This window comes from Ranitomeya imitator, chromosome 4, assembly GCF_032444005.1.
Source record: "Ranitomeya imitator isolate aRanImi1 chromosome 4, aRanImi1.pri, whole genome shotgun sequence".
Classification (NCBI taxonomy): domain Eukaryota; kingdom Metazoa; phylum Chordata; class Amphibia; order Anura; family Dendrobatidae; genus Ranitomeya; species Ranitomeya imitator.
This window is the reverse complement of record NC_091285.1, coordinates 6,808,117-6,952,295: the sequence shown is the minus strand read 5'-3', so window position 1 is coordinate 6,952,295 and position 144,179 is coordinate 6,808,117. Positions and strand designations below refer to the sequence as shown.

The 144,179-nt window shown below is 47.5% G+C and overlaps 2 protein-coding genes across 6 annotated transcripts; one reads left to right on the top strand and one right to left on the bottom strand.

The window, feature by feature from the left end:
* Nucleotides 1–50,488: 50,488 nt before the first annotated feature.
* SVOPL (SVOP like) lies at nt 50,489–70,889 on the top strand. Of its 2 annotated transcripts, none has more exons than XM_069762834.1 (16): nt 50,489–50,507; nt 57,935–58,042; nt 58,107–58,198; nt 58,316–58,414; nt 61,023–61,094; nt 61,181–61,305; nt 61,639–61,702; nt 66,264–66,389; nt 66,475–66,603; nt 66,819–66,892; nt 67,206–67,393; nt 67,585–67,696; nt 67,765–67,846; nt 68,006–68,095; nt 68,193–68,306; nt 70,769–70,889. In XM_069762834.1, the coding sequence occupies exons 2-16, from the start codon at nt 57,964–57,966 to the stop codon at nt 70,778–70,780; spliced, it is 1,458 nt and encodes a 485-aa protein (XP_069618935.1). In that variant the 5' UTR covers nt 50,489–50,507; nt 57,935–57,963; the 3' UTR covers nt 70,781–70,889. The 2 variants fall into 2 exon arrangements, with proteins under 2 accessions (XP_069618935.1, XP_069618936.1); XM_069762835.1 differs by lacking the exon at nt 50,489–50,507 and adding an exon at nt 50,521–50,564.
* On the bottom strand, nt 70,789–109,600 carry TRIM24 (tripartite motif containing 24). Of its 4 annotated transcripts, none has more exons than XM_069762830.1 (19): nt 109,153–109,600; nt 89,200–89,318; nt 88,830–88,980; nt 88,604–88,733; nt 88,362–88,478; nt 88,040–88,154; nt 82,721–82,867; nt 82,464–82,578; nt 80,891–81,177; nt 80,625–80,798; nt 75,073–75,237; nt 74,838–74,967; nt 74,692–74,749; nt 74,314–74,485; nt 73,906–74,222; nt 73,424–73,553; nt 73,273–73,347; nt 73,038–73,190; nt 70,789–72,840 (listed from the first exon to the last, which is right to left on the bottom strand). In XM_069762830.1, the coding sequence occupies exons 1-19, from the start codon at nt 109,451–109,453 to the stop codon at nt 72,649–72,651; spliced, it is 3,048 nt and encodes a 1,015-aa protein (XP_069618931.1). In that variant the 5' UTR covers nt 109,454–109,600; the 3' UTR covers nt 70,789–72,648. The 4 variants fall into 4 exon arrangements, with proteins under 4 accessions (XP_069618931.1, XP_069618932.1, XP_069618933.1 ...); XM_069762831.1 differs by having other exon boundaries at nt 80,664–80,798; XM_069762832.1 differs by lacking the exon at nt 75,073–75,237.
* Between the last annotated feature and the right edge of the window lie 34,579 nt (nt 109,601–144,179).

Genomic DNA, 144,179 nt, shown 5'->3' with positions numbered 1-144,179 from the left:
GATCGTTCTTGTGACCTGTCTTCCCAGCAGAAGCTAAGTTCCAGCTTGTATTTCTTTGGTTTGCTATTTTTCTGTCCAGCTTGCTATTTTTATTGTTGTCTTGCTTGCTGGAAGCTCTGGGACACAGAGGAAGCGCCTCCGCACCGTGAGTCGGTGCGGAGGGTCTTTTTGCGCCCTCTGCGTGGTCTTTTTGTAGGTTTTTGTGCTGACCGCAAAGTAACCTTTCCTATCCTCGGTCTGTTCAGTAAGTCGGGCCTCACTTTGCTAAATCTATTTCATCTCTGTGTTTGTATTTTCATCTTTACTCACAGTCATTATATGTGGGGGGCTGCCTTTTCCTTTGGGGAATTTCTCTGAGGCAAGGTAGGCTTTATTTTTCTATCTTCAGGGCTAGCTAGTTCCTTAGGCTGTGCCGAGTTGCATAGGGAGCGTTAGGCGCAATCCACGGCTATTTCTAGTGTGTTTGATAGGATTAGGGATTGCCGTCAGCAGAGTTCCCACGTCCCAGAGCTCGTCCTTTATTATCAGTAACTATCAGGTCATTCCGTGTGCTCTTAACCACCAGGTCCATTATTGTCCTGACCACCAGGTCATAACAGTACAGGTGGCCCAAAGTATTAATGCATCTCAATAGAGGGATAAGAGAAGTTCTGAGACCATTTTTTTTTTTCTTTGTAGTGTGTTTTGTCTCTATTTTCCCCTTTACCTCTGGGTGGTTCAGGACACTGGTGTTAACATGGACATTCAAGTTCTGTCCTCTTGGATGGATCATCTCACTACAAGGGTACAAAACATTCAAGATTTTGTGGTTCAGAATCCGATGTCAGAGCCTAGGATTCCAATTCCTGATTTGTTTTTTGGTGATAGATCTAAGTTCTTGAATTTCAAAAATAATTGTAAATTGTTTCTTGCCTTGAAACCTCGCTCCTCAGGTGACCCTGTTCAACAAGTAAAGATCATTATTTCTTTGTTACGTGGTGACCCTCAAGACTGGGCATTTTCCCTTGCGCCAGGAGATCCGGCATTGCGTGATGTTGATGCGTTTTTCCTGGCGCTTGGATTGCTTTATGACGAACCTAATTCAGTGGATCAGGCAGAGAAAATCTTGCTGGCTCTGTGTCAGGGTCAGGATGAAGCGGAGATATATTGTCAGAAGTTTAGAAAGTGGTCTGTGCTTACTCAGTGGAATGAATGTGCCCTGGCAGCAATCTTCAGAAAGGGTCTCTCTGAAGCCCTTAAGGATGTCATGGTGGGGTTTCCCATACCTGCTGGTCTGAATGAGTCTATGTCCTTGGCCATTCAGATCGATCGACGCTTGCTTGAGCGTAAAGCTGTGCACCATTTGGTGGTACTGTCTGAGCATGGGCCTGAGCCTATGCAATGTGATAGGACTTTGACCAGAGCTGAACGGCAAGAACACAGATGTCGGAATGGGCTGTGTTTCTACTGTGGTGATTCCACTCATGCTATCTCCGATTGTCCTAAGCGCACTAAGCGGTTCGCTAGGTCTGCCACCATTGGTACGGTACAGTCTAAATTTCTATTGTCCGTTACTCTGATTTGCTCTTTGTCTTCCTATTCTGTCATGGCGTTTGTGGATTCAGGCGCTGCCCTGAATTTGATGGACTTGGAGTATGCTAGGCGTTGTGGGTTTTTCTTGGAGCCCTTGCAGTATCCTATTCCATTGAGAAGAATTGATGCTACACCTTTGGCCAAGAATAAGCCTCAGTATTGGACCCAATTGACCATGTGCATGGCTCCTGCACATCAGGAGGATATCCGCTTTCTGGTGTTGCATAATCTGCATGATGTGGTCGTTTTGGGGTTGCCATGGCTACAGGTTCATAATCCAGTATTGGACTGGAAATCTATGTATGTGTCCAGCTGGGGTTGCCAGGGGGTACATGGTGATGTTCCATTTTTGTCTATTTCGTCTTCCACTCCTTCTGAAGTTCCAGAGTTTTTGTCGGATTATCGGGATGTATTTGATGAGCCCAAAGCCAGTGCCCTACCTCCTCATAGGGATTGCAATTGTGCAATTAATTTGATTCCTGGTAGTAAGTTTCCTAAGGGCCGATTGTTCAATTTATCTGTGCCAGAACACGCCGCTATGCGGAGTTATATAAAGGAATCCTTGGAGAAAGGCCATATTCGCCCGTCGTCATCTCCGTTAGGATGACCAAGAAGTGTGGTCTTGTGGCCAAGAAGGATGGTTCTTTGAGACCTTGTATTGATTACCGCCTTCTTAATAAAATTACAGTCAAATTTCAGTATCCTTTGCCGTTGCTGTCTGATTTGTTTGCTCGTATTAAAGGGGCTAGTTGGTTCACCAAGATAGATCTTCGAGGGGCGAATAATCTTGTGCGTATTAAACAAGGCGATGAATCGAAAACAGCATTTAATACGCCCGAGGGCCATTTTGAGTACGTGGTTATGCCATTCGGGCTTTCCAATGCTCCATCTGTGTTTCAGTCCTTTATGCATGACATCTTCCGAGAGTACCTGGATAAATTCCTGATTGTATACTTGGATGATATTTTGGTCTTCTCGGATGATTGGGAGTCTCATGTGAAGCAGGTCAGAATGGTGTTCCAGGTCCTTCGTGCGAATTCCTTGTTTGTGAAGGGGTCAAAGTGTCTCTTTGGAGTTCAGAAGGTTTCATTTTTGGGTTTCATTTTTTCCCCTTCTACTATCGAGATGGACCCTGTTAAGGTTCAGGCCATTTACGATTGGACTCAGCCGACATCTGTGAAGAGCCTGCAAAAGTTCCTGGGCTAATTTTTATCGGCGCTTCATCGCTAATTTTTCTACTGTTGCTAAACCATTGACTGATTTGACCAAGAAAGGTGCTGATGTGGTCAATTGGTCTTCTGCTGCTGTGGAAGCTTTTTAGGAGTTGAAGCGTCGTTTTTCTTCTGCCCCTGTGTTGTGCCAGCCAGATGTTTCGCTCCCGTTTCAGGTTGAGGTTGATGCTTCTGAGATTGGAGCAGGGGCTGTTTTGTCGCAAAGAAGTTCTGATGGCTCGGTGATGAAGCCATGTGCTTTCTTTTCTAGAAAGTTTTCGCCTGCTGAGCGTAACTATGATGTTGGTAATCGTGAGTTGTTGGCCATGAAGTGGGCATTCGAGGAGTGGCGTCATTGGCTGGAAGGAGCCAAGCATCACGTGGTGGTCTTGACAGATCACAAGAATTTGACTTATCTTGAGTCTGCCAAACGGTTGAATCCGAGACAGGCTCGATGGTCGCTATTTTTCTCCCGTTTTGATTTTGTGGTTTCGTACCTTCCGAGCTCTAAGAATGTGAAGGCTGATGCCCTGTCAAGGAGTTTTGTGCCTGACTGTCCGGGTGTTCCTGAGCCGGCGGGTATTCTCAAAGAGGGGGTAATTTTGTCTGCCATCTCCCCTGATTTGTGGCGGGTGCTGCAAAAATTTCAGGCTGATAGACCTGACCGTTGCCCAGCGGAGAAACTGTTTGTTCCTTGATAGATGGACTAGCAGAGTTATCTCTGAGGTGCATTGTTCGGTGTTGGCTGGGCATCCTGGAATCTTTGGTACCAGAGATTTGGTGGCTAGATCCTTCTGGTGGCCGTCTTTGTCACGGGATGTGCGTTCTTTTGTGCAGTCCTGTGGGACTTGTGCTCGGGCTAAGCCCTGCTGTTCTCGTGCCAGTGGGTTGCTTTTGCCCTTGCCGGACCCGAAGAGGCCCTGGACGCATATCTCTATGGATTTTATTTCGGATCTCCCCGTCTCTCAAAAGATGTCGGTCATTTGGGTGGTTTGTGATCGCTTTTCTAAGATGGTCCATTTGGTACCTTTGTCTAAATTGCCTTCCTCCTCTGATTTGGTGCCATTATTTTTCCAGCATGTGGTTCGTTTACATGGTATCCCGGAGAACATCGTTTCTGACAGAGGTTCCCAGTTTGTTTAGAGGTTTTGGCGGTCCTTTTGTGCTAGGATGGGCATTGATTTGTCTTTTTCCTCGGCTTTCCATCCTCAGACAAATGGCCAAACCGAACGAACTAATCAGACCTTGGAAACATATCTGAGATGCTTTGTTTCTGCTGATCAAGATGACTGGGTGTCCTTTTTGCCGTTGGCTGAGTTCGCCCTTAATAATCGGGCCAGCTCGGCTACTTTGGTTTCGCCGTTTTTCTGCAATTCTGGTTTCCATCCTCGTTTCTCTTCAGGGCAGGTTGTGTCTTCGGACTGTCCTGGTGTGGATACTGTGGTGGATAGGTTGCAGCAGATTTGGACTCATGTAGTGGACAATTTGACATTGTCCCAGGAGAAGGCTCAACGTTTCGCTAACCGCCGGCGCTGTGTGGGTCCCCGACTTCGTGTTGGGGATTTGGTTTGGTTGTCGTCTCGTTATGTTCCTATGAAGGTTTCCTCTCCTAAGTTTAAGCCTCGTTTCATTGGTCCGTATAGGATTTCTGAGGTTATCAATCCTGTGTCATTTCGTTTGGCCCTTCCTGCTTCTTTTGCCATCCATAATGTATTCCATAGGTCATTGTTGCGGAGATACGTGGCGCCTGTGGTTCCATCCGTTGATCCTCCTGCCCCGGTGTTGGTTGAGGGGGAGTTGGAGTATGTGGTGGAGAAGATTTTGGATTCTCGTATTTCGAGATGGAAACTCCAGTACCTGGTCAAGTGGAAGGGTTATGGTCAGGAAGATAATTCCTGGGTTTTTGCCTCTGATGTTCATGCTGCCGATCTGGTTCGTGTCTTTCATTTGGCTCATCCTGGTCGGCCTGGGGGCTCTGGTGAGGGTTCGGTGACCCCTTCTCAAGGGGGGGTACTGTTGTGAATTCTGTTGTCGGGCTCCCTCCTGTGGTCATGAATGGTACTTCGGCTGGTTCTGTCCATGGACTTCCTCTGGTGGGTGTTTCTGAGTTTCCTTCCACAGGTGACGAGGTTAATTCGTTAGCTGCTGCTCTATTTAACTCCACTTAGATCTTTGCTCCATGCCACCTGTCTATGTTCCAGTATTGGTCTAGTTCACTCCTGGATCGTTCTTGTGGCCTGTCTTCCCAGCAGAAGCTAAGTTCCAGCTTGTATTTCTTTGGTTTGCTATTTTTCTGTCCAGCTTGCTATTTTTATTGTTGTCTTGCTTGCTGGAAGCTCTGGGACGCAGAGGGAGCGCCTCCGCACCGTGAGTCGGTGCGGAGGGTCTTTTTTGCGCCCTCTGTGTGGTCTTTTTGTAGGTTTTTGTGCTGACCGCAAAGTAACCTTTCCTATCCTCGGTCTGTTCAGTAAGTCGGGCCTCACTTTGCTAAATCTATTTAATCTCTGTGTTTGTATTTTCATCTTTACTCACAGTCATTATATGTGGGGGGCTGCCTTTTCCTTTGGGGAATTTCTCTGAGGCAAGGTAGGCTTTATTTTTCTATCTTCAGGGCTAGCTAGTTCCTTAGGCTGTGCCGAGTTGCATAGGGAGCGTTAGGCGCAATCCACGGCTATTTCTAGTGTGTTTGATAGGATTAGGGATTGCGGTCAGCAGAGTTCCCACGTCCCAGAGCTCGTCCTTATTATCAGTAACTATCAGGTCATTCCGTGTGCTCTTAACCACCAGGTCCATTATTGTCCTGACCACCAGGTCATAACAGGTTCCCCTGTATTTTTGATAACCAGCCAGGCAAAACTGACAGCTGCGGGCTGCAACCCTCAGCTGTCAGCATTAGCAAGGATGGTTATCAAGAATAGAGGGGTCCCCACGCCATCTTTTTAAATAATTTAAAATTGTCCTCCCCATTTTTGACAACCAGGCTTGCTAAAGCAGACAGCTGGGGTTGGCATTCTCTGGCTGGTAAGGGGCCATGGATATTGGCCCCTCAAAGCCTAAAAATAGCAGCCGGCAGCCGCACAGAAATTGCTCATCTACTATTATGTCCTTTATTTGAAAAATAAACAAAACACACTTTACCATTTTTATTTAAAAAGAACAAACACACATAACGTACAAACTCCACCGAATCCCTCGTCTCCTGTAATAAAACAAAAATAAGAAACAACCATATCCCTCACCTGTCCGAAGTTCTGTCCTACGCCGTAATCCAGGTCTGGGGGATAAATAGTGTTCAACTATGTGACCGTCCAGGCTGAGGACCATTGGTGAATGAGCTGGTGCGAGCGCAGCCTCCGTGACTAGCATTGACATCATCGACGCTCCTGGAATGCCCGCCAGGGCCATGGGGTACTCGGTACGGGTCCGGTCGTTATTAAAGGGGTGGTCACGGTGGCAGCAACCCGGTCTGTGGCCCTGGGTGACCAAGTAAAAGGGGTGGTCTTTAAAGGGATTTGAATAAAGTCATAAAAGTTCGTGACCCCTCCTGTGGTACTCGGTCAGGGGTGACTGACACTGCTTAAAGGGGTCCTCTGGGGGTGATGGTACTGCAGCAAAGATGGTACCGCTTCCCACAGGTGAAGCTGGGTCCCCAGGGCTCCCGATGTACTGGGCAAGGATGGTGTGATGCCAGAAATAACAGAGGACACAGGGTTGCAGTCTCTTTACCTGGTTTACTGGTGGTAGACCGTCTCAGTCCAGGGTACCAACAACAGGTGACGGTGGAGTCCAGGCAGCCTGGAAATGAATTGAACCCCCTTGGTCAGATCAGATTGGGAGCCTTCCACTATGCGTTGTATATTAGTCTCTTGCTGACAAGGTCCTCTTTCTCTCCTGTCCTGGGACAGTACCTGCACAGTAGGCAACGTGAGCAGTTTCCTTAGGGTGTCTATCCACGGTAACTCCGGGCTCTGGTTGTTGCTGTACCTCAGGTGTAATGTGGACAAGTCACTTCCAATTTCCTGCCCTCTGGTTCTGCCATGGGACTTGTAGTTCCACAGAGCCTCGGGCTCCCGATGCCTGGTTTCTGCGCTTTAGCTTAGAGGGAGCCCACTCGCAGCTCTCCTCTAGCTCCTGACTTCTCCTGTGCTCCTTCACTGTTCTTTGTCTGCACCAGACTAACTAATTCCTCCTCCAGACCAGAATGTATATTATCTAGGGAAGTTCCCCCGAAAACCAGGTTCAGAACTCCCCCTTCTGGCCTGGAGTCAGAAAGTGTTGCATGTAAGATTACTTGTCAAAGGGATCCTCCTCGTTACCAGGCATGGCATCACCCTCCCCGAGAGGAAGGCAATATCACTCTGGTACCCGAACTCCTGGAGTGCCACACAAGGGAGAATCCATTTTGGATTTTAAGTTCAGGACATCTTCCACTCCTGAAATGTGCCCCCACCCTTGGGATTCCACAGGCTCCTTGTTTTCTATTAATTAAAAGAGCTAGGGCAAACTCTTTTGCACAAGGCTGCGAACTCTTCTGCAGCTATAGCAGTGTGAACCTCTTTGTGTGACCAAGCACATGGCACAGCAAGGCTATGAGGTATTGAATATGGGAAATGACTTATAATAACAGAATGCAATATGTCTAAGATTAACCAAGCACATATTCTGAATCGGCGTTTCTTTCTCCACGTGCACATATTAGCCACCTATAGCACTCTGGACTATGGAGTTATGAAGCATAGCTAGCAATAATTACACACCGTAGTCATATTTAGTCTCTATGTGCAGATAAAAATCCAGCGGAATCCAGTGGCGGTACAACCAACCCATCTAGAGCTTCGGGCGCAAAGATATGAGCCAGCCACAGTTCTAGGCAGAAAATCATATTCTCAGACATGAGAGGAGAGAGGTTGCACCACCCAGGGGTGGCAGCAGGTGTGTGAGGTAGCAGCCTAGGACAAATAAGGCAGCCCCTCATTTTGGACTGCGTTTTCTGATGGCCAGAGGTTACGTTTGCTGATGCAGCCCGGAAAGCCTGTAACTAAGATTTCGACCTGTGATCCATCAGCGCCTCCCTGTGGTCACATGGTACATAACACGGTAATTGCAACCTATCTATACCCTATCCTTGTACTACACTCCTGAATGTATATATTTGCTCTTGTATGTATAGCTGTATTTCCTAGTGCGCCTCCTCGGCGATTAAATATAAAATTAACCTTGGGCTGCTCTTTTATCTCGATCCACGAATCCCCACGTCCGCACGCTCCGTTGGTTATTATACGCTACCCCAGGGTTGGTTCCCGACCCGATACAAGCCTGCTGTCGGACAGGGCTTATTTTAAATGAGGAGAACACTGTACTGTTTTAGTGAGGAACTCCGGCAGTGACGACCGGGAGGTATGTGTGTATATATATATATAAATATATATATATACATATATATATATATATATCCATCCCCAGGCTGGACTGGTGAGATATATTCCCACCACTGAGAGCGCCTCACTAACTCACTTACTCGTACCTACAAGGGCAGCCTTTCCGGCGACTATTTGCCTTCGGTGCCGTTCCCTGACTGACCGGAGGCAAGTGGTGGCTCCAGAAAGCCGATCCCTGCTGGGTCCTTGTCTCCCCTCCCCCGAGGTGAGCAAAGTCAACGCCACCCTTTCCCTGTGAGACCCCTAAAACACCAGCTATACGTAATAATAATAAATAATAATAATAATTTTATTTATATAGCGCCAACATATTCCGCAGCGCTTTACAAATTATAGAGGGGACTTGTACAGACAATAGACATTACAGCATAACAGAAATACAGTTCAAAACAGATACCAGGAGGAGTGAGGGCCCTGCTGCTCGCAAGCTACAAACTATGGGGAAAAGGGGAGACACGAGAGGTGGATGGTAACAATTGCTACGTAAGCCTTATACAGAGATACATCCACTATACGTCGTCCTTATACAGAGATACATCCGCTATACGTCGTCCTTATACAGAGATACATCCGCTATACGTCGTCCTTATACAGAGATACATCCGCTATACGTCGTCTTTAAACAGAGGTACATCCGCTAAACGTCGTCTTTAAACAGAGGTACGTCCGCTATACGTCGTCCTTATACAGAGGTACATCCGCTATACGTCGTCCTTATACAGAGATACATCCGCTATACGTCGTCCTTATACAGAGATACATCCGCTATACGTCGTCCTTATACAGAGGTACATCCGCTATACGTCGTCCTTATACAGAGGTACATCCGCTATACGTCGTCCTTATACAGAGGTACATCCGCTATACGTCGTCCTTATACAGAGGTACATCCGCTATACGTCGTCCTTATACAGAGATACATCCGCTATACGTCATCCTTATACAGAGATACATCCGCTATACGTAAGCCTTATACAGAGATACATCCACTATACGTCGTCCTTATACAGAGATACATCCGCTATACGTCGTCCTTATACAGAGATACATCCGCTATACGTCGTCCTTATACAGAGGTACATCCGCTATACGTCGTCTTTAAACACAGGTACATCCGCTATACATCGTCTTTAAACAGAGGTACGTCCGCTATACGTCGTCCTTATACAGAGATACATCCGCTATACGTCGTCCTTATACAGAGGTACATCCGCTATACGTCGTCCTTATACAGAGGTACATCCGCTATACGTCGTCCTTATACAGAGGTACATCCGCTATACGTCGTCTTTAAACAGAGGTACATCCGCTATACGTCATCCTTATACAGAGATACATCCGCTATACGTCGTCCTTATACAGAGATACATCCGCTATACGTCGTCCTTATACAGAGATACATCTGCTATACGTCGTCCTTATACAGAGATACATCCGCTATACGTCGTCCTTATACAGAGGTACATCCGCTATACGTCATCCTTATACAGAGATACATCCGCTATACGTCATCCTTATACAGAGATACATCCGCTATACGTCGTCCTTATACAGAGATACATCTGCTATACGTCGTCCTTATACAGAGATACATCCGCTATACGTCATCCTTATACAGAGATACATCCGCTATACGTCGTCCTTATACAGAGGTACATCCGCTATACGTCGTCCTTATACAGAGATACATCCGCTATACGTCATCCTTATACAGAGATACATCCGCTATACGTCGTCCTTATACAGAGGTACATCCGCTATACGTCATCCTTATACAGAGATACATCCGCTATACGTCGTCCTTATACAGAGGTACATCCGCTATACGTCGTCTTTAAACAGAGGTACATCCGCTATACGTCATCCTTATACAGAGATACATCCGCTATACGTCATCCTTATACAGAGATACATCCGCTATACGTCGTCCTTATACAGAGATACATCCGCTATACGTCGTCCTTATACAGAGATACATCCGCTATACGTCGTCCTTATACAGAGGTACATCCGCTATACGTCGTCCTTATACAGAGATACATCCGCTATACGTCATCCTTATACAGAGATACATCCGCTATACGTCGCCTTATACAGAGGTACATCCGCTATACGTCGTCTTTAAACAGAGGTACATCCGCTATACGTCGTCCTTAAACAGAGATACATCCGCTATACGTCATCCTTATACAGAGATACATCCGCTATACGTCGTCCTTATACAGAGATACATCCGCTATACGTCGTCCTTATACAGAGGTACATCCGCTATACGTCGTCCTTATAGAGATACATCCGCTATACGTCGTCCTTATACAGAGGTACATCCGCTATACGTCGTCCATATAGAGATACATCCGCTATACGTCGTCCTTATACAGAGGTACATCCGCTATACGTCGTCCATATACAGAGGTACATCCGCTATACGTCGTCCTTATAGAGATACATCCGCTATACGTCGTCCTTATACAGAGGTACATCCGCTATACGTCGTCCTTATACAGAGATACATCCGCTATACGTCGTCCTTATACAGAGATACATCCGCTATACGTCATCCTTATACAGAGATACATCCGCTATACGTAAGCCTTATACACAGAGATACATCCACTATACGTCGTCCTTATACAGAGATACATCCGCTATACGTCGTCCTTATACAGAGATACATCCGCTATACGTCGTCCTTATACAGAGATACATCCGCTATACGTCGTCCTTATACAGAGGTACATCCGCTATACGTCGTCCTTATACAGAGATACATCCGCTATACGTCGTCCTTATACAGAGGTACATCCGCTATACGTCGTCCTTATACAGAGGTACATCCGCTATACGTCGTCCTTATACAGAGATACGTCCGCTATACGTCGTCCTTATACAGAGATACGTCCGCTATACGTCGTCCTTATACAGATACATCCGCTATACGTCGTCCTTATACAGAGATACGTCCGCTATACGTCGTCCTTATACAGAGATACATCCGCTATACGTCATCCTTATACAGAGATACATCCGCTATACGTCGTCCTTATACAGAGGTACATCCGCTATACGTCGTCTTTAAACAGAGGTACATCCGCTATACGTCATCCTTATACAGAGATACATCCGCTATACGTCGTCCTTATACAGAGATACATCCGCTATACGTCGTCCTTATACAGAGATACATCTGCTATACGTCGTCCTTATACAGAGATACATCCGCTATACGTCGTCCTTATACAGAGGTACATCCGCTATACGTCGTCCTTATACAGAGATACATCCGCTATACGTCATCCTTATACAGAGATACATCCGCTATACGTCGTCCTTATACAGAGGTACATCCGCTATACGTCGTCTTTAAACAGAGGTACATCCGCTATACGTCATCCTTATACAGAGATACATCCGCTATACGTCATCCTTATACAGAGATACATCCGCTATACGTCGTCCTTATACAGAGATACATCCGCTATACGTCGTCCTTATACAGAGATACATCCGCTATACGTCGTCCTTATACAGAGGTACATCCGCTATACGTCGTCCTTATACAGAGATACATCCGCTATACGTCATCCTTATACAGAGATACATCCGCTATACGTCGCCTTATACAGAGGTACATCCGCTATACGTCGTCTTTAAACAGAGGTACATCCGCTATACGTCGTCCTTAAACAGAGATACATCCGCTATACGTCATCCTTATACAGAGATACATCCGCTATACGTCGTCCTTATACAGAGGTACATCCGCTATACGTCGTCCTTATAGAGATACATCCGCTATACGTCGTCCTTATACAGAGATACATCCGCTATACGTCGTCTTTAAACAGAGATACATCCGCTAAACGTTGTCCTTATACAGAGATACATCCGCTATACGTCATCCTTATACAGAGATACATCCGCTATACGTCGTCCATATACAGAGGTACATCCGCTATACGTCGTCCTTATAGAGATACATCCGCTATACGTCGTCCTTATACAGAGGTACATCCGCTATACGTCGTCCTTATACAGAGATACATCCGCTATACGTCGTCCTTATACAGAGATACATCCACTATACGTCGTCCTTATACAGAGATACATCCGCTATACGTCGTCCTTATACAGAGATACATCCGCTATACGTCGTCCTTATACAGAGATACATCCGCTATACGTCGTCCTTATACAGAGGTACATCCGCTATACGTCGTCCTTATATAGAGATACATCCGCTATACGTCGTCCTTATACAGAGATACATCCGCTATACGTCGTCCTTATACAGAGATACATCCGCTATAAGTCGTCCTTATACAGAGGTACATCCGCTATACGTCGTCCTTATACAGAGATACATCCGCTATACGTCGTCCTTATACAGAGGTACATCCGCTATACGTCGTCCTTATACAGAGATACATCCGCTATACGTTGTCCTTATACAGAGATACATCCGCTATACGTCATCTTTATACAGAGTTACATCCGCTATACGTCGTCCTTATATAGAGATACATCCGCTAAACGTCGTCCTTATACAGAGGTACATCCGCTATACGTCGTCCTTATACAGAGATACATCCGCTATACGTCGTCCTTATACAGAGGTACATCCGCTATACGTCGTCCTTATACAGAGATACATCCGCTATACGTCGTCCTTATACAGAGATACATCCGCTATACGTCGTCCTTATACAGAGATACATCCGCTATACATCGTCCTTATACAGAGATACATCCGCTATACGTCGTCCTTATACAGAGGTACATCCGCTATACGTCGTCCTTATACAGAGATACATCCGCTATACGTCGTCCTTATACAGAGGTACATCCGATATACGTCATCCTTATACAGAGATACATCCGCTATACGTCGTCCTTATACAGAGATACGTCCGCTATACGTCGTCCTTATACAGAGATACGTCCGCTATACGTCGTCCTTATACAGAGATACGTCCGCTATACGTCGTCCTTATACAGAGATACGTCCGCTATACGTCGTCCTTATACAGAGATATATCCGCTATACGTCGTCCTTATACAGAGGTACATCCGCTATACGTCATCCTTATACAGAGATACATCCGCTAAACGTCGTCCTTATATAGATACATTAGCTATACGTCGTCCTTATACAGAGGTACATCCCCTATACATCGTCCTTATACAGAGATACGTCCGCTATACGTCGTCCTTATACAGAGGTACATCCGCTATACGTCATCCTTATACAGAGATACATCCGCTATACGTCGTCTTTATACAGAGATAAATCCGCTATACGTCGTCCTTATACAGAGGTACATCCGCTATACGTCATCCTTATACAGAGATACGTCCGCTATACGTCGTCCTTATACAGAGGTACATCCGCTATACGTCATCCTTATACAGAGATACATCCGCTATACGTCGTCTTTATACAGAGGTACATCCGCTATACGTCATCCTTATACAGAGATACATCCGCTATACGTCGTCCTTATACAGAGGTACATCCGCTATACGTCATCCTTATACAGAGATACGTCCGCTATACGTCGTCCTTATACAGAGGTACATCCGCTATACGTCGTCCTTATACAGAGATACATCCACTATACGTCGTCCTTATACAGAGGTACATCCGCTATACGTCATCCTTATACAGAGATACGTCCGCTATACGTCGTCCTTATACAGAGGTACATCCACTATACGTCGTCCTTATACAGAGATACATCCACTATACGTCGTCCTTATACAGAGGTACATCCGCTATATGTCGTCCTTATACAGAGATACATCCGCTATACGTCATCCTTATACAGAGATACGTCCGCTATACGTCGTCCTTATACAGAGGTACATCCGCTATACATCGTCCTTATACAGAGGTACATCCGCTATACGTCATCCTTATATAGATACATCCGCTATACGGCGTCCTTATACAGAGGTACATCCGCTATACGTCGTCCTTATACAGAGATACATCCGCTATACGTCGTCCTTATACAGAGATACATCCGCTATACATCGTCCTTATACAGAGGTACATCCGCTATACGTCATCCTTATACAGAGATACATCCGCTATACGTCGTCCTTATACAGAGGTACATCCGCTATACGTCATCCTTATACAGAGATACATCCGCTATACGTCGTCCTTATACAGAGGTACATCCGCTATACGTCGTCCTTATACAGAGATACATCCGCTATACGTCGTCTTTATATAGATACATCCGCTATACGTCGTCCTTATACAGAGATACATCCGCTATACGTCGTACTTATACAGAGATACATCCGCTATACGTCGTCCTTATACAGAGATACATCCGCTATACGTCGTCCTTATACAGAGATACATCCGCTATACGTCGTCCTTATACAGAGACACATCCGCTATACGTCGTCCTTATACAGAGGTACATCCGCTGTACGTCGTCCTTATACAGAGGTACATCCGCTATACGTCGTCTTTATACAGAGATAAATCCGCTATACGTCGTCCTTATACAGAGGTACATCCGCTATACGTCGTCTTTATACAGAGATAAATCTGCTATACGTCGTCCTTATACAGAGGTACATCCGCTATACGTCATCCTTATACAGAGATACGTCCGCTATACGTCGTCCTTATACAGAGGTACATCCGCTATACGTCATCCTTATACAGAGATACATCCGCTATACGTCGTCTTTATACAGAGGTACATCCGCTATACGTCATCCTTATACAGAGATACATCCGCTATACGTCATCCTTATACAGAGATACGTCCGCTATACGTCGTCCTTATACAGAGGTACATCCGCTATACGTCGTCCTTATACAGAGATACATCCGCTATACATCGTCCTTATACAGAGGTACATCCGCTATACGTCATCCTTATACAGAGATACATCCGCTATACGTCGTCCTTATACAGAGGTACATCCGCTATACGTCGTCCTTATACAGAGATACATCCGCTATACGTCGTCTTTATATAGATACATCCGCTATACGTCGTCCTTATACAGAGATACATCCGCTATACGTCGTACTTATACAGAGATACATCCGCTATACGTCGTCCTTATACAGAGATACATCCGCTATACGTCGTCCTTATACAGAGATACATCCGCTATACGTCGTCCTTATACAGAGACACATCCGCTATACGTCGTCCTTATACAGAGGTACATCCGCTGTACGTCGTCCTTATACAGAGGTACATCCGCTATACGTCGTCCTTATACAGAGGTACATCCGCTATACGTCGTCCTTATACAGAGATACGTCCGCTATACGTCATCCTTATACAGAGATACATCCGCTGTACGTCGTCCTTATACAGAGATACATCCGCTATACATCGTCCTTATACAGAGATACATCCGCTATACGTCGTCCTTATACAGAGATACATCCGCTATACATCGTCCTTATACAGAGATACATCCGCTATACGTCATCCTTATACAGAGGTACATCCGCTATACGTCGTCCTTATACAGAGGTACATCCGCTATACGTCGTCCTTATACAGAGGTACATCCGCTGTACGTCGTCCTTATACAGAGATACATCCGCTATACATCGTCCTTATACAGAGATACATCCGCTATACGTCGTCCTTATACAGAGATACATCCGCTATACATCGTCCTTATACAGAGATACATCCGCTATACGTCGTCCTTATACAGAGGTACATCCGCTATACGTCATCCTGTCGGGGTCGTCACGACAATACCCTTCATCCACCAGTCATTCCAAATCAGATTAGGAGCATGTTGGTACCGGATAAGAATGAGTCAGACACAATGCTGGTTCAAACTCATTGCACGCTCGTGTGTAACGTCACAGCAACTGAACTGTTTATTTCATATACATAACATTATATAGTCCATTGGGGGAAGGTGTGCAGAGGGCGGGGTTAGGCGGGGTTTAAGCAATGTATCTAGTATTCAGTCCCTCTGATTGGCTATGACATCATCTGATGAATCTTCCTCTGTCCACATCTTGTTAAGTTTCCATTTCTCCAGAAACGATACTTTAGCTTCAGAAACGAAAGTAGATTCTTGGCAAGTACAAAAACTAAGGCAAAAGTGAATACTGGCAGCCATCTTAAATACAGTTAAATTTGCATTTAGCAAGCAAAGGGGAAAAACTTATTGTTTCACAGCATAAGAATATATAAAAGTACAAAAGAGTATAAAAACGTATATTTTTACCTTGACAATCCCCCCTAAACACTAAGTTTTTCCCTAAAAAGAAAGATCCTTTGAGACTGTCCATGTGATGGGGAAAGGGGAGGTGGATTTCTTCATCCAGACACCTCAGAAGCTCTCCCCTTGTGAGAGGCCTCCAGGCAGCTGAACCCTTCACTAGCTTCACATGGAGTTCTCCCGCTGTCCCTAAACTAAATCTCTTAGACAATACCCCTTACTCTCAGGTGCTATCTTCTTGAGGGGGACGTACTTAGGGATTTCCCCCGGATCAGTGCCATCGTACTCTGATGGGTCTACTTCTTGGTTGAGGAAGGTGCCAGTCGGAGTTGCCTCAGTGATAACCTTTTTATACAGGGGAATAACACAACAGAGGATTATCGATCCAACTACAAGAAGGGCAATCAGTACTAGACAACCTTGTTGAAGGAATCCCTTGAGCCCACCCAACCAACCGGAAAAGAAAGATGTGTCTACTCCAGCATTAGATTTTAATTCTGCTGCTAACCCATTTATCTTCTTAAGGGCTATCATGGTCTTTCCATTTACCCCAGAGTTCTGAGGGATATAGGTACAACACTCCTCTCCCACCATCCCACAGACTCCTCCTTTCTCAGCTAAGATCATATCAAGGGCTAGTCGGTTTTGGAGGGTCATTCTTGTGTTAGGGCGCAATTCCTCAACTATACCCTGGAAAGCATCACAGGTAAAATTGACAAACCTTTGTTCACTGTAATATGTGTAATTGATCCAATCAACATTCTTATTAATCTGCACCTGTGGGATTAAAGAAGCAAAGCCAACATAGATCTGGTTCTCGGCTTTAAATTGGTCAGGCACCCCCCTTGGCACTCCAACGCCATCGACATATAACAATGGATCTTCTTCATAACTCATGTGGAGCTGATCTATACAGAGATACATCCGCTATACGTCGTCCTTATACAGAGATACATCCGCTACACGTCGTCCTTATACAGAGGTACATCCGCTATACGTCGTCCTTATACAGAGGTACATCCGCTATACGTCGTCCTTATACAGAGATACATCCGCTATACGTCGTCCTTATACAGAGATACATCCGCTATACGTCATCCTTATACAGAGATACATCCGATATACGTCGTCCTTATACAGAGGTACATCCGCTATACGTCATCCTTATACAGAGATACATCCGCTATACGTCGTCCTTATACAGAGGTACATCCGCTATACGTCGTCCTTATACAGAGGTACATCCGCTATACGTCGTCCTTATACAGAGATACATCCGCTATACGTCGTCCTTATACAGAGATACATCCGCTTATACGTCGTCCTTATACAGAGATACATCCGCTATACGTCGTCCTTATACAGAGATACATCCGCTATACGTCGTCTTTAAACAGAGGTACATCCGCTATACGTCATCCTTATACAGAGATACATCCGCTATATGTCGTCCTTATACAGAGGTACATCCGCTATACGTCGTCCTTATACAGAGATACATCCGCTACACGTCGTCCTTATACAGAGATACATCCGCTATACGTCGTCCTTATACAGAGATACATCCGCTATATGTCGTCCTTATACAGAGGTACATCCGCTATACGTCGTCCTTATACAGAGGTACATCCGCTATACGTCGTCCTTATACAGAGGTACATCCGCTATATGTCGTCCTTATACAGAGATATATCCGCTATACATCGTCCTTATACAGAGATACATCCGCTATACGTCGTCCTTATACAGAGATACATCCGCTATACGTCGTCCTTATACAGAGATACATCCGCTATAAGTCGTCCTTATACAGAGGTACAGTGGGGCAAAAAAGTATTTAGTCAGTCAGCAATAGTGCAAGTTCCACCACTTAAAAAGATGAGAGGCGTCTGTAATTTACATCAGAGGTCCCCAACTCCAGTCCTCAAGGCCCACCAACAGGTCATGTTTTCAGGATTTCCTTTGCATTGCACAGGTGATGCAATTATTACCTGGGCAAGACTAAGGAAATCCTGAAAACATGACCTGTTGGTGGGCCTTGAGGACTGGAGTTGGGGACCTCTGATTTACATCATAGGTAGACCTCAACTATGGGAGACAAACTGAGAAAAAAAAATCCAGAAAATCACATTGTCTGTTTTTTTAACATTTTATTTACATATTATGGTGGAAAATAAGTATTTGGTCAGAAACAAAATTTCATCTCAATACTTTGTAATATATCCTTTGTTGGCAATGACAGAGGTCAAACGTTTTCTGTAAGTCTTCACAAGGTTGCCACACACTGTTGTTGGTATGTTGGCCCATTCCTCCATGCAGATCTCCTCTAGAGCAGTGATGTTTTTGGCTTTTCGCTTGGCAACACGGACTTTCAACTCCCTCCAAAGGTTTTCTATAGGGTTGAGATCTGGAGACTGGCTAGGCCACTCCAGGACCTTGAAATGCTTCTTACGAAGCCACTCCTTCATTGCCCTGGTGGTGTGCTTTGGATCATTGTCATGTTGAAAGACCCAGCCACGTTTCATCTTCAATGTCCTTGCTGATGGAAGGAGGTTTGCACTCAAAATCTCACGATACATGGCCCCATTCATTCTTTCATGTACCCGGATCAGTCGTCCTGGCCCCTTTGCAGAGAATCAGCCCCAAAGCATGATGTTTCCACCACCATGCTTTACAGTGGGTATGGTGTTTGATGGATGCAACTCAGTATTCTTTTTCCTCCAAACACGACAAGTTGTGTTTCTACCAAACAGTTCCAGTTTGGTTTCATCAGACCATAGGACATTCTCCCAAAACTCCTCTGGATCATCCAAATGCTCTCTAGCAAACTTCAGACAGGCCCGGACATGTACTGGCTTAAGCAGTGGGACACGTCTGGCACTGCAGGATCTGAGTCCATGGTGGCGTAGTGTGTTACTTATGGTAGGCCTTGTTACATTGGTCCCAGCTCTCTGCAGTTCATTCACTAGGTCCCCCCGCGTGGTTCTGGGATTTTTGCTCACCGTTCTTGTGATCATTCTGACCCCACGGGGTGGGATTTTGCTTGGAGCTCCAGATCGAGGGAGATTATCAGTGGTCTTGTATGTCTTCCATTTTCTAATTATTGCTCCCACTGTTGATTTCTTCACTCCAAGCTGGTTGGCTATTGCAGATTCAGTCTTCCCAGCCTGGTGCAGGGCTACAATTTTGTTTCTGGTGTCCTTTGACAGCTCTTTGGTCTTCACCATAGTGGAGTTTGGAGTCAGACTGTTTGAGGGTGTGCACAGGTGTCTTTTTATACTGATAACAAGTTTAAACAGGTGCCATTACTACAGGTAATGAGTGGAGGAAAGAGGAGACTCTTAAAGAAGAAGTTACAGGTCTGTGAGAGCCAGAAATCTGGATTGTTTGTTTCTGACCAAATACTTATTTTCCACCATAATATGCAAAAAAATTTATAAAAAAACAGACAATGTGATTTTCTGGATTTTTTTTTCTCAGTTTGTCTCCATAGTTGAGGTCTACCTGTGATGTAAATTACAGACGCCTCTCATCTTTTTAAGTGGTGGAACTTGCACTATTGCTGACTGACTAAATACTTTTTTGCCCCACTGTACATCCGCTATACGTCGTCCTTATACAGAGATACATCCGCTATACGTCGTCCTTATACAGAGATACATCCGCAATACGTCGTCCTTATACAGAGATACATCCGCTATACGTCTTCCTTATACAGAGGTACATCCGCTATACGTCGTCCTTATACAGAGATACATCCGCTATACGTCGTCCTTATACAGAGGTACATCCGCTGTACGTCGTCCTTATACAGAGATACATCCGCTATACGTAAGCCTTATACACAGAGATACATCCACTATACGTCGTCCTTATACAGAGATACATCCGCTATACGTCGTCCTTATACAGAGATACATCCGCTATACGTCGTCCTTATACAGAGATACATCCGCTATACGTCGTCCTTATACAGAGGTACATCCGCTATACGTCGTCCTTATACAGAGATACATCCGCTATACGTCGTCCTTATACAGAGGTACATCCGCTATACGTCGTCCTTATACAGAGGTACATCCGCTATACGTCGTCCTTATACAGAGATACGTCCGCTATACGTCGTCCTTATACAGAGATACGTCCGCTATACGTCGTCCTTATACAGATACATCCGCTATACGTCGTCCTTATACAGAGATACGTCCGCTATACGTCGTCCTTATACAGAGATACATCCGCTATACGTCATCCTTATACAGAGATACATCCGCTATACGTCGTCCTTATACAGAGGTACATCCGCTATACGTCGTCTTTAAACAGAGGTACATCCGCTATACGTCATCCTTATACAGAGATACATCCGCTATACGTCGTCCTTATACAGAGATACATCCGCTATACGTCGTCCTTATACAGAGATACATCTGCTATACGTCGTCCTTATACAGAGATACATCCGCTATACGTCGTCCTTATACAGAGGTACATCCGCTATACGTCGTGCTTATACAGAGATACATCCGCTATACGTCATCCTTATACAGAGATACATCCGCTATACGTCGTCCTTATACAGAGGTACATCCGCTATACGTCGTCTTTAAACAGAGGTACATCCGCTATACGTCATCCTTATACAGAGATACATCCGCTATACGTCATCCTTATACAGAGATACATCCGCTATACGTCGTCCTTATACAGAGATACATCCGCTATACGTCGTCCTTATACAGAGATACATCCGCTATACGTCGTCCTTATACAGAGGTACATCCGCTATACGTCGTCCTTATACAGAGATACATCCGCTATACGTCATCCTTATACAGAGATACATCCGCTATACGTCGCCTTATACAGAGGTACATCCGCTATACGTCGTCTTTAAACAGAGGTACATCCGCTATACGTCGTCCTTAAACAGAGATACATCCGCTATACGTCATCCTTATACAGAGATACATCCGCTATACGTCGTCCTTATACAGAGGTACATCCGCTATACGTCGTCCTTATAGAGATACATCCGCTATACGTCGTCCTTATACAGAGATACATCCGCTATACGTCGTCTTTAAACAGAGATACATCCGCTAAACGTTGTCCTTATACAGAGATACATCCGCTATACGTCATCCTTATACAGAGATACATCCGCTATACGTCGTCCATATACAGAGGTACATCCGCTATACGTCGTCCTTATAGAGATACATCCGCTATACGTCGTCCTTATACAGAGGTACATCCGCTATACGTCGTCCTTATACAGAGATACATCCGCTATACGTCGTCCTTATACAGAGATACATCCACTATACGTCGTCCTTATACAGAGATACATCCGCTATACGTCGTCCTTATACAGAGATACATCCGCTATACGTCGTCCTTATACAGAGATACATCCGCTATACGTCGTCCTTATACAGAGGTACATCCGCTATACGTCGTCCTTATATAGAGATACATCCGCTATACGTCGTCCTTATACAGAGATACATCCGCTATACGTCGTCCTTATACAGAGATACATCCGCTATAAGTCGTCCTTATACAGAGGTACATCCGCTATACGTCGTCCTTATACAGAGATACATCCGCTATACGTCGTCCTTATACAGAGGTACATCCGCTATACGTCGTCCTTATACAGAGATACATCCGCTATACGTTGTCCTTATACAGAGATACATCCGCTATACGTCATCTTTATACAGAGTTACATCCGCTATACGTCGTCCTTATATAGAGATACATCCGCTAAACGTCGTCCTTATACAGAGGTACATCCGCTATACGTCGTCCTTATACAGAGATACATCCGCTATACGTCGTCCTTATACAGAGGTACATCCGCTATACGTCGTCCTTATACAGAGATACATCCGCTATACGTCGTCCTTATACAGAGATACATCCGCTATACGTCGTCCTTATACAGAGATACATCCGCTATACATCGTCCTTATACAGAGATACATCCGCTATACGTCGTCCTTATACAGAGGTACATCCGCTATACGTCGTCCTTATACAGAGATACATCCGCTATACGTCGTCCTTATACAGAGGTACATCCGATATACGTCATCCTTATACAGAGATACATCCGCTATACGTCGTCCTTATACAGAGATACGTCCGCTATACGTCGTCCTTATACAGAGATACGTCCGCTATACGTCGTCCTTATACAGAGATACGTCCGCTATACGTCGTCCTTATACAGAGATACGTCCGCTATACGTCGTCCTTATACAGAGATATATCCGCTATACGTCGTCCTTATACAGAGGTACATCCGCTATACGTCATCCTTATACAGAGATACATCCGCTAAACGTCGTCCTTATATAGATACATTAGCTATACGTCGTCCTTATACAGAGGTACATCCCCTATACATCGTCCTTATACAGAGATACGTCCGCTATACGTCGTCCTTATACAGAGGTACATCCGCTATACGTCATCCTTATACAGAGATACATCCGCTATACGTCGTCTTTATACAGAGATAAATCCGCTATACGTCGTCCTTATACAGAGGTACATCCGCTATACGTCATCCTTATACAGAGATACGTCCGCTATACGTCGTCCTTATACAGAGGTACATCCGCTATACGTCATCCTTATACAGAGATACATCCGCTATACGTCGTCTTTATACAGAGGTACATCCGCTATACGTCATCCTTATACAGAGATACATCCGCTATACGTCGTCCTTATACAGAGGTACATCCGCTATACGTCATCCTTATACAGAGATACGTCCGCTATACGTCGTCCTTATACAGAGGTACATCCGCTATACGTCGTCCTTATACAGAGATACATCCACTATACGTCGTCCTTATACAGAGGTACATCCGCTATACGTCATCCTTATACAGAGATACGTCCGCTATACGTCGTCCTTATACAGAGGTACATCCACTATACGTCGTCCTTATACAGAGATACATCCACTATACGTCGTCCTTATACAGAGGTACATCCGCTATATGTCGTCCTTATACAGAGATACATCCGCTATACGTCATCCTTATACAGAGATACGTCCGCTATACGTCGTCCTTATACAGAGGTACATCCGCTATACATCGTCCTTATACAGAGGTACATCCGCTATACGTCATCCTTATATAGATACATCCGCTATACGGCGTCCTTATACAGAGGTACATCCGCTATACGTCGTCCTTATACAGAGATACATCCGCTATACGTCGTCCTTATACAGAGATACATCCGCTATACATCGTCCTTATACAGAGGTACATCCGCTATACGTCATCCTTATACAGAGATACATCCGCTATACGTCGTCCTTATACAGAGGTACATCCGCTATACGTCATCCTTATACAGAGATACATCCGCTATACGTCGTCCTTATACAGAGGTACATCCGCTATACGTCGTCCTTATACAGAGATACATCCGCTATACGTCGTCTTTATATAGATACATCCGCTATACGTCGTCCTTATACAGAGATACATCCGCTATACGTCGTACTTATACAGAGATACATCCGCTATACGTCGTCCTTATACAGAGATACATCCGCTATACGTCGTCCTTATACAGAGATACATCCGCTATACGTCGTCCTTATACAGAGACACATCCGCTATACGTCGTCCTTATACAGAGGTACATCCGCTGTACGTCGTCCTTATACAGAGGTACATCCGCTATACGTCGTCTTTATACAGAGATAAATCCGCTATACGTCGTCCTTATACAGAGGTACATCCGCTATACGTCGTCTTTATACAGAGATAAATCTGCTATACGTCGTCCTTATACAGAGGTACATCCGCTATACGTCATCCTTATACAGAGATACGTCCGCTATACGTCGTCCTTATACAGAGGTACATCCGCTATACGTCATCCTTATACAGAGATACATCCGCTATACGTCGTCTTTATACAGAGGTACATCCGCTATACGTCATCCTTATACAGAGATACATCCGCTATACGTCATCCTTATACAGAGATACGTCCGCTATACGTCGTCCTTATACAGAGGTACATCCGCTATACGTCGTCCTTATACAGAGATACATCCGCTATACATCGTCCTTATACAGAGGTACATCCGCTATACGTCATCCTTATACAGAGATACATCCGCTATACGTCGTCCTTATACAGAGGTACATCCGCTATACGTCGTCCTTATACAGAGATACATCCGCTATACGTCGTCTTTATATAGATACATCCGCTATACGTCGTCCTTATACAGAGATACATCCGCTATACGTCGTACTTATACAGAGATACATCCGCTATACGTCGTCCTTATACAGAGATACATCCGCTATACGTCGTCCTTATACAGAGATACATCCGCTATACGTCGTCCTTATACAGAGACACATCCGCTATACGTCGTCCTTATACAGAGGTACATCCGCTGTACGTCGTCCTTATACAGAGGTACATCCGCTATACGTCGTCCTTATACAGAGGTACATCCGCTATACGTCATCCTTATACAGAGATACATCCGCTGTACGTCGTCCTTATACAGAGATACATCCGCTATACATCGTCCTTATACAGAGATACATCCGCTATACGTCGTCCTTATACAGAGATACATCCGCTATACATCGTCCTTATACAGAGATACATCCGCTATACGTCATCCTTATACAGAGGTACATCCGCTATACGTCGTCCTTATACAGAGGTACATCCGCTATACGTCGTCCTTATACAGAGGTACATCCGCTGTACGTCGTCCTTATACAGAGATACATCCGCTATACATCGTCCTTATACAGAGATACATCCGCTATACGTCGTCCTTATACAGAGATACATCCGCTATACATCGTCCTTATACAGAGATACATCCGCTATACGTCGTCCTTATACAGAGGTACATCCGCTATACGTCATCCTGTCGGGGTCGTCACGACAATACCCTTCATCCACCAGTCATTCCAAATCAGATTAGGAGCATGTTGGTACCGGATAAGAATGAGTCAGACACAATGCTGGTTCAAACTCATTGCACGCTCGTGTGTAACGTCACAGCAACTGAACTGTTTATTTCATATACATAACATTATATAGTCCATTGGGGGAAGGTGTGCAGAGGGCGGGGTTAGGCGGGGTTTAAGCAATGTATCTAGTATTCAGTCCCTCTGATTGGCTATGACATCATCTGATGAATCTTCCTCTGTCCACATCTTGTTAAGTTTCCATTTCTCCAGAAACGATACTTTAGCTTCAGAAACGAAAGTAGATTCTTGGCAAGTACAAAAACTAAGGCAAAAGTGAATACTGGCAGCCATCTTAAATACAGTTAAATTTGCATTTAGCAAGCAAAGGGGAAAAACTTATTGTTTCACAGCATAAGAATATATAAAAGTACAAAAGAGTATAAAAACGTATATTTTTACCTTGACAATCCCCCCTAAACACTAAGTTTTTCCCTAAAAAGAAAGATCCTTTGAGACTGTCCATGTGATGGGGAAAGGGGAGGTGGATTTCTTCATCCAGACACCTCAGAAGCTCTCCCCTTGTGAGAGGCCTCCAGGCAGCTGAACCCTTCACTAGCTTCACATGGAGTTCTCCCGCTGTCCCTAAACTAAATCTCTTAGACAATACCCCTTACTCTCAGGTGCTATCTTCTTGAGGGGGACGTACTTAGGGATTTCCCCCGGATCAGTGCCATCGTACTCTGATGGGTCTACTTCTTGGTTGAGGAAGGTGCCAGTCGGAGTTGCCTCAGTGATAACCTTTTTATACAGGGGAATAACACAACAGAGGATTATCGATCCAACTACAAGAAGGGCAATCAGTACTAGACAACCTTGTTGAAGGAATCCCTTGAGCCCACCCAACCAACCGGAAAAGAAAGATGTGTCTACTCCAGCATTAGATTTTAATTCTGCTGCTAACCCATTTATCTTCTTAAGGGCTATCATGGTCTTTCCATTTACCCCAGAGTTCTGAGGGATATAGGTACAACACTCCTCTCCCACCATCCCACAGACTCCTCCTTTCTCAGCTAAGATCATATCAAGGGCTAGTCGGTTTTGGAGGGTCATTCTTGTGTTAGGGCGCAATTCCTCAACTATACCCTGGAAAGCATCACAGGTAAAATTGACAAACCTTTGTTCACTGTAATATGTGTAATTGATCCAATCAACATTCTTATTAATCTGCACCTGTGGGATTAAAGAAGCAAAGCCAACATAGATCTGGTTCTCGGCTTTAAATTGGTCAGGCACCCCCCTTGGCACTCCAACGCCATCGACATATAACAATGGATCTTCTTCATAACTCATGTGGAGCTGATCTATACAGAGATACATCCGCTATACGTCGTCCTTATACAGAGATACATCCGCTACACGTCGTCCTTATACAGAGGTACATCCGCTATACGTCGTCCTTATACAGAGGTACATCCGCTATACGTCGTCCTTATACAGAGATACATCCGCTATACGTCGTCCTTATACAGAGATACATCCGCTATACGTCATCCTTATACAGAGATACATCCGATATACGTCGTCCTTATACAGAGGTACATCCGCTATACGTCATCCTTATACAGAGATACATCCGCTATACGTCGTCCTTATACAGAGGTACATCCGCTATACGTCGTCCTTATACAGAGGTACATCCGCTATACGTCGTCCTTATACAGAGATACATCCGCTATACGTCGTCCTTATACAGAGATACATCCGCTTATACGTCGTCCTTATACAGAGATACATCCGCTATACGTCGTCCTTATACAGAGATACATCCGCTATACGTCGTCTTTAAACAGAGGTACATCCGCTATACGTCATCCTTATACAGAGATACATCCGCTATATGTCGTCCTTATACAGAGGTACATCCGCTATACGTCGTCCTTATACAGAGATACATCCGCTACACGTCGTCCTTATACAGAGATACATCCGCTATACGTCGTCCTTATACAGAGATACATCCGCTATATGTCGTCCTTATACAGAGGTACATCCGCTATACGTCGTCCTTATACAGAGGTACATCCGCTATACGTCGTCCTTATACAGAGGTACATCCGCTATATGTCGTCCTTATACAGAGATATATCCGCTATACATCGTCCTTATACAGAGATACATCCGCTATACGTCGTCCTTATACAGAGATACATCCGCTATACGTCGTCCTTATACAGAGATACATCCGCTATAAGTCGTCCTTATACAGAGGTACAGTGGGGCAAAAAAGTATTTAGTCAGTCAGCAATAGTGCAAGTTCCACCACTTAAAAAGATGAGAGGCGTCTGTAATTTACATCAGAGGTCCCCAACTCCAGTCCTCAAGGCCCACCAACAGGTCATGTTTTCAGGATTTCCTTTGCATTGCACAGGTGATGCAATTATTACCTGGGCAAGACTAAGGAAATCCTGAAAACATGACCTGTTGGTGGGCCTTGAGGACTGGAGTTGGGGACCTCTGATTTACATCATAGGTAGACCTCAACTATGGGAGACAAACTGAGAAAAAAAAATCCAGAAAATCACATTGTCTGTTTTTTTAACATTTTATTTGCATATTATGGTGGAAAATAAGTATTTGGTCAGAAACAAAATTTCATCTCAATACTTTGTAATATATCCTTTGTTGGCAATGACAGAGGTCAAACGTTTTCTGTAAGTCTTCACAAGGTTGCCACACACTGTTGTTGGTATGTTGGCCCATTCCTCCATGCAGATCTCCTCTAGAGCAGTGATGTTTTTGGCTTTTCGCTTGGCAACACGGACTTTCAACTCCCTCCAAAGGTTTTCTATAGGGTTGAGATCTGGAGACTGGCTAGGCCACTCCAGGACCTTGAAATGCTTCTTACGAAGCCACTCCTTCATTGCCCTGGTGGTGTGCTTTGGATCATTGTCATGTTGAAAGACCCAGCCACGTTTCATCTTCAATGTCCTTGCTGATGGAAGGAGGTTTGCACTCAAAATCTCACGATACATGGCCCCATTCATTCTTTCATGTACCCGGATCAGTCGTCCTGGCCCCTTTGCAGAGAATCAGCCCCAAAGCATGATGTTTCCACCACCATGCTTTACAGTGGGTATGGTGTTTGATGGATGCAACTCAGTATTCTTTTTCCTCCAAACACGACAAGTTGTGTTTCTACCAAACAGTTCCAGTTTGGTTTCATCAGACCATAGGACATTCTCCCAAAACTCCTCTGGATCATCCAAATGCTCTCTAGCAAACTTCAGACAGGCCCGGACATGTACTGGCTTAAGCAGTGGGACACGTCTGGCACTGCAGGATCTGAGTCCATGGTGGCGTAGTGTGTTACTTATGGTAGGCCTTGTTACATTGGTCCCAGCTCTCTGCAGTTCATTCACTAGGTCCCCCCGCGTGGTTCTGGGATTTTTGCTCACCGTTCTTGTGATCATTCTGACCCCACGGGGTGGGATTTTGCTTGGAGCTCCAGATCGAGGGAGATTATCAGTGGTCTTGTATGTCTTCCATTTTCTAATTATTGCTCCCACTGTTGATTTCTTCACTCCAAGCTGGTTGGCTATTGCAGATTCAGTCTTCCCAGCCTGGTGCAGGGCTACAATTTTGTTTCTGGTGTCCTTTGACAGCTCTTTGGTCTTCACCATAGTGGAGTTTGGAGTCAGACTGTTTGAGGGTGTGCACAGGTGTCTTTTTATACTGATAACAAGTTTAAACAGGTGCCATTACTACAGGTAATGAGTGGAGGAAAGAGGAGACTCTTAAAGAAGAAGTTACAGGTCTGTGAGAGCCAGAAATCTGGATTGTTTGTTTCTGACCAAATACTTATTTTCCACCATAATATGCAAAAAAATTTATAAAAAAACAGACAATGTGATTTTCTGGATTTTTTTTTCTCAGTTTGTCTCCATAGTTGAGGTCTACCTATGATGTAAATTACAGACGCCTCTCATCTTTTTAAGTGGTGGAACTTGCACTATTGCTGACTGACTAAATACTTTTTTGCCCCACTGTACATCCGCTATACGTCGTCCTTATACAGAGATACATCCGCTATACGTCGTCCTTATACAGAGATACATCCGCAATACGTCGTCCTTATACAGAGATACATCCGCTATACGTCTTCCTTATACAGAGGTACATCCGCTATACGTCGTCCTTATACAGAGATACATCCGCTATACGTCGTCCTTATACAGAGGTACATCCGCTGTACGTCGTCCTTATACAGAGATACATCCGCTATACGTCGTCCTTATACAGAGGTACATCCGCTATACGTCGTCCTTATACAGAGATACATCCGCTATACGTCGTCCTTATACAGAGATACATCCGCTATACGTCGTCCTTATACAGAGATACATCCGCTATACGTCGTCCTTATACAGAGGTACATCCGCTGTACGTCGTCCTTATACAGAGATACATCCGCTATACGTCGTCCTTATACAGAGGTACATCCGCTATACGTCGTCCTTATACAGAGATACATCCGCTATACGTCGTCCTTATACAGAGGTACATCCGCTGTACGTCGTCCTTATACAGAGATACATCCGCTATACGTCGTCCTTATACAGAGATACATCCGCTATACGTCGTCCTTATACAGAGATACATCCGCTATACGTCGTCCTTATACAGAGATACATCCGCTATACGTCGTCCTTATACAGAGATACATCCGCTATACGTCGTCCTTATACAGAGGTACATCCGCTATACGTCGTCCTTATACAGAGATACATCCGCTATACGTCGTCCTTATACAGAGATACATCCGCTATACGTCGTCCTTATACAGAGGTACATCCGCTGTACGTCGTCCTTATACAGAGATACATCCGCTATACGTCGTCCTTATACAGAGATACATCCGCTATACGTCGTCCTTATACAGAGATACATCCGCTATACGTCGTCCTTATACAGAGATACATCCGCTATAAGTCGTCCTTATACAGAGGTACATCCGCTATACGTCATCCTTATACAGAGATACATCCGCTATACGTCGTCCTTATACAGAGATACATCCGCTATACGTCGTCCTTATACAGAGATACATCCGCTATACGTCGTCCTTATACAGAGGTACATCCGCTATACGTCGTCCTTATACAGAGATACATCCGCTATACGTAGTCCTTATACAGAGATACATCCGCTATACATCGTCCTTATACAGAGATACATCCGCTATACGTCGTCTTTAAACAGAGGTACATCCGCTATACGTCGTCCTTATACAGAGATACATCCGCTATACGTCGTCCTTATACAGAGATACATCCGCTATACGTCGTCCTTATACAGAGGTACATCCCTTATACAGAGGTACATCCGCTATACGTAAGCCTTATACAGAGATACATCCGCTATACGTCATCCTTATACAGAGATACATCCGCTATACGTCATCCTAATACAGAGGTACATCCGCTATACGTCGTCCTTATACAGAGGTACATCCGCTATATGTCGTCCTTATACAGAGGTACATCCGCTATACGTCATCCTTATACAGAGATACATCCGCTATACGTCGTCCTTATACAGAGATACATCCGCTATATGTCGTCCTTATACAGAGATACATCCGCTATACGTCGTCCTTATACAGAGATACATCCGCTATACGTCGTCCTTACACAGAGATACATCCGCTATACGTCGTCCTTATACAGAGATACATCCGCTATACGTCGTCCTTATACAGAGGTACATCCGCTGTACGTCGTCCTTATACAGAGATACATCCGCTATACGTCGTCCTTATACAGAGATACATCCGCTATACGTCGTCCTTATACAGAGATACATCCGCTATACGTCGTCCTTATACAGAGGTACATCCGCTATATGTCGTCCTTATACAGAGGTACATCCGCTATACGTCGTCCTTATACAGAGATACATCCGCTAAACGTCGTCCATAAACAGAGATACATCCGCTATACGTCGTCCTTATACAGAGACACATCCGCTATACGTCGTCTTTAAACAGAGGTACATCCGCTATACGTCGTCCTTATACAGAGATACATCCGCTATACGTCGTCCTTATACAGAGATACATCCGCTATACGTCGTCCTTATACAGAGGTACATCCCTTATACAGAGGTACATCCGCTATACGTAAGCCTTATACAGAGATACATCCGCTATACGTCATCCTTATACAGAGATACATCCGCTATACGTCATCCTAATACAGAGGTACATCCGCTATACGTCGTCCTTATACAGAGGTACATCCGCTATACGTCGTCCTTATACAGAGGTACATCCGCTATACGTCATCCTTATACAGAGATACATCCGCTATACGTCGTCCTTATACAGAGATACATCCGCTATATGTCGTCCTTATACAGAGATACATCCGCTATACGTCGTCCTTATACAGAGATACATCCGCTATACGTCGTCCTTACACAGAGATACATCCGCTATACGTCGTCCTTATACAGAGATACATCCGCTATACGTCGTCCTTATACAGAGGTACATCCGCTGTACGTCGTCCTTATACAGAGATACATCCGCTATACGTCGTCCTTATACAGAGATACATCCGCTATACGTCGTCCTTATACAGAGATACATCCGCTATACGTCGTCCTTATACAGAGGTACATCCGCTATACGTCGTCCTTATACAGAGGTACATCCGCTATACGTCGTCCTTATACAGAGATAAATCCGCTATACGTCGTCCTTATACAGAGGTACATCCGCTATACGTCATCCTTATACAGAGATACATCCGGTATACGTCGTCCTTATACAGAGATACATCCGCTATACGTCGTCTTTATACAGAGATACATCCGCTATACGTCGTCCTTATACAGAGATACATCCGCTATACGTCATCCTTATACAGAGATACATCCGCTATACGTCGTCCTTATACAGAGATACATCCGCTATACGTCGTCCTTATACAGAGATACATCCGCTATACGTCGTCCTTATACAGAGATACATCCGCTATACGTCGTCCTTATATAGAGATACATCCGCTATACGTCGTCCTTATACAGAGATACATCCGCTATACGTCGTCCTTATATAGATACATCCGCTATACGTCGTCCTTATACAGAGATACATCCGCTATACGTCATCCTTATACAGAGATACATCCGCTATACGTCGTCCTTATACAGAGATACATCCGCTATACGTCGTCCTTATACAGAGATACATCCGCTATACGTCATCCTTGTACAGAGATACATCCGCTATACATCGTCCTTATATAGATACATCCGCTATACGTCGTCCTTATACAGAGATACATCCGCTATACGTCGTCCTTATACAGAGATACATCCGCTATACGTCGTCCTTATATAGATACATCCACTATACGTCGTCCTTATACAGAGATACATCCGCTATACGTCGTCCTTATACAGATACATCCGCTATACGTCGTCCTTATACAGAGATACATCCGCCATACGTCGTCCTTATATAGAGATACATCCGCTATACGTCGTCCTTATACAGAGATACATCCGCTATACGTCGTCCTTATATAGATACATCCACTATACGTCGTCCTTATACAGAGATACATCCGCTATACGTCGTCCTTATACAGATACATCCGCTATACGTCGTCCTTATACAGAGATACATCCGCTATACGTCATCCTTGTACAGAGATACATCCGCTATACATCGTCCTTATATAGATACATCCGCTATACGTCGTCCTTATACAGAGGTACATCCGCTATACGTCGTCCTTATACAGAGATACATCCGCTATACGTCATCCTTATATAGATACATCCGCTATACGGCGTCCTTATACAGAGGTACATCCGCTATACGTCGTCCTTATACAGAGATACATCCGCTATACGTCGTCCTTATACAGAGGTACATCCGCTATACGTCGTCCTTATACAGAGATACATCCGCTATACGTCGTCCTTATACAGATACATCCGCTATACGTCGTCCTTATACAGAGATACATCCGCTATACGTCATCCTTATACAGAGATACATCCGCTATACATCGTCCTTATACAGAGATACATCCGCTATACATCGTCCTTATACAGAGATACATCCGCTATACGTCGTCCTTATACAGAGATACATCCGCTATACGTCGTCCTTATACAGATACATCCGCTATACGTCGTCCTTATACAGAGATACATCCGCTATACGTCGTCCTTATACAGAGATACATCCGCTATACATCGTCCTTATACAGAGATACATCCGCTATACGTCGTCTTTAAACAGAGGTACATCCGCTATACGTCGTCCTTATACAGAGATACATCCGCTATACGTCGTCCTTATACAGAGATACATCCGCTATACGTCGTCCTTATACAGAGGTACATCCCTTATACAGAGGTACATCCGCTATACGTAAGCCTTATACAGAGATACATCCGCTATACGTCATCCTTATACAGAGATACATCCGCTATACGTCGTCCTAATACAGAGGTACATCCGCTATACGTCGTCCTTATACAGAGGTACATCCGCTATATGTCATCCTTATACAGAAGTACATCCGCTATACGTCGTCCTTATACAGAGGTACATCCGCTATACGTCATCCTTATACAGAGGTACATCCGCTATACGTCGTCCTTATACAGAGGTACATCCGCTACACGTCGTCCTTATACAGAGGTACATCCGCTATACGTCGTCCTGATACAGAGATACATCCGCTATACGTCGTCCTTATACATACATCCGCTGTACGTCGTCCTTATACAGAGATACATCCGCTATACGTCGTCCTTATACAGAGATACATCCGCTATACGTCGTCCTTATACAGAGATACATCCGCTATACGTCGTCCTTATACAGAGGTACATCCGCTATACGTCGTCCTTATACAGAGATACATCCGCTATACGTCGTCCTTATACAGAGATACATCCGCTATACGTCGTCCTTATACAGAGGTACATCCGCTATACGTCGTCCTTATACAGAGGTACATCCGCTATACGTCGTCCTTATACAGAGGTACATCCGCTATACGTCGTCCTTATACAGAGATACATCCGCTATACGTCGTCCTTATACAGAGGTACATCCGCTATACGTCATCCTTATACAGAGATATATCCGCTATACGTCGTCCTTATACAGAGATACATCCGCTATACGTCGTCCTTATACAGAGATACATCCGCTATACGTCGTCCTTATACAGAGATACATCCGCTATACGTCGTCCTTATACAGAGATACATCCGCTATACGTCGTCCTTATACAGAGATACATCCGCTATACGTCGTCCTTATACATACATCCGCTATACGTCGTCCTTATACAGAGATACATCCGCTATATGTCGTCCTTATACAGAGGTACATCCGCTATACGTCGTCCTTATACAGAGATACATCCGCTAAACGTCGTCCATAAACAGAGATACATCCGCTATATGTCATCCTTATACAGAGGTACATCCGCTATACGTCGTCCTTATACAGAGATACATCTGCTATACGTCGTCCTTATAGAGAAACATCCGCTATACGTCGTCCTTATACAGAGATACATCCGCTATACGTCGTCCTTATAGAGAAACATCCGCTATACGTCGTCCTTATACAGAGATACATCCGCTATACGTCGTCCTTATACAGAGGTACATCCGCTATACGTCGTCCTTATAGAGATACATCCGCTATACGTCGTCCTTATACAGAGATACATCCGCTATACGTCGTCCTCATACAGAGATACATCCGCTATACGTCGTCCTTATAGAGAAACATCCGCTATACGTCGTCCTTATACAGAGATACATCCGCTATACGTCGTCCTTATACAGAGGTACATCCGATATACGTCGTCCTTATAGAGATACATCCGCTATACGTCGTCCTTATAGAGATACATCCGATATACGTCGTCCTTATACAGAGATACATCCGCTATACGTCGTCCTTATACAGAGATACATCCGCTATACGTCGTCCTTATACAGAGATACATCCGATATACGTCATCCTTATATAGAGATACATCCGCTATACGTCGTCCTTATACAGAGATACATCCGCTATAAGTCGTCCTTATACAGAGATACATCCGCTATACGTCATCCTTATACAGAGATACATCCGCTATACGTCGTCCTTATACAGAGATACATCCGATATACGTCATCCTTATATAGAGATACATCCGCTATACGTCGTCCTTATACAGAGATACATCCGCTATACGTCGTCCTTATACAGAGATACATCCGCTATACGTCGTCCTTATACAGAGATACATCCGCTATACGTCGTCCTTATACAGAGATACATCCGCTATACGTCGTCCTTATACAGAGATACATCCGCTATACGTCGTCCTTATACAGAGGTACATCCGCTATACGTCGTCCTTATACAGAGATACATCCGCTATACGTCGTCCTTATAAAGAGATACATCCGCTATACGTCGTCCTTATACAGAGATACATCCGCTATACGTCGTCCTTATAAAGAGATACATCCGCTATACGTCGTCCTTATACAGAGATACATCCGCTATACGTCGTCCTTATACAGAGATACATCCGCTATACGTCGTCCTTATACAGAGATACATCCGCTATACGTCGTCCTTATAAAGAGATACATCCGCTATACGTCGTCCTTATACAGAGATACATCCGCTATACGTCGTCCTTATAAAGAGATACATCCGCTATACGTCGTCCTTATACAGAGATACATCCGCTATACGTCGTCCTTATACAGAGATACATCCGCTATACGTCGTCCTTATAAAGAGATACATCCGCTATACGTCGTCCTTATAAAGAGATACATCCGCTATACGTCGTCCTTATAAAGAGATACATCCGCTATACGTCGTCCTTATACAGAGATACATCCGCTATACGTCGTCCTTATACAGAGATACATCCGCTATACGTCGTCCTTATACAGAGATACATCCGCTATACGTCGTCCTTATACAGAGATACATCCGCTATACGTCGTCCTTATACAGAGATACATCCGCTATACGTCGTCCTTATACAGAGATACATCCGCTATACGTCGTCCTTATAAAGAGATACATCCGCTATACGTCGTCCTTATACAGAGATACATCCGCTATACGTCGTCCTTATACAGAGATACATCCGCTATACGTCGTCCTTATAAAGAGATACATCCGCTATACGTCGTCCTTATAAAGAGATACATCCGCTATACGTCGTCCTTATAAAGAGATACATCCGCTATACGTCGTCCTTATACAGAGATACATCCGCTATACGTCGTCCTTATACAGAGATACATCCGCTATACGTCGTCCTTATACAGAGATACATCCGCTATACGTCGTCCTTATACAGAGATACATCCGCTATACGTCGTCCTTATACAGAGATACATCCGCTATACGTCGTCCTTATACAGAGATACATCCGCTATGCGTCGTTAGTCTGCAGAGATGAGGACTCGGGTCCTGATTATATCCAGTGAGGCCGGTGGGATCTCGAGCCTCCGTTATATAATCGTCCTGTAACGTAATAACAGCCATTGTTTGCAGATTATAATATAAATCCTCCGCGGATAAGTCGCCCATTGTTCTCCACAGGTGACGGAGTCCATCTGCTCTAAACACGTGAGACTCAAAATATCTGAGCGTGGCCTCGCCGGAGCGCAGGGGAACACGAGGAAAACACTGCGACGCACAATACAGCGAGCGCGCGGCTCCTCATACAAGTCATAGGGTGAGAACCCCAGAGCCCCCCATGGAAGATACCGAGGGGCCACAACGACACCAACATTCACTACCAAACCCCACTGTACAGTGTGAATAACGCTCAACGGATCATGGACGTGACAGAGAGTACAAGCTGCGAAACACCGAGAAAACTGATAAACCAACACTACAGAGGCAGCGACCACAACCAGTATATCTATATGCAGGGAGCTCCCCCTAGTGGAGGCTCCAGACAGGATCTTATCATATATCTCTGTATACAGGGAGCTCCCCCTAGTGGTGGCTGCAGACAGGATCTTATCATGTATCTCTGTATACAGGGAGCTCCCCCTAGTGGTGGCTGCAGTCAGGATCTTATCATGTATATCTGTATACAGGGAGCTCCCCCTAGTGGTGGCTGCAGTCAGAATCTTATCATGTATCTCTGTATACAGGGAGCTCCCCCTAGTGGTGACTGCAGACAGGATCTTATCATGTATCTCTGTATACAGGGAGCTCCCCCTAGTGGTGGCTGCAGTCAGGATCTTATCATGTATATCTGTATACAGGGAGCTCCCCCTAGTGGTGGCTGCAGACAGGATCTTATCATGTATCTCTGTGTACAGGGAGCTCCCCCTAGTGGTGGCTGCAGTCAGGATCTTATCATGTATCTCTGTGTACAGGGAGCTCCCCCTAGTGGTGGCTGCAGACAGGATCTTATCATGTATCTCTGTATACAGGGGGCTCCCCCTAGTGGTGACTGCAGACAGGATCTTATCATGTATCTCTGTATACAGGGAGCTCCCCCTAGTGGTGGCTGCAGTCAGGATCTTATCATGTATCTCTGTGTACAGGGAGCTCCCCCTAGTGGTGGCTGCAGACAGGATCTTATCATGTATCTCTATATACAGGGAGCTCCCCCTAGTGGTGACTGCAGACAGGATCTTATCATGTATCTCTATATACAGGGAGCTCCCCCTAGTGGTGGCTGCAGACAGGATCTTATCATGTATCTCTGTATACAGGGAGCTCCCCCCAGTGGTGGCTGCAGACAGGATCTTATCATGTATCTCTGTGTACAGGGAGCTCCCCCTAGTGGTGGCTGCAGACAGGATCTTATCATGTATCTCTGTGTACAGGGAGCTCCCCCTAGTGGTGGCTGCAGACAGGATCTTATCATGTATCTCTGTGTACAGGGAGCTCCCCCTAGTGGTGGCTGCAGACAGGATCTTATCATGTATCTCTGTGTACAGGGAGCTCCCCCTAGTGGTGGCTGCAGTCAGGATCTTATCATGTATCTCTATATACAGGGAGCTCCCCCTAGTGGTGACTGCAGACAGGATCTTATCATGTATCTCTATATACAGGGAGCTCCCCCTAGTGGTGGCTGCAGAAAGGATCTTATCATGTATCTCTGTATACAGGGAGCTCCCCCTAGTGGTGGCTGCAGACAGGATCTTATCATGTATCCCTGTATACAGGGAGCTCCCTCTAGTGGTGGCTGCAGACAGGATCTTATCATGTATCTCTGTATACAGGGAGCTCCCCCCAGTGGTGACTGCAGACAGGATCTTATCATGTATCTCTGTACAGAGGGAGCTCCCACTAGTGGTGGCTGCAGACAGGATCTTATCATGTATCTCTGTATACAGGGAGCTCCCCCTAGTGGTGGCTGCAGACAGGATCTTATCATATATCTCTGTATACAGGGAGCTCCCCCTAGTGGTGGCTGCAGTCAGGATCTTATCATGTATCTCTGTATAGAGGGAGCTCGCCCTAGTGGTGACTGCAGACAGGATCTTATCATGTATCTCTATATACAGGGAGCTCCCCCTAGTGGTGGCTGCAGAAAGGATCTTATCGTGTATCTCTGTATACAGGGAGCTCCCCCTAGTGGTGGCTGCAGACAGAATCTTATCATGTATCTCTGTATACAGGGAGCTCCCCCTAGTGGTGGCTGCAGTCAGGATCTTATCATGTATCTCTGTATACAGGGAGCTCCCCCTAGTGGTGGCTGCAGACAGGATCTTATCATGTATCTCTGTACACAGGGAGCTACCCCCAGTGGTGACTGCAGACAGGATCTTATCATGTATCTCTGTATACAGGGAGCTCCCCCTAGTGGTGGCTGCAGACATGATCTTATCATGTATCTCTGTATACAGGGAGCTCCCCCTACTGGTGGCCGCAGACAGGATCTTATCATGTATCTCTGTATACAGGGAGCTCCCCCTAGTGGTGACTGTAGACAGGATCTTATCATGTGTCTCTGTATACAGGGAGCTCCCCCTAGTGGTGGCTGCAGACAGGATCTTATCATGTATCTCTGTACAGAGGGAGCTGCCGCTAGTGGTGGCTGCAGACAGGATCTTATCATGTATCTGTATACATCTGTATACAGGGAGCTCCCCCTAGTGGTGACTGCTGACAGGATCTTATCATGTATCTCTGTATACAGGGAGCTCCCCCTAGTGGTGGCTGCAGACAGGATCTTATCATGTATCTCTGTATACAGGGAGCTCCCCCTAGTGGTGGCTGCAGACAGGATCTTATCATGTATCATGTATGGAGGGCGTTAAACTAGAAGAAGAGGGGACGGGAAGAAAAACATTAGACTCGAACAAAGACGACCCAGGAAAACATACTCAGAAGGGAGGTAAGAACATTTCTAAAACAATCCACAGTGAGGAGATTGGAACAAAACAAAATCCTCTAAACTTCATGCTCGCAAACGCCAGAAGCCTGACAAACAAGATGGAAGAACTAGAAGCAGAAATATCTACAGGTAACTTTGACATAGTGGGAATAACCGAGACATGGTTAGATGAAAGCTATGACTGGGCAGTTAACTTACAGGGTTACAGTCTGTTTAGAAAGGATCGTAAAAATCGGAGAGGAGGAGGGGTTTGTCTCTATGTAAAGTCTTGTCTAAAGTCCACTTTAAGGGAGGATATTAGCGAAGGGAATGAGGATGTCGAGTCCATATGGGTTGAAATTCATGGAGGGAAAAATGGTAACAAAATTCTCATTGGGGTCTGTTACAAACCCCCAAATATAACAGAAAGCATGGAAAGTCTACTTCTAAAGCAGATAGATGAAGCTGCAACCCATAATGAGGTCCTGGTTATGGGGGACTTTAACTACCCGGATATTAACTGGGAAACAGAAACCTGTGAAACCCATAAAGGCAACAGGTTTCTGCTAATAACCAAGAAAAATTATCTTTCACAATTGGTGCAGAATCCAACCAGAGGAGCAGCACTTTTAGACCTAATACTATCTAATAGACCTGACAGAATAACAAATCTGCAGGTGGTTGGGCATTTAGGAAATAGCGACCACAATATTGTGCAGTTTCACCTGTCTTTCACTAGGGGGACTTGTCAGGGAGTCACAAAAACATTGAACTTTAGGAAGGCAAAGTTTGAACAGCTTAGAGATGCCCTTAATCTGGTAGACTGGGACAATATCCTCAGAAATGAGAATACAGATAATAAATGGGAAATGTTTAAGAACATCCTAAATAGGCAGTGTAAGCGGTTTATACCTTGTGGGAATAAAAGGACTAGAAATAGGAAAAACCCAATGTGGCTAAACAAAGAAGTAAGACAGGCAATTAACAGTAAAAAGAAAGCATTTGCACTACTAAAGCAGGATGGCACCACTGAAGCTCTAAAAAACTATAGGGAGAAAAATACTTTATCTAAAAAACTAATTAAAGCTGCCAAAAAGGAAACAGAGAAGCACATTGCTAAGGAGAGTAAAACTAATCCCAAACTGTTCTTCAACTATATCAATAGTAAAAGAATAAAAACTGAAAATGTAGGCCCCTTAAAAAATAGTGAGGAAAGAATGGTTGTAGATGACGAGGAAAAAGCTAACATATTAAACACCTTCTTCTCCACGGTATTCACGGTGGAAAATGAAATGCTAGGTGAAATCCCAAGAAACAATGAAAACCCTATATTAAGGGTCACCAATCTAACCCAAGAAGAGGTGCGAAACCGGCTAAATAAGATTAAAATAGATAAATCTCCGGGTCCGGATGGCATACACCCACGAGTACTAAGAGAACTAAGTAATGTAATAGATAAACCATTATTTCTTATTTTTAGGGACTCTATAGCGACAGGGTCTGTTCCGCAGGACTGGCGCATAGCAAATGTGGTGCCAATATTCAAAAAGGGCTCTAAAAGTGAACCTGGAAATTATAGGCCAGTAAGTCTAACCTCTATTGTTGGTAAAATATTTGAAGGGTTTCTGAGGGATGTTATTCTGGATTATCTCAATGAGAATAACTGTTTAACTCCATATCAGCATGGGTTTATGAGAAATCGCTCCTGTCAAACCAATCTAATCAGTTTTTATGAAGAGGTAAGCTATAGGCTGGACCACGGTGAGTCATTGGACGTGGTATATCTCGATTTTTCCAAAGCGTTTGATACCGTGCCGCACAAGAGGTTGGTACACAAAATGAGAATGCTTGGTCTGGGGGAAAATGTGTGTAAATGGGTTAGTAACTGGCTTAGTGATAGAAAGCAGAGGGTGGTTATAAATGGTATAGTCTCTAACTGGGTCGCTGTGACCAGTGGGGTACCACAGGGGTCAGTATTGGGACCTGTTCTCTTCAACATATTCATTAATGATCTGGTAGAAGGTTTACACAGTAAAATATCGATATTTGCAGATGATACAAAACTATGTAAAGCAGTTAATACAAGAGAAGATAGTATTCTGCTACAGATGGATCTGGATAAGTTGGAAACTTGGGCTGAAAGGTGGCAGATGAGGTTTAACAATGATAAATGTAAGGTTATACACATGGGAAGAGGGAATCAATATCACCATTACACACTGAACGGGAAACCACTGGGTAAATCTGACAGGGAGAAGGACTTGGGGATCCTAGTTAATGATAAACTTACCTGGAGCAGCCAGTGCCAGGCAGCAGCTGCCAAGGCAAACAGGATCATGGGGTGCATTAAAAGAGGTCTGGATACACATGATGAGAGCATTATACTGCCTCTGTACAAATCCCTAGTTAGACCGCACATGGAGTACTGTGTCCAGTTTTGGGCACCGGTGCTCAGGAAGGATATAATGGAACTAGAGAGAGTACAAAGGAGGGCAACAAAATTAATAAAGGGGATGGGAGAACTACAATACCCAGATAGATTAGCGAAATTAGGATTATTTAGTCTAGAAAAAAGACGACTGAGGGGCGATCTAATAACCATGTATAAGTTTATAAGGGGACAATACAAATATCTCGCTGAGGATCTGTTTATACCAAGGAAGGTGACGGGCACAAGGGGGCATTCTTTGCGTCTGGAGGAGAGAAGGTTTTTCCACCAACATAGAAGAGGATTCTTTACTGTTAGGGCAGTGAGAATCTGGAATTGCTTGCCTGAGGAGGTGGTGATGGCGAACTCAGTCGAGGGGTTCAAGAGAGGCCTGGATGTCTTCCTGGAGCAGAACAATATTGTATCATACAATTAGGTTCTGTAGAAGGACGTAGATCTGGGTATTTATTATGATGGAATATAGGCTGAACTGGATGGACAAATGTCTTTTTTCGGCCTTACTAACTATGTTACTATGTTACTATGTTATCTCTGTATACATGGAGCTCCCCCTGTTGTGAATTCTGTTGTCGAACTCCCTCCTGTGGTCGTGAGTGGTACTTCAGCGAGTTCTGTCTATGGGCCCCCTCTGGTGGCTATGAGTGAAGCTGCTGCTTCTGAGGTTCCTTACACAGGTGACGTGGGTTGTCCTTTGGTTGGCTGCTCTATTTAACTCCTCTCAGATCGTTACTTCATGCCAGCTGTCAATGTTTTTGCATCTGTTCAGTTCGCTCCTGGATCTCTCTGGTTACCTGCCTTCTCCTGCAGAAGCTAAGTTCCTGATAGTCATTATTTGTTCACTGTTTTCTTGTCCAGCTGGTTTTCATGATTTTGTCTTGCTAGCTGGAAGCTCTGGGATGCAGAGTGGTCCCTCCACACCGTGAGTCGGTGCGGAGATCTTTTTTGCACACTCTGCGTGGTCTTTTGTAGGTTTTTGTGCTGATCGCAAAGTTACCTTTCCTATCCTCAGTCTATTTAGTAAGTCTGGCCTCCCTTTGCTGAAACCTGTTTCATCTCTGCGTTTGTGACTTTCATCTTTACTCACAGTCAATATATGTGGGGGGGCTTCCGTTACCTTTGGGGAATTTCTCTGAGGCAAGGTAGGCTTTATTTTCTATCTCTAGGGCTAGCTAGATCTTAGGCTGTGACGAGGCGCCTAGGGAGCGTCAGGAGCGCTCCACGGCTATTTCTAGTGTGTGTGATAGGATTAGGGCTTGCGGTCAGCAGAGCTCCCACATCCCAGAGCTCGTTCTGTATGAGTTTAACTATCAGGTCGGGTGCTCCTAACCACCAGGTCATAACAGTACAGCTGGCCCAAAGTATTAATGCATCTCAATAGAGGGATAAGAGAACTTCTGAGACCATTTTTTTTTCTTTGCAGTGTGTTTTGTCTTTCTTTTCCCCTAGACCTTTGGGTGGTTCAGGACACAGGTGTAGATATGGACATTCAAGGTCTGTCCTCTTGTGTGGATCATCTTACTGAAAGGGTACAAAACATTTAAGATTTTGTGGTTCAGAATCCTATGTTAGAGCCTAAAATTCCTATTCTTGACTTATTTTCTGGGGATAGATCTAGGTTCTTGAATTTCAAAAATAATTGTAAACTGTTTCTAGCTTTGAAACCCCGCTCCTCTGGTGACTCCGTTCAACAGGTAAAAATTATTATTTCTTTGTTGCGTGGTGACCCTCAAGACTGGGCATTTTCCCTTGCGCCAGGAGATCCGGCATTGCGTGATGTTGATGCGTTTCTTCTGGCGCTTGGATTGCTTTATGATGAACCAAATTCAGTGGATCAGGCAGAGAAAATCTTGCTGGCTTTGTGTCAGGGTCAAGATGAAGCGGAGGTTTACTGTCAAAAGTTTAGATAGTGGTCTGTGCTTACTCAGTGGAATGAGTGTGCCCTGGCAGCAATTTTCAGAAAGGGTCTTTCTGAAGCCCTTAAGGATGTCATGGTGGGATTTCCCACGCCTGCTGGTCTGAATGAGTCTATGTCTTTGGCCATTCAGATCGATCGGCGCATGCGTGAGCGTAAAGTTGTGCACCATTTGGCGGTATTATCTGAGCATAGATCTGAGACTATGCAATGTGATAGGACTTTGACCAGAGCTGAACAGCAAGAACACAGACGTCGGAATGGGCTGTGTTTCTACTGTGGTGATTCCACTCATGCTATCTCCGATTGTCCTAAGCGCACTAAGCGGTTCGCTAGGTCTGCCACCATTGGTACGGTACAGTCGAAATTTCTATTGTCCGTTACTCTGATTTGCTCTTTGTCATCCTATTCTGTCATGGCATTTGTGGATTCAGGCGCTGCCCTGAATTTGATGGACTTGGAGTATGCTAGGCGCTGTGGTTTTTTCTTGGAGACCTTGCAGTGTCCTATTCCATTGAGAGGAATTGATGCTACGCCTTTGGCCAAGAATAAGCCTCAGTACTGGACCCAATTGACCATGTGCATGGCTCCTGCACATCAGGAGGTTATCCGCTTTTTGGTGTTGCATAATCTGCATGAAGTGGTCGTTTTGGGGTTGCCATGGCTACAGGTCCATAATCCAGTGTTGGATTGGAAATCTATGTCTGTGTCCAGCTGGGGTTGTCAGGGGGTACATGGTGATGTTCCATTTTTGTCTATCTCATCATCCACCCCTTCTGAGGTCCCTGAGTTTTTATCAGATTACCGGGATGTATTTGAAGAGCCCAAATCTGGTGCCCTACCTCCTCATAGGGATTGTGATTGTGCTATCAATTTGATTCCTGGTAGTAAGTTTCCTAAGGGCCGTCTGTTTAATTTATCTGTGCCAGAACACGCCGCTATGTGGAGTTATGTAAAGGAATCCTTGGAGAAGGGTCATATTCGTCCGTCGTTGTCACCATTGGGAGCAGGGTTCTTTTTTGTGGCCAAGAAGGATGGCTCTTTAAGACCTTGTATAGATTACCGCCTTCTTAATAAGATCACAGTCAAATTTCAGTACCCCTTGCCGCTGCTGTCTGATTTATTTGTTCGGATTAAGGGGGCTAGTTGGTTCACCAAGATAGATCTTCGTGGTGCATATAATCTTGTGCGAATTAAACAGGGCGATGAATGGAAGACGGCATTTAATACGCCAGAGGGCCATTTTGAGTACCTGGTTATGCCATTCGGGCTTTCTAATGCTCCATCTGTGTTTCAGTCCTTTATGCATGACATCTTCCGAGAGTACCTGGATAGATTCATGATTGTATATTTGGATGACATTTTGGTCTTTTCGGATGATTGGGAGTCTCATGTGAAGCAGGTCAGAATGGAGTTCCAGGTCCTTCGTGCAAATTCCTTGTTTGTGAAGGGGTCAAAGTGTCTCTTTGGGGTTCAGAAGGTTTCATTTTTGGGTTTAATTTTTTCCCCTTCTACTATCGAGATGGACCCTGTTAAGGTTCAGGCCATTTACGATTGGACTCAGCCGACATCTGTGAAGAGCTTGCAGAAGTTCCTGGGCTTTGCTAATATTTATCGTCGCTTCATCACTAACTTTTCCAGTGTTGCTAAGCCGTTGACTGATTTGACCAAGAAAGGTGCTGATGTGGTCAATTGGTCTTCTGCTGCTGTGGAAGCTTTTCAGGAGTTGAAGCGTCGTTTTTCCTCTGCCCCTGTGTTGTGCCAGCCAGATGTTTCGCTCCCTTTTCAGGTGGAGGTTGATGCTTCTGAAATTGGAGCAGGGGCTGTTTTGTCGCAAAGAAGTTCTGATGGCTCGGTGATGAAACCCTGTGCCTTCTTTTCTAGAAAATTCTCGCCTGCTGAGCGTAATTATGATGTTGGCAATCGGGAGTTGTTGGCCATGAAGTGGGCATTCGAGGAGTGGCAACATTGGCTTGAAGGAGCTAAACATCACGTGGTGGTCTTGACAGATCACAAGAATTTAACTTATCTCGAGTCTGCCAAACGGTTGAATCCGAGACAGGCTCGATGGTCGCTATTTTTCTCCCGTTTTGATTTTGTGGTTTTATACCTTCCGGGATCTAAGAATGTGAAGGCTGACGCCCTGTCAAGGAGTTTTGTTCCTGACTCTCCGGGTGTTCCGGAGCCGGCGGGTATTCTTAAAGAAGGGGTAATTTTGTCTGCCATTTCCCCTGATTTGCGGCGTGTGCTGCAAAAGTTTCAGGCTGATAGACCTGACCTTTGTCCTACGGAGAAACTGTTTGTCCCTGATAGATGGACTAGTAGAGTTATCTCTGAGGTTCATTGTTCGATGTTGGCGGGTCATCCTGGAATCTTTGGTACCAGAGATTTGGTGGCTAGAACCTTTTGGTGGCCGTCTCTGTCGCGGGATGTGCGTTCTTTTGTGCAGTCCTGTGGGACTTGTGCTCGGGCTAAGCCCTGCTGTTCTCGTGCCAGTGGGTTGCTTTTGCCCTTGCCGATCCCTAAGAGGCCCTGGACGCATATTTCCATGGATTTTATTTCTGATCTCCCTGTTTCTCAAAAGATGTCAGTCATTTGGGTGGTTTGTGATCGCTTCTCTAAGATGGTCCATTTGGTACCCTTATCTAAACTGCCTTCCTCCTCTGATTTGGTGCCATTGTTTTTCCAGCATGTGGTTCGTTTGCATGGCATTCCAGAGAACATCGTCTCGGACAGAGGTTCCCAGTTTGTTTCGAGGTTTTGGCGGTCCTTTTGTGCTAGGATGGGCATTGATTTGTCTTTTTCTTCAGCTTTCCATCCTCAGACTAATGGCCAAACCGAACGAACTAATCAGACTTTGGAGACATATCTGAGATGCTTTGTTTCTGCTGATCAGAATGATTGGGTGTAACATAGTAACATAGTAACATAGTTAGTAAGGCCGAAAAAAGACATTTGTCCATCCAGTTCAGCCTATATTCCGTCATAATAAATCCCCAGATCTACGTCCTTTTACAGAACCTAATAATTGTATGATACAATATTGTTCTGCTCCAGGAAGACATCCAGGCCTCTCATCCAGGGTGTCTTTCTTGCCTTTGGCTGAGCTCGCCCTTAATAATCGGGCCAGCTCGGCTACTTTAGTTTCTCCGTTTTTCTGTAATTCTGGTTTCCATCCTCGTTTCTCTTCAGGGCAGGTTGAGCCTTCGGACTGTCCTGGTGTGGATGCGGTGGTGGACAGGTTGCAGCAGATTTGGACTCATGTGGTGGACAATTTGACATTGTCCCAGGAGAAGGCTCAACGTTTCGCTAACCGCTCGCGTTGTGTTGGTCCCCGACTTCGTGTTGGGGATTTGGTTTGGTTGTCATCTCGTCACGTTCCTATGAAGGTTTCCTCTCCTAAGTTTAAGCCTTGTTTCATTGGGCCATATAAGATTTCTGAAGTTCTTAATCCTGTGTCATTTCGTTTGACCCTTCCAGCTTCTTTTGCCATCCATAATGTGTTCCATAGGTCATTGTTGCGGAGATACGTGGCGCCTATGGTTCCCTCCGTTGATCCTCCTGCCCCGGTGTTGGTTGAGGGGGAGTTGGAGTATGTGGTGGAGAAGATTTGGGATTCTCGTGTTTCGAGATGGAAACTCCAGTACCTGGTCAAGTGGAAGGGTTATGGTCAGGAAGATAATTCATGGGTTTTTGCCTCTGATGTTCATGCTGCCGATCTTGTTCATGCTTTTCATTTGGCTCATCCTGATCGGCCTGGGGGCTCTGGTGAGGGTTCGGTGACCCCTCCTCAAGGGGGGGTACTGTTGTGAATTCTGTTGTCGAACTCCCTCCTGTGGAAGCTGCTGCTTCTGAGGTTCCTTACACAGGTGACGTGGGTTGTCCTTTGGTTGGCTGCTCTATTTAACTCCTCTCAGATCGTTACTCCATGCCAGCTGTCAATGTTTTTGCATTTGTTCAGTTCGCTCCTGGATCTCTCTGGTTACCTGCCTTCTCCTGCAGAAGCTAAGTTCCTGATAGTCATTATTTGTTCACTGTTTTCTTGTCCAGCTGGTTTTCATGATTTTCTCTTGCTAGCTGGAAGCTCTGGGATGCAGAGTGGTCCTTCCACACCGTGAGTCGGTGCGGAGGTCTTTTTTGCACACTCTGCGTGGTCTTTTTTAGGTTTTTGTGCTGATCGCAAAGTTACCTTTCCTATCCTCTGTCTATTTAGTAAGTCTGGCCTCCCTTTGCTGAAACCTGTTTCATCTCTGCGTTTGTGACTTTCATCTTTACTCACAATCAATATATGTGGGGGGCTTCCTTTACCTTTGGGGAATTTCTCTGAGGCAAGGTAGGCTTTATTTTCTATCTCTAGGGCTAGATAGTTCTTAGGCTGTGACGAGGCGCCTAGGTCTGGTCAGGAGCGCTCCACGGCTATTTTTAGTGTGTGTGATAGGATTAGGGCTTGCGGTCAGCAGAGCTCCCACATCCCAGAGCTCGTCCTGTATGAGGTTTAACTATCAGGTCATTCCGGGTGCTCCTAACCACCAGGTCATAACATCCCCCTAGTGGTGGCTGCAGACAGGATCTTATCATCTATCTCTGTATACAGGGAGCTCCCCCTAGTGGTGGCTGCAGACAGGATCTTATCATGTATCTCTGTGTACAGGGAGCTCCCCCTAGTGGTGGCTGCAGACAGGATCTTATCATGTATCTCTGTATACAAGGAGCTCCCCCTAGTGGTGGCTGCAGACAGGATCTTATCATGTATCTCTGTATACAGGGAGCTCCCCCTAGTGGTGGCTGCAGACAGGATCTTATCATGTATCTCTGTATACAGGGAGCTCCCCCTAGTGGTGGTGCAGACAGGATCTTATCATCTATCTCTGTATACAGGGAGCTCCCCCTAGTGGTGGCTGCAGACAGGATCTTATCATGTATCTCTGTATACAGGGAGCTCCCCCTAGTGGTGGCTGCAGACAGGACCTTATCATGTATCTCTGTATACAGGGAGCTCCCCCTAGTGGTGGCTGCAGACAGGATCTTATCACGTATCTCTGTATACAGGGAGCTCCCCCTAGTGGTGGCTGCAGACAGGATCTTATCATCTATCTCTGTATACAGGGAGCTCCCCCTAGTGGTGGCTGCAGACAGGATCTTATCATCTATCTCTGTATACAGGGAGCTCCCCCTAGTGGTGGCTGCAGACAGGATCTTATCATCTATCTCTGTATACAGGGAGCTCCCCCTAGTGGTGGCTGCAGACAGGATCTTATCATGTATCTCTGTATGCAGGGAGCTCCCCCTAGTGGTGACTGCAGACAGGATCTTATCGTGTATCTCTGTATACAGGGAGCTCCCCCTAGTGGTGGCTGCAGACAGGATCTTATCATGTATCTCTGTATACAGGGAGCTCCCTCTAGTGGTGGCTGCAGACAGGATCTTATCATGTATCTCTGTATACAGGGAGCTCCTTCTAGTGGTGGCTGCAGACAGGATCTTATCATCTATCTCTGTATACAGGGAGCTCCCCCTAGTGGTGGCTGCAGACAGGATCTTATCATCTATCTCTGTATACAGGGAGCTCCCCCTAGTGGTCGCTGTAGGCAGGTGATTTTATTACTGATGAGCTCCAGATTACATGAAGATAGAAGAATGATTGAAGTTTACATTCCTGATTCTTAGTTTCGGCCATGATGGTTTTCAGTCTCCAGGGTTATATGTCAGGTGACTGTTTTGCTCACGGATGGTGTTGATGTTTCTCCTGTTACCTGGGCAGTTTCTTTCTTTTCTGCAATCCGGCTCACATTCTTTTCTTGAGTCTTTATAATTTTGGCTGCAGATCACAATGATTTCATGAAGTCTGTGGATTTTTCTCGCAGACGATTTTACTCAATCGTTGGGCGGGAGACGGTGTAAGATATCACGGTGTCCGGTGACCAATATCCAGGACATTGAGCGACTAGAGGATCTGATTTCAGAACATTTGAATTAAAGCGACGACAAATGGAAACGATGTTTGTGTCGTGAATCTTAATGTTATATCGTTATGATGAGGACGTCAGAAGGGGGTTCACATATCTGGGCGAAAACAGAGAAAAGGAAAACTGCCCCAACCAAGTGTCAGCTCACGGGCTGCGGAATGTCATCGGCCACATTAGGCTCCTCCACAGTCAACTTTACTGTTCTCAGTGTTAAGTTTTAGATAATTTTCCTTTAAGAAGGTGAATGTCCCTAAGTTGGGGGTGCGGCCTCAGAGCAGATACCTGAGAAAACCTTCTACTCCACACGGACATCACAGAGGAGCCTGCAGGTAAGAAAGAAGCGACTCATATCTGATAGAAAGGCAGAATCGACTGGGAACATGCTGGTAAAAAAAGCAGTATTATAGGAGTCATATTCTTATATATAGGGGCAGTATTATAGTAGTTATATTCTTGTACATAGGAGCAGTATTATAGGAGTCATATTCTTATATATAGGGGCAGTATTACAGTAGTTATATTCTTGTACATAGGGGCAGTATTATAGTAGTTATATTCTTGTAGATAGGGGCAGTATTATAGTAGTTATATTCTTGTACATGGGAGTAGTATTATAGGAGTCATATTCTTATATATAGGGGCAGTATTATAGTAGTTATATTCTTGTATATAGGGGCAGTATTATAGTAGTTATATTCTTGTATATAGGAGCAGTATTATAGTAGTTATATTCTTGTACATAGGAGCAGTATTATAGTAGTTATATTCTTGTATATAGGAGCAGTATTATAGTAGTTATATTCTTGTACATAGGAGGCAGTATTATAGTAGTTATATTCTTGTATATAGTGGCAGTATTATAGTAGTTATATTCTTGTACATAGGGGCAGTATTATAGTAGTTATATTCTTATACATAGGAGCAGTATTATAGTAGTTATATTCTTGTACATAGGGGCAGTATTATAGTAGTTATATTCTAGTACATAGGAGCAGTATTATAGTAGATATATTCTTGTACATAGGAGCAGTATTATAGGAGTCATATTCTTATATATAGGAGCAGTATTATAGTAGTTATATTCTTATATATAGGGGCAGTATTATAGTAGTTGTATTATTGTACATACGGCCAGTATTATAGTAGTCATATTCTTATATATAGGGGCTGTATAATAGTAGTCATATTCTTGTATATAGGGGGCAGTATTATAGTAGTTATATTCTTGTACATAGGAGCAGTATTATAGGAGTCATATTCTTATATATAGGGGCAGTATTATAGTAGTTGTATTATTGTACATACGGCCAGTATTATAGTAGTCATATTCTTATATATAGGGGCTGTATAATAGTAGTCATATTCTTGTACATAGGGGGCAGTATTATAGTAGTTATATTCTTGTACATAGGGGGCAGTATTATAGTAGTTATATTCTTGTACATAGGGGCAGTATTATAGTAGTTATATTCTTGTACATAGGGGCAGTATTATAGTAGTTATATTCTTGTACATAGGGGCAGTATTATAGTAGTTATATTCTTGTACATAGGGGGCAGTATTATAGTAGTTATATTCTTGTACATAGGGGCAGTATTATAGTAGTTATATTCTTGTACATAGGAGCAGTATTATAGGAGTCATATTCTTATATATAGGAGCAGTATTATAGTAGTTATATTCTTATATATAGGGGCAGTATTATAGTAGTTGTATTATTGTACATACGGCCAGTATTATAGTAGTCATATTCTTATATATAGGGGCTGTATAATAGTAGTCATATTCTTGTATATAGGGGGCAGTATTATAGTAGTTATATTCTTGTACATAGGAGCAGTATTATAGGAGTCATATTCTTATATATAGGGGCAGTATTATAGTAGTTGTATTATTGTACATACGGCCAGTATTATAGTAGTCATATTCTTATATATAGGGGCTGTATAATAGTAGTCATATTCTTGTACATAGGGGGCAGTATTATAGTAGTTATATTCTTGTACATAGGGGGCAGTATTATAGTAGTTATATTCTTGTACATAGGGGCAGTATTATAGTAGTTATATTCTTGTACATAGGGGCAGTATTATAGTAGTTATATTCTTGTACATAGGAGCAGTATTATAGTAGTTATATTCTTGTACATAGGGGCAGTATTATAGTAGTTATATTCTTGTACATAGGGGCAGTATTATAGTAGTTATATTCTTGTATATAGGGGCAGTATTATAGTAGTTATATTCTTGTACATAGGAGCAGTATTATAGTAGTTATATTCTTGTATATAGGGGGCAGTATTATAGTAGTTATATTCTTGTACATTGGGGCAGTATTATAGTAGTTATATTCTTGTACATAGAAGCAGTATTATAGTAGTTATATTCTTGTACATAGGAGCAGTATTATAGTAGTTATATTCTTGTACATAGGGGCAGTATTATAGTAGTTATATTCTTGTACATAGGGGCAGTATTATAGTAGTTATATTCTTGTTTATAGGAGCAGTATTATAGTAGTTATATTCTTGTACATAGGAGCAGTATTATAGTAGTTATATTCTTGTACATAGGGGCAGTATTATAGTAGTTATATTCTTGTACATAGGAGCAGTATTATAGTAGTTATATTCTTGTACATAGGAGCAGTATTATAGTAGTTATATTCTTGTTTATAGGAGCAGTATTATAGTAGTTATATTCTTGTACATAGGAGCAGTATTATAGTAGTTATATTCTTGTACATAGGGGCAGTATTATAGTAGTTATATTCTTGTACATAGGGGCAGTATTATAGTAGTTATATTCTTGTTTATAGGAGCAGTATTATAGTAGTTATATTCTTGTACATAGGAGCAGTATTATAGTAGTTATATTCTTGTACATAGGGGCAGTATTATAGTAGTTATATTCTTGTACATAGGAGCAGTATTATAGTAGTTATATTCTTGTACATAGGGGCAGTATTATAGTAGTTATATTCTTGTTTATAGGAGCAGTATTATAGTAGTTATATTCTTGTACATAGGAGCAGTATTATAGTAGTTATATTCTTGTACATAGGGGCAGTATTATAGTAGTTATATTCTTGTACATAGGAGCAGTATTATAGTAGTTATATTCTTGTACATAGGGGCAGTATTATAGTAGTTATATCCTTGTACATAGGAGCAGTATTATAGTAGTTATATTCTTGTACATAGGAGCAGTATTATAGTAGTTATATTCTTGTACATAGGGGCAGTATTATAGTAGTTATATTCTTGTACATAGGGGCAGTATTATAGTAGTTATATTCTTGTTTATAGGAGCAGTATTATAGTAGTTATATTCTTGTACATAGGGGCAGTATTATAGTAGTTATATTCTTGTACATAGGAGCAGTATTATAGTAGTCATATTCTTATATATAGGGGCAGTATTATAGTAGTTATATTCTTATACAGTGGGGCAAAAAAGTATTTAGTCAGTCAGCAATAGTGCAAGTTCCACCACTTAAAAAGATGAGAGGCGTCTGTAATTTACATCATAGGTAGACCTCAACTATGGGAGACAAACTGAGAGAAAAAAATCCAGAAAATCACATTGTCTGTTTTTTAACATTTTATTTGCATATTATGGTGGAAAATAAGTATTTGGTCAGAAACAAACAATCCAGATTTCTGGCTCTCACAGACCTGTAACTTCTTCTTTAAGAGTCTCCTCTTTCCTCCACTCATTACCTGTAGTAATGGCACCTGTTTAAACTTGTTATCAGTATAAAAAGACTCCTGTGCACACCCTCAAACAGTCTGACTCCAAACTCCACTATGGTGAAGACCAAAGAGCTGTCAAAGGACACCAGAAACAAAATTGTAGCCCTGCACCAGGCTGGGAAGACTGAATCTGCAATAGCCAACCAGCTTGGAGTGAAGAAATCAACAGTGGGAGCAATAATTAGAAAATGGAAGACATACAAGACCACTGATAATCTCCCTCGATCTGGGGCTCCACGCAAAATCCCACCCCGTGGGGTCAGAATGATCACAAGAACGGTGAGCAAAAATCCCAGAACCACGCGGGGGGACCTAGTGAATGAACTGCAGAGAGCTGGGACCAATGTAACAAGGCCTACCATAAGTAACACACTATGCCACCATGGACTCAGATCCTGCAGTGCCAGACGTGTCCCACTGCTTAAGCCAGTACATGTCCGGGCCCGTCTGAAGTTTGCTAGAGAGCATTTGGATGATCCAGAGGAGTTTTGGGAGAATGTCCTATGGTCTGATGAAACCAAACTGGAACTGTTTGGTAGAAACACAACTTGTCGTGTTTGGAGGAAAAAGAATACTGAGTTGCATCCATCAAACACCATACCTACTGTAAAGCATGGTGGTGGAAACATCATTCTTTGGGGCTGTTTCTCTGCAAAGGGGCCAGGACGACTGATCCGGGTACATGAAAGAATGAATGGGGCCATGTATTGTGAGATTTTGAGTGCAAACCTCCTTCCATCAGCAAGGGCATTGAAGATGAAACGTGGCTGGGTCTTTCAACATGACAATGATCCAAAGCACACCGCCAGGGCAACGAAGGAGTGGCTTCGTAAGAAGCATTTCAAGGTCCTGGAGTGGCCTAGCCAGTCTCCAGATCTCAACCCTATAGAAAACCTTTGGAGGGAGTTGAAAGTCCGTGTTGCCAAGCGAAAAGCCAAAAACATCACTGCTCTAGAGGAGATCTGCATGGAGGAATGGGCCAACATACCAACAACAGTGTGTGGCAACCTTGTGAAGACTTACAGAAAACGTTTGACCTCTGTCATTGCCAACAAAGGATATATTACAAAGTATTGAGATGAAATTTTGTTTCTGACCAAATACTTATTTTCCACCATAATATGCAAACAAATTGTTAAAAAAACAGACAATGTGATTTTCTGGATTTTTTTCTCTCAGTTTGTCTCCCATAGTTGAGGTCTACCTATGATGTAAATTACAGACGCCTCTCATCTTTTTAAGTGGTGGAACTTGCACTATTGCTGACTGACTAAATACTTTTTTGCCCCACTGTATATAGGGGCAGTATTATAGTAGTTATATTCTTATATATAGGGGCAGTATTATAGTAGTTATATTCTTGTACATAGGAACAGTATTATAGTAGTTATATTCTTGTACATAGGGCAGTATTATAGTAGTTATATTCTTGTACATAGGGCAGTATTATAGTAGTTATATTCTTGTACATAGGGCAGTATTATAGTAGTTATATTCTTGTACATAGGAGCAGTATTATAGTAGTTATATTCTTGTACATAGGAGCAGTATTATAGTAGTTATATTCTTGTACATAGGAGCAGTATTATAGTAGTTATATTCTTGCACATAGGAGCAGTATTATAGTAGTTATATTGTTGTACATAGGGGCAGTATTTTAGTAGTTACATTCTCGTACATAGGAGCAGTATTATAGTAGTTATATTCTTATACATAGGAGCAGTATTATAGTAGTTATATTCTTGTACATAGGGGCAGTATTATAGTACTTATATTCTTGTACATAGGAGCAGTATTATAGTAGTTATATTCTTGTACATAGGGGCAGTATTATAGTAGTTTTATTCTTGTACATAGGGGCAGTATTATAGTAGTTATATTCTTGTACATAGGAGCAGTATTATAGTAGTCATATTCTTATATATAGGGGCAGTATTATAGTAGTTATATTCTTATATATAGGGGCAGTATTATAGTAGTCATATTCTTATATATAGGGGCAGTATTATAGTAGTTATATTCTTATATATAGGGGCAGTATTATTGTAGTTATATTCTTGTACATAGGAACAGTATTATAGTAGTTATATTCTTGTACATATAGTAGTTATATTCTTGTACATAGGGCAGTATTATAGTAGTTATATTCTTGTACATAGGGAGCAGTATTATAGTAGTTATATTCTTGTACATAGGAGCAGTATTAGAGTAGTTATATTCTTGTACATAGGAGCAGTATTATAGTAGTTATATTCTTGTACATAGGGCAGTATTATAGTAGTTATATTCTTGTACATAGGGCAGTATTATAGTAGTTATATTCTTGTACATAGGGCAGTATTATAGTAGTTATATTCTTGTACATAGGAGCAGTATTATAGTAGTTATATTCTTGTACATAGGAGCAGTATTATAGTAGTTATATTCTTGTACATAGGAGCAGTATTAGAGTAGTTATATTCTTGTACATAGGGGCAGTATTATAGTAGTTATATTCTTGTATATAGGAGCAGTATTATAGTAGTTATATTCTTGTACATAGGAGCAGTATTATAGTAGTTATATTCTTGTACATAGGGGCAGTATTATAGCAGTTATATTCTTGTACATAGGAGCAGTATTATAGCAGTTATATTCTTGTACATAGGGGCAGTATTATAGTAGTTATATTCTTGTACATAGGGCAGTATTATAGTAGTTATATTCTTGTACATAGGAGCAGTATTATAGTAGTTATATTCTTGTACATAGCAGCAGTATTATAGTAGTTATATTCTTGTACATAGGAGCAGTATTATAGTAGTTATATTCTTGTACATAGGAGCAGTATTATAGTAGTTATATTCTTGTACATAGGAGCAGTATTATAGTAGTTATATTCTTGTACATAGGGGCAGTATTATAGTAGTTATATTCTTGTACATAGGAGCAGTATTATAGTAGTTATATTCTTGTACATAGCAGCAGTATTATAGTAGTTATATTCTTGTACATAGGAGCAGTATTATAGTAGTTATATTCTTGTACATAGGAGCAGTATTATAGTAGTTATATTCTTGTACATAGCAGCAGTATTATAGTAGTTATATTCTTGTACATAGGAGCAGTATTATAGTAGTTATATTCTTGTACATAGGAGCAGTATTATAGTAGTTATATTCTTGTACATAGGAGCAGTATTATAGTAGTTATATTCTTGTACATAGGAGCAGTATTATAGTAGTTATATTCTTGTACATAGCAGCAGTATTATAGTAGTTATATTCTTGTACATAGGAGCAGTATTATAGTAGTTATATTCTTGTACATAGGAGCAGTATTATAGTAGTTATATTCTTGTACATAGGAGCAGTATTATAGTAGTTATATTCTTGTACATAGGGGCAGTATTATAGTAGTTATATTCTTGTACATAGGAGCAGTATTATAGTAGTTATATTCTTGTACATAGGGGCAGAATTATAGTAGTTATATTCTTGTACATAGGGGCAGTATTATAGTAGTTATATTCTTGTACATAGGAGCAGTATTATAGTAGTTATATTCTTATACATAGGAGCAGTATTATAGTAGTTATATTCTTGTACATAGGGGCAGTATTATAGTAGTTATATTCCTCCCTGTCCCCTCTGATTTGTGCTCTGTGGTTGTTGTGGACTTGCTTTTCTCGCTTCTTTGTGTCGCTTGCTCGGAGGCGGGGGGGGGTCACACATTGGGCCCTTTCTCTCTCGCTGTAATTTTCACTTTTGGTGTAAATTGCAGTTATTATCCGTCCGTCAATGGGAATGTTTGGTGTTTTTTCTGCAATCCGAATCCTTTGGAAAGCTCACAGATCAGATGTGGAGTTTATCTTCATCTTCCAATGATTTCTTGCATCAATTACAGCACATTCCTAACTCACATCCAGAGCTGTAATCATAATTCTACTGAAGTTTTTCTTTATGTTTCCACTGCTACATTAACACAAGTTGTGCATCTATTTTGTGCTTCATAAATTTATAGGTAAGAAAACTGCAGTCTCCCGACACAAGATGGAGCCTCAGCTGACGAAATATACCAGAACCGTACAGATGAAGGAGATGGCGCCGCGCGGGACAGAACCTGCGAAGGGTAAGTCCAGTCCTTTGAAATTATCACTGTATCGGTCTGGTTGATATCTGAGGCATTTCTTTAGACCAGAAGACGTATTCGGTGGAGGACGCGGTGGAGGCCATTGGGTTTGGTCGCTTCCATGTTATACTGTTCCTGATCATGGGGAGCGCAGGGGTGAGTACGATGGACGGAGCCTCCGATCACACGTCACTCCAGATCTACACGACTCCATCGTTATGTTCTATTGCCTCCCGTCCAACAGAAACCTCCAATCATCTCTCCTCCCGCCAGGTCGCCGAAGCCATGGAGGTTATGCTGATAGCCGTCATCTCACCATCCATTCGCTGTCAGTGGCATCTAGAAGACTGGAAGGTGGCGCTGGTCATTACGGTGAGAGCACAGGGTAGAGCAGATGTAGCATCCACCCAGAAGCAGAATAGTGAGTGCAGCTCTGAGGTATAATACTGGATGTAACTCAGGATCAGTAATGTAATGTATGTACACAGTGACTGCACCAGCAGAATAGTGAGTGCAGCTCTGGGGTATAATACAGGATGTAACTCAGGATCAGTAATGTAATGTATGTACACAGTGACTGCACCAGCAGAATAGTGAGTGCAGCTCTGGGGTATAATACAGGAGGTAACTCAGAATCAGTAATGTAATGTATGTACACAGTGACTGCACCAGCAGAATAGTGAGTGCAGCTCTGGAGTATAATACAGGATGTATCTCAGGATCAGTAATGTAATGTATGTACACAGTGACTGCACCAGCAGAATAGTGAGTGCAGCTCTGGGGTATAATACAGGAGGTAACTCAGGATCAGTAATGTAATGTATGTACACAGTGACTGCACCAGCAGAATAGTGAGTGCAGCTCTGGAGTATAATACAGGATGTAACTCAGGATCAGTAATGTAATGTATGTACACAGTGACTGCACCAGCAGAATAGTGAGTGCAGCTCTGGGGTATAATACAGGATGTAACTCAGGATCAGTAATGTAATGTATGTACACAGTGACTGCACCAGCAGAATAGTGAGTGCAGCTCTGGAGTATAATACAGGATGTAACTCAGGATCAGTAATGTAATGTATGTACACAGTGACTGCACCAGCAGAATAGTGAGTGCAGCTCTGGGGTATAATACAGGATGTAACTCAGGATCAGTAATGTAATGTATGTACACAGTGACTGCACCAGCAGAATAGTGAGTGCAGCTCTGGAGTATAATACAGGATGTAACTCAGGATCAGTAATGTAATGTATGTACACAGTGACTGCACCAGCAGAATAGTGAGTGCAGCTCTGGGGTATAATACAGGATGTAACTCAGGATCAGTAATGTAATGTATGTACACAGTGACTGCACCAGCAGAATAGTGAGTGCAGCTCTGGGGTATAATACAGGAGGTAACTCAAGATCAGTAATGTAATGTATGTACACAGTGACTGCACCAGCAGAATAGTGAGTGCAGCTCTGGAGTATAATACAGGATGTAACTCAGGATCAGTAATGTAATGTATGTACACAGTGACTGCACCAGCAGAATAGTGAGTGCAGCTCTGGGGTATAATACAGGATGTAACTCAGGATCAGTAATGTAATGTATGTACACAGTGACTGCACCAGCAGAATAGTGAGTGCAGCTCTGGAGTATAATACAGGATGTAACTCAGGATCAGTAATGTAATGTATGTACACAGTGACTGCACCAGCAGAATAGTGAGTGCAGCTCTGGAGTATAATACAGGATGTAACTCAGGATCAGTAATGTAATGTATGTACACAGTGACTGCACTAGCAGAATAGTGAGTGCAGCTCTGGGGTATAATACAGGAGGTAACTCAGGATCAGTAATGTAATGTATGTACACAGTGACTGCACCAGCAGAATAGTGAGTGCAGCTCTGGGGTATAATACAGGATGTAACTCAGGATCAGTAATGTAATGTATGTACACAGTGACTGCACCAGCAGAATAGTGAGTGCAGCTCTGGGGTATAATACAGGATGTAACTCAGGATCAGTAATGTAATGTATGTACACAGTGACTGCACCAGCAGAATAGTGAGTGCAGCTCTGGGGTATAATACAGGAGGTAACTCAGGATCAGTAATGTAATGTATGTACACAGTGACTGCACCAGCAGAATAGTGAGTGCAGCTCTGGGGTATAATACAGGATGTAACTCAGGATCAGTAATGTAATGTATGTACACAGTGACTGCACCAGCAGAATAGTGAGTGCAGCTCTGGGGTATAATACAGGAGGTAACTCAGGATCAGTAATGTATGTACACAGTGACTGCACCAGCAGAATAGTGAGTGCAGCTCTGGAGTATAATACAGGAGGTAACTCAGGATCAGTAATGTAATGTATGTACACAGTGACTGCACCAGCAGAATAGTGAGTGCAGCTCTGGGGTATAATACAGGAGGTAACTCAGGATCAGTAATGTAATGTATGTACACAGTGACTGCACCAGCAGAATAGTGAGTGCAGCTCTGGGGTATAATACAGGATGTAACTCAGGATCAGTAATGTAATGTATGTACACAGTGACTGCACCAGCAGAATAGTGAGTGCAGCTCTGGAGTATAATACAGGATGTAACTCAGGATCAGTAATGTAATGTATATACACAGTGACTGCACCAGCAGAATAGTGAGTGCAGCTCTGGGGTATAATACAGGATGTAACTCAGGATTAGTAATGTAATGTATGTACACAGTGACTGCACCAGCAGAATAGTGAGTGCAGCTCTGGAGTATAATACAGGATGTAACTCAGGATCAGTAATGTATGTACACAGTGACTGCACCAGCAGAATAGTGAGTGCAGCTCTGGAGTATAATACAGGAGGTAACTCAGGATCAGTAATGTAACGTATGTACACAGTGACTGCACCAGCAGAATAGTGAGTGCAGCACATTGTATATGGAGGTCATTCTTGGTATATTCAGGTTCGCTCCTGGTTTCCCGTGTTTTGCAGATGGTTTTCTTGGGGTACATGATCTTCAGTATAGTCCTGGGGCTTCTGGCGGACAGATACGGGCGTTTGAAGGTTGGTGACAGTGACGCCGTTTCCTACTTCTGCAGTCTCGGCAGCGGCCATTATGGATTTTACTCGCTGAACCTTTGGTCCTGCAGATGATGGTCATCTCCTTCCTGTGGGGGGCGTACTTCTCCTTGCTCACCTCCTTCTCTCCCTCGTACAGTTGGTTTGTTTTCTTTCGATTCTTGGTCGGATGTGGCGTCTCGGGACACGCACAAGGGTCAGTAATAGTCGAGATCTACACTTAAAGGAAAAGTCCTCCCCATCTGCCAGACAACTCTTCTTCCACATCAGGAACTTGTTGTCAGGCTTACATTATCTGCAGTTAGTCGACTCCACCCAGACGGAAGTTACGCATCATTGGAAACACAATAACAATATTTAAAGGGGCAACATCTAAATTATTGGAGTCTAACCACCCTGGGGGAGGCCTGACAGATTAACTGAGCTTCACCTTTGGTCGAAGCAGAAATTGCGGCACGGCCCGCCCCCCCCCTCGATCTGTTATACTAGGACATCCTCTTTAATAACGGGTTATTGTCTTTATTTTCAGCCTCATCATCAAAACTGAATTTTTGCCAAAGAATGTTCGAGGTTACTTGTTACCGCTCACACAGGTGAGACCTGGGGCAATCCAGCCCTTCCCCGGAGTCGGAACGAGATTGATACTTTGTATCTTTCCTCATTTCCCCGTAACCAGATTGATACTTTATTATTATTATTATTATTATTATTATTTATTATTATAGCACCATTTATTCCATGGCGCTTTACATGTGAGGAGGGGTATACATAATAAAACAAGTACAATAATCTTGAAAAATACAAGTCACAACTGGTACAGGAGGAAAGATACTTTGTATCTTTCCTCATCTCCTGCCCTTCCCAGACACCAGATTGATACTTTGTATCTTTCCTCATGTCCTGCCCTTCCCCATAGCCGGCACCAGATTGATACTTTGTATCTTTCCTCATTTCCCGCCCTTCCCCGGCACCAGATTGATACTTTGTATCTTTCCTCATTTCCCGCCCTTCCCCGGAGCCGGCACCAGATTGATACTTTGTATCTTTCCTCATTTCCCGCCCTTCCCCGGAGTTGGCACCAGATTGATACTTTGCATCTTTCTTCATTTCCTGCCCTTCCCCGGAGCCGGCACCAGATTGATACTTTGTATCTTTCCTCATTTCCTGCCCTTCCCCGGAGTCGGCACCAGATTGATACTTTGTATCTTTCCTCATTTCCTGCCCTTCCCCGGAGCCGGCACCAGATTGATACTTTGTATCTTTCCTCATTTCTCGCCCTTCCCCGGAGCCGGCACCAGATTGATGCTTTGTATCTTTCCTCATTTCCCGCCCTTCCCCGGAGTTGGCACCAGATTGATGCTTTGTATCTTTCCTCATTTCCCGCCCTTCCCCGGAGCCGGCACCAGATTGATACTTTGTATCTTTCCTCATTTCCCGCCCTTCCCCGGAGTCGGCAGCAGATTGATACTTTGTATCTTTCCTCATTTCCTGCCCTTCCCCGGCACCAGATTGATACTTTGTATCTTTCCTCATTTCCCGCCCTTCCCCGGAGTCGGCACCAGATTGATACTTTGTATCTTTCCTCATTTCCCGCCCTTCCCCGGAGCGGCACTAGATTGATACTTTGCATCTTTCTTCATTTCCTGCCCTTCCCCGGAGCCGGCACCAGATTGATACTTTGTATCTTTCCTCATTTCCCGCCCTTCCCCGGAGTCGGCAGCAGATTGATACTTTGCATCTTTCTTCATTTCCTGCCCTTCCCCGGAGTCGGCACCAGATTGATACTTTGTATGTTTCCTCATTTCCCGCCCTTCCCCGGCACCAGATTAATACTTTGTATCTTTCCTCATTTCCTGCCCTTTCTCGGAGTCGGCACCAGATTGAGTTTGTATCTTTCCTCATTTCCCACCCTTCCCTGCAGTCGGCACCAGATTGATACTTTGTATCTTTCCTCATTTCCCACCCTTCCCTGCAGTCGGCACCAGATTGATACTTTGTATCTTTCCTCATTTCCTGCCCTTCCCTGGAGTCGGCACCAGATTGATACTTTGTATCTTTCCTCATTTACCGCCCTTCCCCGGAGTCGGCACCAGATTGATACTTTGTATCTTTCCTCATTTCCTGCCCTTCCCGGAGTCGGCACCAGATTCAGTTTGTATCTTTCCTCATTTCCCACCCTTCCCTGCAGTCGGCACCAGATTGATACTTTGTATCTTTCCTCATTTCCTGCCCTTCCCTGGAGTCGGCACCAGATTGATACTTTGTATCTTTCCTCATTTACCGCCCTTCCCCGGAGTCGGCACCAGATTGATACTTTGTATCTTTCCTCATTTCCCGCCCTTCCTCAACACCAGATTGATACTTTGTGTCTTTCATCTTTTCCCGCCCTTCCCTGGAGCCGGCACCAGATTGATACTTTGCATCTTTCCTCATTTCCCACCCTTCCTCAACACCAGATTGATACTTTGTATCTTTCCTCATTTCCCGCCCTTCCCTGGAGCCGGCACCAGATTGATACTTTGTATCTTTCCTCATTTCCCGCCCTTCCCCGGAGTTGGCACCAGATTGATACTTTGTATCTTTCCTCATTTCCTGCCCTTCCCCGGAGCCGGCACCAGATTGATACTTTGTATGTTTCCTCATTTCCCGCCCTTCCCCGGAGTCAGCACCAGATTGATACTTTGTGTCTTTCCTCATTTCCTACCCTTCCCCGGCACCAGATTGATACTTTGTATCTTTCCTTATTTCCTGCACCAGATACTTTGTGTCTTTCCTCATTTCCTGCCCTTCCCTGGAGCCAGCACCAGATTGATACTTTGTATCTTTCCTTATTTCCTGCACCAGATACTTTGTGTCTTTCCTCATTTCCTGCCCTTCCCCGGCACCAGATTGATACTTTGTATCTTTCCTCATTTCCTGCCCTTCCCCGGAGTCGGCACCAGATTGATACTTTGTATCTTTCCTCATTTACCGCCCTTCCCCGGCACCAGATTGATACTTTGTATGTTTCCTCATTTCCCGCCCTTCCCCGGCACCAGATTAATACTTTGTATCTTTCCTCATTTCCTGCCCTTTCTCGGAGTCGGCACCAGATTGAGTTTGTATCTTTCCTCATTTCCCACCCTTCCCTGCAGTCGGCACCAGATTGATACTTTGTATCTTTCCTCATTTCCTGCCCTTCCCTGGAGTCGGCACCAGATTGATACTTTGTATCTTTCCTCATTTACCGCCCTTCCCCGGAGTCGGCACCAGATTGATACTTTGTATCTTTCCTCATTTCCTGCCCTTCCCGGAGTCGGCACCAGATTGAGTTTGTATCTTTCCTCATTTTCAAACCCTTCCCTGCAGTCGGCACCAGATTGATACTTTGTATCTTTCCTCATTTCCTGCCCTTCCCCGGAGTCGGCACCAGATTGATACTTTGTATCTTTCCTCATTTCCCGCCCTTCCTCAACACCAGATTGATACTTTGTGTCTTTCATCTTTTCCCGCCCTTCCCTGGAGCCGGCACCAGATTGATACTTTGCATCTTTCCTCATTTCCCACCCTTCCTCAACACCAGATTGATACTTTGTATCTTTCCTCATTTCCCGCCCTTCCCTGGAGCCGGCACCAGATTGATACTTTGTATCTTTCCTCATTTCCCGCCCTTCCCCGGAGTTGGCACCAGATTGATACTTTGTATCTTTCCTCATTTCTCGCCCTTCCCCAGAGCCGGCACCAGATTGATACTTTGTACCTTTCCTCATTTCCCACCCTTCCCCAACACCAGACTGATACTTTGTATCTTTCCTCATTTCCCGCCCTTCCCCGGAGTCGGCAAGATTGATACTTTGTATCTTTCCTCATTTCTCGCCCTTCCCCAGAGCCGGCACCAGATTGATACTTTGTACCTTTCCTCATTTCCCACCCTTCCCCAACACCAGACTGATACTTTGTATCTTTCCTCATTTCCCGCCCTTCCCCGGAGTCGGCAAGATTGATACTTTGTATCTTTCCTCATTTCCCACCCTTCCCCGGAGCTGGCACCAGATTCATACTTTGTATCTTTCCTCATTTCTCGCCCTTCCCCGGAGTTGGCACCAGATTGATACTTTGTATCTTTCCTCATTTCTCGCCCTTCCCCGGAGTTGGCACCAGATTAATACTTTGTATCTTTCCTCAATTCCTGCCCTTCCCCGGAGCCAGAACCAGATTGATACTTTGTACCTTTCATTTCCCACCCTTCCCCGGAGCCGGCACCAGATTGATACTTTGTATCTTTCCTCATTTCCCGCCCTTCCCCGGAGTCGGCACCAGATTGATACTTTGTATCTTTCCTCATTTCCCGCCCTTCCCCGGAGCCGGCACCAGATTGATACTTTGTATCTTTCCTCATTTCCCGCCCTTCCCCGGAGTTGGCACCAGATTGATACTTTGTATCTTTCCTCATTTCCCGCCCTTCCCCGGAGCCGGCACCAGATTGATACTTTGTATCTTTCCTCATTTCTCGCCCTTCCCCGCCACCAGATTGATACTTTGTATCTTTCCTCATTTCCCGCCCTTCCCCGGAGTTGGCACCAGATTGATACTTTGTATCTTTCCTCATTTCCCGCCCTTCCCCGGAGTCGGCACCAGATTGATGCTTTGTATCTTTCCTCATTTCTCGCCCTTCCCCGGAGCCGGCACCAGATTGATACTTTGTATCTTTCCTCATTTCTCGCCCTTCCCCGGAGTTGGCACCAGATTGATACTTTGTATCTTTCCTCATTTCCCGCCCTTCCCCGGAGCCGGCACCAGATTGATACTTTGTATCTTTCCTCATTTCCCGCCCTTCCCCGGAGTCGGCACCAGATTGATACTTTGTATCTTTCCTCATTTCCCGCCCTTCCCCGGAGTTGGCACCAGATTGATACTTTGTATCTTTCCTCATTTCCCGCCCTTCCCCGGAGTCGGCACCAGATTGATACTTTGCATCTTTCTTCATTTCCTGCCCTTCCCCGGAGCCGGCACCAGATTGATACTTTGTATCTTTCCTCATTTCCCGCCCTTCCCCGGAGTCGGCAGCAGATTGATACTTTGTATCTTTCCTCATTTCCTGCCCTTCCCCGGCACCAGATTGATACTTTGTATCTTTCCTCATTTCCTGCCCTTCTTCCGCTTCTCTGTTTTCAGCTCTTCTGGCTCGGCGGTTCGTTACTGATCATCGGTTTGGGGGCATTGGTCATCCCGACCATGGGTTGGCGCTGGCTCATACGTTTCGCCTCCATCCCCGCAATCATCCTCGTCCTCCTATTCAAAGTAAGAGTTTTTTTTTCTGGTCCTTGGTTCCTGTTCTGCTTCCCGGGGGGTGACTTGATTTGTGTTTCATTCTTTACTTGTGCAGTTTATTCCTGAGTCGGCGAGATTCAACCTTTCTGTGGGAAAAAAAGAGGCGGCGATGACGACATTGAGAAAAATCGCCAAGATGAATCGATCAAAGATGCCGGAGGGAACAATCGATGAACCGATGGCTGTAAGTTCCGCTCAGTTGATGACACATCGTAAGTCACATCCAGAGCTGCAATCACAATTCTGCCGATTACCCCAGCAGCAGAACTCATCTCCTACATGCACTGATGCAAAGCATTGTGGGAAGCATGTCAGCAGACAATGAAGCAGATGTGTGAATGCAGCTCTGGATGTGACTGGTGCAGAAAATACAACTCTGTATGATCCTCTCTCCTCCAGGAAAGAAATGGGAGTTTCTTTGATCTTGTGCACAGGAAATATTTGCGGACCACACTGCAGATCTGGGTGATCTGGTAAGTTCTGGTTTTGGGACAGAGGTGATAATATACTTGATAATGCACCCTGTCTTAAAGGGGTGTTTAACGTGGGTCTGACTTTAAGATGGGTCATCAGTGAGAGACCGGTCAAAGCCTGATCTTTCTCCAATCATCAGAAGAGGGTGCATTCTGGATCCTTCTTCACACAGCGCCATCCCAGTTTGTTTGGCCATGTTTGGTACTGCAGCTGAGCTGCAATACTCTACACGACCACATGGCTGGTAGAGGCGCTGTTGGTAGGGGATCCAGGGGTCGGATCATCATCATCCTTTTTGTCGTTTCTGCTCAGGTTGGGAATCGCTTTTGCGTACTACGGCGTGATCCTGGCCAGCACGGAGCTGCTGGAGAACAATCTGCACTGTGGGACGGGACGATCACCGATCATTGTAGAGGAGGGAAGTGGCCCCTGCTACTGCAACATGTTAAGTCCCTCTGATTACAACACCCTGATGATCAGCACGGTCGGAGAGATCGCCCGTAAGGATCCACTACGCCCTCAATACTCAGCAGAGTCTGCGGCACGGAAGTCTGAGAGGACATTTTACCAAAGTGACAGCAGGAAACGAGTCCACATTGGATGTGGTCTTTGAAGCTGTCGCCTTTAACCAGTTGATCATGTGATGGCTCTGGGGCGATCACTCGATCTCTAATCCCTTCTTCTTTTCCAGTGAACCCATTCAACATGTTGGGCATTAACTTAATTGGTCGGCGCTGGACTCTGGGCATCACAATGACGACCACTGGCTTGTTCTTCCTGCTGCTCATCATCTGCATGTCACGGTAAGATCCGGGACCTCGGGGGCCGGCCTTCCGGAATGTCAGCTCATGTGACTTGTCCCTCCCCCTAGGACCGGACTCATCGCCATTCTCTTCTGCCTCCGAGCTCTGGTGTCGGCCAACTTCAACACCATCTACATCTACACGGCAGAGGTGACTAAAAGAAGCAGATGAGGGCGATGTCACCACACGCTGATGTCACATGATTAGTCACTGACTAAAACCGACACAGGAAAATAAGTGTCAAACTGTAAAAAAAAACGTAGAGATCTGAAACAGGTTCTCAGTCTTCAGTGTTGTTTCCATCCGCAGGTCTATCCAACTGTGATGAGAGCGATCGGGATGGGGGTGGCCGGGTCACTGTGCCGTTTGGGAGCAATGGCCGCCCCATTTATAGCGCAAGTAAAAGACGCTCATCACAAACATCAGATGCGGTTACTTGTCAATTCCAAAAGTTCTTTAAAAAAAGTTCAGAATATTTTTCTTTAATCTTTCACAGGTCCTACTCAAAGCCTCCATCATCGGGGGGCTCTGCCTCTTTGCTGGTGTGTGTTTTATTTGCGCAATTTCGGCGTTTACACTGCCCATAGAGACCAAAGGCCGAGCGCTGCAGGTAAGAGGTAGGACTGAAACAAACCCCTCTAATCAGAAGCTCAGGTTTCTACTCAATTACTGCAGGTGGAGACTGCACAGGATGTTATCATGTATCTCTGTATACAGGGAGCTCCCCCTAGTGGTGGCTGCAGACAGGATCTTATCGTGTATCTCTGTGTACAGGGAGCTCCCCCTAGTGGTGGCTGCAGACAGGATCTTATCGTGTGTCTCTGTGTACAGGGAGCTCCCCCTAGTGGTGGCTGCAGACAGGATCTTATCGTGTCTCTGTGTACAGGGAGCTCCCCCTAGTGGTGACTGCAGACAGGATCTTATCGTGTGTCTCTGTGTACAGGGAGCTCCCCCTAGTGGTGACTGCAGACAGGATCTTATCGTGTATCTCTGTATACAGGGAGCTCCCACTAGTGGTGGCTGCAGACAGGATCTTATCGTGTATCTCTGTATACAGGGAGCTCCCACTAGTGGTGGCTGCAGACAGGATCTTATCGTGTATCTCTGTATACAGGGAGCTCCCCCTAGTGGTGGCTGCAGACAGGATCTTATCGTGTATTTCTGTATACAGGGAGCTCCCCCTAGTGGTGGCTGCAGACAGGATCTTATCGTGTATCTCTGTATACAGGGAGCTCCCCCTAGTGGTGGCTGCAGACAGGATCTTATCGTGTATCTCTGTATACAGGGAGCTCCCCCTAGTGGTGACTGCAGACAGGATCTTATCGTGTATCTCTGTATACAGGGAGCTCCCCCTAGTGGTGGCTGCAGACAGGATCTTATCATGTATCTCTGTGTACAGGGAGCTCCCCCTAGTGGTGGCTGCAGACAGGATCTTATCATGTATCTCTATATACAGGGAGCTCCCCCTAGTGGTGGCTGCAGACAGGATCTTATCATGTATCTCTGTATACAGGGAGCTCCCCCTAGTGGTGGCTGCAGACAGGATCTTATCATGTATCTCTGTATACAGGGAGCTCCCCCTAGTGGTGGCTGCAGACAGAATCTTATCATGTGTCTCTGTGTACAGGGAGCTCCCCCTAGTGGTGGCTGCAGACAGGATCTTATCATGTGTCTCTGTGTACAGGGAGCTCCCCCTAGTGTGGGCTGCAGACAGGATCTTATCATGTATCTCTATATACAGGGAGCTCCCCCTAGTGGTGGCTGCAGACAGGCTCTTATGTGTCTGTGTACAGGGAGCTCCCCCTAGTGGTGGCTGCAGACAGGATCTTATCATGCGTCTGTGTACAGGGAGCTCCCCGTAGTGGTGTCTGCAGACAGGATCTTATCATGCGTCTCTGTGTACAGGGAGCTCCCCCTAGTGGCGGCTGCAGACAGAATCTCATCATGTATCTCTATATACAGGGAGCTCCCCCTAGTGGCGGCTGCAGACAGAATCTCATCATGTATCTCTATATACAGGGAGCTCCCCCTAGTGGTGGCTGCAGACAGAATCTCATCATGTATCTCTATATACAGGGAGCTCCCCCTAGTGGTGACTGCAGACAGGATCTTATGTATCTATATACAGGGAGCTCCCCCTAGTGGTGACTGCAGGCAGGATCTTATCATGTATCTCTGTATACAGGGAGCTCCCCCAGTGGAGACTGCAGACAGGATCTTATCATGTATCTCTGTATACAGGGAGCTCCCCCTAGTGGTGACTGCAGGCAGGATCTTATCATGTATCTCTGTATACAGGGAGCTCCCTCTAGTGGTGGCTGCAGACAGGATCTTATCATGCGTCTCTGTGTACAGGGAGCTCCCCCTAGTGGTGGCTGCAGACAGGATCTTATCATATATCTCTGTATACAGGGAGCTCCCCCTAGTGGTGTCTGCAGACAGGATCTTATCATGTATCTCTGTATACAGGGAGCTCCCCCTAGTGGTGGCTGCAGACAGGATCTTATGTATCTCTGTATACAGGGAGCTCCCCCTAGTGGTGGCTGCAGACAGGTTATCATGTATCTCTGTATACAGGGAGCTCCCCCTAGTGGTGGCTGCAGACAGGGCCTTATCATGTATCTCTGTATACAGGGAGCTCCCCCTAGTGGTGGCTGCAGACAGGATCTTATCATGTATCTCTGTATACAGGGAGCTCCCCCTAGTGGTGTCTGCAGACAGGATCTTATCATGTATCTCTGTATACAGGGAGCTCCCCCTAGTGGTGGCTGCAGACAGGTTATCATGTCTCTCTGTATACAGGGAGCTCCCCCTAGTGGTGGCTGCAGACAGGATCTTATGTATCTCTGTATACAGGGAGCTCCCCCTAGTGGTGGCTTCAGACAGAATCTTATGTACCTCTGTATACAGGGAGCTCCCCCTAGTGGTGGCTGTAGGTCTTGACAATTATAGCACATAAATGCAATTTTCCCCATAGTCTTTGCTTACTTTTATACTGATTTTTCGGTAACCCTTCCTTATGTGCTCCTGATGAGTATTTGAACCGTTCCTTATTTGTTTTTTCCTCTGCAGCAAGTGAAGTGACTCCAGCGTAGAAGAGAAGATTTTATTACAACGGAGGAAGCAGATGTTAGTTCTCATCTTGTTAGTGACAGGCGAACAATGAAAAATAAAGTTTAAACTATTCAAAAAACATGTTCTCTTTTCTCAACATACAAATCTCTGGTGGAGGAGACGTTGAGGGGTGAGACCCAGAAATTAAATACTTAATAACAAAAATCGTCCTTCATTTGGAGAATCCCCTTCTGCTCTTAGTAGGAGAACCTGTGACTACAAGTGCCAGCATGCCCTGCTCTCTTGGTTTTACATCCCTCTCGCTTCCTCAGTTCACATGAGGAGCGGACGTCCTCTCTGCACTGTGGTGGTTTCTTATTTTGCACCTCAGGGGCGGGGAAATCACAATAATATCCCAAGAAATAACAGCGTCTGACTACATTTTTCCTTTTTTCTGGAGATGGGCATCACATTGGGCACCACTTATCTCCTCACATGTGAATAAGGGCGCAGATGGCTGCCGTCACGTTTATGGTCCGGCTCCCTGTCGATGAAGTTTTTGCTGTATCAAGAAAAGTTTTGCAACTTCCTGGTAAAAAAAAAAATCTTATGAGAAAAGGGTAAAGTTGGAAAAAACTTTTCTTGATACAATGGAGATGACGTAAGACTGGATGGTGCAGCACTGTAGGACGGGACACTACAGGCTGCCGCCCCCTGCGGGACACTACAGGCTGCCGCCCCCTGCGGGACACTACAGGCTGCCGCCCCCTGCGGGACACTACAGGCTGCCGCCCCCTGCGGGACACTACAGGCTGCCGCCCCCTGCGGGACACTACAGGCTGCCGCCCCCTGCGGGACACTACAGGCTGAGACACGGCCTGTAAAGACGTATTTCCAGCCTGCACCATCAGGCGACACTAATACGGACTCATCTGCCCCCATGCTGCAGTCTACAGCCAAGGGGCGCTCTCTCCATGACAAAACTCCGCAGCTTAAGTAACTTTATGGTTCATATTGCAGTCACATCCAGAGCTGCATTGACAATTCTGCTGAGCTGGTCGCAGCTCTGGATGTGACTAGAGTGGTCTAGATCTATGCAACCTTTTGTCTACGGCTTCACATCTCGCGGTTGTGACAGATCTGTCCCCTTAGCAAGATAAGAAATAAAAATCTCTGAACGACAAAATACGATCAAAGGGGGAAAAAAAAAATTAATGAGAAGTGAAGATAAATTAACATTCTTTGTTATAAACAGAAAAGTCTCATCCAGAAACGAAACGGAAAACGGAAACAAAACATAAAAGCCAAAAATCAGGAACAGAAACACAGGACCGCTAACGGAGGATGACCACTGCCCCCGTATACAGCATCAGCTACATAAATACAGCACCGTGCTTGGATTATACTCCAGAGCTGCACTCACCGTCCTGGAAATGTGGCCGACGCCACCAGCAGAACAGTGAGCGCAGCTCTGGGGTACAATACTGCATGGAGGTGATCGCTGATGGCCTGTGCACCGGTGATTGGACCGCTCATCGCTCATTTATTGATGAACGCGGTTCTGGTTCTGGATTTTTGACTTTGTATAAAAAAAAAAAATAAGAAAAGCAAAAATGATTGCAGGGCGTCTTCCTCGCCTCCAGTACACATTGGACTCTGAGCCGAGGTTCTTCGGACACCAAGGTTAATCTGAGCTGCTGCAGAACATCCTGGGAAGCAGCCGGGTTCGTCCATGAAGGAGCCAAGGTTGGGGTGGTGACTTGGGCGGCGTCCACCTTCTGGCGACATTTTCGGCTTTATCCCGGCCGGTGACGAGTCGTGGGCTCGCAGCCATTTCCAAAATATAGTTTTATTGAACAGCTAACATCTTATGTACACGGCACTCGCTACAAACCAAGTCATTTGAAAAAGACGCGCTCGTCCCCTTTGAAGCGCTTTTTCCGCGGTGTGACGAAATCTTCCGCCTCGTCGTCGCCGCCGTCAAACTCGTAAGAGAATTTGGGGAAACTCTTGTCTTGGTAAATGTTAGTGAGAAGCCCCTCGAAGTACGACTCCAGCTTGGTGCCGGCGGTGGCCACTTCCGAATCCGGCTGGGGAAGGAAGCGGAGAATACAGAGGGTTAGGAGCGCGTGCACACCTGGCGTCCGAGCCGCTCAGGAGCAGTCAGGTTTATTATGCTTCACTCTGGTCACAGCCAAAGCTTCACAGGGAAAGCTCAGCACTGAACCAGCAGGGGGCAGCGGTGCGCCCGGAGTGCAGCTCTGGATGTGACCACGAATCCTCTCACCTCGTTGAACTCTGCGCAGTTCCTGAAGATCAGCCGGATGTCGCTGACAAATTCGTCCGCCCGCGAGTAGTGCAGTGCTCCGCTCGGCTGCAGCTTCCGCTTTATGTGCGACAAATCCATCGGATTCTTTATTATTCTGTAATAATCAGGCACCTGAAAGAGCGAAATGCGTCATTGCTGCTGTCTATTGCTCTCTGTTATCAGCCACGCGCAGACGCCAAGTACACCCCCTTACCGTGAGTGGGACAGGTTCTTGGAAGGGCAGACTCATCTCGTGACAGAAGAGGTACAGCAGGATCCTCTCGCACTTCTGCAGACAACGGGGGACACAGGCGTTAATCCCACGTCCGCGACCCAAGACAAGGGCTCCCCAGACGGACACTTACTCTCTGATCCATCGGCGCCATGACGGTCACACCCCCGAGCTTCCTCTTCTCTGCCAGGGCAGGGTCGTCACAGTCATATTCCACTTCTGGCTTGGAAAGATCCCGGCAGAAGGTGCAGAACCACTCACCGCTGAAAGAGCAGTCAGGCATGAAGTTACTGGCACACTGCAGCAAACTATCAGCTCTCACACCCGCTAACAGTCAGTTCTGGAGGGTTTTATACCTCTGCTTGCTTTCAGTGAGATTTATCGTTTACAGTAACTGACGGTTCGTTACAATGTGTCAGTGCAGCTACGAACCAACAGCCTGGAATCAAGGATAGATGCGTTTCCAATGTGCCTGCTCATAGAGGATTACACTGACGCATTGTAGCAAACCCTCAGCTGTGAGTATTAGCACAAGTTTCCGCATTCGCTGACAGCAAGTGGTGGTGCAATGTTTCCCATGATGAGAAGGCCGATGGACGGCAGGAGGTTCCTGACCTGGGGAAGTTCATCAGCGTCGGCACGTGGCAGGAGAGATGGAAAACTTTGGGGCACTTCTCGCAGCAGAGCAGCTCGCCCCCGTTCTGGCAGACCGCGCACCAGTCCTCGTTGGGGTCGTCCTCTTTGCCGCCGCTCTCTGTCACGTGGTTCTGAGACATCCAGTCGGTGGATCCCGACAGCGAGCCCTCCTGTACCACGTGGCGGTCGCCGGTGCTGTCCGGCGTGTCGCGCCGCGGCCCCGCGTCAAGCTTGGTGGTGCGATTACCGTTTCTATCGAGCAGCATGGAAGTTAGGATGCTCGTCGAGTAGTCTGGCTGTAAGAAGGAACAGATGTGTGAGGATGGGAGTAGTAGTCCAGGAGAACACTGCTGCCCACGGCCCCCAGCAGAGGCGGCCGTCACTTACGTTGCGGGGACGCTGCTGGCGCCGGTTGCCCTGTTTCACCACCACCACTGGGTACTCGAGCGTTTCGCTGTCCACGCTGTTCTCAGATTTGATTTTGATCGGCTCCAGTCGGACGATCGGGACTTTGTGTGTGGAGTCGGCGCCTCCGCTCGGTTTGCTGAACGACCCTGTGCTGCAAAACGGAGCAGAGGACCCGGGGAAAAGGGGTAAATGTCTCCGAAAAAAATAGTATTAGTCTACTCCTGAAATACTCTGTGCAGCTGGGGAGATGCAGCGATGCCAAGTAATTCCCATTCTTCTATCCCAAATCAGCAGCGTCCTCTCCTGACATACTCTGTGCTGCAGGGCACTACACAAACCCAGGAAACATGCACTTACCTTTCGCGACTGCCCACACTGGATATGCGGATCGGCGGGTGAATGCCGGCCATGGAGCCTGGTGGTGGGAAGAGTCCATCATTATATTATTCATTATAACCGAAAGTAAAGGGTTAAATCGGATTATAAGCCGTGTGCTCCCGTACCCAACGGAGACGGCACCGAGGAGTTGGGAGACTGGACCGTGCGGTGTGACGCCATGCGGTGCTGGTGGCTCTCCATGGCGATGTCTTTACGCATCAGCTTGTCCAGCGTCATGTGGTCGGTGCTGTCGATCTGGAAGAGAAAGGAAGCATTCAGTGAGCGCAGCTCTGGAGTCCTAGCGCAGCACTGAACGCCCCCCGGGGTCGGCAATGACGGGAGCTCTGGAGCCGCACTCACATCAGGCAGGGGAGGGAGGTTGAAGGAATTCGCTGCAGAAGACAACAACTCCATGATGGGCGAGGGCAGGCCTTTCCCATCGCCGCTGGTGATGGTGGGACTGGACGGAGTGTAGCTGCCGGCGGCGGCCGGGTTGGGGAGGGTCTGGTTTCCAGTGACCTGCCACTGGAGAGACGCGGACGGTTAGGACCGAGCGCTGCAGTGACGGCCACCAGACGAAGCATTTAAAATTTTTGATGCGGCACTGTGGCGTCCCGACAGCGAAGCCCGCACCGCGGCGTCCCGACAGCAAAAGCCCGCACCGCGGCGCCCAGACAGCAAAGCCCGCACCGCGACGCCCAGACAGCGAAGCCCGCACCGCGACACCCCGACAGCAAAGCCCGCACCGCGGCACCCAGACAGCTAAGCCCGCACCGCGACGCCCCGACAGCTAAGCCCGCACCGCAATGCCCCGACAGCAAAGCCCGCACCGAGACACCAAAGCCCGCACCGCGACGTCCCGACAGCGAAGCCCGCACCGCGACGCCCAGACAGCGAAGCCCGCACCGCGACACCCGAACAGCAAAGCCCGCACCGCGACACCCCGACAGCAAAAGCCCGCACCGCGGCGCCCAGACAGCAAAGCCCGCACCGCGACGCCCAGACAGCGAAGCCCGCACCGCGACACCCCGACAGCAAAGCCCGCACCGCGGCACCCAGACAGCAAAGCCTGCGACGCCCCGACAGCAAAGCCCGCACCGCGACGCCCCGACAGCGAAGCCAGCACCGCGACACCCCGACAGCAAAGCCCGCACCGCGACGCCCCGACAGCTAAGCCCGCACCGCGACGCCCCGACAGCTAAGCCCGCAACGCAATGCCCCGACAGCAAAGCCCGCACCGAGACACCAAAGCCCGCACCGCGACGTCCCGACAGCGAAGCCCGCACCGCGACGCCCAGACAGCGAAGCCCGCACCGCGACACCCGAACAGCAAAGCCCGCACCGCGGCGTCCCGACAGCAAAAGCCCGCACCGCGGCACCCAGACAGCAAAGCCCGCACCGCGACGCCCAGACAGCAAAGCCCGCACCGCGACGCCCCGACAGCAAAGCCCGCACCGCGGCACCCAGACAGCAAAGCCCGCACCACGACGCCCAGAGAGCGAAGCCAGCACCGCGGCACCCAGAAAGCAAAGCCCGCACCGCGGCACCCAGAAAGCAAAGCCCGCACCGCGGCACCCAGAAAGCAAAGCCCGCACCGCGATGCCCCGACAGCAAAGCCCGCACCGCGACGCCCAGACAGCGAAGCCCGCACCGCGACACCCCGACAGCAAAGCCCGCACCGCGGCACCCAGACAGCAAAGCCCGCACCACGACGCCCAGAGAGCGAAGCCAGCACCGCGGCACCCAGAAAGCAAAGCCCGCACCGCGGCACCCAGAAAGCAAAGCCCGCACCGCGATGCCCCGACAGCAAAGCCCGCACCGCGACACCCCGACAGCAAAGCCCGCACCGCGACGCCCCGACAGCTAAGCCCGCACTGCGACGCCCCGACAGCTAAGCCCGCACCGCGATGCCCCGACAGCAAAGCCCGCACCGCGACACCAAAGCCCGCACCGCGACGTCCCAACAGCGAAGCCCGCGACGCCCAGACAGCGAAGCCCGCACCGCGACGCCCAGACAGCGAAGCCCGTACCGCGGCATCCCGACAGCGAAGCCCGCACCGCGACGCCCAGACAGCAAAGCCCGCACCGCGACACCCGAACAGCAAAGCCCGCACCGGGGCCCCTTAGACAGCGAAGCCCGCACCGCGACGCCCAGACAGCAAAGCCCGCACCGCGACGCCCAGACAGCGAAGCCCGCACCGCGACACCCAAACTGCAAAGCCCGCACCGCGGCACCCAAACAGCAAAGCCCGCACCGCGACGCCCCGACAGCTAAGCCCGCACCGCGACGCCCCGACAGCAAAGCCCGCACCGCGACACCAAAGCCCGCACCGCGACGTCCCGACAGCGAAGCCCGCGACGCCCAGACAGCGAAGCCCGCACCGCGACGCCCAGACAGCGAAGCCCGCACCGCGGCATCCCGACAGCGAAGCCCGCACCGCGACGCCCAGACAGCAAAGCCCGCACCGCGACACCCGAACAGCAAAGCCCGCACCGGGGCCCCTTAGACAGCGAAGCCCGCACCGCGACGCCCAGACAGCAAAGCCCGCACCGCGACGCCCAGACAGCGAAGCCCGCACCGCGACACCCAAACTGCAAAGCCCGCACCGCGGCACCCAAACAGCAAAGCCCGCACCGCGACGCCCCGACAGCTAAGCCCGCACCGCGACGCCCCGACAGCAAAGCCCGCACCGCGACAGCAAAGCCCGCACCGCGACGTCCCGACAGCGAAGCCCGCGACGCCCAGACAGCGAAGCCCGCACCGCGACGCCCAGACAGCGAAGCCCGCACCGCGGCATCCCGACAGCGAAGCCCGCACCGCGACGCCCAGACAGCAAAGCCCGCACCGCGACACCCGAACAGCAAAGCCCGCACCGGGGCCCCTTAGACAGCGAAGCCCGCACCGCGACGCCCAGACAGCAAAGCCCGCACCGCGACGCCCAGACAGCGAAGCCCGCACCGCGACACCCAAACTGCAAAGCCCGCACCGCGGCACCCAAACAGCAAAGCCCGCACCGCGACGCCCAGACAGCGAAGCCCGCACCGCGACACCCAAACTGCAAAGCCCGCACCGGGGCCCCCTAGACAGCGAAGCCCGCACCGCGACGCCCAGACAGCGAAGCCCGCGGCGCCCCGTCAGCGAAGCCCACACCACGGCGCCCCAACAGCGAAGCCCGCACCGCGACACCCAGACAGCAAAGCCCGCACCGCGACACCCAGACAGCAAAGCCCGCACCGCGACACCCAGACAGCGAAGCCAGCACCGCGACACCCCGACAGCAAAGCCCGCACCGCGACGCCCCGACAGCTAAGCCCGCACCGCGACGCCCCGACAGCTAAGCCCGCACCGCGATGCCCCGACAGCAAAGCCCGCACCGCGGCACCCAGAAAGCAAAGCCCGCACCGCGATGCCCCGACAGCAAAGCCCGCACCGCGACACCAAAGCCCGCACCGCGACGTCCCGACAGCGAAACCCGCACCGCGACGCCCAGACAGCGAAGCCCGCACCGCGACACCCGTACAGCAAAGCCCGCACCGGGGCCCCCTAGACAGCGAAGCCCGCACCGCGACGCCCAGACAGCAAAGCCCGCACCGCGACGCCCAGACAGCGAAGCCCGCACCGCGACACCCAAACTGCAAAGCCCGCACCGCGGCACCCAAACAGCAAAGCCCGCACCGCGACGCCCAGACAGCAAAGCCCGCACCGCGGCACCCAAACAGCAAAGCCCGCACCGCGACACCCAAACTGCAAAGCCCGCACCGGGGCCCCCTAGACAGCGAAGCCCGCACCGCGACGCCCAGACAGCAAAGCCCGCACCGCGACGCCCAGACAGCAAAGCCCGCACCGCGACGCCCAGACAGCGAAGCTCGCGGCGCCCCGTCAGCGAAGCCCGCACCACGGCGCCCCAACAGCGAAGCCCGCACCGCGACACCCAGACAGCAAAGCCCGCACCGCGACACCCAGACAGCAAAGCCCGCACCGCGACACCCAGACAGCAAAGCCCGCACCGCGACACCCAGACAGCAAAGCCCGCACCGCGACACCCAGACAGCGAAGCCTGCACCGCGACGACCAGACAGCGAAGCTCGCGGCGCCCCGTCAGCGAAGCCCGCACCACGGCGCCCCAACAGCGAAGCCCGCACCGCGACACCCAGACAGCGAAGCCCGCACCGCGACACCCAGACAGCAAAGCCCGCACCGCGACACCCAGACAGCAAAGCCTGCACCGCGACACCCAAACAGCAAAGCCAGCACCGCGACACCCAGACAGCGAAGCCTGCACCGCCACGACGGCGAAGCCCGCACCGCGACACCCAGACAGCGAAGCCTGCACCGCGACGACCAGACAGCGAAGCTCGCGGCGCCCCGTCAGCGAAGCCCGCACCACGGCGCCCCAACAGCGAAGCCCGCACCGCGACACCCAGACAGCGAAGCCCGCACCGCGACACCCAGACAGCAAAGCCCGCACCGCGACACCCAGACAGCAAAGCCTGCACCGCGACACCCAAACAGCAAAGCCAGCACCGCGACACCCAGACAGCGAAGCCTGCACCGCGACACCCAGACAGCGAAGCCTGCACCGCCACGACAGCGAAGCCTGCACCGCCACGACGGCGAAGCCCGCACCGCGACACCCAGACAGCAAAGCCAGCACCGCGACACCCAGACAGCAAAGCCCGCACCGCGACACCCAGACAGCAAAGCCTGCACCGCGACACCCAAACAGCAAAGCCAGCACCGCGACACCCAGACAGCGAAGCCTGCACCGCGACGACCAGACAGCGAAGCCTGCACCGCCACGACGGCGAAGCCCGCACCGCGACACCCAGACAGCAAAGCCAGCACCGCGACACCCAGACAGCAAAGCCCGCACCGCGACACCCAGACAGCAAAGCCTGCACCGCGACACCCAGACAGCGAAGCCTGCACCGCGACACCCAGACAGCAAAGCCTGCACCGCGACACCCAAACAGCAAAGCCAGCACCGCGACACCCAGACAGCGAAGCCTGCACCGCGACGACCAGACAGCGAAGCTCGCGGCGCCCCGTCAGCGAAGCCCGCACCACGGCGCCCCAACAGCGAAGCCCGCACCGCGACACCCAGACAGCGAAGCCCGCACCGCGACACCCAGACAGCAAAGCCCGCACCGCGACACCCAGACAGCAAAGCCTGCACCGCGACACCCAAACAGCAAAGCCAGCACCGCGACACCCAGACAGCGAAGCCTGCACCGCGACGACCAGACAGCGAAGCCTGCACCGCCACGACAGCGAAGCCTGCACCGCCACGACGGCGAAGCCCGCACCGCGACACCCAGACAGCAAAGCCAGCACCGCGACACCCAGACAGCAAAGCCCGCACCGCGACACCCAGACAGCAAAGCCTGCACCGCGACACCCAAACAGCAAAGCCAGCACCGCGACACCCAGACAGCGAAGCCTGCACCGCGACGACCAGACAGCGAAGCCTGCACCGCCACGACAGCGAAGCCTGCACCGCCACGACAGCGAAGCCCGCACCGCGACACCCAGACAGCAAAGCCAGCACCGCGACACCCAGACAGCAAAGCCCGCACCGAGACGCCACGACAGCAAAGCCCGCACCGCGACGCCCCGACAGCTCCGCTTGCTGTAATTGAGCGGCGATGCTCGTCTGCTGCATTAAGTGAGTACTGATCACGTCCTGCAGAGATCCAGCTCTTAACCCGTTAATAGCCAATCAGCTTATTTCCTCCCGCCACACCTAAGTGCTCGGAATAATTTTTCCATCGCCCAATTCAATTGTAGGTATATGTGCCGAAAAACAGAAAAATAGTCGGAAAGTAAAAAAAAAAAAAAAGGGGGCGATTTCACATTTTAAAGGAGATATATTGGTGTCGGGCCCCGCTGACAGGACGGTGCGGGCTCGTACCTGCTTCATGGCGTTCTGCGCTATGTAGGGCAGCCTCACCAGGTTGGACCCCGCGCCTCTCCTGGGAAGGTTGTGAAGCTCGGGGGCAGGCTGTGGGTAGCGGGGAGGCTGGCCGCTCATCGCCACGCCATTGGCCCTCGGATTGACGTTCTGGACAGTCACAAATCGTTGCCCCTGATGGAGGAAGTGCAGAATGAGAAGAGCGCAGTGTCAGACCACAGACAGCTCTGCGTGGGAGCTGCGTACACAAAACATTACAGTCGTACCTGGATATGAGCCTGCGGTGGCGGCTGCTGCTGCTGGGGGCCGGGCCCCTGGACTCTTGGATTATTTACCATCATGGGTTGAGGTGGTGCATTGGTATTCATACGTCGCTGCACCTGCTGCCGCTGGGCAAGGAGCTGCTGGTGCATGTGCTGCAGGCGGAGCTGCGCCAGGTTGATCTGAGATGGAAATTTGGATACCTGGTGGCCGGGTGGGTTCCCCTGAGTATTGTGGCCCTCCACAGGAGGCGTCTGCTGAGCCGACTCCCCATCTTCAACAACCAGAGAACCTGCAAGAGTGGAGGAAGGTAAAGCAGCCATACCGCCCAGGCCCCCAAACAACTAGCAGTGCACATTCGGTGCCCCCCAACATCACTGCTCATTCACAGACCGTCCCCTCCACACTGCACCAGCCAGGCACAGTCCGCGCCCCTCCACGCAGCACCAGCGAGCCACAGTCCGCGCCCCTCCACGCAGCACCAGCGAGCCACAGTCCGCGCCCCTCCACGCAGCACCAGCGAGCCACAGCCCGCGCCCCTCCACGCAGCACCAGCCAGCCACAGCCCGCGCCCCTCCACGCAGCACCAGCCAGCCACAGCCCGCGCCCCTCCACACTGCACCAGCGAGGCACAGCCCGTCTTCCCTCCACGCAGCACCAGCGAGGCACAGCCCGTCTTCCCTCCACGCAGCACCAGCCAGGCACAGCCCGTCTTCCCTCCACGCAGCACCAGCCAGGCACAGCCCGTCTTCCCTCCACGCAGCACCAGCCAGGCACAGCCCGTCTTCCCTCCACGCAGCACCAGCCAGGCACAGCCCGTCTTCCCTCCACGCAGCACCAGCCAGGCACAGCCCGTCTTCCCTCCACGCAGCACCAGCCAGGCACAGCCCGTCTTCCCTCCACGCAGCACCAGCCAGGCACAGCCCGTCTTCCCTCCACGCAGCACCAGCCAGGCACAGCCCGTCTTCCCTCCACGCAGCACCAGCCAGGCACAGCCCGTCTTCCCTCCACGCAGCACCAGCCAGGCACAGCCCGTCTTCCCTCCACGCAGCACCAGCCAGGCACAGCCCGTCTTCCCTCCACGCAGCACCAGCCAGGCACAGCCCGTCTTCCCTCCACGCAGCACCAGCCAGGCACAGCCCGTCTTCCCTCCACGCAGCACCAGCCAGGCACAGCCCGTCTTCCCTCCACGCAGCACCAGCCAGGCACAGCCCGTCTTCCCTCCACGCAGCACCAGCCAGGCACAGCCCGTCTTCCCTCCACGCAGCACCAGCCAGGCACAGCCCGTCTTCCCTCCACGCAGCACCAGCCAGGCACAGCCCGTCTTCCCTCCACGCAGCACCAGCCAGGCACAGCCCGTCTTCCCTCCACGCAGCACCAGCCAGGCACAGCCCGTCTTCCCTCCACGCAGCACCAGCCAGGCACAGTCCGTCCCCTCCACGCAGCACCAGCCAGGCACAGTCCTTCCCCTCCACGCAGCACCAGCCAGGCACAGTCCTTCCCCTCCACGCAGCACCAGCCAGGCACAGTCCGTCCCCTCCACGCAGCACCAGCCAGGCACAGTCAGTTTAAAGTTACCTAGGTTGAAGATGCGTTGTGCCCAGGAGTTTGCATCACACAGAAATTGAACCTTGGTTCTTATGATTGTGAAGTCGCAGCGGGCGTGCAGCAAGTGCTGGAGTCGATGAGTGATCTGAGTGTGGAATATCAGAATTACTACAAGCTTCAAACACCCAAGATCAGCTCCGAAACTGCGTAGCGTTGTCTATGGGTCTTACACTTCAGCCAATGGGAAGGCCCAGATCAATAAAAGCCCCACTGCGACCCAAACTCACCAGCCGCTTGCTGAACAGGAGCGCAGTACTGCTGCCGCTGGACAACGCCCACTTGGAGAAATAGATAACGTGCTCCAGCTGCTTGGAGTAGCAGTCTGCCTCACTCTGCTGCTTTAGGAGCTTCATCCTCCGTTCCTTGGTCAAAGACTGAGAAAGAAGCTAAAGTCAAACTCATTCATAGGAAAAGGGTAACAGACTGGGCGGTCACTGGTGGAGTGCAGCTCTGGAGCAAAATTATAATAGTAATACTGTATGTAACTGAGGATCAGTAGTGTATGTGCACAGTGACTGCACCAGCAGAATAGTGAGTGCAGCTCTGGAGTTTAATACAGGATGTAACTCAGGATCAGTAATGTAATGTATGTACACAGTGACTGCACCAGCAGAATAGTGAGTGCAGCTCTGGGGTATAATACAGGATGTAACTGAGGATCAGTAATGTATGTACACAGTGCCTGCACCAGCAGAATAGTGAGTGCAGCTCTGGAGCAAAATTATAATAATAATACTGTATGTAACTGAGGATCAGTAGTGTATGTACACAGTGACTGCACCAGCAGAATAGCGAGTGCAGCTCTGGGGTATAATACAGGAGGTAACTCAGGATCAGTAATGTAATGTATGTACACAGTGACTACACCAGCAGAATAGTGAGTGCAGCTCTGAGGTATAATACAGGATGTAACTCAGGATCAGTAATGTATGTACACAGTGACTGCACCAGCAGAATAGCGAGTGCAGCTCTGAGGTATAATACAGGATGTAACTCAGGATCAGTAATGTATGTACACAGTGACTGCACCAGCAGAATAGTGAGTGCAGCTCTGGAGTATAATACAGGATGTAACTCAGGATCAGTAATGTATGTACACAGTTACTGCACCAGCAGAATAGTGAGTGCAGCTCTGGGGTATAATACAGGAGGTAACTCAGGATCAGTAATGTATGTACACAGTGACTGCACCAGCAGAATAGTGAGTGCAGCTCTGGAGTATAATACAGGAGGTAACTCAGGATCAGTAATGTATGTACACAGTTACTGCACCAGCAGAATAGCGAGTGCAGCTCTGGAGTATAATACAGGATGTAACTCAGGATCAGTAATGTAATGTATGTACACAGTGACTGCACCAGCAGAATAGCGAGTGCAGCTCTGAGGTATAATACAGGATGTAACTCAGGATCAGTAATGTATGTACACAGTGACTGCACCAGCAGAATAGTGAGTGCAGCTCTGGAGTATAATACAGGAGGTAACTCAGGATCAGTAATGTATGTACACAGTTACTGCACCAGCAGAATAGCGAGTGCAGCTCTGGAGTATAATACAGGATGTAACTCAGGATCAGTAATGTAATGTATGTACACAGTGACTGCACCAGCAGAATAGCGAGTGCAGTTCTGGAGTAATAATAATAATTTTATTTATACATAGTATAATACAGGGTGGTACAGGGTGGTGAAGTGTGAGTGTGTGTGTGTGTGTGTGTGTGTGTGTGGTGTGTGTGGTGTGTGTGGTGTGTGTGGTGTGTGTGGTGTGTGTGGTGTGTGTGGTGTGTGTGGTGTGTGTATCTATATCTATATCCATACACACACACACACACTAGCTGAAGAGCCCGGCGTTGCCTGGGCATAGTAAATATCTGTGGTTAGTTATAGCACCTCACGTCTCATTTTCCCATCACGCCTCTCATTTTCCCCCTCACTCCTCTCATTCCCCCCTAACACTTGTCATTTCGACCTCACATCTGTCATTTTCCGATCACTACACTATTTTCCCTCACTCCTCTCATTTTGCAATCACACCTTTTCATTTTTACCTCACACCTCTCATTTTCACCTCAGTATATACATGTTTGTCATCTCCCTTATATATAGTATACACCTGTATGTCATCTCCTGTATATAGTATATACCTGTATGTCATCTCACCTGTATATAGTATATACCTGCTGTGTGTCATCTCCCCTGTATATAGTATATACCTGTATGTCATCATCTCCTATATATAGTATATACCTGTATGTCATCTCCTTCTATATATAGTATATACCTGTATGTCATCTCCTCCTGTATATAGTATATACCTGTGTGTCATCTCCCCTGTATATAGTATATATCTGTGTGTAATCTCCTCCTGTATATACTATATACCTGTATGTCATCTCCTCCTGTATATAGTATATACCTGTAGGTCATCTCCTCCTGTATATAGTATATACCTGTGTGTCATCTCCTCCTGTATATAGTATATACCTGTATGTCATCTCCTCCTGTATATAGTATGTACCTGTATGTCATCTCCTCCTCTATATAGTAAATACCTGTGTGTCATCTCTCCTGTATATAGCATATACCTGTATGTCATCTCCTCCTGTATATAGTATATACCTGTAGGTAATCTGCTCCTGTATATAGTATATACCTGTGTGTCATCTCCTGTATATAGTATATACCTGTATGTCATCTCCTCCTGTATATAGTATATACCTGTATGTCATCTCCTCCTGTATATAGTAAATACCTGTGTGTCATCTCTCCTGTATATAGTAAATACCTGTGTGTCATCTCTCCTGTATATAGTATATACCTGTGTCATCTCCTCCTGTATTAGACCGCATTCACACGTTATTTGGTCAGTCTTTTTACCTCAGTATTTGTAAGATAAATTGGCAGCCTGATATATCCCCAGCCAACAGGAAGCCCTCCCCCTGGCAGTATATATTAGCTCACACATACACATAATAGACAGGTCATGTGACTGACAGCTGCCGTATTTCCTATATGGTACATTTGTTGCTCTTGTAGTTTGTCTGCTTATTAATCAGATTTTTTTTTTTGAAGGCTAATACCAGACTTGTGTGTGTTTTAGGGCGAGTTTCGTCTGTCAAGTTGTGTGTGTTGAGTTGTGTGTGGCGACATGCATGTAGCGACTTTTGTGAGACGAGTTGTGTGGCAACATGCGTGTAGCAACTTTTTGTGTGTCGAGTTGCATGTGACAGGTTAGTGTAGCAAGTTGTGTGCAGCAAGTTTTGCGCATGGCGAGTTTTGCGCGTGGTGAGTTTTATGTCTGGTGCCTTTGAGTATGTGCAAGTTTTGTGTGAGGCAACTTTTGCATGTGTTGCAACTTTTGTGCATGTGGCAATTTTTCCTCGTGTGCAAGTTTTGCGTGTGGCGAGTTTTCCATGAGGTGAGTTTTGCACTTGTGGCGAGTTTTGCGTGAGCCTAGTTTTTGCATGTGGCGAGTTTTGCGCGTGGTGAGTTTTGAGCGGCGACTTTTGTGTTTCGACTTTTATGTGGCGAGGTTGGTGTATGTGTGGTGAAATGTGTGCTGAGGGTGGTCTATGTGTTCAAGCACGTGGTAGTGTGTGGCGCATTTTGTGTGTGTTCATATCCCCGTGTGTGGTGAGTATCCCATGTCGGGGCCCCACCTTAGCAACTGTACGGTGTACACTCTTTGGCGCCATCGCTCTCATTCTTTAAGGTCCCCCTTGTTCACATCTGGCAGCTGTCAATTTGCCTCCAACACTTTTCCTTTCATTTTTTCCCCATTATGTAGATAGGGACAAAATTGTTTGGTGAATTGGAAAGCGCGGAGTTAAAATTTCGCCTCACAACATAGCCTATGACGCTCTCAGGGTCCAGACGTGTGACTGTGCAAAATTTTGTGGCTGTAGCTGCAACGGTGCAGATGCCAATCCCGGACATACACACATACACCTTTATATATTAGATAGATATAGATATCTATATATCTATATCTATCTAATATCTATCTATCTATCTATATTTTTTTATATACACACACATGGGCCGTGGTCCAATCAAAAACCTGAGGGGCTGGTCTAGAAATCAGACCTCTGGACCAAAGCTATAAATCAGACCTATATATCTAGAATCGTGTTCACATGTGAGGGCAGCTTGAGAAGCTGATTTGTTCCACCAACTCCATATTCACCCCCCCCCCCTCAGGGAGCAGAAAGCAGACTACCAAGTTAGATGATTTCTGTAAGTTTTCTCCTGTTTATTTTACACTGTTTTTCACAAGTTGTATGTATTTTTATCATATTTTTATACCTTTTACTTACTGTAAGCACTGAACCTTTTTGTATGAAAGTATAAAACTTTAAGTTGAACCTTGAATGTTCTATCGAATCTATAGCCTAAGGTGCGTGAGCCTTATGAGTGGTAGACAATATTAGTATTAATATTCCCAGGACTCATTGCCGTGTGTTCGATGAGTGGTGGCAGCGCGTATGAGCGGGTGTGTGGCCTGGGTCGGTGTGTGATTTATGCTCCCATTACAGCATAGGACAGAGGTTGAATGCTGGGACTGAGAGGGGAGAGATAGATTAACCCTTGCAGGCACAACCCCAAGTCACGTGCTGAGAGCGGATACGTGACGAATTAGTGGCAGCACGGAGTGGGATCCGTGACATGTATGTACACAGTGACTGCACCAGCAGAATAGTGAGTGCAGCTCTGGGGTATAATACAGGATGTAACTCAGGATCAGTAATGTATGTACACAGTGACTGCACCAGCAGAATAGTGAGTGCAGCTCTGGGGTATAATACAGGATGTAACTCAGGATCAGTAATGTAATGTATGTACACAGTGACTGCACCAGCAGAATAGTGAGTGTAGCTCTGGAGTATAATACAGGATATAACTCCGGATCAGTAATGTAATGTATGTACACAGTAACTGCACCAGCAGAATAGTGAGTGCAGCTCTGGAGTATAATACAGGACGTAACTCAGGATCAGTAATGTAATGTATGTACACAGTGACTGCACCAGCAGAATAGTGAGTGCAGCTCTGGAGTAGAATACAAGATGTAACTCAGGATCAGTAATGTAATGTATGTACACAGTGACTGCACCAGCAGAATAGTGAGTGCAGCTCTGGGGTACAATACAGGATGTAACTCAGGATCAGTAATGTAATGTATGTGCACAGTGACTACACCAGCAGAATAGTGAGTGCAGCTCTGGAGTATAATACAGGATGTAACTCAGGATCAGTAATGTATGTACACAGTGGCTGCACCAGCAGAACAGTGAGTGCAGCTCTGGGGTATAATACAGCAGGTAACTCAGGGTCAGTAATGTAATGTATGTACACAGTGACTGCACCAGCAGAATAGTGAGTGCAGCTCTGGGGTATAATACAGGATGTAACTCATGATCAGTAATGTATGTACACAGTGACTGCACCAGCAGAATAGTGAGTGCAGCTCTGGGGTATAATACAGAATAATATAATGTATACACAGTGACTCAGCCATTACGTGGGGCGGCAGGATGAAGCCTTTACCTCCAGCTGGTGGAGCAGGGCCTTTCCTTGCTTGTTGATCTCCACCATCAGGGTAAATATGGCCACCTTGATATCTTGCTCCACCTGCTTCTGGTTCTGGTTTACATCAAGGATTCTGAGGAAGAAGAAGACATGAAGCAATTGTCTGGGGCCGGAGTCTCTGCAGGAAGAGGTCAGGGCTGAAATATCATCTAATTACATGGAGAGCGGCACAGGTGGCTGGGAACTCACTATGGAGACGAGACCACGAGCCGAGGACCTGACCCCACTCTGCAGCGCAGCCCCCGTGTTGCTGGAGGTTCCCCCGGCCCCTGTAACGCACCTGCTTTGGATCTGGTCTCCGGTGAACTTGATGCTCTTGTTCCTGTCCATCAGCTTCGTGATCAGGGAATCGATAATCACCTTCTGGCTCTGGAAAGCTTCTTCTATAAACTGGTACCTAAGAAAAGGCAGCAGACACCTCACAGCTTCGTACCAGTCATGGCAGCATTTACCCTACTACCTAACACCTTGCTCCAATGCTTTGGGTGCAGCCTGCGGTGTAAAGCATGGGGGGTGTCGTACCTGTGCTCCTTGTGCTCCTGCAGCTGGCAGTCCCTGCAGGTCAGAGTGTCGCAGGTCTCGCAGTACAGCTTCAGCTGCTCTTTCTTATGGAACGGGCAGAAGACGGGGCGCTGACTGTTCGCTCCGACAGCTGGGGGAGGGGTGAGGAATAAAATATAAAAACCGCGCAGCATGTCATGAATACCCCCCACCACCACCGCGCCCCCGTACGAGGGCGAGCACTTACCATGTGGCACCTCCTCCTTCTGCCGGACCGTGTGGTCCTTGGTGAACTTCACCCGCTGATGCGCCTGCACGCAGTTCTTACACAGCCACTCCACGCACTCCACACAGAAGCCGCGCGCCTCCGCGTTGTCCTCACAGCTCGTACACACTTGCTGCAAGGGGAAGAAATAATGAGTCGCGCAACTCGATCAGCAACCAGACGGAAGGCGCAGCTGCCAAGACGGGGCCCCGAAGGCCAACAGCAAACCAGCATACTACAACTCTGGAGAAGACATGATGTAACCGCAGAATAGCGAGTACAGCTCTGGAGGAGCCTCTATCTGCAGCCAGGAGACGTGCCACAGCTGCAGTGCTGCTCTAGTGGGACTCACCTGGCTGGGCTTCTCCACAGTGCTGCTCGGGACTTCTGTGGTGTCTCGTACAAAAATGTTTTCGATGATGTCCCTCTCCACACATTCCTGGCTGCACAGGGGACACCGGATGATTCCCACTGCAAGAGACAAGGCAGACAGAGGACGTGAGCAGAGCCGCTTCTCTGGGGAGAGCCACGTACCTCACACACATGGCCACCAATATCACTGATGGGAAGCGAGCAGATCAGCAAAAGGGGCGAGCCGTCCCCTTCACACAAGAAAAAACAAGCAGACACCAAATATTAAGCTGCAGAGCTGACAATTCCCAGCACCCCCTGCTGGTTTATGGTCTGTACAGGAAAGCAGATATGGGGTAAAAGGTGGGCAACAGCCAGAGGTGGAAGCCAAGGGGAAACCGTGGAAAGCAGCCAGAGAAGGAAGAGGAGGTGGAAGCCAAGGGGAAACCGTGGAAAGCAGCCAGAGGAGGAAGAAGAGGTGGAAGCCAAGGGGAAACCGTGGAAAGCAGCCAGAGGAGGAAGAAGAGGTGGAAGCCAAGGGGAAACCGTGGAAAGCAGCCAGAGGAGGAAGAAGAGGTGGAAGCCAGGGGGATATGGTGTGTCAAGTGCACTGGGGTTGTGCCTGCAAGGGTTAATCTCCCCTCTCTCAGTCCAGCATTCAACCTCTGTCCTATGCTGTAATGGGAGCATAAATCACACCCCGACCCAAGCCACACACCCGCTAATACACGCTGCCACCACTCACCGAACACATGGGCGATGAGTCCTGGAAATATTAATACTATTAATGTCTACCACTCATAAGGCTCACACAGTTTAAGGCTATGGATTCTTTAGAAGATACAAGGTTCAACTTGTTAAAGTTTTATGCTTTAATACAAAAAGGTACAGTGCTTACAATAAAAAAGGGTATAAAATATGGTAATATAAAGACATACAAATAATGCAAAACAGTTATAAAAATAAATGGGAGAAAACTTACAGAAATATCTAACTTTGTAGTCGGCTTCCTGCTCCCTGAGAGGGGGTGGGAACGAATATGGACTGGAACACATCAGCTTGGCTGCCCCTCAATCTGTGAACCCCCCCCCCCTTTGTGTGTAGGTCTAATTTATATAGTCACCCTAGAGGTCAAATTTCTAGACCTGCCTCTCAGGTTAATATTTATAATTGCTTGTTTGTGACTGGACCGTGAACACTCCACCAATGAATATATTATATCCTCTTAAATTCTCTGTGTAAGTTCTCACAGATAGATCGTGTCTGGCTGTAATTGACATCTCTCTTCAAAACAGCTAGAAGGTGTGAAATGTTTCCCCTTCTTCCTGGTTCTCAGGAAGACCTCCTGGCGAGATTGGAGACCATAGACTGCCTTCTCAGGATAACATTTGTTGTGACATTTGTGAGACCTACAGTCTCAGGACGGATGTTAAATTACTGCTAGTCACACATTCATACCTATACATATTTCACTACATGGTGGAAAGCAGCCAGAGAAGGAAGAAAAGGTGGAAGCCAGGCGGAAATGGTGGATGCCAGGGGGAAATGGTGGATGCCAGGGGGAAATGGAGGACAGCAGCCAAAGGAGGAAGAGGAGGTGGAAGCCAGGGGGAAACTGTGGACAGCAGCTAGAGGAAGGGGTGGTGGAAGCTAGGGGGAAACTGTGGACAACAGCCAGAGGGAAATGGTGGAGGCCAGCAAGTAATAGGTGGACTGTCAGAAGAGGGCTGGGTCCATTTTCAGCGGGCACCAAATAATTTACAGAACTCTCCTGGAGGAAAAAAAAAAAACAACCAAGAACAGTATCTGCAACAGATGCCCCAAGCTGAACAAGCAGAACCTGCAGGATCGGACCTTACATCCTCCTGCTCTGCATGATTTAGAAGTGCCGCCCGCGAGTTGTCACCATTGTAAACGTGAGGCCGCGAGTCACCGGATCACTCAGCGGGAGTGAAGCTGCGGGAGGATTACAGGATTCCACTCACATCCATAGCTGCGCTTACCAATCTGATGTGGCACATCTGGTCTTTGGGCCGGCATCGTGCCACAGGATTGGTGGACGCAGTGAATGTGACTGGATCCAATTTTGTGCCATTGTAAGCAAAAGTGGATCCAGACTTCTTAAAAATCAGTGTGTGGGTCGGGAACCGGTCCCGATCTTGCAGTCATTGCACTACTTAAGTTTTCCCATGTCACCCCCCTCCATTTTATCCTAAATGTTATGGTCCGGTCCACCTTCCTCCTTGGTCTGGGGGTGCACATGTTCCTGGGCATCTGCATTTTTGGGATGCTTGGTGGTATCCGAGCTTCACACATTGCAATCTCTGCCCGTCCCCATTAATACTCCTCTGGAAACCGCCTCAAACTGGTTTCAGCTGGAAGTGGCTGAAAAAAAAAAAAAAAAAATCCAGTCTCCTTGTCTCTCCTCCAGCTTCACAGAGGTCAAAACATTCACAGCAAGAAATGGGGGAGGACAGCAGAAAATAAATGTGTCCGGAGAAAAGTGGAACAGACATCCCCGTCTCAGGTACTGCAAGACCTCTGCCATAATAATGCATCCACCCGCTGACGAGCTGCACCCATAGGTGGCACTAGAGAGGCAATCTCCCTACAAGTGAGGAGTTAATAGAAGCACAGCTGGTAACCGCCCGCCCTGCACCAGCAGCAGCTCCTCACAAGGACGAGCAACACTGTCCAAGAACTGCACCGCGCCGACTGCTCCGCAGGCCAATCATGGATCCTAACAAATAGACTGAATCAGAGCCGATGCCAAACCCGGGGGAGGGAAGAGGGGGAGGAGCCACCGCCAAACTCTGGGGAGGGCAAAGAGGGGGAGGAGCCACCGCCAAACCAGAGGAGGGAAGAGGAGGAGGAGCCACCGCCAAACTCTGGGGAGGGCAAAGGGGGAGGAGCCAACGCCAAACTCTGGGGAGGGCAAAGAGGGGGAGGAGCCACCACCAAACTCTGGGGAGGGCAAAGAGGGGGAGGAGCCACCGCCAACCCCAGGGGAGGGCAAAGAGGGGGGAGCCACCGCCAACCCCAGGGGAGGGCAAAGAGGGGGGAGCCACCGCCAAACTCAGGGGAGGGCAAAGAGGGGGGAGCCACCGCCAAACTCAGGGGAGGGCAAAGAGGGGGAGGAGCCACCGCCAAACTCAGGGGAGGGCAAAGAGGGGGAGGAGCCACCGCCAAACTCAGGGGAGGGCAAAGAGGGGGAGGAGCCACCGCCAAACTCAGGGGAGGGCAAAGAGGGGGAGGAGCCACCGCCAACCCCAGGGGAGGGCAAAGAGGGGGAGGAGCCACCGCCAAACTGGGGAGGGCAAAGAGGAGCCACCGCCAAACAGGGGGAGGGAAGAGGAGGAGGAGCCACCGCCAAACCCAGTGGAGGGCGACGAGACGAGCCAACGCCAAACAGGGGGAGGGAAGAGGAGGAGCAGCCACCGCCAAACCCGGTGGAGGGCGACGAGAGGAGGAGGAGCCACTGCCAAACCCGGTGGAGGGCGAAGAGAGGAGGAACCAACGCCAAACCGAGGGAGGGCAAAGAGGAGCCACCGCCAAACCGGGGGAGGGCAGAGGAGGAGGAGCCACCGACAAACTGGGGGAGGGCGAAGAGAGGAGGGCAAAGAGGGGGAGGAGCCACTGCCAAACCCGGTGGAGGGCGAAGAGAGGAGGAACCAACGCCAAACCGAGGGAGGGCAAAGAGGAGCCGCCAAACCGGGGGAGGGCAGAGGAGGAGGAGCCACCGACAAACTGGGGGAGGGCGAAGAGAGGAGGGCAAAGAGGGGGAGGAGCCACTGCCAAACCGGGGAGGGTGAAGAGAGGGGGTGGAGCCACCGCCAAACCAGGGGAGGGCAAAGAGGAGGAGCCACCACCAAACCAGGGGAAGGCAAAGAGAGGGGGGGGAGGGCAGCACGGTGGCGCAGTGGTTAGCACAGCAGCCTTGCAGCGCTGGAGTCCTGGGTTCAAACCCCACCAAGGACAACATCTGCAAAGAGTTTGTATGTTCTCTCCGTGTTTTCGTGGGTTTCCTCCGGGTACTCCGGTTTCCTCCCACATTGCAAAGACATACTGATATGTCCCCAACGGGGACAGTGATGATAATGTGTGCAACTTGTAAAGCGCTGCAGAATATGTTAGCGCTATATAAAAAAAAAAAAATAAAGAAAAGAAAGGGCGAAGAGAGGAAGAGGAGCCACCACCAAACAGGGGGAGGGCCAAGAGGAGGGAATGTGAAGAGAAGGATCCGCTGCTAAACCCGTGGGGGAAGGCAAAGAAGGGGAGGAGCCACCGCCAAATCCAGGGGAGGGTGAAGAGGGGGAGGAGCTGCCAAACAATGGGAGGAGGCAAAGAAACGCTGCTGCAAATCAGGTTGGGGTGCGGGGATAAGGGTTGCTGTCGCAAAATGGGAGGGCAGCGACATCGCACAAAGAGGGATGCTACGAGAGTGAGGTGTGGCTCTAATTAGCCACTTTGCCCAAGACGAAAGGTCCCACAAGACCCCAGCTAAAGCCCCTGGTCACAAACGAGACGCTACAAGCCAACAGCACAATGTAAGGGACAGGACGGGCTGCCACCAACTGATCTAACTACCCAGTCTCAACCACCGTGTACACAGCTGCAGTGCAGAGCAATGTGTCGCCATGGTTACAGACCGCAAACTATAGTCTGTGTGACCAGTCTCAGACAATAGAGGGGACAGACTTCAGCGACTGAAGATGAGCAAATATAGTTAAGACTGGAGAAAAAAGTAGACCCCAAAATGCCCATCAAACGCGGCAGGTAATCACCCTCCCCAGGTCCGCTCCAGGCTCAATGCTTTGGCTGCAGCAGTGATGCAGGCTTATAGAAAAACTACACTGCCAGTAGCTCGTCTATTACATCATCTATTAGTCTATTGAACCTTCAGTATTTTATCTTAGAGCGATCAAAAATGTCGACGTCTTACCCAGTGGTTTCATGGTTTCTATGCCTTTTGCAGCCCTGATGATCTGGGGAAAGCCAACAGACAACCAAATGCTATTTCAGTCCTAGCAGATACCCAAGATGGTGCACATTACAGCGCCTCATCCTTCTGCGGACTCACCAGGATTAGAGTAGCTGTCACTTCGGGGCTTCCAGGGTCGACTACCCCCACCAGTGGTACCCCGCTTTTGTCAGGCATCCAGTGAGAAGAGATAACGACAAGCTTAGGAAGCTGACTGTCCAGTGAGGCACGTGACCAGGTGACTGGACGGTTCCAACCTGGCTTCTCCGAATGTCTCCATGGGGCCAGGTGACCGGAGGATCCCAACCTAAGTTTCCCCAAACGTCTCCATAGGTTCAGTGATGGTCAATTGAGCAAATCTATTTTTCCAGCTAGGGCCGTGGTCCTTAAGCTGGCAGCCTGTAGAACGTCAAGTCTCTAATCCTCTTGATGGGGCAATGATACCTTGGCTGTTCTGTAAAGTCTTTTTGCAGGATACAGATCCTTTTTATACCCACATTTGAGGTTCGGGCCATCATCCACAGGAGAGGGGGAAGGTGGGATGAGATTAACTCTGAGTATTTAATCAATCTGCAAAGTTCATCCTCCACGGTTTTGCAGGTCAACAAGCTACATGTACTTGTACAACAGGTAAGCAACATATTAGCAAACAACAACTGATCAATGACCCTGCGTGCCTGTCCTCCAAACATAGCAGAAGACCTGTAGGAGCCGATATAAGAGGTAAACAGCAGAGTAAGGTGCCTGAACCATGAACATTTGTGGCCCTTCAGTGTTGACGTAAAGGTGATTGCCCTCCTACTTGGTCTCCAGGATGGGTAAAGTCCTGCTGCTTCCCATGTGAGTGGGAGAATATCACTACAATAAAGAGAGACCGGCCTCTCCGACCTTCACTTCAGCCAGGAAAGAGTAAAAAACGTCCGGCATCCAGCACCCACACAAGATTTTGTTACTATTATTGTATAGCAAATGGCGCCTAATGAAGAACTTTGTAAATGGATAAAAATGCAAAAGCTTTCTAGTATCTCACTGACATTTCCAAGGTTGAGTGAAGCAAAGATAAAGGAAGGAGTTATTGGACCTCAGATACGTAAGCTTAAGATGAGGCGTTTGTTTGTTGCAGGGCAAGGAGAAGTCATGTTCTCCTCAAAACTAAATAAAACACGGGAAGCGATCTAATACTCAACCTCCTTTGAAACAGGGACCTCCTGCAGTGACCAGGTAATTACAGCACAGAAATGCTTGGAGGAGACAGCAAGACAGATTTGTTCACGCAGAGGCAGGGAAATACCCTTCCTCTCTTCAAAGAAAAAAACTGGACAATTACAGCTAGACATTGTCTCCGGTGTGTTGACATGAATAATGGTGTTCACGTAGATCCATATTTTCAGCATAGTAGCGAAGGGATGAACAGAACACATTCACTTCCTCACTGTAAGGCCATTCTAACCCCTCCAACTGAATAAGAGTCGGAAGGATGATGCTATCCCGGCTTGTTTGATACAAAAAAAAAAAAAAAGCTAAAAATTGCACTAGGAAACATGACAATATCTACCGCCTGGGACCTCCAGGGGCAAGCATCCTGTAAGTTGGGATTTTCATAAACTTCTGATACATCCAACACATACCCACAATCAGTCCCAAGATGAGCTGATCAAGGGGAGGCATAGCACTGAGCTAATAAAAATGAAAGTTTAGGTCTCAATGCTGATTCTGGGAGTCATAGTTCGCTGTGCGTTTCCTCCATTTTCTCCCAATCAGAGGGTCTCCCCTCCCCTGCTAAGCTATTTAGGCTATGTTAAACACATTACAGATTATTTGCGTTTTTTTAGCGTTTTTGCGCTATAAAAACGCTATAAAACCGCAAATAATCTGCATACATTAAGCATCCTATCATTTTTAATGAAATCCGCAATTTCTGTGCACATGATGTGCGTTTTTCCGCATGAAAAACGCATTGCGGAAAAATAATGAACCTGCTCATTAATTTTGCGTTTTTTTTTCGCGGTTTTCCCACTGTCTAATGCATTGGGAAGTGTCAGGGAAAAAAAGCGCAAAAAACGCATGCGGATTTCATGCGGAAATCTGGCAGAAATGTCCGGATTTCCACAGGAATTTTCTGCATGAATTCCTGAACGTGTGCACATAGCCTTAATTGGCTTTAGATATTACTTTTTATGTAACTGTATATTGTTTGTTGCCAGTTTGCACCATCCTCGTATATCTGTATAAATACTGCCTACCATTCTGGATTAAATATGTAAGATTTAAAAGTTTTGTTCCTCTTGCTCTGTAAACCGCACCCCTAAAGTCAATTGACCTGTATAAATTATTTTTCCATATTTCGGCTGACAGTCATGTGACGGCTTTCTTTTGCAGGACGAATTGACTTATTTTCGGTCACATGACTTTTCAAGACTTTCTAATGCAATTTTTGGGAGGCAGAATGAACAAACACCAGCAATTCAGGATCTTTTTTTTTTTTCTCAGGTCATTCCTTGTGTGGTAAAATTGATAAGGCAGCTTTATTCTTCGGGTCACTACGATTACAGCGATATACATCATTTATACCGTTTGTGTTTTGGGGCTTTTATACAATAAAAATTTATAGAAAAAAAAAAATACGGTACTTTGCATCACCTTATTCTGAGAGCTGTAAACTATTTCGCAGCTGATGGAGCTGGCTTTTTTGGGACAAGATGACGTTTTCAGAGATACCATTCGATCGCGTTTTATTCCACTTTTGGGGGGCACTATGATAAAAAGGCATAGTATTTGGCATGGTTTTATTTTTATGTTTTTACACATTGACTGAAGGGGTTAACTGGGCTGACTGTTAGATCAGGTCGTTCCAGACGCAGCAACACCAAATGTGTACTTTTGTTTATTCTTGTTTTTATATAAACATACGTATTTATTGGTATGGTTTTTATTTTTTAGCGTTTTTTTTTTTGTTGTTTTTTTTAAATCTTTTTTCTCCTCTAGAGGACAGCACAGGGTTAAAGGGAACCGGTAACCCCCAAAATCGACGATGAGCTAAGCCCACCAGCATCAGGGGCTTATCTCCAGCATTCTGTAATGCATTCTGTAATGCTATAGATAAGCCCCAGATGTATCCTGAAAGATAAGAAAAAGAGCTTAGATTATACTCACCCAGGGGCGGTCCCGGTACGATGGGCGTCCGGTCCGGGGCCTCCCATCTTCTTACGATGACGTCCTCTTGTCTTCACGCTGCGGCGCAGGCGTACTGATCTGTCCTGTTGAGGGCAGAGCAAAGTACTGCAGTGCGCCGGAGCCGGGAAAGGTCAGAGAGGCCCAGCGCCTGCGCACCGCAGTACTTTGCCCTCAACAGGACAGATCAGTACGCCTGCGCCGGAGCGTGAAGACAAGAGGACGTCATCGTAAGAAGATGGGAGGCCCCGGACCACGACGCCCATCGTACCGGGACCGCCCCTGGGGAGTATAATCTAAGCTCTTTCTCATCTTTCAGGTAACATCGGGGGCTTATCTATAGCATTACAGAATGTGGTAGATAAGCCCCTGATGCCGGTGGGCTTAGCTCATCGTCGATTTTGGGGTGACAGGTTCCCTTTAACATCATCGGGACCTGAGTCAATCAGGCTGGAGTGGCCGATGCAGAGCCAGCCTCCTGCACATGAATCCCGGCTCTTGGAGGACACTGGGGGTCCAGAGTGCTGCAGACTTTGTGCAAACGTTGGTTCTGCACAGAGCGCAGCAAGTGCCGACATTTATTCACCACCGGTAAGAGGTTAATAGACGCTCGGCAAAAGCCAATGAGAATAAAGTATTTAAATGTGCGACAGATACAAAGACGGGTAAAAGAAGAAAAAAAAAAAAAAAAAGCATAATCAGCAAGTCCATGCAAGAGAAAAGGACACTGAAGAAGACATAGGAAAGGCTTCTTTACAGTACGAGCAGTAACTCCATGGAAACGAGGTCAGTCCAAGCGATAGAGAACGTCACACCCAGACAGAAGTAAACTTCCGAGAGGCACCGACTGGTCAACATGATGATCTCTGCAGAGCTGAACTCACAAGTGATGGGACCAGAGATCATTATCAACATCTTACTCACCCAGAGTCACCAACACGTGACTAATTACTGAGGACTCTGATCCCCTGTCCACAGAACAAACACCAGACTGAAAGCTCAAGAGCCGGCTCCAAAAAACAGCAGGAAGTGGCCACAATGAAGGGAGATCAGGAAAGTATGTCCAACATGACTAATAGCAGAATAGAGAGTGCAGATCTGGGGTATAATACAGGATGTAACTCAGGATCAGTAATGTAATGTATGTACACAGTGACTGCACCAGCAGAATAGTGAGTGCAGCTCTGGGGTATAATACAGGATGTAACTCAGGATCAGTAATGTAATGTATGTACACAGTGACTGCACCAGCAGAATAGTGAGTGCAGCTCTGGGGTATAATACAGGATGTAACTCAGGATCAGTAATGTAATGGATGTACACAGTGACTGCACCAGCAGAATAGTGAGTGCAGCTCTGAGGTATAATACAGGATGTAACTCAGGATCAGTAATGTAATGTATGTACACAGTGACTGCACCAGCAGAATAGTGAGTGCAGCTCTGGAGTATAATACAGGAGGTAACTCAGGATCAGTAATGTAATGTATGTACACAGTGACTGCACCAGCAGAATAGCGAGTGCAGCTCTGGGGTATAATACAGGATGTAACTCAGGATCAGTAATGTATGTACACAGTGACTGCACCAGCAGAATAGTGAGTGCAGCTCTGGAGTATAATACAGGATGTAACTCAGGATCAGTAATGTAATGTATGTACACAGTGACTGCACCAGCAGAATAGTGAGTGCAGCTCTGAGGTATAATACAGGCTGTAACTCAGGATCAGTAATGTAATGTATGTACACAGTGACTGCACCAGAATAGTGAGTGCAGCTCTGAGGTATAATACAGTATGTAACTCAGGATCAGTAATGTAATGTATGTACACAGTGACTGCACCAGCAGAATAGTGAGTGCAGCTCTGGGGTATAATACAGGATGTAACTCAGGATCAGTAATGTAATGTATGTACACAGTGACTGCACCAGCAGAATAGTGAGTGCAGCTCTGAGGTATAATACAGGATGTAACTCAGGATCAGTAATGTATGTACACAGTGACTGCACCAGCAGAATAGTGAGTGCAGCTCTGGAGTATAATACAGAATGTAACTCAGGATCAGTAATGTATGTACACAGTGACTGCACCAGCAGAATAGTGAGTGCAGCTCTGGGGTATAATACAGGAGGTAACTCAGGATCAGTAATGTAATGTATGTACACAGTGACTGCACCAGCAGAATAGTGAGTGCAGCCCTGGAGTATAATACAGGATGTAACTCAGGATCAGTAATGTATGTACACAGTGACTGCACCAGCAGAATAGTGAGTGCAGCTCTGGAGTATAATACAGAATGTAACTCAGGATCAGTAATGTATGTACACAGTGACTGCACCAGCAGAATAGTGAGTGCAGCTCTGGGGTATAATACAGGAGGTAACTCAGGATCAGTAATGTAATGTATGTACACAGTGACTGCACCAGCAGAATAGTGAGTGCAGCCCTGGAGTAGAATACAGGATGTAACTCAGGATCAGTAATGTATGTACATAGTGACTGCACCAGCAGAATAGTGAGTGCAGCTCTGGAGTATAATACAGGATGTAACTCAGGATCAGTAATGTATGTACACAGTGACTGCACCAGCAGAATAGTGAGTGCAGCCCTGGAGTATAATACAGGATGTAACTCAGGATCAGTAATGTATGTACACAGTGACTGCACCAGCAGAATAGTGAGTGCAGCTCTGGAGTATAATACAGGATGTAACTCAGGATCATGTACACAGTGACTGCACCAGCAGAATAGTGAGTGCAGCTCTGAGGTATAATACAGGATGTAACTCAGGATCAGTAATGTAATGTATGTACACAGTGACTGCACCAGCAGAATAGTGAGTGCAGCTCTGGGGTATAATACAGGATGTAACTCAGGATCAGTAATGTATGTACACAGTGACTGCACCAGCAGAATAGTGAGTGCAGCTCTGGAGTATAATACAGGATGTAACTCAGGATCAGTAATGTAATGTATGTACACAGTGACTGCACCAGCAGAATAGTGAGCGCAGCTGGGGTATAATACAGGATGTAACTCAGAATCAGTAATGTAATGTATGTACACAGTGACTGCACTAGCAGAATAGTGAGCGCAGCTGGGGTATAATACAGGATGTAACTCAGGATCAGTAATGTAATGTATGTACACAGTGACTGCACCAGCAGAACAGTGAGTGCAGCTCTGGAGTATAATACAGGATGTAACTCAGGATCAGTAATGTAATGTATGTACACAGTGACTGCACCAGCAGAATAGTGAGCGCAGCTGGGGTATAATACAGGATGTAACTCAGAATCAGTAATGTAATGTATGTACACAGTGACTGCACCAGCAGAATAGTGAGCGCAGCTGGGGTATAATACAGGATGTAACTCAGGATCAGTAATGTAATGTATGTACACAGTGACTGCACCAGCAGAATAGTGACTGCAGCTCTGGAGGATAATACAGGATGTAGTTCAGAATCTGTAGGTCGTGCTATTGAAGTACTAGGCTAAGTTCAGAGAAGAGAATATTTGGGTAACAATTGCTGGACTACACACAAAACAAACAAGTCCAGTGCCAAATTCTATAGAAACAATGAAGCATACAATTGTTAAGGCCGATTTGCAAATAAACACTGACACTTCTATTAATCCATTTAGAATAATAAAAAAAACAAAAAAAAAACAAACAAACAAAAAAAAACACCAGAAATTAAATTAAGTTCGGCTTTGCTTTCACTCTGGGATGTAAAAAGTGTGACATTTTTTAAGTCGGCCTTGTTGTAATTATCCATAAGGCACCTTCACACTAAACGACGCTGCAGCGATACCGACAACGATCCGGATCGCTGCAGCGTCGCTGTTTGGTCGCTGGAGAGCTGTCACACAGACCGCTCTCCAGCGACCAACGATCCCGAGGTCCCCGGTAACCAGGGTAAACATCGGGTTACTAAGTGCAGGGCCACGCTTAGTAACCCGATATTTACCCTGGTTACCATTGTAAAAGTAATACTCACATTCCGGTGTCTGTCACGTCCCTCGCCGTCAGCTTCCCTGCACTGACTGAGCGCCGGCCGTAAAGCAGAGCGGTGATGTCACTGCTCTGCTTTACGGCCGGCCGGCGCTGACAGTGCGGGAAGCTGACGCCGGGGGACGTGACAGACACCGGAATGTGAGTATGTACTGTTTTTTTTACAATGGTAACCAGGGTAAACATCGGGTTACTAAGCGCGGCCCTGCACTTAGTAACCCGATGTTTACCCTGGTTACCCGGGGACTTCGGCATCGTTGAAGACAGTTTCAACGATGCCGAAGTCTTTCCCCTGATCGTTGGTCGCTGGAGTGAGTTGTCTATGTGACAGCTCCCCAGCGACCACACAACGACTTACCAACGATCACGGCCGGGTCGTTTAGTGTGACGGTACCTTTATAGACAACTCACAGACTTTTTAGACATGTAAAACATTTGCAAACAAACTTCTTCCCCCAGGATGGTTTCCTGCAGATATCTGATGATAGCGGGGGAGGGCACAGCAGAGAGGGGGCCATTACACCTCCCAGGCCACAGCGACACTGGTTTTGCTCTTTCTCAGGGGGAGATCAGGGATAAAGTTGTTTTTTTTTCTTTCTAAATCCTCCATCCAGTTCCAGAAAGACAGGTCTTTTTACTTAGCACCTTGTTTATGGTCTGAACAAGTGGGCGTGGCTTATAGGGTAAACACGCCCCCAAAGAACCCTGTGAGCCACACCCCCTTGTACAGACCATAAAATGGTGATAATTAAGACGACTCATCTCTGGAACTGGATGGAAGTTTAAAAAAAAAAAAAAAAAATTCTCAAATTCAGACCGGTGTCATTAAGGCAAGAACTACAACAGAGCAGACCTAGTCCTGGTCACACAGCTGGGCGCTCGTTACCATGTGTCAGTGCAGCTGAGCCTCATCAGCCTGGAGCCCAGGACAGAAACCGATACATTGTAACAATCCTCCACCTCCAGGAGAAACCGAAACCAAGACCAACAGCAAGAACACATGAAAAAAACAAAGTATCAAACAAAACACTATTACATTCTGTGACATCCGGATCCCGGGGTTCGTGACATTGGGGGCAGCAGTATGAGGTCAATTTATACACTGGGGGGAGCACTATACACGGGGCCGTATACACTGGGGGGAGCACTATACACGGGGCCGTATACACTGGGGGGAGCACTATACACAGGGGGGAGCACTATACACGGGGCCGTATACACTGGGGGGAGCACTATACACGGGGGCACTATACACAGGGGGGAGCGCTATACACGGGGCCGTATACACTGGGGGGAGCACTATACACGGGGGCCGTATACACTGGGGGGGGGCACTATACACGGGGCCGTATACACTGGGGGGAGCACTATACACGGGGGCCGTATACACTGGGGGGGGCACTATACACGGGGCCGTATACACTGGGGGGAGCGCTATACACGGGGCCGTATACACTGGGGGGAGCGCTATACACGGGGCCGTATACACTGGGGGGAGCGCTATACACGGGGCCGTATACACTGGGGGGAGCACTATACACGGGGCCGTATACACTGGGGGGAGCACTATACACGGGGCCGTATACACTGGGGGGAGCGCTATACACGGGGCCGTATACACTGGGGGGAGCACTATACACGGGGCCGTATACACTGGGGGGAGCACTATACACGGGGCCGTATACACTGGGGGGGAGCACTATACACGGGGCCGTATACACTGGGGGGAGCACTATACACGGGGGCACTATACACAGGGGGGAGCGCTATACACGGGGCCGTATACACTGGGGGGAGCACTATACACGGGGGCCGTATACACTGGGGGGGGCACTATACACGGGGCCGTATACACTGGGGGGAGCACTATACACGGGGCCGTATACACTGGGGGGAGCGCTATACACGGGGCCGTATACACTGGGGGGAGCACTATACACGGGGCCGTATACACTGGGGGGAGCACTATACACGGGGCCGTATACACTGGGGGGAGCACTATACACGGGGCCGTATACACTGGGGGGAGCACTATACACGGGGGCACTATACACAGGGGGGAGCGCTATACACGGGGCCGTATACACTGGGGGGAGCACTATACACGGGGGCCGTATACACTGGGGGGGGGCACTATACACGGGGCCGTATACACTGGGGGGAGCACTATACACGGGGGCCGTATACACTGGGGGGGGCACTATACACGGGGCCGTATACACTGGGGGGAGCGCTATACACGGGGCCGTATACACTGGGGGGAGCGCTATACACGGGGCCGTATACACTGGGGGGAGCGCTATACACGGGGCCGTATACACTGGGGGGAGCACTATACACGGGGCCGTATACACTGGGGGGAGCACTATACACGGGGCCGTATACACTGGGGGGAGCGCTATACACGGGGCCGTATACACTGGGGGGAGCACTATACACGGGGCCGTATACACTGGGGGGAGCACTATACACGGGGCCGTATACACTGGGGGGAGCACTATACACGGGGCCGTATACACTGGGGGGAGCACTATACACGGGGCCGTATACACTGGGGGGAGCACTATACACGGGGCCGTATACACTGGGGGGAGCGCTATACACGGGGCCGTATACACTGGGGGGAGCGCTATACACGGGGCCGTATACACTGGGGGGAGCACTATACACGGGGCCGTATACACTGGGGGGAGCACTATACACGGGGCCGTATACACTGGGGGGAGCACTATACACGGGGCCGTATACACTGGGGGGAGCACTATACACGGGGCCGTATACACTGGGGGGAGCACTATACACGGGGCCGTATACACTGGGGGGAGCACTATACACGGGGCCGTATACACTGGGGGAGCAATATACACGGGGCCGTATACACTGGGGGTGCTGTATACATTTGGGTTGGGGGCTCTCTATCCGGGGCCGTATACACTGGGGGAGCACTATACACGGGGCCGTATACTCTGGGGGGGCACAATACACTGGGGGTGCTGTATACATTTGGGTTGGGGGCGCTATCCGGCGGGGGGCGCTATATCCGGGGCCGTATACACTGGGGGAGCACTATACACAGGGCCGTATACACTGGGGGAGCACTATACACAGGGCCGTATACACTGGGGGGAGCACTATACACGGGCCCGTATACACTGGAGGAGCACTATACACGGGGCCGTATACACTGGGGGGAGCACTATACACGGGGCCGTATACACTGGGGGAGCAATATACACGGGGCCGTATACACTGGGGGTGCTGTATACATTTGGGTTGGGGGCTCTCTATCCGGGGCCGTATACACTGGGGGAGCAATATACACGGGGCCGTATACACTGGGGGTGCTGTATACATTTGGGTTGGGGGCGCTATCCGGCGGGGGGCGCTATATCCGGGGCCGTATACACTGGGGGAGCACTATACACAGGGCCGTATACTCTGGGGGGGCACTATGCACTGGGGGTGCTGTATACATTTGAGTTGGGGGCGCTATCCGGCGGGGGGCGCTATATCCGGGGCCGTATACACTGGGGAGAGCACTATACACGGGGCCGTATACACTGGGGGTGCTGTATACATTTGGGTTGGGGGGCTCTCTATCCGGGGCCTTATACACTGGGGGGGGCACTATACACGTTTGGGTTGGGGAGTGCTATATCCGGTGGGGGCGCTATATCCGGGGCCGTATACACTGGGGGAGCACTATACACGGGGCCGTATACACTGGGGGAAGCACTATACACGGGGCCGTATACACTGGGGGGAGCACTATACACGGGGCCGTATACACTGGGGGGAGCACTATACACGGGGCCGTATACACTGGGGGAGCACTATACACGGGGCCGTATACACTGGGGGAGCACTATACACGGGGCCGTATACACTGGGGGGAGCACTATACACGGGGCCGTATACACTGGAGGAGCACTATACACGGGGCCGTATACACTGGGGGGAGCACTATACACGGGCCCGTATACACTGGGGGAGCACTATACACGGTGCCGTATACACTGGGGGAGCACTATACACGGGGCCGTATACACTGGGGGAGCACTATATCCGGGGCCGTATACACTGGGGGGAGCACTATACACGGGGCCGTATACACTGGGGGGAGCACTATACACGGGCCCGTATACACTGGAGGAGCACTATACACGGGGCCGTATACACTGGGGGGAGCACTATACACGGGGCCGTATACACTGGGGGAGCAATATACACGGGGCCGTATACACTGGGGGTGCTGTATACATTTGGGTTGGGGGCGCTATCCGGCGGGGGGCGCTATATCCGGGGCCGTATACACTGGGGGAGCACTATACACAGGGCCATATACTCTGGGGGGGCACTATGCACGGGGCCGTATACTCTGGGGAGGGCACTATGCACTGGGGGTGCTGTATACATTTGAGTTGGGGGCGCTATCCGGCGGGGGGCGCTATATCTGGGGCCGTATACACTGGGGGAGCACTATACACAGGGCCATATACTCTGGGGGGGCACTATGCACGGGGCCGTATACTCTGGGGAGGGCACTATGCACTGGGGGTGCTGTATACATTTGAGTTGGGGGCGCTATATCTGGGGCCGTATACACTGGGGAGAGCACTATACACGGGGCCGTATACATTTGGGTTGGGGGGCTCTCTATCCGGGGCCGTATACACTGAGGGGGGGGCACTATACACGGGGGTGCTGTATACATTTGGGTTGGGGAGCGCTATATCCGGTGGGGGCGCTATATTCGGGGCCGTACACACTGGGGGGAGCACTATACACGGGGCCGTATACACTGGGGATGCTGTATACATTTGGGTTGGGGGGCGCTATACACTGGGCCGTATACAGTGGGGGGAGCACTATACACGGGGCCGTATACACTGGGGGGCACTATACACGGGGCCGTATACACTGGGGGTGCTGTATACATTTGGGTTGGGGGGCTCTCTATCCGGGGCCGTATACACTGGGGGGGGGGGCACTACACACGGGGGTGCTGTATACATTTGGGTTTGGGGGCGCTATATCCGGGGCCGTATACACTGGGGGGGCACTATACACGGGGCCGTATACACTGGGGGAGCTGTATACATTTGGGTTGGGGGGCGCTATTCACGGGGCCGTATACAGTGGGGGGGCGCACTATATCCGGGGCCGTATACTCGGGGGGGGGGGCACTATACACTGGGGGTGCTGTATACATTTGGGTGGGGGCGGTATATCCGGGGCCATATACACTGGGGGAGCACTATACACGGGGCCGTATACACTTATACACTGGGGGGAGCACTATACACGGGGCCGTATACACTGGGGGGGGGGCACTATACACTGGGGGGGGGGCACTATACACTGGGGGGGGGGCACTATACACTGGGGTAGCTGTATACATTTGGGTTGGGGGGCGCTATTCACGGGGCCGTATACACTGGGGGGAGCGCTATACACGGGGCCGTATACACTGGGGGAGCACTATACACGGGGCCGTATACACTGGGGGAGCACTATACACGGGGCCGTATACACTGGGGGGGGGGGCACTATACACTGGGGTAGCTGTATACATTTGGGTTGGGGGGCGCTATTCACGGGGCCATATACACTGGAGGAGGCACTATATCCGGGGCCGTATACACTGGAGGGGCACTATACACGGGGCCGTATACACTGGGGGGGCACTATACACGGGGGTGCGGTATACATTTGGGGGCTCTCTATCCGGCGGGGGGCGCTATACACTGGGGGGAGCACTATACACGGGGCCGTATACACTGGGGGGGCACTATACACGGGGGTGCGGTATACATTTGGGGGCTCTATCCGGCGGGGGGCGCTATACACTGGGGGGAGCACTATATCCGGGGCCATATACACTGGGGGGGCACTATACACTGGGGGTGCGGTATACATTTGGGGGCTCTATCCGGCGGGGGGCGCTATACACTGGGGGGCACTATATCCGGGGCCGTATACACTGGGGGGGCACTATACACGGGGGTGCGGTATACATTTGGGGGCTCTATCCGGCGGGGGGCGCTATACACTGGGGGGAGCACTATATCCGGGGCCATATACACTGGGGGGGCACTATACACTGGGGGTGCGGTATACATTTGGGGGCTCTATCCGGCGGGGGGCGCTATACACTGGGGGGCACTATATCCGGGGCCGTATACTCTGGGGGGGCACTATACACGGGGGTGCGGTATACATTTGGGTTGGGGGGCGCTATACACGGGGCCGTATACACTGGGGGGGCACTATACACGGGGGTGCGGTATACATTTGGGGGCGCTATACACTGGGGGGAGCACTATATTCGGGGCCGTATACACTTGGGGGGGGGGGGCACTATACACGGGGGTGCGGTATACATTTGGGTTGGGGGGCGCTATACACGGGGCCGTATACACTGGGGGGGCACTATACACGGGGGGGGGGGGGGCACTATACACTGGGGGTGCTGTATACATTTGGGTTGGGGGGCGCTATACACGGGGCCGTATACACTGGGGGGCACTATACACGGGGGTGCGGTATACATTTGGGGGCTCTATCCGGCGGGGGGCACTATACACTGGGGGGAGCACTATATCCGGGGCCGTATACACTGGGGGGAGCACTATACACTGGGGGTGCTGTATACATTTGGGTTGGAGGGGCGCTATTCACGGGGCCGTATACACTGGGGGGAGCACTATATCCGGGGCCGTATACACTGGGGGTGCGGTATACATTTGGGGGCTCTCTATCCGGCGGGGGGCGCTATACACTGGGGGGAGCACTATATCCGGGGCCGTATACACTGGGGGTGCGGTATACATTTGGGGGCTCTCTATCCGGCGGGGGGCGCTATACACTGGGGGAGCACTATACACGGGGCCGTATACACTGGGGGGGGGGGGCACTATACACTGGGGTAGCTGTATACATTTGGGTTGGGGGGCGCTATTCACGGGGCCGTATACACTGGGGGGGGGGCACTATACACTGGGGTAGCTGTATACATTTGGGTTGGGGGGCGCTATTCACGGGGCCGTATACACTGGAGGAGCACTATACATGGGGCCGTATACACTGGGGGGGCACTATACACGGGGGTGCGGTATACATTTGGGGGCTCTCTATCCGGCGGGGGGCGCTATACACTGGGGGGAGCACTATACACGGGGCCGTATACACTGGGGGGGCACTATACACGGGGGTGCGGTATACATTTGGGGGCTCTCTATCCGGCGGGGGGCGCTATACACTGGGGGGAGCACTATATCCGGGGCCATATACACTGGGGGGGCACTATACACTGGGGGTGCGGTATACATTTGGGGGCTCTATCCGGCGGGGGGCGCTATACACTGGGGGGAGCACTATATCCGGGGCCATATACACTGGGGGGGCACTATACACTGGGGGTGCGGTATACATTTGGGGGCTCTATCCGGCGGGGGGCGCTATACACTGGGGGGAGCACTATATCCGGGGCCGTATACACTGGGGGTGCGGTATACATTTGGGGGCTCTATCCGGCGGGGGGCGCTATACACTGGGGGGAGCACTATATCCGGGGCCATATACACTGGGGGGGCACTATACACTGGGGGTGCGGTATACATTTGGGGGCTCTATCCGGCGGGGGGCGCTATACACTGGGGGGCACTATATCCGGGGCCGTATACACTGGGGTGCGGTATACATTTGGGGGCGCTATATCCGGCGGGGGGCGCGGTTGGGGCACATTCCCGGCGTCCTCCCGCCCCCGGTCCTTCCCGCACTCACCCTGCACGGTGCCGCCGCCGGCGGAGCTCGGGGCCCCCGGTTGGGCCGCGCTGGGCCCCGTGGATGCCGGCAGGCTGAGGTAGCGGCTCGGGGCCGGCAGGCAGCGCAGGCACACGGAGTGCAGGCAGGGCAGCAGGCGCGGGCTCCGGCTCTGGATGTTGGCCCGGCACACTCCGCACGTCTCCAGCAGGCTGAGGGCCGCCCTCTCCCCGCTCCGCTCCTCCGGGCCCGGCCGGCTCTCCGCTTCGTTCTCCGGGGGCGGCGGAGGCACCGCCTGAGTGGAGGCCGCGGCCCCCTCCATGCTCGCAGGCCTCGGACTTTCCTGGGCCTCACCGCCCGCTGTGCTCCAACCGCTCACTGCCTCCTAACATCCGACACGCACGGCGGCCCGACGCAGACTGAGCGCCTGAGCCGGGCCCGCCTCCCCGCGGCAGCTACCACTCCGCCCGCAGCTGGGTCCGAGGGGAACCACTGGAACAACGAGGCGAGCGCGCCGCACTCCGCTCCCCGGATCTCCCCGCCGCGTGGTACAGTCCGAACTGTAATGTTATTTTTTTTCTCATTCCCCCCTCCAACAAGAGAGCGGGCTCCAGAAGCCACGCCCCCAGCGCTGTATCCAATGGGAAAAGTGTGAGGAATAATACATGAGGTGGGCGGGGCCAGCTCATGAATATTAAGCGGCGGTCCTGCCCGGTATGCAGATGAGGCTGCGGGGGCTTTGTGCTGCCCCGGGCGGAGAACAAAAGACGAGAAGGGTCTGCCCGGGGCTGGGGGCGAGGAGGACAGAGGCGGGGCCTGCCGGGGGAGAGGACGCTGGGACTGCAGGGGTCATCTGCATCTCATTAGTATGCACATAGTAACAGCCCAGATTAGCATTATGTAAATCATCTGGGATTTTAATGGAGTCTCCATTTTTTGACACATTTCGATGGCGATTCTGTTTGCTCCTCTCATAGCGGCTTAAAATAAGTCAGAACCAATCAGATCGCAGAATGTGGTCATGTGACCAGAAATGACCGTGTAACCACAGGAAATAACAGAATAAATGAGCCTCACTGATACAGTGGTTTACTTTGATGGTGTCACATGACCTCAGCAGCCAATCACTGCGCAGCAGCTCCACCGAGGGCTGTGATTGGTTCCTGCGGTCACATGACTGTACTCAGAGGGGCTGGGGCCTGACTGGGGGATTTATGGGGAAGGATTAGGTGTTTAGAAAAAAAAAACGGAACCCCGAGCATCCCCTTTAAAGGAGGGATGAATGGATTTAGTCACAAATTCTAAAAACTTTTGTGAACTATTTTATAAAATTCACTAATAAAAAAAAAATATATATGACTCTTCCTGCTAAAAACAAGCGAAAGAAAGGGACGGGGTCTCGGGAGGCAGGATTAGTCCGGTCACATGACCCTCTGCAGACCCCCAGGGATGAGCCGGAATAATCGGGGTAAGATTTCCTGCAGAGAGCGGCGCATGTGGATCGCCCCCATAGGGCAGAGGGATACTCGGTACCGGGTCCTTCAGTTCTCAAGGGGGATGTCACGGTGGCTGACCCGGTACGTGGCCCTCGGGAGGTCCATTGTAAAAGGGAAAGGTCTGTAAAGGGATAATGTTCGTGATTGCCGCCAGGGCAGATTCATTCCACTGAGTGAGCACAGACCACTTTCTAAACTTCTGACAATATATCTCTACCTCATCCTGACCCTGACACAGAGCCAGCAAGATTTTCTCTGCCTGATCCACTGAATTAGGTTCGTCATAAAGCAATCCGAGCGCCAGGAAAAACGCATCAACATCACGCAATGCAGGATCTCCTGGCGCAAGGGAAAAATGCCCAGTCTTGAGGGTCGCCACGTAATAAAGAAATAATGATCCTTACTTGTTGAACAGGATCACCTGAGGAGCGAGGTTTCAAGGCAAGAAACAATTTACAATTATTTTTGAAATTCAAGAACTTAGATCTATCACCAAAAAACAAATCAGGAATAGGAATCTTAGGCTCTGACATCGGATTCTGAACCACAAAATCTTGAATGTTTTGTACCCTTGTAGTGAGATTATCCATCCAAGAGGACAGACCTTGAATGTCCATGTTTACACCTGTGTCCTGAACCACCCAGAGGTAAAGGGGAAAATAGAGACAAAACACACTGCAAAGAAAAAAAAATGGTCTCAGAACTTCTCTTATCCCTCTATTGAGATGCATTAGTACTTTGGGCCACCTGTACTGTTATGACCTGGTGGTCAGGACAATAATGGACCTGGTGGTTAAGAGCACACGGAATGACCTGATAGTTACTGATAATAAGGACGAGCTCTGGGACGTGGGAACTCTGCTGACCGCAATCCCTAAACCTATCAAACATACTAGAAATAGCCGTGGATTGCGCCTAACGCTCCCTATGCAACTCGGCACAGCCTAAGGAACTAGCTAGCCCTGAAGATAGAAAAATAAAGCCTACCTTGCCTCAGAGAAATTCCCCAAAGGAAAAGGCAGCCCCCCACATATAATGACTGTGAGTAAAGATGAAAATACAAACACAGAGATGAAACAGATTTAGCAAAGTGAGGCCCGACTTACTGAACAGACCGAGGATAGGAAAGGTTACTTTGCGGTCAGCACAAAAACCTACAAAAAGACCACGCAGAGGGCGCAAAAAGACCCTCCGCACCGACTAACGGTGCGGAGGCGCTCCCTCTGTGTCCCAGAGCTTCCAGAAAGCAAGAAAAACAAATTAAATAGCAAGCTGGACAGAAAAATAGCAAACCAAATAAATATAAGCTGGAACTTAGCTTCTGATGGGAAGACAGGTCACAAGAACGATCCAAGAGTGAACTAGACCAATACTGGAACATTGACAGGTGGCATGGAGCAAAGATCTAAGTGGAGTTAAATAGAGCAGCCAGCTAACGAATTAACCTCGTCACCTGTGGAAGGAAACTCAGAAACACCCACCAGAGGAAGTCCATGGACAGAACCAGCCGAAGTACCATTCATGACCACAGGAGGGAGCCCGACAACAGAATTCACAACAGCCACCTGTGGTATTCGGTCAGGGTGACCGACGCTGCTTAGGCGTCCGCTGGGGTGATGTTATGGCAGCTGGATGGTATACCTTCCCACAGGTGAAGTATGTCCCCAGGGCTTCCCAGTGTGTAGATAGTGGATGGTGAGAGGCGGAGTGAAGAACGAGGACACAAGGTTGCAGTCTCTTTACCTTTACTGAAGGCTTCAGCATCCACAGTCCAGGGCACCAGATCACAGGGCAGGCAGAGTCCGGCCGGTCCGAAGGCAAATCCAGAGTCCCCTTATCCAGGTGGAAATCAGTAGCCTTCCTCTAGCGCCTGGGTGTTGTAGTACCTTCCTGCTGAGCTTCTCACAACTGATGTTGGTGTTCTAGATGTTATGTCTCTTTCTCTCTGTCCCCCAGATGGATAGGAACAAACCCGTATAACTGGTGGCCTGAGGCTTTTTACAGGGACTCTAGCATTCCCCGGCCCCCACAAGTTGCCACCATGCCTCCTGGGTATAGGGTGGATCAGTAACTTACAATTAGCTGTCCTGCCGGTCTCTGGAGCAAGGCATAAAGGACTGTTGCTCCCTCGGTGTTCCGGCTACCGGATCTTGCACCTCAGAAGGAGGCAGCCTGTGCAGGGCAGAACTCCTTCTGGTTTCCTCTCCTTTTTCTAAGACTTCGTTTCTCACCCTCTACAATACAGTTCGCTGTTCGTGTCCTTTCTTAGGATGCTGCCGCACGTGGGGCAGGCGCAGCTCCGTGTCCTTCCGTCTAGGCCTCTGACAGGATCCCACCCCTGTCAGGAACCGTCTACCTGAGGGGAGCTCAGATAGCAGCTCACTGGGTGAAGCCCAGCCAGCTTCTGCCTAACTTCCTATCCAGACCACCAGTTTTACCTAATTGTGAAGAGTGCCCTAATAAATAGGAGGATAGCTCCCCTGGTGGGCTGGAGTATGAAATGTGTTGCATGCTTGTGATACCTGGTTAAGAGATCTCCTTTTTTGCCTTCAAACATAAGATCACTCCCCCCTAGAGGAAAATGAGATTACTGCAACGTCCCCCCCCCCCCCCCTCCGTTAAATCCAGTACTCTGGGACTGGGAAAAGAAAACAACAATACATTAGCAAGAAGACATGCAATTTTTAAATGCTATAAAACAAGTTAATATATACCAAGCTTCACTTTATGGGAGGTGAGGACACTTGAACGTTACAAACAAAAACTTATTTACAGTGCCGGCCTACTTCTATAGATGGAACAGTTTAGCAACAATATTATTATTATTATTATTATTTATTTATATAGCACCATTGACTCCATGGTGCTGTACATGAGAAGGTGTTACATACAAGTTACAAATATCACATACAGTAAACAAACTAACAATGACAGACTGATACAGAGGGGCGAGGACCCTGCCCTTGCGGACTTACATTCTACAGGATTATGGGGAAGGAGGCAGTAGGTCGGGGGTTGCAGGAGCTCCGGTGTTGGTGAGGCAGGAGCTCCGGTGTTGGTGAGGCGGTATATTAACTAACTATGAAATGGAATTACCCTTACAGGTATACTATCTATTAAGTGCAAAAGGCAAATATTTTATTTTTATTCAAGTGCAAAACAATTATTTTTCTCTAAGTGCAAATTTTTTTTAACTAACTAACCCCCACGGGTTCACTTTATTTAAATGCAGAACAATCTATCAACCCCCACAGGCTCACTGCATTTTCTTCAGTTTATTCAAAGTACATCATTTCAGACTATCTAACTTCTAACTCTATAAGGTTAGCTACACACTATCTGCTGTGTAAACACAATTCTATCTAACTACTCAATACTTTCAAACATTATCAATTTTAGGCAAAGTGCAACAAGTAGACATTCCCTTTAAGGGCAAACTCCAGTCTTTTCTGAGGCAGTGCAAAGTATTAATTACATCAAGATTCAAGTCAGTTTAGCAACAAAGGTGACGTGATGCGAGGGACCTGTGACGAACCCCCAACGTTGGTCTTAGGTGGGCTAGAAGACATGTATCCTGACCCGGAATTCTGCCACACCAATGGGTTTTTCTTCACGCCTGAAAAACAAAGCAATTCTTACAACAAGATTAACAGCAGTTTCTGTTAGAGGCAGTCTCTGTAAAAGCCTCCTTTGTAAAACCAGTAGAGAGCACCTTTAAGAAGGTGCCAACTATTTACAAGGACAGTTTGTGAATCATTCATCGTCCATGATTCAAATGTTCCTTTATGCAAAACGAAACTTATGCAAAACTGAGGATCCCTTTAAACATGGCACCCCTTTAAGAATTAACCCTGGATGGGTTCAAAGTAGGAAAAGAGTTAAAGAACTATTTACAATCAGTTTCCATTTCCTTGGCATCTATTGCAGTTCTGGAGGTAGCACTGGTGGAGGTAGTCCTTTTGGGTACTGGCGGCTACCAGGTGCTACATATGGGGCTCCCTCACTCCAGATGGGGGTCTGAGTGCCCACTGAGTTCTGCTCTGGAGTAACCTTGGCACAGGTTACAATTGGAGTTGGTTCCGTGGCCACAACAGTTTCTGAGGTAGTAACAGTGCACACTGTGGTCCTTGTGAAGGTGCAGGTAGGAGTGACAGTAGTGCTGGTTGTAGTGGCAGTTGTCTTGACACAAGGTGGCGCTGTTGTAGGAGACGGCATAGCAGGGTTTTGCGTGGTGTGTCATAGGGCCTCTTTGCTTGTTCACATTCAGGGCAAACCAACCCTTTTCACCAAAGTGCCTGGTGTGACACTGTCTCCTGGATACAGGTCTCTATCTGGATGTCCTTCCCAGAGATGAGATTCCACGTCTCTCCGATTGATGAATATCTCTGCGTAGAGTCCCTGTTCTTTTATGAACCCCCATCCTCCTTGTAGCTTAAAGGTGACGACTGTGCTCTGCTTATGGAGCACCCCCAAGGGCGAGGGAATACTCGGTACCGGGCCCTTTGGTTCTCAAGGGGGACGTCACGGTAGCTGACCGGTCCGTGGCCCTCGGGACGTCCGTTGTAAAAGGGGAAAGGTCTTTAAAGGGATAGTTTATGTTCGTGACGCCACCTGTGGTATTCGGTCAGGGTGACCGACGCTGCTTGGGGTCCGCTGGGGTGATGTTATGGCAGCTAGATGGTATACCTTCCCACAGGTGAAGTGTGTCCCCAGGGCTTCCCAGAGTGTAGATGGTGGATGGTGAGAGGCGCGGTGAAGAACGAGGACACAAGGTTGCAGTCTCTTTACCTTTACTGAAGGTTCAGCATCCACAGTCCAGAGCACCAGATCACAGGGCAGGCAGAGTCCGGCCGGTCTGAAGGCAAATCCAGAGTCCCCTTATCCAGGTGGAAATCAGTAGCCTTCCTCTAGCGCCTGGGTGTTGTAGTACCTTACTGCTGAGCCTCTCATAAGGTCCTCACAACTATTGTAGATGTTCTAGATGTTATGTCTCTCTCTCTCTCTCTGTCCCCCAGATGGATAGGACAAACCCGTATGACTGATGGCCTGAGGCTTTTTACAGGGACTCTAGCACGCCCCGGCCCCCACAAGTTGCCACCATGCCTCCTGGGTATAGGGTGGATCAGTAACTTGGAATTAGCTGTCCTGCCTGTCTCTGGAGCAAGGCATAGAGACTGTTGCTCCCTCGGTGTTCCGGCTACCGGATCCTGCGCCTCACAAGGAGGCAGCCTGTATAGGGCAGAACTCCTTCTGGTTTCCTCTCCTTTTGCTATGACTTCGGTTCTCACCCTCTACAATACAATTTGCTGTCTTGTCTTTTTCTTAGGATGCTGCCGCACGTGGGGCAGGCGCAGCTCCGTGTCCTTCCGTCTAGGCCTCTGACAGAATCCCACCCCTGTCAGGGACCAACTATCTGAGCGGAGCTCAGATAGCACCTAACTGGGTGAAGCTCAGCTCGCCTCTGCCTAACTTCCTATCCAGACCACCAGTTTTACCTAATTGTGAAGAGTGCCCTAATAAAGAGGAACATAGCTCCCCCTGGTGGACTGGAGTATGAAATGTGTTGCATGATTGTGATTCCTGGTAAAGAGATCTCCTTTATTGCCTTCAAACGTAACATCACTCCCCCCTAGAGAAGAACGACATTACTGCAACGACCAGGACCCTGGGGCGCTGCACTTGGGATCACTCTGCTATAAAGGGTTAATCTGCACCCACAGTGGTCTCCATGTGGAATCTGCATATTGAACCCCTTACATGCTGCTATCGATAACTACAACGGCATCTAGATGGTTAATAAAGGAGGGTGGGCTCCCGCTATAACCTCAGGTGAGGTGGGCTCCCGCTATAACCTCAGGTGAGGTGGGCTCCCTCTGTAACCTCAGGTGGGGTGGGCTCCCTCTGTAACCTCCGGTGAGGTGGGCTCCCTCTGTAACCTCAGGTGAGGTGGGCTCCCTCTGTAACCTCAGGTGAGGTGGGCTCCCTCTGTAACCTCAGGTGAGGTGGGCTCCCTCTGTATCCTCAGGTGAGGTGGGCTCCCGCTATAACCTCAGGTGAGGTGGGCTCCCGCTATAACCTCAGGTGAGGTGGGCTCCCTCTGTATCCTCAGGTGGGGTGGGCTCCCTCTGTAACCTCAGGTGAGGTGGGCTCCCTCTGTATCCTCAGGTGAGGTGGGCTCCCTCTGTATCCTCAGGTGAGGTGGGCTCCCTCTATAACCTCAGGTGAGGTGGGCTCCCTCTGTAACCTCAGGTGGGGTGGGCTCCCTCTGTAACCTCCGGTGAGGTGGGCTCCCTCTGTATCTTCAGGTGGGGTGGGCTCCCTCTGTAACCTCAGGTGAGGTGGGCTCCCTCTGTATCCTCAGGTGAGGTGGGCTCCCTCTGTAACCTCCGGTGAGGTGGGCTCCCTCTATAACCTCAGGTGGGGTGGGCTCCCTCTATAACCTCAGGTGGGGTGGGCTCCCTCTGTAACCTCAGGTGGGGTGGGCTCCCTCTGTATCCTCAGGTGAAGTGGGCTCCCTCTGTAACCTCCGGTGAGGTGGGCTCCCTCTATAACCTCAGGTGAGGTGGGCTCCCTCTATAACCTCAGGTGAGGTGGGCTCCCTCTATAACCTCAGGTGAGGTGGGCTCCCTCTGTAACCTCAGGTGAGGTGGGCTCCCTCTATAACCTCAGGTGAGGTGGGCTCCCTCTGTAACCTCACGTGAGGTGGGCTCCCTCTGTAACCTCAGGTGGGGTGGGCTCCCTCTGTAACCTCAGGTGGGGTGGGCTCCCTCTGTATCCTCAGGTGAAGTGGGCTCCCTCTGTAACCTCCGGTGAGGTGGGCTCCCTCTATAACCTCAGGTGAGGTGGGCTCCCTCTGTAACCTCAGGTGAGGTGGGCTCCCTCTATAACCTCAGGTGAGGTGGGCTCCCTCTGTAACCTCAGGTGAGGTGAGCTCCCTCTGTAACCTCCGGTGATGTGGGCTCCCTCTATAACCTCAGGTGAGGTGAGCTCCCTCTGTATCCTCAGGTGAGGTGAGCTCCCTCTATATCCTCAGGTGGGGTGGGCTCCCTCTGTAACCTCAGGTGAGGTGAGCTCCCTCTATATCCTCAGGTGGGGTGGGCTCCCTCTGTAACCTCAGGTGAGGTGGGCTCCCTCTGTAACCTCAGGTGGGGTGGGCTCCCTCTGTAACCTCAGGTGAGGTGGGCTCCCTCTATAACCTCAGGTGAGGTGGGCTCCCTCTGTAACCTCAGGTGAGGTGGGCTCCCTCTGTAACCTCAGGTGAGGTGGGCTCCCTCTGTAACCTCAGGTGGGGTGGGCTCCCTCTGTAACCTCAGGTGAGGTGGGCTCCCTCTGTAACCTCAGGTGAGGTGGGCTCCCTCTGTATCCTCAGGTGAGGTGGGCTCCCTCTGTAACCTCAGGTGGGGTGGGCTCCCTCTGTAACCTCAGGTGAGGTGGGCTCCCTCTGTAACCTCAGGTGAGGTGGGGTCCCTCTTTAACCTCAGGTGAGGTGGGCTCCCTCTATAACCTCAGGTGGGGTGGGCTCCCTCTGTAACCTCAGGTGAGGTGGGCTCCCTCTGTAACCTCAGGTGAGGTGGGCTCCCTCTGTAACCTCAGGTGAGTTGGGCTCCCTCTGTAACCTCAGGTGAGGTGGGCTCCCTCTGTAACCTCAGGTGAGGTGGGCTCCCTCTGTAACCTCAGGTGAGGTGGGCTCCCTCTGTAACCTCAGGTGAGGTGGGCTCCCTCTGTATCCTCAGGTGAGGTGGGCTCCCTCTGTAACCTCAGGTGAGGTGGGCTCCCTCTGTAACCTCAGGTGGGGTGGGCTCCCTCTGTATCCTCAGGTGAGGTGGGCTCCCTCTATAACCTCAGGTGGGGTGGGCTCCCTCTTTAACCTCAGGTGAGGTGGGCTCCCTCTATAACTTCAGGTGGGGTGGGCTCCCTCTGTAACCTCAGGTGAGGTGGGCTCCCTCTGTAACCTCAGGTGAGGTGGGCTCCCTCTGTAACCTCAGGTGAGTTGGGCTCCCTCTGTAACCTCAGGTGAGGTGGGCTCCCTCTGTAACCTCAGGTGAGGTGGGCTCCCTCTGTAACCTCAGGTGAGGTGGGCTCCCTCTGTAACCTCAGGTGAGGTGGGCTCCCTCTGTATCCTCAGGTGAGGTGGGCTCCCTCTGTAACCTCAGGTGAGGTGGGCTCCCTCTGTAACTTCAGGTGAGGTGGGCTCCCTCTGTAACCTCAGGTGAGGTGGGCTCCCTCTGTATCCTCAGGTGAGGTGGGCTCCCTCTGTAACCTCAGGTGAGGTGGGCTCCCTCTGTAACCTCAGGTGGGGTGGGCTCCCTCTGTATCCTCAGGTGAGGTGGGCTCCCTCTATAACCTCAGGTGAGGTGGGGTCCCTCTTTAACCTCAGGTGAGGTGGGCTCCCTCTATAACCTCAGGTGGGGTGGGCTCCCTCTGTAACCTCAGGTGAGGTGGGCTCCCTCTGTAACCTCAGGTGAGGTGGGCTCCCTCTGTAACCTCAGGTGAGTTGGGCTCCCTCTGTAACCTCAGGTGAGGTGGGCTCCCTCTGTATCCTCAGGTGAGGTGGGCTCCCTCTGTAACCTCAGGTGAGGTGGGCTCCCTCTGTAACTTCAGGTGAGGTGGGCTCCCTCTGTAACCTCAGGTGAGGTGGGCTCCCTCTGTAACCTCAGGTGAGGTGGGCTCCCTCTGTAACCTCAGGTGGGGTGGGCTCCCTCTGTATCCTCAGGTGAGGTGGGCTCCCTCTATAACCTCAGGTGAGGTGGGCTCCCTCTGTAACCTCAGGTGAGGTGGGTTCCCTCTGTAACCTCAGGTGGGGTGGGCTCCCTCTGTAACCTCAGGTGAGGTGGGCTCCCTCTGTAACCTCAGGTGGGGTGGGCTCCCTCTGTAACCTCAGGTGAGGTGGGCTCCCTCTATAACCTCAGGTGGGGTGGGCTCCCTCTGTAACCTCAGGTGAGGTGGGCTCCCTCTGTAACCTCAGGTGAGGTGGGCTCCCTCTGTAACCTCAGGTGAGGTGGGCTCCCTCTGTAACCTCAGGTGAGGTGGGCTCCCTCTGTATCCTCAGGTGAGGTGGGCTCCCTCTGTAACTTCAGGTGAGGTGGGCTCCCTCTGTAACCTCAGGTGAGGTGGGCTCCCTCTGTAACCTCAGGTGAGGTGGGGTCCCTCTGTAACCTCAGGTGAGGTGGGCTCCCTCTGTAACCTCAGGTGGGGTGGGCTCCCTCTGTAACCTCAGGTGGGGTGGGCTCCCTCTATATCCTCAGGTGAGGTGGGCTCCCTCTATAACCTCAGGTGAGGTGGGCTCCTTCTGTAACCTCAGGTGGGGTGGGTTCCCTCTGTATCCTCAGGTGAGGTGGGCTCCCTCTATAACCTCAGGTGAGGTGGGCTCCCTCTGTAACCTCAGGTGATGTGGGCTCCCCCTGTAACCTCAGGTGGGGTGGGCTCCCTCTGTATCCTCAGGTGGGGTGAGCTCCCTCTGTAACCTCAGGTGAGGTGGGCTCCCTCTGTATCCTCAGGTGAGGTGGGCTCCCTCTGTAACCTCAGGTGAGGTGGGCTCCCTCTGTAACCTCAGGTGAGGTGGGCTCCCTCTGTAACCTCAGGTGAGGTGAGCTCCCTCTGTATTCTCAGGTGATGTGGGCTCCCTCTATAACCTCAGGTGAGGTGGGCTCCCTCTGTAACCTCAGGTGATGTGGGCTCCCTCTGTAACCTCAGGTGGGGTGAGCTCCCTCTGTTACCTCAGGTGAGGTGGGCTCCCTCTGTAACCTCAGGTGAGGTGGGCTCCCTCTGTAACCTCAGGTGATGTGGGCTCCCTCTATAACCTCAGGTGAGGTGGGCTCCCTCTATAACCTCAGGTGGGGTGGGCTCCCTCTATAACCTCAGGTGGGGTGGGCTCCCTCTGTAACCTCAGGTGATGTGGGCTCCCTCTGTAACCTCAGGTGAGGTGAGCTCCCTCTGTTACCTCAGGTGAGGTGGGCTCTCTCTGTAACGTCAGGTGAGGTGGGCTCCCTCTGTAACCTCAGGTGAGGTGGGCTCCCTCTGTAACCTCAGGTGAGGTGGGCTCCCTCTGTAACCTCAGGTGAGGTGAGCTTCCTCTGTAACCTCAGGTGGGGTGGGCTCCCTCTGTATCCTCAGGTGAGGTGGGCTCCCTCTGTAACCTCCGGTGGGGTGGGCTCACTCTGTAACCTCAGGTGGGGTGGGCTCCCTCTGTATCCTCAGGTGAGGTGGGCTCCCCCTGTATCCTCAGGTGAGGTGGGCTCCCTCTGTAACCTCAGGTGAGGTGGGCTCCCTCTGTAACCTCCGGTGGGGTGGGCTCACTCTGTATCCTCAGGTGAGGTGGGCTCCCTCTATAACCTCAGGTGAGGTGGGCTCCCTCTGTAACCTCCGGTGGGGTGGGCTCACTCTGTATCCTCAGGTGAGGTGGGCTCCCTCTATAACCTCAGGTGATGTGGGCTCCCTCTATAACCTCAGGTGAGGTGGGCTCCCTCTGTAACCTCACAGCAACCTGAGTAAATCATTATTTTGGTAGATGAGGTGTACCGTAATTTTTCTTTTCATTCCACTTTGCGTTTATTCCTGTGAAGCACCTGAAGGCCGGCGTCACACTACCGTGTTTTACGGACGTATGAGAGGTGCAGAAAATACGGATTGCACACGGTACAATGATTCTCTATGCCCCTGCTCCTATCTGCCGTATTTTACTGATCCGTATTATACGGTCTTCTACGGCCATAGAAAATTGCAGCATGCTGCATTTGTCAGCATATTGTGCAAAAATAATCGCCAATGACAGTCTATGGGGGCGAGAAAAATACGGATTACACACGGACCAGCAGTGTGACTTGCGAGAAATACGCAGCGGTGTTAGAGAGAAAAGCCGGCAATTCAGTGCGGTGTACAGTAAAATCACACTGACAGGTTAGAATAGAATAGGTAGAATAAATGTCTACACATAGAATAGGTGTATATATATATATATGTCAGTGAGACACATATATATATATATATGTATATTTCATACAGCGCTAGATAGCAGAAAAGCTGGTAATTCAGTTGCCGGCTTTTCCTATCTTCTTCACAAACCCGACATGATATGACACATGGTTACATACAGTAAACCATCTCATATCCCTTCTTTTTTTACATATTCCTCTTTAGTAATGTAAGAAGTGTCTTGGTGTAAAATTTTGGGGCTCTATCTATTAAATTAAAGGGCTAAATTGCGGAAAAAATTGGCGTGGGCTCCCGCGCAATTTTCTCCGCCAGAGTGGGAAAGCCAGTGACTGAGGGCAGATATTACTAGCCTGGAGAGGGTCCATGGTTATTGGCCCCCCCTGGCTAAAAACATCTGCCCCCAGTCACCCCAGAACAGGCACATCTGGAAGATGCGCCTATTCTGGCACTTGGCCACTCTCTTCCCATTCCCGTGTAGCGGTGGGATATGGGGTAATGAAGGGTTAATGCCACCTTGCTATTGTAAGGTGACATTAAGCCAGATTAATAATGGAGAGGCGTCAATTATGACACCTATCTATTATTAATCCAGTAGTACGAAATGGTTAATAAAACACCCACACATTATTACAAAGTATTTTAATGAAATAAAGACACAGGTTGTTTTAATATTTTATTATACTCTTAATCCACCTGAAGACCCCCTGTCACCTGAAACAAAGTTAAAAAAAACAAACAACAATATTCCATACCTTCCGTCGTTCAGTCTTGTCCCACGCTGTAAATCCATCTGAAGGGGTTAAATCATATTACACCCAGGAGCTCTGCTAATGCAGCTGTGCTCGTAGCTGTAAAAACCCGGGGAATTAATGGAATGCAGGGGAATAACCTGTAGTGACCTCGAGTCGCGGTGATGCGCCCTCTGCTCGATGTCCTCATATGAACTTGAGCCTGGGAACTTTTCAGAATATTTTCCCATGCTCAAGTTCATATGAGGACATCCAGCAGAGGGCGCATCACCGTGACTCGAGGTAACTACAGGTTATTCCCCTGCATTCCATTCATTCCCTGGGTTTTTACAGCCACGAGCACAGCTGCATTAGCAGAGCTCCTGGGTGTAAAATGATTTAACCCCTTCAGATGGATTTACAGCGTGGGACAAGACTGAACAACGGAAGTTATGGAATATTGTTGTTTGTTTTGCTTAACTTTGTTTCAGGTGACAAGGGTCTTCAGGTGGATTAAGAGTATAATAAAATATTAAAACACCATGTGTCTTTATTTCATTAAAATACTTTTTAATAATGTGTGTGTTTTATTAACCATTTCGTACTATTGGATTAATAATGGATAGGTGTCATAATTGACGCCTCTCCATTATTAACCTGGCTTAATGTCACCTTACAATAGCAAGGTGGCATTAACCCTTCATTACCCCATATCCCATCGCTACAGGGGAGTGGGAAGAGAGTGGCCATGTACCAGAATAGGCGCATCTTCCAGATGTGCCTTTTCTGGGGTGGCTGGGGGCAGATGTTTTTAGCCGGGGGGTGGGGGGGCAATAACCATGGACCCTCTCCAGGCTATTAATATCTGCCCTCAGTCACTGGCTTTCCCACTCTGGCGGAGAAAATCGCCAATTTTTTCCGTGATTTAACCCTTTAATTTATTAGCTAAAGCCCCAAAATTTTTCCACCAAGACACTTCTTACATTACTAAAGAGGAATATGTAATAAAAGAAGGGCTATGAGATGGTTTACTGTATGTAACCATGTCTCATATCATGTCAGGTTTGGGAAGGAGATAGGAAAAGCCGGCAATTGAATTACCGGCTTTTCTGCTATCTAGCGCTGTATGAAATATATATATATGTGTCTCACTGATATATATATATATATATATATATATATATATATATATATATATATAGACAGTATATATGTTTTTACGATTATTTGAGCCCATGGATCCATTGTATGTCCGTTTTGCAAGCCTGCGAGAAAATGTCGCAGTACGGATGCCATACGGATTACATACGGAGGATGCCATGCGCAAAATATGCTGCCACACCCTGCCTACGGATGACATGCGGATCACTATTTTGGGAACATTTCTGTGTATTACGGCCGTAAAAAAACGGACCGTATTTTCATACGCTGAGTGTGATGCCGGCTGAAGGGTTAACACATAAAACAATGAGATACGGCCTTCCCAAAACCCTGTCTGATGACAAATGCACACATAGCAGGATGCAGCAGGCCTCCACTGATAAAGGCAGGGGGCGGCACAGGTGCAAACAGCCACCCCAACCACACTGTGCACCAGTGTCATCAGACAGGGTTTTGGGAAGGCCGTATCTCATGGTACGTATTTTTTCTGAGTTTTTTCTGATTTTTTTCTATGTTAGCTGTTTTTTAACACACAAAACAAACCTGAGGGCGCCACCCAATAAATAAGGGATTAATCAATATCACATAGACAATGAATAGAGAGAAGGAGACGAACCAACAATTGGGATCACCCAAATATAATTGGAAGGGAAGTTTATTCAACAAAAGTGATGAACAATGAAAAAAACATGAAAAACAAAAAAAGCAACAATCTGATACACACGATGTATTCCTGCAGGTGCGTCCAGCGTCAGACCAGCACCTCTCCTGTAATGTCATCTAATCAGACCTGACACTAATGTAAGAGACAATACAAAGTGCTATCAAATATGCAAATAGATATGGAGCATAGGTGAGGCGGACCAATCATCGAGGAGATGAGAACCCCACGCGTTTCGCCAGCTCTAGCTCCGCTTCATCAGGGGTAAATTCACCCAGTGGAATACATCATATGTAACAGTTTTTTGCTTTTTTATTATTTTTTTTTGTCATTGCTCATCAGTTTTGTTTCATAAACTTTCCTTTGCATTATATTTGGGTGGTCCTGATTGTTTTTGCAGTCTCCTTCTGTTTATTTTACCTGAAGGGTTAACACATTTCCTGAGCGCAGTCGATAATTATTTCAGCAGTTCAGTTTTATAAATTGGTGTTTTTTTGGGGGGGTTTTCCGACATATCTGACCCTCAAAGTCACTTCACAACTGAACAGGTGCATAATGAAAAAAAACCAGAAGATTTTATAAATCTCCTTAACAAATTGCTGCTAAATTCGTTGCTGACGTGAAGCCGACGTGTGGGACGCGCGTTTCGTCACTCGTAGGTGGTATCAATGGTAGAAAGAATCAAAGTTTGAAAATTGGAATTTTTCCTACATTTTTGTCTAATTTGAGATAGTATTTTCCTAAAATGGAAAAAAAAAAAATACCAGTAACATAAAGGACAATGTGTGAGAATCACTGGGAATTTGAGGAGTGATCACACATGACGTGTCAGATCATCTGGACAATAGGGCGGATCCATCACACGAGGGGTTAAGACTCGCTACCTACTGATGTTTCCACTTAGTTTTTTTTAGATAATTTTGTCCTAAAACTCCAAACTATGGCAAATCCATTTTATTGAAAGAAGTTTTTATTTTTTAGTATTTTTTTTTTCCTAAAGAGAATTTGAAAAACTTCTGGAGGAAAGAAATACAAAGTTCCTGTGAATTCCAGGGAGCGGATCCTGGAGGAGAAGAAAAACTCCTCGAAAAAAAGGAGCGTTTCCTGACACTGTTTCAGGTTGAAAACTCATAGATAATAACTCGGTGCCCCCTCACTCCTACTTCCCCACCTGCCGGCGGACCCCAAATTTCTGCAGCAGATTTGCAGTTGGCTGCGGATCCTGACGAGGATCTTTATTCAGTCGGGATAATCTGCCTGAAATTCTGCTCCGGCCCCAAAAATCTGAGCGGAATTTTTCATGTGACTTTATGAGTTTGTGGATAAAGATACAAAGTGTCTATGGGGGGTACATGGGGGTCCGGGAGGGGAGAAGGCACCGGATCAGCGCTGATTACTCCACCTGTCGACAGATCTCATGGGACGATCACCTGATCTGCCTTAGGGCAGATTTCATTTTTTGGCATGATCCTAAGGCCGGGGACACACACAACGTATAAAAAAAACGCTCCGTTTTTGACGGACGAGAATCGCACAAATTTTTACAAAACAGTGATCCGAGTGCAGTGCGAGGATGCGATTCTCTCGCATCAAATGATCCGTGTGACATCCGTATGGCATCCGTACTGCGTGTTTTTATCGCAGGCTTGCAAAACCAACATACGCCAATACAAGGGATCCATGTGTCAAAAAAAAACAAACATATATACTGTCTATATATATATATATATATATATATATATATATGTCAGTAGACACATATATGTATATATATTATTATTTCATCCAGCGCGATATAGCAGAAAGCCGGTAATTCAATTACCGGCTTCTGCTTTCTCCTTCCTAAAACCCGACATGATTTGAGACATGATTACATACAGTAAACCATGTCTTCTCCCCATTTTTTTTGCATATTCCACACTACTAATGTCAGTAGTGTGTCTATGCAAAATTTGGCCATTCTAGCTCTTAAAATAAAGGGTTAAATGGCGGAAAAAATTGGCGTAGGCTCCCGCGCAATTTTCTCCGCCAGAGTAGTAAAGCCAGTGACTGAGGGCAGATATTAATAGCCTGGAGAGGGTCCATGATTATTGCCCCCCCCTGGCTAAAAAAATCTGCCCCCAGCCACCCCAGAAAAGGCACATCTGGAAGATGCGCCTATTCTGGCACTTGGCCACTCTCTTCCCACTCCCGTGTAGCGGTGGGATATGGGGTAATGAAGGGTTAAAGCTCCCAGGCTTTCAAGGAAAGTTCCCACGATCTATGAACATCCAGCAGAGGGCGCCTCACCGCAAATGAAGCTAAATATAGATCAGTGACCTATTTTTAGCTTCATTCCCCGGGGTTTTGCAGCAAGGAGCAGCCTGCATTAGCGGAACTCCTTGCTGCAAAATGTTTTAACCCCTTCAGAAGGATTTACATCGTTGGACGTTACAGATCTGCGGAGGGTAAGGATATTGTTGGTTTATTATGTTTTTTCTTTCACAGAACGAGGGTCTTCAGTGACTGGATTGGGCGTAGAATAAAATACTCAAACAACCATTGTTTTTATTTCATTAAAATAATTTTAAATAATGTGTTTGTCTTTTATTTAACCCTTTCATTCAATTGGATTAATAATGGATAGGTGTCATAATTGACGCCTCTCCATTATTAATTAGGCTTAATGTCACCTTACAATAGCAAGGTGGCATTAACCCTTCATTACCCCATATCCCACCGCTACACGGGAATGGGAAGAGAGTGGCCAAGTGCCAGAATAGGCGCATCTTCCAGATGTGCCTTTTCTGGGGTGGCTGGGGGCAGATATTTTTAGCCAGGGGGGGGCCAATAACCGTGGACCCTCTCCAGGCTATTAATATCTGCCCTCAGTCACTGGCTTTACTACTCTGGCGGAGAAAATTGCGCGGGAGCCCACGCCAATTTTTTCCGCCATTTAACCCTTTATTTTAAGAGCTAGAACGGCCAAATTTTGCATAGACACACTACTGACATTAGTAGTGTGGAATATGCAAAAAAAAATGGGGAGAAGACATGGTTTACTGTATGTAAACCAGGTCTCAAATCATGTCGGGTTTTAGGAAGGAGAAAGCAAAAGCCGGTAATTGAATTACCGGCTTTTTGCTATATCGCGGCTGTATGAAGGAATAATATATATACATATATGTGTCTACTGACATATATATATATATATATATATATATATATATATATATATATATATATATATATATATATATATATATATATACCTATTCTTTGTGTACATATTTATTCTACCTATTCTAATGTCAGCTGTCAGTGTGATTTTACTGTACACCGCACTGAATTGCCGGCTTTTCTCTGTAACACCGCTGCGTATTTCTCGCAAGTCACACTGCTGGTCCGTGTGTAATCCGTATTTTTGGGGCTTCCATAGACTTTCATTGGCGATTCTCGGCCGAGAAACGCTGACAATCGCAGCATGCTGCGATTTCACTCGGATCCTGAATACGGCCGAGAAAATATCGGATGATGGGAGCTGCCCCATTGATTAACATTGGGACGAGTGCTATGCGATTTTTTATCGCATTGCACTCGTCCGTATTACGGTCTAGTGTGACCCCGGCCTAAGAGGAAAGAACAGGCTCCCGGAAATTCTGCATACTATAGGTATATAATCATAGATCCGCCCCTCCATATCACTAATGCAATGGAATGGAAGGCCTTGATAAAGGGATTTTCCTGGGGATCTTTTATTTTACAGGATGCAAAAATATTAAAATTATATATATATATATATATATATATATATATATATTTATATATATATATATATATATATATATATATATATATATATATATCCTGTAGTATCACAGGTGATAGATGATGTCAGCAGATGATCAAGTACTTAAAGATGTAAAAAATGCCCCCCGCGCCACGATTCTCCAGGCCGGCGCCATTCCGGAAGACAATAATTGTAGTGGTTTAATAAAAAAAAATGTTACATTTGTAAAAAATATAAAATGGCGACACAACCCCCAATTAGTTAAGACATATAACTTTTTAATTAAAAAAAAAATAGTGCGAGGCCTTGTTTTGTTTTTGTGCGGCAAGTCTGGGTTTTATTGATGCCACTTTAGGGGACATAAGATGTTTTAATGTCTTTTTCTTTATATTGTATTTCTTATGATCGAAAAAAATAGCTAATTTTCTTTATTTTCTTTCTAAGGAATTTATTGTTCAGGTTCCGTCGTTCTGATTGACCGGACGTTACAGATGCGGAGAAAGCAAATATGATTTTTAGTTATTTTTATTATTTTTTATTTTTATATATTTGTAAAAAAAAAAAACACTTTTTTGCTTTTTATTTACTTTTTCGTTATTTCACGTCTTGTCCTATAGACTCCAATATTGTGGTATAGAGGAAAAATCACTGAGCTTTGAGCAGCGGGGAGAAAGAAATGTGTGTTAAAAAAAACGATGATCAATCATGCAAAAAAAAAAGAAAAAATCACTTAAAAAAAGAAAAAGAGCCCGCAACGGAAAAATGGCGACCTCCGTGCTGCTTCGAAAGCGGCTGCAGTAAGGGGAGCGCACAGCGGGTGGCGCAATCACCATGGTTATACGCGAGGGCCGGCGCCGGCTTATATTAGGTGTAGATTCAGAGTTTGCTCAGATTTTGGTCCTGATGAAGACCCCCGGGGGTCCGGAGCACTGCCACATATCATCATGGGTCCAAGCAGCCATTAACCCCTGGATTGCCAGGTGACGGCGCAGCATCGGGGCTTATTTTACGCTTAGTAGTTTTTGTGGCTGTTTTGAGGATTATACGTTTTTTCGATCACTTTGTCTCCCGGATTTCGTGCGTCTTCTCTTATTTTTCCGCCATTTCTTGTAATTAATAAATAACGTGATGGGTTTATGGGTCGTTACAAATGCGCTGATGACAATTACATTAAAAAACTCTCTATATTATCACTTTTTTAAAGGGAAAAAATTAGATTTGTAAACTTTTGTAGCATTTTCCCTTATTTTGTATCCCACCGTAGGGCCCGACCATAACACTGTATAGCGGAGTATTATCCCTATGAGGCCGCGTTCACACGCAGCATAAACGTGTTTTTTTTTCTTGCAGAAACTCCGTCCACTGTGTTTAACTCCTTCCTAACCTGTTTTTTTTTGTTTTGCTGTTGTTTTTTTTACATTTTTGCGTCTTTTCCTCCCTTTCCTCCAGGCACCAGGACTTATTCTCCGTCCCCATCGCCGTGCGACGGCTTGTGGTTGTTTATGAGGGACGAGTCGTGGGTTTTCAATGGCGCCGTTCATTTTACCATATAATGTACTGAAAAATAGAGAAAAAATCCTGGTGCGGTGAAATTGCGCAATTCTGCCATTTTTTGTTGTTGTTTTGCTTTGTTTTTCCGGCCTTCATTTTTTAGGTAAATCTGACCCGGTGATGGAATTCTCCAGGTCACTGCGATTAGAGAGAAAAATAATTGCATCATTTTTTTTACGTTTTTTGGAAAAAAAAATACAGAAATTGGTAAGAAAGATGGAAAAATCGAAAATTGCCAGCAAAATGTGCAGGTGGTAAAAAAAAAATGCTGGAAAAGCGCCAGGAAAACACAGAAAAATGTAACTTCTGGATTATAGGACCCCAAAGATGTAAATACTTTCATGCCCCAAAGTAAAAGTATTTGTGTATATGGGGGAGGGGGTGATGATTCCTTATAAATGGAGAGGTGGTGGCGATAGTGATGGCTGAGTGATCTGGAGGAGGTGTGAACGGTGTCCAAGTACTGAGTCATAAATCCAGGTGTTAGCATTATATAAGCATAATAAATAATGTATCACATTCCAGTGTTTTATAAAAAAAATATACAAAAGATTTTACAAAGGGAACAAAACAATTCAACATATTGTATTACATAAAATAAAACGGGATTAACCAAAGAGCTCACTACACGGATCACAGACGATTCAGCATTGAACACCGATCATAATTCGCCTTTTATCAGCACCTGAGTTACACCCACACCCCCATGATGACCTCACATGGGCCAGATTGTAGGATGTCCTCATCCCATCAGGATTATGGGAAATTTCCAACTTATGTGATAAGTTCACTGCTGATGATTACAGAAGTTTGAGATTGCCGCCATATTTTTTATTGGGATTTTACCTTTTCTCAGAGACCAAACATGACATGGCAGGTGTCAGCGATCTGTCCACTATTGATTTGTGGCTTATAGGCAGGGGTCACAGTTATGAGAAAATATGTATCTTCTTCCCCGATTCGTCCTGAAGCTGAAAATGCATGTCCAATCACTATGGAATCTATACAAGCCCCAAAATTCATAATTTTCTTTTGGAGACCTCAAGTCTAGGTGGAACAATAGCTTCTTCCACTTATCCATCTATGTGTAAACACCTTTGTTATCCAGCCCTCTGAAAAGACCTTTCCTGCTTTTATTACCTGTTCAATCTATATACCTTTGTCTGTTCAGAATATGCAAATTGTCTCTTCAGAGAGGAAGAGAACTAGAACTCTAGTGCCACCTATTGGAAGTAGCAATCCTAACGGTCAATGTCGACCCTTTAACGAGCCTCATCACATGATTTAGGATAATAGCCAAACCAGAATCTCAATTTGCACGTCAGTGTAAAGTGGAGACCTGGCTTGGCTGATTGAGAGGCGTCTGACCGGAATCCAAGAAGTATCGTTTCTCCTTGCGGAGAGTGACATGATAAGCATGTCGAGGTGAGGAGACTTAAAGCCGCAATGTTCCTCTGGGAAATATGCAAATTGTCTCTTCAGGGAGGAAGAGGACTAGAACTCTAGTGCCACCTATTGGAAGTAGCAATCCTAACAGTCAATGTCGACCCTTTAACGAGCCTTTCCCAGAGGAGCATTGCGGCTTTAAGTCTCCTCACCTCGACATGCTTATCATGTCACTCTCCACAAGGAGAAATGCTACTTCTTGGATCTATTCAGAATAGATATCCTCATTAACACTGCAGGGGTCTTTTCCATCAAAGGGAGCAGCCTGCATTTTAATTAGGATTGTCACTTCATAACTATACGTAATTTCCTCTATGTCAACAGGACAATCCTATTTCAAGTCAGCTTAGATTGCAAGCTCTTGTCCTACTGCAAAAGAGAAAAGGGAGGGGGGTGAGTGTCCCTTCACTACAGTGGCTTTAGAGATCTTAATATTTTCTATGACAACCATAAACCCACGTGACGTCCGGCATATCTTGGATGGAACAGCTTTCATCCAAGACACACAAAAACATCCATCATCTAGGGACATACTGGGAGCTGTAGGGTTGTAGGTTCATGCAATACAATTGTTTATGGAGCTGACTTGATATTGTAATTAAAGGGAACCTGTCACCCCGTTTTTTGAGATTGAGCTATAAATACTGTTAAATAGGGCCTGCGCTGTGTGTTCCTATAGTGTATGTAGTGTACCCCGATTCCCCACCTATGCTGAGATATAACTTACCAAAGTCGCCGTTTTCGCCTGTCAATCAGGCTGGTCAGGTCGGGAGGGCGTGGTGACATCGCTGGTTCTTCCTCAGCTTTACGTTGGTGGCGTAGTGGCGTAGTGGTGAAGACACAGCGCGCGATCTGCGCTGTAATCCCTTGCATCGGTGGGGGCGGCCATCTTCCTGGGGCCGCGCGTGCGCAGATCGAGTGCTCTGCTGCACGGGGCTTCAGGAAAATGGCCGCGGGATGCCGCGCGTGCGCATTAGAGATTGCGGCGGCCATTTTCCCAAAGCCGAGTTTGCATCTCGGCTTTGGGAAAATGGCCGCCGCGATCTCTAATGCGCACGCGCGGCATCCCGCGGCCATTTTCCTGAAGCCCCGTGCAGCAGAGCACTCGATCTGCGCACGCGCGGCCCCAGGAAGATGGCCGCCCCCACCGATGCAAGGGATTACAGCGCAGATCGCGTGCTGTGTCTTCACCACTACGCCACTACGCCACCAACGTAAAGCTGAGGAAGAACCAGCGATGTCACCACGCCCTCCCGACCTGACCAGCCTGATTGACAGGCGAAAACGGCGACTTTGGTAAGTTATATCTCAGCATAGGTGGGGAATCGGGGTACACTACATACACTATAGGAACACACAGCGCAGGCCCTATTTAACAGTATTTATAGCTCAATCTCAAAAAACGGGGTGACAGGTTCCCTTTAATTGTTGTAATCAGCTTGGTTCTTTTATTCAAGTACTCTTGGTTCTGGTTATGTATTCACGTACTGATGGAGATTCTGGTGACGTATTAATTTACTGATGGGGGTTCTGGTGACGCAGTCAAGTACTAATGGTGGGTCTGTTGATGTATTCTTGTACTGATGGTGATTCTGGTGATGTATTCATGTGGTGATGGTGGTTCTGGTGACATTCATATACTGTTGGTGGTTCTTGAGATGTATTTATTTACTGATGATATTTCTGGTGCCATATTCCTGAACTATTGATGGCTCTGGTGACGAATATAGCACTAGAATTATCATCACTACATGAATACAGAACCAGAACAACCATCACTACATGAATATGTCACCAGAACAAGCATCAGTTTTGTTGCAAGCTGCACTTGTGGCACAAAAACCATCAGAAATATCCCTTTATTTATAATGAGGATCTGTTTAGTTTCTTTTAGGGTATCTGCCAAATGCTGGACACCTTAATTGAAACAAACGGCCCTGATTATAGTTACGCTTTATTAGCTTCCATAACTATCCTTGAGTTCTACATATAAAATTTAGGATGTCGGGAATGAATATCGGTATTTTTTCTTCTGTATTGTGTAAATGGTCGGTAAAAAATGATTGATTGTGTATCTAATTTGAAATTGCACTCCTTGTTAAGAAACATTCCCTAAAATACATCACTTTTTATTACTTTTGACATTTTTTTGTGAAACAGGTAACAATTCTAGAGGAAGTGGTCATCAGAGTTTATTACCTAAACCATCAGGGGGGAAGGGGGATGTATGCTAGGGGTCCTGTTACCTTAGTCTCTGAGACATTCCTTTGCTTAGGGGTGGGGGGCGCCATTGGCTTCATCTGCCCAGGATACTGAAATACTGTGTCCTGGCCCTGTCACTGAGGAACACCTTCCTCCAGCAAGGACACCATCCACTGGTAATAGACGCAATAAATTAACAGATCCACAGAGCTTAATTAATTCGCTTTAATCAGCTGACATGTGCCCCTAACAGCCGCTTGTAGAATAGCGATCCACCCGCGGCTGTTAACCTGTCAATCTCTGACAGTGGCATTTAACATGATCACGCCGGAAGTGCGCCACTAATCCCGCCCATCGGCGCCCATGTCACATGACCGCAGGTTGACGATAGGTTGGCATGACAACCCAGGGTCTGCAGGAGAACACTGCGGTTGTCATAGCAGGATAGCTATGAACGCCACCTAGTGTTCGCCGAACAGAATCACGTTTTTTTTGTTGCCACAACATTGGATTAAAATGCAACAACGGGCGATCAAAATATTGCATCTACACTAAAACGGTATTAATAACAACGTCAACTCGGCACGCAAAAAATAATCCGTCACCCGGACCGCAAAAAATAGAGACACTACGGGTCTCGGAATATGACACTTTTTTTTTTTTAACAAACTTTGGAAAAAATTTTAACACTTAAATAAGAAAGAACCTAGACATGTTTGGTATCTACAAACTCGTGATGACGTGGAGAATCATAATGGCAGCTCAGTGTTAGCATTTTTTGAACATGGTAAAAAAAAAAAAAAATAATCCCAAAAAACAGTTGTGGGATTGCACTTTTGTTGCAATTTCACCACACTTTGAATTTTTTTTCCCGTTTTCCAGTATATTATATGGTAAAACCAATGGAGTCGTTCAAAAGTACAACTTATCCCGCAAAAAAAAACAAACCCTCACATGGCCATATTGACGGAAAAATAAAAACTGTATGGCTCTGGGAAGAAGAGGAGCAAGAAACAGAAACGCAAAAATGGCCCAGGGGGTGAAGGGGTTAAAGAGGTGGTCCACTACATGGTCTAAGCCCCCATCGATTTGCACCTTTTACCTAAGAATTTCTGTAATTACCTTCTTGTGCCATACGTGCCTGTGAGGGGCGCTATCGCTGCTCGCTCAGTCCGCATCACGTGGCCCCGGCTGCAACCGCCGCTGATCTCACGCCAATTTCCGGATTTAATGGATTCGGCCAGACGTGACCCAGTCGCTCGCACCCCCTGATTGAACAGGTTACATAAGGCGAAACACCCTGTATTGCCACACGCACCTCACTTCAGGGGGCTCGCGCGCTACATGTAGGGGGCTGGTGACATTAAATATCTCTCTATTCTGATGGTTCGGGCTCTGACTGTGCTGTACTTGGCTGGTGACATGTCGGGTTTCCGTTGAGATGTGTGTGCGGCACTCGCGTGGTCCGTGTGCCGATATTATACCCAGTCAGTCGCAGCATGCCGGGATTTTTTTCCTCAGTCCGATTAGAGCTGAGGAGAATCTCGCAGATGAGCACTGACTGATGTTTTCTTTCATTACATTCCTGTGTATTATACGCCAGTGTGAGGAGGCAATGGTGGCAGAATACGGGGCTGCTGTGAAGACCGGAGACTGCAGAGAGCGGGGGAGTGGTGAGTATTTGTTTTTTTTTATTTTCCTGTATGGAGCATTATATGGGGCTGATCACACTGTATGGAGCAATAAAGAAGCCTCATTATACTGTATGGAGCATTATACGGGGCTGATCACACTATATGGAGCAATAAAGAAGCCTCATTATACTGTATGGAGCATTATATGGGGCTGATCACACTGTATGGAGCAATAAAGAAGCCTCATTATACTGTATGGAGCATTATACGGGGCTGATCACACTGTATGGAGCAATAAAGAAGCCTCATTATACTGTATGGAGCATTATACGGGGCTGATCACACTGTATGGAGCAATAAAGAAGCCTCATTATACTGTATGGAGCATTATATGGGGCTGATCACACTGTATGGAGCAATAAAGAAGCCTCATTATACTGTATGGAGCATTATATGGGGCTGATCACACTGTATGGAGCAATAAAGAAGCCTCATTATACTGTATGGAGCATTATATGGGGCTGATCACACTGTATGGAGCAATAAAGAAGCCTCATTATACTGTATGGAGCATTATATGGGGCTGATCACACTGTATGGAGCAATAAAGAAGCCTCATTATACTGTATGGAGCATTATATGGGGCTGATCACACTGTATGGAGCAATAAAGAAGCCTCATTATACTGTATGGAGCATTATACGGGGCTGATCACACTGTATGGAGCAATAAAGAAGCCTCATTATACTGTATGGAGCATTATACGGGGCTGATCACACTGTATGGAGCAATAAAGAAGCCTCATTATACTGTATGGAGCATTATATGGGGCTGATCACACTGTATGGAGCAATAAAGAAGCCTCATTATACTGTATGGAGCATTATACGGGGCTGATCACACTGTATGGAGCAATAAAGAAGCCTCATTATACTGTATGGAGCATTATATGGGGCTGATCACACTGTATGGAGCAATAAAGAAGCCTCATTATACTGTATGGAGCATTATACGGGGCTGATCACACTGTATGGAGCAATAAAGAAGCCTCATTATACTGTATGGAGCATTATATGGGGCTAATCACACTGTATGGAGCAATAAAGAAGCCTCATTATACTGTATGGAGCATTATACAGGGCTGATCACACTGTATGGAGCAATAAAGAAGCCTCATTATACTGTATGGAGCATTATACGGGGCTGATCACACTGTATGGAGCAATAAAGAAGCCTCATTATACTGTATGGAGCATTATATGGGGCTGATCACACTGTATGGAGCAATAAAGAAGCCCCATTATACTGTATGGAGCATTATATGGGGCTGATCACACTGTATGGAGCAATAAAGAAGCCCCATTATACTGTATGGAGCATTATATGGGGCTGATCACACTGTATGGAGCAATAAAGAAGCCCCATTATACTGTATGGAGCATTATATGGGGCTGATCACACTGTATGGAGCAATAAAAAAGCCTCATTATACTGTATGGAGCAATATATGGGGCCCATCATACTATATGGAGCATTATATGGGGCCCATTATACTATATGGGGCCCATCATACTGTATGGAGTAATATAAGGGGCCTATCATCCTGTATGGAGCAATATAGGGGCCCATTATACTGTATGAAGTAATATATGGGGCCCATTATACTGAATGGAGGAATATATGGGGCCCATTATACTGTATAGAGCAATATATGGGGCCCATTATACTGTATGGAGCACTATATGGGCCCATCATACTGTATAGAGCAATATATGGGGCCCAATATAATGTATGGAGCATTATATGGGGCTGATCACACTGTATGGAGCAATAAAGAAGCCTCATTATACTGTATGGAGCATTATATGGGGCTGATCACACTGTATGGAGCAATAAAGAAGCCTCATTATACTGTATGGAGCATTATATGGGGCTGATCACACTGTATGGAGCAATAAAGAAGCCTCATTATACTGTATGGAGCATTATACGGGGCTGATCACACTGTATGGAGCAATAAAGAAGCCTCATTATACTGTATGGAGCATTATACAGGGCTGATCACACTGCATGGAGCAATAAAGAAGCCTCATTATACTGTATGGAGCATTATACGGGGCTGATCACACTGTATGGAGCAATAAAGAAGCCTCATTATACTGTATGGAGCATTATATGGGGCTGATCACACTGTATGGAGCAATAAAGAAGCCCCATTATACTGTATGGAGCATTATATGGGGCTGATCACACTGTATGGAGCAATAAAGAAGCCCCATTATACTGTATGGAGCATTATATGGGGCTGATCACACTGTATGGAGCAATAAAGAAGCCCCATTATACTGTATGGAGCATTATATGGGGCTGATCACACTGTATGGAGCAATAAAAAAGCATCATTATACTGTATGGAGCAATATATGGGGCCCATCATACTATATGGAGCATTATATGGGGCCCATTATACTATATGGGGCCCATCATACTGTATGGAGTAATATAAGGGGCCTATCATCCTGTATGGAGCAATATAGGGGCCCATTATACTGTATGAAGTAATATATGGGGCCCATTATACTGAATGGAGGAATATATGGGGCCCATTATACTGTATAGAGCAATATATGGGGCCCATTATACTGTATAGAGCAATATATGGGGCCCATTATACTGTATGGAGCACTATATGGGCCCATCATACTGTATAGAGCAATATATGGGGCCCAATATAATGTATGGAGCATTATATGGGGCTGATCACACTGTATGGAGCAATAAAGAAGCCTCATTATACTGTATGGAGCATTATATGGGGCTGATCACACTGTATGGAGCAATAAAGAAGCCTCATTATACTGTATGGAGCATTATATGGGGCTGATCACACTGTATGGAGCAATAAAGAAGCCTCATTATACTGTATGGAGCATTATACGGGGCTGATCACACTGTATGGAGCAATAAAGAAGCCTCATTATACTGTATGGAGCATTATACAGGGCTGATCACACTGCATGGAGCAATAAAGAAGCCTCATTATACTGTATGGAGCATTATACGGGGCTGATCACACTGTATGGAGCAATAAAGAAGCCTCATTATACTGTATGGAGCATTATATGGGGCTGATCACACTGTATGGAGCAATAAAGAAGCCCCATTATACTGTATGGAGCATTATATGGGGCTGATCACACTGTATGGAGCAATAAAGAAGCCCCATTATACTGTATGGAGCATTATATGGGGCTGATCACACTGTATGGAGCAATAAAGAAGCCCCATTATACTGTATGGAGCATTATATGGGGCTGATCACACTGTATGGAGCAATAAAAAAGCATCATTATACTGTATGGAGCAATATATGGGGCCCATCATACTATATGGAGCATTATATGGGGCCCATTATACTATATGGGGCCCATCATACTGTATGGAGTAATATAAGGGGCCTATCATCCTGTATGGAGCAATATAGGGGCCCATTATACTGTATGAAGTAATATATGGGGCCCATTATACTGAATGGAGGAATATATGGGGCCCATTATACTGTATAGAGCAATATATGGGGCCCATTATACTGTATGGAGCACTATATGGGCCCATCATACTGTATAGAGCAATATATGGGGCCCAATATAATGTATGGAGCATTATATGGGGCTGATCACACTGTATGGAGCAATAAAGAAGCCTCATTATACTGTATGGAGCATTATATGGGGCTGATCACACTGTATGGAGCAATAAAGAAGCCTCATTATACTGTATGGAGCATTATATGGGGCTGATCACACTGTATGGAGCAATAAAGAAGCCTCATTATACTGTATGGAGCATTATACGGGGCTGATCACACTGTATGGAGCAATAAAGAAGCCCCATTATACTGTATGGAGCATTATACGGGGCTGATCACACTGTATGGAGCAATAAAGAAGCCCCATTATACTGTATGGAGCATTATATGGGGCTGATCACACTGTATGGAGCAATAAAGAAGCCCCATTATACTGTATGGAGCATTATATGGGGCTGATCACACTGTATGGAGCAATAAAGAAGCCCCATTATACTGTATGGAGCATTATATGGGGCTGATCACACTGTATGGAGCAATAAAGAAGCCTCATTATACTGTATGGAGCATTATATGGGGCCCATTATACTATATGGGGCCCATCATACTGTATGGAGTAATATAAGGGGCCTATCATCCTGTATGGAGCAATATAGGGGCCCATTATACTGTATGAAGTAATATATGGGGCCCATTATACTGAATGGAGGAATATATGGGGCCCATTATACTGTATAGAGCAATATATGGGGCCCATTATACTGTATGGAGCACTATATGGGCCCATCATACTGTATAGAGCAATATATGGGGCCCAATATAATGTATGGAGCACTATATGGGCCCATCATACTGTATAGAGCAATATATGAGGCCCATTATAATGTATGGAGCACTATATGGGGCCCATTAAATGGTACGGAGCATTATATGGGGCCCATTATACTGTATGGAGCACTATATGGGGCCCATTAAACGGTACGGAGCATTATATGGGCCCATCATACTGTATGGAGCACTATATGGGGCCCATTAAACAGTACGGAGCATTATATGGGCCCATCATACTGTATGGAGCACTATATGGGGCCCATTAAACAGTACGGAGCATTATATGGGGCCCATTATACTGTATAGAGCATTATGTCGGGCCCATTATACTGAATGGAAAAATATATGGAGCCCTTTATACCATATGGAGCAATATATGGGGTCATTATACTGTACAGAGCTCTGTGTGGAGCCCATTATATTGAATAGATCAATATATGGGGCCCATAATACTGTAAGTAGGACTATGTGGTGCCCATAATACTATGTGGAGGACTATTTAGGAGGAAAATAACTTTATAAGGGCAGTAAAGTTGTGAGATATGCTGTTCTGTGACTGTGAAAAATAGTTTTTTTTTTTTTTTTTTTTTTTGGGGGGGGGCGTTGGGGCAGCCTAAATAAAACTTCTGCTATGGGGCCCGATGATTTCTATCTACTCCCCGGCCCTCATTCCTCTGTAAATCTGCCTGAAGAAGGAGCCTCTGTGCTCTGAAAGCTGCAAACATAATTCTGGTTAGCCAATACAGGCGCCAATGCAAAAATGGCCCAACTATGTATGAAATCCAGCAGAGGACACCCACATGGCTAACAGTCAGAAGGATTGAGGCCGCGATTGGCTGCAGCACCGATCCCCGCTGTCAGTGAATTCATTAACCTGTCGGAAAGATTACATGTCAGGTGAATAGAAACGGGAAGAAAATCATTTAATGGCCCCTTAGTAACTGCCATGATGCTAATATTGGCCGTTACCATGGCATCAGCTCCTCAGGGCTCGCTGAAGCCAATGAGAGCATCTTGTCTACTGAGCAGAAGCTCTGATTGGTAGAAAGGGAATGCGCACAAATTTGCTCCACCAATCAGCACAAGGGAATCTCTGACTTGGCTCTGGGGCAGATTTAGGACACTGTAGGTCATAGCAGCCAATCACAGGGAAGCTTTCATTTGACATTTTGCTCTTGGAAATTGAAAGCTGCTCGGTGATTGGTCATTAAAGATAGGTTGGTAAATTCACCTCAGAGTTCAGTGCTAGAGGTGGAGGCCGGAGTCCTGGTCGTGTCCTCTGCTTCCTGTCAGTGAATGGAGACACAGCGGCGGGAGGAGGATGCTCGGAGAACAGTACCGGTAAGTGACGGGAGTGCAGGTGGTCCTGTGTGCTCGTCAGGCTTCTATCACAGTGGGGGCTGTAAGGCCTTGTCTGTGCGAGGAGGGAGGACCATACATGAGGTATTCGTGTGGTAATGGTGCGTGCCCTCACATCTTCCCCTCCTCAATCTGAGAAAAAGTGCAAATAATGCTCAAAATTATCTCCCAACTCATTTCTATATAGTTTCCATGTTTTGAGCGCAATTTAAAGGGAATTTGTCACCTCAGAAAACGCCATTTACCTGCAGATACAGGGTTAGTGGCGACACACAGCTGCCGGGCCGCCGTACGGAGAGCGCCGCTACCGGGAGCCACCGGCTACAGTCACCGATTACTATACTGACAGCACGCCCCAGGCGGGATGGAAACCGCCAGCTTAAAAATCGCAGGTGGGAAAAGTGCCAGGAAACTTCCAGAAAAAAACAGTGAAAAATGCCACTTCTGAATCATAAGGCTATGTGCACACGTAGAGAGCTCCTCTGCGGATTTTTCAGCAGTGGATTTGGAAAAACCGCAGTGCAAAACCGCTGCGGTTTGTCCTGCGGATTTATCGCGGTTTCTAGTGCGGATTCCGCACAAAGAATTGTTATGCTGCGGAAAATAATACGCTGCGTTTCCACGCGTTTTTTTCCGCAGCATGTGCACTGCGGATTTCGTTTCCCATAGGTTTACATTGTACTGTAAACTCATGGGAAACCGCTGCGGACCCACAGCAAAATCCGCAGCGTGTGCACATACTCTAAAACTCCAGAGAGCGATTCCTGATGTGCTTTCTGCCTGAAAAATGGATATCTTTGACTGCTAGAAAAAAGCCGCAGTGTGAACACTCCCTTAGGATCCTCTATTTTCGCACACAAGCTCCGCTATAACTAGAAGCTCAAGGGCCCCGATGCAAAATCTCCCAACTACCTATGATAACCACCAGAGGGCGCTCGTTGCAGATGCTTCATGTCACACAGATTGACTCCGAAATTGGCAACAGCAACAATGGCCGCTGTTAATCTCTTAAACGCTGCTGTCAATCACATAGATGCCCTGGCGTTCGTTCAGGTGCCCATCGGCTTCCACGTTATGCGTCTTTATTCAAATTACTATGCATCCACCAGCAATGTGATTTCTCCTATGACTGCCTGACATAGTACATGATGTGGCAAAGTAAATGCTGTTATTAACCCCTTTACCCCCAAGGGTGGTTTGCACGTTATGGACCGGGCCAATTTTTACAATTCTGACCACTGTCCCTTTATGAGGTTATAACTCTGGAACGCTTCAACGGATCTTGGCGATTCTGACATTGTTTTCTCGTGACATATTGTACTTCATGATAGTGGTAAAATTTCTTCGATATTACTTGTGTTTATTTGTGAAAAAAATTTAGGGAAAATGTTGAAAATTTTGCAATTTTCCAACTTTGAATTTTTATGCCCTTAAATCACGGAGATATTTCATGTAAAATACTTAATAAGTAACATTTCCCACATGTCTACTTTACATCAGCACAATTTTGGAACCAAAAATTTTTTTTCGTTAGGGAGTTATAAGGGTTAAAAGTTGACCAGCAATTTCTCTTTTTTACAACACCAATATTTTTTAGGGACCACATCTCATTTGAAGTCATTTTGAGGGGTCTATATGATAGAAAATAACCAAGTGTGACACCATTCTAAAAACTACACCCCTCAAGGTGCTTAAAACCACATTCAAGAAGTTTATTAACCCTTCAGGTGTTTCACAGGAATTTTTGGAATGTTTAAAAAAAATTAACATTTAACTTTTTTTCACCAAAAATTTACTTCAGCTCCAATTTGTTTTATTTTCCCAAGGGTAAGAGAAGAAATTGGACCCCAATAGTTGTTGTACAATTTGTTCTGAGTATGCTGATACACTATATGTGGGGGTAAACCACTGTTTGGGCGCATGGGAGAGCTCAGAAGGGAAGGAGCGCCGTTTGACTTTTCAATGCAAAATTGACAGGAATTGAGATGAGACGCTGTTGTGAATTCTGTGGTCAAGCTCCCTCCTGTGGTCATGAGTGGTACTTCGGCTGGTTCTGTCCATGAGCTTCCTTTGGTGGATGTGAGTGGGGCTGCGGCTTCTGAGTTTCCTTCCTCAGGTGACGAGGTTAAGTCGTTAGGTGCTGCTCTATTTAACTCCACCTAGTTCTTTGTTCCTGGCCTCCAGTCAATGTTCCAGTATTGGTCTTGCTCTCTCCTGGATCGTTCTTGTGGCCTGTCTGCCCTGCATAAGCTAAGTTCTGCTTGTGTTACTTTTGTTTGCTATTTTTTCTGTCCAGCTTGCTATATTGGTTTGTCTTGCTTGCTGGAAGCTCTGGGACGCAGAGGAAGCACCTCCGTACCGTTAGTCAGTGCGGAGGGTCTTTTTGCGCCCTCTGCGTGGTTGTTTGTAGGTTTTTGTGCTGACCGCAAAGCTATCTTTCCTGCCCTCGGTCTGTTCAGTAAGTCGGGCCTCACTTTGCTAAAACCTATTTCATCTCTGTGTTTGTATTTTCATCTTTACTCACAGTCATTATATGTGGGGGGCTGCCTTTTCCTTTGGGGAATTTCTCTGAGGCAAGGTAGGCTTATTTTTCTATCTTCAGGGCTAGCTAGTTTCTCAGGCTGTGCCCGAGGCGCCTAGGTCTGGTCAGGAGCGCTCCACGACTACTTCTAGTGTGGTGTGTGTCATGATCCCAATGGCAGGGGATCACAAAAGGACAAGCACAAAAACAAAACAAGCTCTAGGGTGATGGAACCTGAGCTGACCGCGATCCTGAACCTAAACACACAACTAGCAGTAGCCGGGGAACGTGCCTACGATGATTCCTAGACGTCTCGCGCCAGCCGAAGGATTAACTTCCCCTATAAGAAGAAACACAGACCTCACTTGCCTCCAGAGAAACACCCCACAGAAATAGCAGCCCCCCACATGTAATAACGGTGAAATGAGAGGAAAGCACATACGTAGTTATGAAAATAGAATCAGCAAAAATGAGGCCCGCTAAAGCTAGATAGCAGAGGATACAAAAGTGAACTGCGCGGTCAGCGAAAAACCCTTCAAAAAACCATCCTGAAATTACTTGAACTCATGTGCCAACTCATGGAACATGAGGAGTAATTTCAGCCCACTAGAGCAAGCAGCAGCAAGGAATCACATATCTGCAAGCTGGACTAAGACAAAAATAAAGCAAAACGTGGAACAGGAAAATCAAAACTTAGCTTGTCCAGAAGATAACAGACACAGGGAGCAGAGGTAAAAAGACACGCTGATTACATTGATAGCCGGCGAGGAAATGACAAAAAAGCCAGGTTAAATAGGAAACTCCCATAACCTGATGGAACAGGTGGACACCAGAGACCGCAGAGAACACAAGTCACCCAGTACCATCAGTAACCACCAGAGGGAGCCCAAAAACAGAACTCACAACAGGTGTGATAGGATTAGGGATTGCGGTCAGCAGAGTTCCCATGTCTCAGAGCTCGTCCTATGTTATTAGTAACTATCAGGTCACTTTGTGTGCTCTTAACCACCAGGTCCATTGTGTTTCTGAATCACCAGTTCATAACAGGACGCCAAGTTGCATTTGGAGAGCCACTGATGTGCCTAAACATTAAACCCCCCACAAGTGACACCATTTTGGAAAGTAGACCCCTAAGGAACTTATCTAGATATGTGGTGAGCACTTTGAC

What these genes read in the sequence shown, in the direction of transcription:
- TRIM24 (XM_069762830.1), bottom strand. Translation starts at nt 109,453, where the DNA reads ATGGAGGGGGCCGCGGCCTCCACTCAGGCGGTGCCTCCGCCGCCCCCG. An exon ending in CACCGCAGGCTCATATCCAG is followed by an intron (nt 80,799 to 80,890) that starts GTACGACTGTAA and finishes TTCCTCCATCAG; the next exon opens with GGGCAACGATTTGTGACTGT. An exon ending in CTCGGTGCCGTCTCCGTTGG is followed by an intron (nt 74,750 to 74,837) that starts GTACGGGAGCAC and finishes TCCCACCACCAG; the next exon opens with GCTCCATGGCCGGCATTCAC.
- SVOPL (XM_069762834.1), top strand. Translation starts at nt 57,964, where the DNA reads ATGGAGCCTCAGCTGACGAAATATACCAGAACCGTACAGATGAAGGAG. An exon ending in ACTTGTTACCGCTCACACAG is followed by an intron (nt 61,703 to 66,263) that starts GTGAGACCTGGG and finishes CTCTGTTTTCAG; the next exon opens with CTCTTCTGGCTCGGCGGTTC. An exon ending in CTGCAGATCTGGGTGATCTG is followed by an intron (nt 66,893 to 67,205) that starts GTAAGTTCTGGT and finishes GTTTCTGCTCAG; the next exon opens with GTTGGGAATCGCTTTTGCGT.